This window comes from Polistes fuscatus, unplaced genomic scaffold, assembly GCF_010416935.1.
Source record: "Polistes fuscatus isolate 324 unplaced genomic scaffold, CU_Pfus_HIC Scaffold1, whole genome shotgun sequence".
Lineage (NCBI taxonomy): Eukaryota > Metazoa > Arthropoda > Insecta > Hymenoptera > Vespidae > Polistes > Polistes fuscatus.
Window position 1 is genome coordinate 16,938,178 of NW_025112997.1, and position 134,593 is coordinate 17,072,770.

Sequence of the window (134,593 nt, forward strand, 5' to 3'; positions counted from 1 at the left end):
TTCATTTTCAAATTTCATCTTCTAGAATTTTAATAATTGCGATCTTATTATACAACTAAGTACCAAGGTTAAAGGAGATAATGTTTCTCTTTTTTATTGTTTATATGTAATTTTTAATTTATACTATTTCCTGGATTTATATCACAATTTCGCATATATTGATATTTATATCAGATATGCATACAAGATTTCTGACATCTGGTATATAAGGATATGCATATCAATGGATAGCTGATTTTGTTCACATATGATTTTCTTTTCAATGCTACAGACCTTCGGTATATCAGAGAATTATTGATTTAACAATGACAAAGGAATAATATATATGATATAAATTTTTTATATAATACATCGTTTATAATTTGCTATTAGTTAAAATGTATCTTGCACAAATGATACAGTGTTATAAGCATTATATGATTATTGCTTACAAAGATTTTCTAATTTTTTATTTTTATATTTTTACAGGCTTATAAAAAAAATATTATATATTCTAGCTTTTATGTACATACCACGCGAGAAAATATTTTTAAAACTACTTTATGTTATACTTATATATAAAAAGTTACTTTTATTTTATACTTTTATTATAGATGTGCATATTCATTCTTCAAAATATGATTGATAAACAGTAAATCTTATGTTACGTTGTCTTTGAAAATATTTCTGTCAAACTATATATCTAAAAGGAAAATATTTATTTTTGACGTAATATATCAGTTTCAATTATCTATAAAGATATTTATTTGTTTCATTTATTATCTAATTAAAATGCTTTAATTATAAGAATGTGCTATCTACTATTATTTTTTAAGAAAAATCCTAAAAATTATTTGCTTTAATATTAATTACGAGACAAAATATGCTTTGTATCTATAAATGTATTGTATTATGTATTTTCACTGCACTAACATTGCATTTATCAGAAGCACATAATCATAATTAGTTTAAATATTTTACGAATACTTCATGACGTAAAATTTTTAAATAATGAATAAAATTGTGTAATATTTCTTAAAATCTTAAAATTATTTGAAAATAATAAAAAAAAAATTTTTGAGGTTTAATATATTTATTTAAACGTAACGAATTTTAAACGATTTGCATTTTGTTTTATGTTCTAATTCCATAAAAAATGTCATTTCGTACTACGTCTAACATTCCATGCTTATAGTAACTAATAATCGTGTATTATATATATAAAAATGTGTATCATTTTTTAATATTATTTATTTCAAATTTTTTAAAAAATTATTATATTTATATATATTATTTCAGCTTAGAATTAGTATGTGCTTTTGTGTCAATGTTACAGTCTAGCATTAATTATTTTTATGATATTAAATAAAATAGTGCAAAAACTCTAGATTATTATACTTGTGTAATGTTTGAAGCACCATTGGTTTATGTATTGTTTAGTTGCATTTAAATTATCATAAATCGAATTGGAAAGATTACGTATGGATCTTCAAGCAGCGTACAAATGTAGTATATAAGTTTACATTCTGATATTTCTGTTGTTCATTTATTTCAAATGTATTTATATTATTACAGATTGAATACATATGAAAGTGTTATTATATCTTCCTTGAAATGAACCAATATCTACATACGTATAGTTATCTATTTCCTTTTTTTTATATCTTATCCATATTACACTTTTGTTCACAAGTAAGTTTAATTGTAAGTTAAATTATCAAGTTATATAGATGATTATTGATGGGTCGAATGTAGTATTAGTGCTAAAATACATAAAAGTATTATTGTAATTGATAACAAATTATTCATTTTGTTTACATGAACATTTCATATTCTTTTTTATTTTTATACAAATGTACATTAAAGCTGTTAAGACATTCCAATATATAAGTCAATAGGTATAGCAAAATATATTCGTATTAATAATTAATTTTACCAACATTTATCAGATTGGTGGAAACATGATTGATTTGTTATTTATTGCGTTTAATTTACATATTTCCTTTTTATTCATTTTATTCCTCCAAAATGGTCTTGGAGTTATGTGGTTATCCTTTAGACTGTTTATACCAGCAGCTAGTAAAAGAATTTTATTATTAATGCATGACAATTTATCTTAATTATTTTTACCTGTTTTCCATAATGGGAAACTGTGAGGTTGTAATTCTCCCATAGCAGATGTAACTTTTATAGATAATTTAGGTCCAGGTTGTTGAAATATCGCTCTATATACAGATTTTTTAAATGCAGGAGGCAAATTCAAAGAATCTATAATTATGAAAATATGTATATAATTAAATTATATATAATAATTTCATATATATTTGCTATGTGCGATAAAAATATTTAAGAGACAAACAAACGTACTTGCAATGTCGTCTGTTAGCGGTACTGTTATTTTTTTAATTGATTCTTTAAAACGTTTCTCTTTGAAAACCTGTAAAAACCTGCGACAAGTATCAGAAATATTCTTCCCATCTAAGTTTGCTGTATATAAGAAACAAAAATTAATATTTACAATTATATTCACTAAGAAATGTAGAAAACATAAAATAAACCAACCCAATGTATTACTATTAGCAATAAGGCTTTCCTTATATCTGTGTTTGTGAGCAACTGGATTGCCATTCATGTATAATTCTTTAAGGGAAATTAATGTACTTATTGTTTGAGTTAAATCCTCAATATCTTCAAGTAAATTATTTTTCGCTTCTAATATTTCTAATTCACTAAAATTTGCTATATCAGTTAAAGTAGTCATTTTATTATTTGATATGTTAAGTTTTTTTAAACATTTCTGCAAAATATTATTATATAATTATAATTTCTATGAATTAACAACCATGATATAATACGCAATATTATTTTAATATAACTTACAGATAATGTTATAGCACTGCGCGGCTCAAAGCATAATGTTTCGCCTAGAGTCAAGGATTGATTTTCTGCATGTAGTTCTATTAAATTTTCTATATTTTCTAATCCCTCAATTACGCTAATGCAGTTATATCCTACATAAAGTTTGCGCAAATTCTGCAGACAATCTAAATTTTCTAACTTACTTATTTTATTATGTTGCATATATAAATGTGTTAAATGTGTTGCAAAGTGTAAATTTTCTATACGTGATATATTATTATCTTGAAGATAAATTACTTTTAAATTTTTGCATACAGCAAAATTACCCTACGATAAGTTTATATATTTAAATATAAATAATTAAATGGTCTCATAACTTGTATAAAAATAAACTTACAATTTCATTGATAAACATTCCATTCATGTACAAATGAGTTAACTTCCATAATTCTTGTTTTTTATTTGCCTTACTAAGGGATTTTGATCGAACTTGGACGTACTTCTTTTCGATAAATTTTGATGTTAATTTTACCATAATTATCTATTTATTTTTCTCAAACTGTTGGAAAAATTAAAAACTATTTAAAATAGCACTAACCTTTGAAGCATAATCATCGATCAAACGAGCGTCACGTTGACCGCCAAAAGTCACGTGATACAATGGAACCAATGTGAGCCAATCATGAGTTTTATGAAGTTCATAATCATGATCAAAATCATATTTTATTTATAAATTAATATCATTCCATAATTTCAATAATTTTATGCATATATATATCGATAATATAATCATTAAAATTTATATTATCATTATATTTATATGATAATCAGTATTACTGTGCATCGTATCGTTACACATAGTGATATTTATATATTTAAATATACTATTTCAGGTTAGAAAAAACAAGAAAAGACATTATTTACTTCGAAAGGATCAGTGAAAAACTATGTAACTAGTTTATCTTTTGCAATATTTTTACATGTATTTCATATTATTATAATATATATATATAATATAATATAAAAATTTGTTAATTTACAACGGAAAATGGATAGAACGTATGTGCATACTACATACTAACCGTTTGAATTACGCATCTAACCTGCGTATTTGTTTTTACAGTAAATGTAACTCGTATCAAAACACACCTGTTTTTACTTACATTAATACAAAAATCATGGATGTAGATTTGTTAAGACCAGGAACGGTTCCCATTTCACCTGATACAATTCTTTGGTTTGAATTTTTATTAAATCCTTCTTTACTACAGAAACATTTATCGAAGCCTAATCCAGGTAAAAATTAATTAATTAATTATAGAACATAAAAATTGCTATATTTTATGAATGTTCATTGATTGAATTCTTTTCTCGTAGACCCATCATCTACTGATTTAATAATTAAATTTATAACAATCAATTCGGATCAGAAGGAAAGCGATACAAAATCTACAGATGTAGAAGTAAATGAAACAAAATCTAGTACGACCAAGTGGTCGCATAAAAATCTTGCATTAAAAATTCTTGCCTTGAAAGTAGCAGCGCATTTAAAATTTAATTTAGATATATTGGAAAAGAAATTACCTTTACCAATACAAGTAACTTTATTGCAAGATCTGTTTTATATAACAACGGACACCATCGTTGAAATACCTGCTATTCCTGATTTCTCTATACATAATGTTTCTGACCAAACGCTTTTTACAATTATCTTATATCACAGATGGCACATAAGAGCAATTATTTACAGAGCTTTAAATAATAAGCAATCGAAACAGCAATTTCTTCATATGTAAGATTTTAACTTTTTTAAATACGATCTGTATTTCTATATATTAATATAAATGTTTTTTTTTTAGACCAGGTATTCAGGAATCTACTTATGTACCACCAGGCTTAGTGGATGAAATTATTAGAAAATTAGAAACACATCTACCCAATAGTATTAATACTTTAAATGCAGTCTTACAATCAATGGATTTAAAAGTGAAATCACTATCTTTTGATACTTTTCAAATGCTTACTGAAGATAGTACAGAAATTAAACAAAATTGGGAAAATATGTATCCTATCAATATCGAAGAAGTTAAATGTCAGGTATTATATATTCAGATAAACATAAAAGTAATTTGTATATTAACAAACTAGAATTTATAATATATTATTTTTAAATTATTTTTTTAGATACATTATGATTTGGCTGTATTTCATTTATTAAGAGAAGAATATCAAGAAGCAAAGAGTCACATTTGTCAAGCAAAAGAAATATTTTACAGATTTGATAGCTTAGAATCTTTAACATATTGCAAGATACAAAAAGAATTTTTAGATGGATGTTGTTTAGCTTGTGAAGTTCCTGTAGATGGTGTCAAATCCACTCTAACGCAGCAATTACAATCTTCAATCAAAGATCAATATTTGGTATGTGTACATTATTAATAATTGAAATTATTTAATGTTTGTGTAATATATGTATAATACGAAAATTATATTTTAGAATATATTACAAATTTTACAAACTGATAATATGTCAAGAGAGATACCAAAAGTCTTTAGAGATAATTTAGAATTGGATATTCAAGGAGGATCTGTAAATAGAAAACTTGTTGTAGCTCGTGATTTATTATTGCAAATTCAATGTTTGAATTTAGTTCGCAATATACTCAATGAAAGTGTTATTCTTGGAGATTATGTCTCTGAAATACAAGCAGCCGGTGCTAAAGGTCTCGATATGCTATTTTGGGTAAGTACAATTTTTTGAAACAATTGATTACAATATTTCAAACAAAGCTATTAATTATGTGTTTAAAAAATTTATTGTACAGGCTCTTGACAGTGTTATGGAGAAAGCAACGCCTGTAGATAAAAAATGCATCTCTCGTTACATACTTTACCTTGTAAATACAAGTGATTTAGAGGGATTGGCATCTAAATTACTTAATAATCCTAATTACGCAGCCCTTTTCAATGAAAGGGAATTACATGAAATAAGGAAAAAGGCATTATTTGAAGAAATTGAATTACCAAATTTATTGTTGAATAATGACTGGGGCATTCCATCTATGAGATCTACATGTAAATATTTAACATCTAAAAGTACAAGCAAATGTTATACGTACATAAATACTTATTAAAAAAATTAATATAAATTTGATTTATAGATAATACGAGAATAGAAATTTTTGAATTAGAACAAAAACTCATACAGTCTTATGATTGCCAAGAAATTCGTGAAACTTTATTACTCTTGGATAGTAAACGTCGTATGAAGCCATTATGGCATATAAACAATTATTGGGAATTACCTATACCGTTGCAAAGTGTTGTTATGTCTCTTCCTCGAGGATTTCTTCAAGATTACTCATACGTTCTGCTGGCTAAAAGCAGAGAATTAGTAATATCTAAAGACTTTGAAGGAGCTATTGAATTATTACTTGTTTTAGAGAAGGAAGTGCAACAGCATTCACAGAGTGGAAATACATTAGTTTATAAATTATCTAAATTAATTAACTGGGAATCATTACTTGTTGATATATGGAGGTGTCTCCATGCTTGGCCAGCAACAAACATATGCAAGTATAAATAAAAAAATTTTAATTATGAATAAAATTGACTCTAATAACATAACATTGTTTCATTTTAGGTAATATACCAAATTTAGTTACAAGAAGTAAACAGTGTCTTGGTTCATTGCAAGCAACTGATCAAGTTATTCCAAGACAAGAAATCATTGAATATTGCACTGTTTTTCTATTAAATATGGCCGAATGGGATTATCTTACAAGCTTAGAAAAACGATGGAGTTATACAGAATTTGCAGCTGCTATTAGTAGCGTTTGTCAAGATATTGTTAAATATAAAGGGACAAGGAAATTTCCTAGAGAAGCATGGGATATGAGTAAGTATTCTATCATTAACTAATTTAAATTATTATATTCTACTTGTTTATTAGAATAATATTATAAACAATTTTTATAAATAGTTTTGACAGCTTTTGGAGCATCTAGAGATCAACCACAAAAACGAAGCAGTAGTGGTAATAGTGCTACTACTACTGGAAGTGCATCAAGAGATACCAGCGCTAGTATATTAGGGACCTTAAACAGACTACGTGAACCAATGGTTCTTACTGTTGTTATTTCTCTATTAGCACGTTTACGCAATGTATTGCGCGATGAATCTAGTCTAGAATTGCATACACAGTATCTCACTCTTTGGCCAGCAGGAGTACTAAAGTAAATAATATTTTGTATAATTCTATTCTACACATATTATGGATGTACATTAACAATGTTTATTCTATTTGCAGTACCAATTTTTATAATATTAGATATATTGGAGAGTTATTATTTCAATTATTAATGCAAGCGTTAAAATATCATCCCACCAATATTCTTTGGTTGCGATTAACAGGTGATCTTAACTTTGGTAAGTATATAATAAATAGATAATATAAAAGAAATATTTTGTTATAATAAGATACTGATAATGAAATATTTTAATAGTTTTAGGCTATTATGAGAGTGCAATGAAATACTACTTAGAAGCGATAATGGTTGCTAGCGATTTTTTTAGTCAACCTATACCACGTACACAAATAGATGATCTTGTTTATAGAAGAATGATAAAATGTTGTGCCCATTTGCAATGTTATACGCAAGCAGCTATATTATGTCAATTTTTGGAAGAAGTAGACTATGCTCTAGCATTTAAAATGGCAGGAAGTGATCAAAAAAGTTGTACAACGGCAGATGCTATGGATGCGTATTATCATTGCATTTGGGACACAACAATATTAGAATATCTTATTCATTTACATACTAAACGGGGTGAATATCATAGAAAGCAACTTGCTGTAAGTATTAGTCGATAAATATATGTCAGTAAATATATAAATCAGTATAGTTATTTCAGGGTTTAACTAGTCATTTCACGTATTAACGGATTTCACAAAGTAACACTAACATATATACAAACAAGTTAATTTTATTTTTCGATTTTCATATTGTAATAAATTATTTTCAGATTAAGACAATAGGTTTGTTAGAATTAAATTCTAATAATAATGAAGAAATCCAGAGAGAGGCAGCAAATATACGGAAAGCAAAATTTTTAAGAGCATTAACGAAACAATATGTGTATTAAAAAAAAAAGAAATGTATATAAAATTGTATATTGTTCTTACAATAGAAAAATAAAATTTATAATTTTATAATATTTCTGATAGATGATTATATATATATATATATATATAATATCGTGACTAATCAGGCATTAAGTAAGGTAAATTGTTTTACAATTTTACCTTCGTATACAATATACGAATACATAACATGCGTATATGTATTTTTTAGATTACTCAGAAAAAAGGACGTCACCTGCACATTGTTAACGCGATAGTACGAGACAAAAATAGGTAATCTAGCCATGTCATCATCACTACTATCATAATTTGAGTAAATTTTATAATACTAATCTTTTTCTCGGTAATGCAATTATTCGAATTTCCCACCCTTCTCTCATTCATAGCTTCGCCAATCAGTGCTTTACATATGATTCTCGAACGATATGCTGACTATATAAATATATACAAAGAATTTAAAAGATATCAAAAAACAAATACATATACAGCTCGGTAATTATATATTGCAGAGATTAAAAAAAACATATTTGCGTTATAAAAAAATAATCGAAATTATCGATGAAGAACTAGAGTCAAGAGTATTGCGTTCTTTTCTGCTTTTTTTGTACACTTGACTAATTCTTATCATATCGAATCGTGGTGTATGTATTGTGTGTAACTATAAGAGTATGTAAACGTGCGTCAGAGAGTAGTGATTAATGCTAAAGCAAGCAGGTTAGAAGTTTCTTTGTATGGTATAAGCATTCCAATGATGCAGACAAGAAGACATATCAAAAGAGTTTTCGATATGGAAGAAAAATGTGATGGACATATGCGATTGCTGGTATAACAGTTACGGCGAATGCGAGCCTCATAAACACGTCGCCATGATGCTTCAGCAACGCCATAATGCTGCTATGCGACGTCCCATTCTCCGTAGAGTAAACACTCGCTCTTACTTGCTTTTAATCCGCACTAACAAGATGCCTAAGGGATAAGAATTGTTAACTTTGAAATTTTTTGGAAAAAGAATAGGTACGTCGACAATAATCATCTCGATAATCGATTGTGGTGAGTAAAGGCAAAAGTATTCATCGACAGTAATACTCTTTCTTTCCTCACTGACGAGTGAAAGTACTCTGTTTTTAATTTCCTTAGAAATACCCTTGTCTTTTGCTGTGCAAACAAGCGGGAGGGAGCTATAGACAAAAAGAGAGATAGGAAAAGGAAGGGAAAAAGAAAAAAGCGAAGAAAGAGCGAGAGAGAAAGAGAGAGAAGAAGAGAGAGAGAGAGAGAGAAAAGAAAGAAAGAAAGAAAGAAATAAAGAGAGAGAAAGAGAAGCAGGGAGGGAGAGAGTGAGTAAGAATGATTGGAAGGGCGGGAGGAAAAAAAAAAGTAAGAATGCTGTGAAGCGGATAATATTATATCGATGTGAAATTTACTTAGGTGATTATCAAGTTCGTAAGAATCATCATTGCGCCATTAAATCAGCTCTAAACTCGACGCGTAAAGAATCGATACGCGATTCCAACCGCCTTTTACTTATTTTGCGATGGCGAAAGCGTGGCGTCGATTTAGTCCTAGTAGGAGAGAGATTTAGTAAATACAATGATACTGAATCGGTAGCGTTAGATATGTAAGTAAATATTCATATTGTTCTTATTCCATTATTGTACAAAATTTGAGTTTCGCGAATGTGAATTTTTTATGCACTTTCGTGAGCGCGCGCGTTCAATTCTTACACATTCTTTTTTTTTTTTTTTTGACAACGTAATCTTGAAAACATTTCGGAATTCTAACCTTACTTTTTTTTATATCTATTATTGATAGTTTTATATCATATTCGCAATTATTAGGAGAAATTTTAATTTTAGGTTATGTTAAATTAACACTTTTGGAATTTACAATTAGCTATGTATTTTTATTTGTAAAAGTATACGTTTAGACTCGTCATGAGAAGCTTCAGTGTAACAGCTTTTTCTTAAGAATAAAATATAAGCAAAAAGACAGGCACGATTAAACTAAACAAGTTTAATATTTATAATATTTATAAAGTTTTTTAACCTCTTTGATACTATTATTGACTTGAGTCGACAGCATCTATATCATTGTACATCTAGTTGATTTTTTTTATATTTATTAAATATTTTGAATTTAAAATGTAAAAACTTTTCGTTTTAATAAATACCCAATTGTAAACATTATATATGATATTTATGTTTCAATTGTATTCTGTTACAGATCATAGTTAGGAGAAAAAATTAAATAAAAAGCCACTAGCCTAATTAATATCTAAATATTTCAACATGGATGATGAGGAAGGTTCATCAAGTTCCGGACCTATGTCTTCATTAAACAGTTTATTTTCTTTCACTAGTCCAGCTGTGAAAAATTGCTTGGCTGGAAACAAGGAGATGAAGAAGAAAAATGGGCAGAGAAGGCAGTCGATTCTTTAGTAAAGAAATTGAAAAAAAGGAAAGGTGCTATAGAGGAATTGGAACGGGCCTTAAGTTGTCCTGGTACACCCAGCAAATGTGTAACGATACCAAGAAGCTTAGATGGTAGATTACAAGTATCCCATCGCAAAGGATTACCGCATGTAATTTATTGTCGGGTGTGGAGATGGCCAGATTTACAATCTCATCATGAATTGAAACCACTTGAAGTGTGTCAATATCCATTTTCTGCTAAGCAAAAAGAAGTTTGCATTAATCCCTATCATTACAAGAGAGTGGAAAGTCCTGTACTTCCACCGGTACTTGTTCCAAGACATTCAGAATATGCTCCTGGACATTCTCTTTTACCATTTCAACAATTAGCAGAGCCAACCATGCCGCACAATGTATCTTATTCATCCAGTGGCTTTAACGCAAGTTCTACTGGTGGTGTAAATCCAACATCTCCTATGTCTTCTGTCAGCTCTGTACCTAGTCCAGGAAGTACTACTTCACCGAATCCACAAAGTCCTTATGGTACAAATGGATTACCAGAGACACCACCTCCGGCATATTCTCCTCCGGAAGATGGCTCTCAACCAGGTCAATCTCCTCAACCGGATCCAGTCCCAATGGACACAAGTGGTCCTGCCGAAGTAGCACCAGTGTGTTATCAAGAACCACCATATTGGGCATCTATCGCATATTATGAATTAAATTGTAGAGTAGGAGAAGTTTTTCATTGTCAGTCTCATTCTGTTATAGTAGATGGTTTTACGAATCCAAGTAATAACTCTGATCGCTTTTGTTTGGGTCAGCTGTCTAATGTAAATCGAAATTCTACTATAGAAAATACTAGAAGACACATTGGAAAAGGAGTGCATCTCTACTATGTTGGTGGAGAAGTTTATGCAGAATGTCTTTCAGATTCAGCTATATTTGTTCAATCTAGAAATTGTAATCATCATCATGGTTTTCATCCTAGTACAGTTTGTAAAATTCCTCCTGGATGCTCGCTTAAAATATTTAATAATCAAGAATTTGCTCAATTGTTGTCACAAAGTGTTAATCATGGCTTTGAAGCTGTTTATGAGTTAACAAAAATGTGTACAATAAGGTATGCTTATATTTTCATTGTTTCACGTTTTTACTAATTATTTGGCATTTTTTCAACCTCTAAATGTTTTAGAATGTCTTTTGTAAAAGGATGGGGTGCTGAGTATCACCGACAAGATGTTACATCTACACCTTGTTGGATAGAAGCACATTTACATGGACCTTTGCAATGGTTGGATAAGGTGCTAACACAAATGGGTTCACCACATAATGCTATAAGTTCTGTGTCATAAATCGTATACAGGTTGATAATATAAGCAGAAAGAACCACTAGTGGTAATAGATAAGTGAGTTTTAGTGCGGAAACATATATTATGTGGATTATACAAGAGATAGTATTTTCAGGAAAGTGGATGGTTAGAGGTGTAAGTGTCAAAGATGATCATTTATTGTGACATGTTTTATTTCAGCATATTTGATTCTTTACACTCGAAAAGCGACTCTCCAGGGACACTTGATTTGATGCATTAATTTTGAGTGGTGACTAAGCAACGACGTTATTCGTTTTTATTAGAATGTATGAATTATGATAGTGATACTACAGACGAATAGACAATGACTGTAGTATGTAAAAAATTTGGTTTTTTTAATCAAAAAAATTGCTTCGATAAAATTTGTTTAAATGTCGAAAGCTTTTTGTTTTTTTAATATAAATAAAAAAAGATTTCAAGATATGCTCTCAACGAAATAAACCTTATGGAAAACATAAAAATTTTATTGCGATGTGTTCTGCTAAATTGAGTGTACATTTTGATAATTATTTTAGAAAATACTGCACAAACAAGAAATATAGAGCATAATATTTAATAAATTGTTTTTTTTTATTATGTAAAGATACATAAAATATTAAAATATGTTATGTTTTTATCTCAACTTATTTTAAATAAGCTGTATGAGATTTGTCAAATATTTGTTAAGTTGTCTCGAGTTGTTAGTTCGCTTTAGTAAAAAAGTTTTCGAGTGTAAAGGTTTAAAAATGTTTAAGGAATATTTTAAATAAAATGAACAATTACAAGAAATTAGATAGATAGAGAGTGATTGTTGGTATATAAAAATTTCTCAGATAACGTGGTATATGTTCAGAGTTATACCACATTTTGGCTGTTATACATGGAAATAATTATAGTAGAAATAGGATATCTTATATACATATGAGGAATATTTTTCAAACCTATTCAACAGTCATAATATTTTATTTTATATGGGAAATTGTTCTGAAGATATTGGCTAGTAGCATATTGCAAATGCTTTTCTAGACAATCTTAAGGGACAATATAAGAATGATATAAAAATTGAAGTTTAAGCACAAGTTATCTATCGAGTGATAGAAGAAAGTAATTTCCTAAATCAATAGAAATACCTAATTTTTAGAGCTAAATATGTTAACCTGATTTTAAATCATTTTAAATAATGTATAATTAGAACTATACATGTATAAATATAGAGGTAGAGATTAAAATCAGAAATTCATGTTTGGCTCTAAAATTGGTGCCTATCATACGAAAGTTATATATTAAAAATATAATACTCTAATGTCCAGTCCTTTGAAGTATAATATGCGTGCTTTAAAATTACAACTTATACCTAAACAAGGATTAGATTATCCAAACTTATCATTATAATCATAATCATGAAATAAGAATAATTAATTTTGTCATTACTGATAATGATATAATTGATACTTTGGTATGAAATGCTGGATGCTGATCTCACGTTGACATTTGAAAGTTAACTGCATCCAATAATCTCTTGATATTTTAAATTAAGTAATCCTGCTTTAAAGGATTACTTTTTGTGCAAGCTTCCTTAACATTTTATGTATGCCATGCTATGTTGATCATGTATTGACCATAACTTGATAATGAATTAAATAATATTTTTAAAAGTAAGATTTCCCTTTACAAAGTAATGAAGAATGTAATAAACATATAGAACTTTTTGTATAGTTCATTAATCCTTAAATGTGTTTATTTAGTAATTTTTTTTATATAAATTTAACTTTCTAGTTATGACGAGACTGCGTTGCTAGTACGGCGATATTTGCTATCGCTTATATTGTATATAAACGTAAATAAATTGTTAGAAAAGAATGTTTATATCGAGAGAAACTTCTGTCAAAGCAAAGAATGATATTTTCCATTATTTATGCAATGCACATAACTTTTTAAGTAACGAAAATAATAAGCGAGATAAGCTTAAGAATGACTTGCTCGAAAGCCAATATAGTGACGTTTGGTTCCACAGTATAATTTACAGAAGAACTTTGAGAGTTAACATTATGCAGTATTTATATAAATTTTAAGTATAAAATATATTCCTTGAGATAACAATATAATTTAACGTTATAGCAAAAGTATCTCTTGAAATAATGCATATAGTTTGTGATTAATAAAATGAAAGAAATTCATTTTTAAAACATTCTTCTTTTCTTTTTAAGAAAAGGGAATTCTAACTTTAAATAAATAATCTTTTAATGTTACATATTTATAATAAGCTCATTTCATTTTTTATTATATAACGAGCCAGGAATGTCGTACGAATAATTAATGAAAGTGCAATAGAAATAGAAACATTTAACTTTGAATATATTTAAGAAATATCTTGGATTATGTAAAAGTTGTGCAACACAAATGTCTCGATATACATAGGCAATTTTTTTATAGAAATGTTTAATGACAAATAATTTCCTTTTATGTCGTTTTAACCAAGGGATACGTGATTAATATTAAGATTCATTTAAGAATGACATATACTTAACTATGTTTGTATTCCGATATAGATTCAAACGTATTTCTGGCTTATGAACTGCTATTACATTTTATGTATATTATAATGTACTTTTTAATTATAAGTTTAGGAAAAGTCAGATGTTACATGAGTTAAAGTAAGAATATTGTACGACCGTGAAACAGAAGTCACTGCCGCTTGTTAAATAACACTCGTTTGCCGATGTGTCTAGCTGTGATTCTTTGCTACCAAAATTAGCAAATTACGATCGGGAGATCAACAATTAAGAAAATTTGCCAAGATAACAAAACAAAAAACGATAAGAGAGACTGAAATATACAAGATTTTCATAACGACAGTTATACAAGAGATCGTGACAATAATCGGTAATTAAAAGAATAACATTTCGCCAACAATACTAGATACAATCTTATTTGCCTTACATTTTCATGCAATTGCCTGTTAAGCCTTGACGCTAACAGAAGATTTTAAGGATGAATTATATTCATAAAGAATATCGATTAAATATTATAAGAGATTTGAACATGCGTTTATGTGTATTGAGCTTCTAGCAATCGAATGAGCACACGATGCTTCGTCGCAACATGTATGTATAATTATCGCACCATACTGTATACTAAGAGTTTTAAATTACGTTCTTGCAACTCTCTCAATTACTTTATCAATTGAAACACTTATATATACATTGAATTCTTTTGTAAGACCCGATTACAAATCATCTGCATTATTCTTATAAAAGTATATTAATAAGCCTTACAATTTGAAAGTATGTAAATCAAAGATGCGTGGAAGAAATTGTCTATTTATTGTGTTAGAATTAGCATAGCATATATGCCGCCCGTATTTGTGCCTTGATAATGCTTCTTATACTATCGTATATAAATTCATACATTATACAACAAAGAATTACAGCATAGTTTTTCATGGAGACACAAATTATGCTTTATTAAAGCATTTTTTGTTGCTTAAAATGACAATTTCAACTTGACAATATCGATGGCCTCAAAAAAGATATAGATGTATTTATAAATAACTGTATATATATATAGGAGTATATTAATGCAGAAAGTGATTTGAGAACGGGTTCGTAATAAATTAATCGCAGTCATTGTAAATAAATATACTTATTCGTGTAACAACACGCCTTCGGAATCCATTCCACGTTTAATTTTTAGAGACGAAACCAACGATATTTTTCCTTCCGTTTTTTCTCCAAGTTTTCCGGAATACTAAAGCCGCTGATTATGGAACAATCAACATCGGCGAAATATTTACTGAATGTAATAGGGATCTCATCGATTCAAAAACGCGTTGATTTACGATATAACGATGTGTTAAAAGACAAAACTGTTTTTAGGATTTTAGTATAGAAAGATATGCACTACAATTCAACGTACATCATATTTACATACATGATTTTTAATGTTAAATTAATGATATTTGCTCGGGCGACAAAGATACTCTTGTTTGTGACGCTACGTCTGCAGTTCCTTTTTTTTCTTCTTTTTTTTTTTTTTTATAATCAATGTGTTGTGAAGCCTACCGAGTATGAATAAAAAATAGTACGTAAATACATTGTGTATCCACGTGCAATGAAACAATGTCGTTCCATTCATTTTTACAGTTCATATCCAACCTCTTTACATCCGTCATTCCTAATTATAAAATATTCAATATTTGTTTTACCATGACACAGTTAATTACACAATTTTAACAATTTTAATTACGTTTATCTGTTATAGTTATCATTTTGTATCATTTCAAATCGATTGTTTTTTTTTTTTTTAATTTTCCCGTTCGTATGAATATTTCTCTCTTACAATTAAATATGCAAACAAGTATTCCCGGTATATGTAAATAGACAAGTGACACAAAAAATCCTATTTGTAAACAAAATTATACAAATATAAATGATGTAAGGTCAAAGTGATTATATTTCAAATGATCGTTGAAAATTTTAGCTCTTCCAACTCGATACTTTAAATTTCTTTGTCGTTCTTAGTGCCGTTATCGTAGTACGTAGATAAAATAATTGATATCTTTATGCAAACAATCTATGTTTAGATTCGCGAAGCAGAATACATAAGACGATCCTGAATTATTAAATTGTACATGAAACTTCGTTACGTGTTAAATCATTAGAAATTTTGAATTGTTCGATTTTTTGATCGGATATTTTACGCGATGCAAAATAATTTAAAATAATCCAACAAAACAAATCTCTCGTGACAATAACGAATACAAATGTTAAATATAATAAGTAAATAATAAAACATAAAACACACACAACATATGCACATGTTCTATTTTCGAATACGTGTTTTCATGCATAGAGAGCATATTAAATTTAACTATAAACTTGCCGACGTCCATTTGTGTTTATAAAAATACACCTCGATTTAAACGGAAGATCGATTTCTTGTAATACCGTATAAATCTAAATGGTTATATTTTGTATGTAAAACTGTTTAAATTGAAATGTGCATAATTTAGTCAGTTACATATTTCGTTAAATTTAATTAAAAGTTTAGTCTTTTATCCATATCATTAATATCTTTTCCATTTTTTCGATTGTAATACTCCTTATATATGAAGTTGTGTTCATATTCATACAAGTTCCAGTTACTACACTTTTTCTAATGGAGATTTTATTATTTCTTATAGTTCTTATTGTGGCTTCATTTATGGAATATTATTTAGCATTACGTATTATTATCTCTATTACGTAGACGATCTAAAATTTTTATTTGTATTTATAAATATAAAACTTTTTTTCTTACTTGTGTATTTTAAATTTCTTTCGGCATATAATAAAGTCTATAAAATATTAAGTAAATTACAAAAGTGGCAAAAAAGCTATATAAATATAAACTTTACAAAAATTCTCATTAAAGAAAAGAACAAAGATATACACCATTTTAATGCTAAAAATTTACTGATATTTACTACGCTAATTCATATGAATGGTTTCCGAATGTATATAAAAAGTAATATTCTTCTTTTTAGATTTAATACCACTGTTATTAATCAAATGAAATTAAAAATTAACCGTATAGAAATATGTGTAAAGCAAAAATATTTATTCTTTACAGTTTTTTTTGTTTAAAATCGTTATTTTGAAAACCATGTAAAAGTGAAATCGCGTAAATAAAGTACTGTGTAAATTCGGGAATAGGTGTACATACACATTTGTAAATGAACTTATTGAGAAGATAAAGTACCGGCAAATGAAAATAAATAATTTATTAGATCGTTGTAACAATTTGAAATGAATTTCAGTATTATCCGAGAAAAATCAAAGATACGATTAAAGATATGTTCTTGTGCCAGCCATTATTTTCATCCCGGCGGCTCGTCAACGACGCCACCAAGGTGACCTGAGTACGTTACCCGAGTTGTCACCACTTCCTAATAATTTCGCCAACAGTATCAGCCGAACCTCTGTAAAGAGAAGTTCGTAGTACTCGATACGCGGTAGCTTAATGCAGGTACGGAATTTTCTTTCTTACTTTATTTTATACATTTATTTACTTTGTAACGTTTCATTTGGTATTCTTGAATAAAATGTGAATGTTTTTTTGAAAAATCTTTTAAAAAAGAGAGATAAGGAGTGGACAAAATTTCATTTGGAATAAAATATCAGTGTTATTATCTCGAAGATAAATGGATCATCTAGCAGTGATTCGATCTTTGGTTTTTTTTATCGAAAACGAAAATTACTTAGAAATCGTTCGTGGATCTTATCATCAGCTGTCAAAATATCATTGTAAGTTTCGCATTATAAAAATTAGAAAATTTCAATTTTTTATTCTTCTATGTTTCTCAAATTATTCATTTCTTTTCTCTTCCTTGTATGAAATGTTACTACGGTAGATTGTTGTATTATCTGACGCGTATCGACACTTGTGAAAATATGAAATTATACAATGTGAGATTTTGATAATAAGAGTTAATATTTGAAATATTTATTTTCAATCTTGTTGTCAACAATAACATCGGTATATTATACGTATACGTTGTTTAGTATTTCAAACAATACTTCGAATCGTTTCGCAATAATTCCGGTGTTACGAAATCGATTGAAAACGCGTGCAGGATCACCGGTGCTGTGCGTGTTTCCTTTTAAAAAGATACAACCGAAAGGGGAGGAAAAAAGAAAAAAAAAAGAACAGTTTTAGCGATTTTCGTTGTATCTAACAATTTGACTTTTTCAAATCATTCGAGCGTGCGTCCGCATATACCTACGGAAAACATGCAAGGTAATGGTAAATCCCACTTACGAAACAAAAATAGGAATGGTATCGTGATATGTGAAAGAAACATTTTTTTTTAATAATATACTGTTTTTTTTCCTCGAATGCTGAAACAATGGTTAAAAGCTGCGTGTCATATTATCTCATGGTAATATTATTATCATCATTATTTGATATACTTTCGTAGATAATATTATATTTTTTTATCAATGGTATCAATGAAATATTTATCAGATTTTATTATCAAATATCCAACGTAACGACCAAATCAATGATATTTAATTTTTATCGTTATTTACATGAGCGATATTTCGAATACTATTTTGTAAATATTGTCGAAGAAATTATCGAGCCATAGAAAGGGGGAAACATGCGTATTCACTGGATCCAAATTTGATCTTTATTCTTAGGAGAGACTCGAAGCAGCATATATAAAACACACAAAAGAACCATTGTCCTGGAATCGAAATTATTTCCGGACACATAGAATATATAGTTGTGATGTATATATTTCGTACAAAGGCTGTGTTTAATTTTAACTCTTTCCAGTCATAATAGTTGTAGGCATGAGTGTCCCATTAGTTGGAATTATTTATTTGTACTCGCACAATAGAGGTGATGAGCAATCAATCAATTATTTTTGCATAGTTTAATATAATTTTATATAAGTTAATAAACTCTGAGATTTTCAAATTAAGAATTTGTTTATAAATTTTTCTAAGCAAAGTTCTTTACAGGGAATATTATGGAATTCGATACGAAAGAATTATAGTCACGTATAAAAAATATTACCTATATAAGTTGTTTTTTTATATCTTGTTTAATAATATTTATTGTTTCGCTAGAACTTGAGCGCAGAAGTTACAATTTTTCTATTGATCTTAATATTTTAAATCTTTTGTATTGTAATTCTCTCACGTGTAATTTTTTATAAACATTAACATCATTTAAAAATATACATATATTATATTTTAAATAAAAATTTTGTATTTATATATAATTAGATTTCATTGTTTTTAAAAATCTTCGAATTTACAATTAGTAAGAAGAAAAGTACAAAAGAACGGTTTTTGAATCGTTAATAAAACTAGTTATAAGAATAAAAAAACAATTATTCTTGTATGTAAATCAATCCACATAAAAACGATCAAAACCATTACTAAAAGAAAAAAAAAAAAAAATGTAATGAACTTTCCCGTTCTCATTCCGTTAGCTTAAAATCTCTGTAAGAGAGAAGAAGCCTTTTAGGACCGGAAAGAGAAGAGATCCATCGAGGTCTCTTCTGTTCTTCATTGAAACGGCGCCAACCCTCTCGGAAGAGAAAGTAGAGGAAAGAAGAAGGAGAAAGAAAGCAAGAAAGCAAGAAAGAAAGAAAGAAAGAAAGAGAACTACGTTGTCCGATTTTCCACGAGTAGTACCATCGCTATTACCACCTCCACCTGCATTTTCAGCATCTCCACCCCCACCTCCTCCAGCTCCAGTATTAGTAGTAGCTTCGAACGGGGAGCAGTGACGCCTCCGACGCTCGACGACGGGCCCCGATCAATAACGAGCGTCGTTCTCGGCGACGCCGACGTCGGTGAAGCGTCGCTGCGCGAGCCCAGAGTCGCAATAGAAGTGAATTTTGCTTGGAATCGAAGCGTCGAGTAGGACACACGGAGAAAAGTCAGGCGCACACGCGCCACGATCGAGCGTTAGAGGGTGGCTCCTCAGTTTTTCTCCCGTTAGCTACTCTATCTCTATCTCTCTCTCTGTCTCTGTCTCTCTTTATCTCTCTCTTTCTTTATTTATTCATTTGATTTCTTGATTTATTTCCATAAGTATTTGATCAAATTGTTCGCGACCACGCAATCGCGATAATATTAGATTAACGAAATATCCGTTAAATACGAGGAATGAACTCGAGGATCAATCATCGTTCATCCGCCTTTTGCAGAACACGAGTTTCCGTTTCGGTGAGGCCCACTCGAGAGAGTCAACGCCTGACCGGAAGCTGGAGCTTGACTGGTGGTGCATCTCTTTGATAAGTTTCCCCTACGAATAGGACGACGAGATGGCTAAGGTAAGTCTCAACCTTATTAGCATTTTCATGAATTTAGGGGGAACTTTTATTTATTATCATTTTCGTATTTTCTCCTATCATTTGTAGAGTTTTTTTTTATGACTTCAATAGGACCGATTGATTTTGTAGCATATATTAGGTTCATCTGTTTAACAGTTTTATATGTTTTTTCTATTTTTTTTCTTTTTTTAAATTCAAGCAAATAATACATTTTTATACTCTGTTGATTAATATTTCATTAGCATTGTATAATAACTTGTAACTTTCTATTAATATTAACAACTTCTTTTTATCTTGATGAAAGTTTTTATATTCTTTGATGAAATAACTCGTTCTCTTGAAAGTTAAGATAGATTTCATATTAATTTTTAATCAAGTCACTGTAGATAATGCGTCGAGGTTATTTATTTTTTTATACTTTGTATTAATTTGTTTTATTTATACTAATATCGAATAGGTTATAATTTGAAAAATATTTCAATTAAATCACAAATGACAAGAACGATTATTAAAGTAATTTAAAATTATTATTAAAGTAATGTCTGTTTACTTTCTATATCCGATTTTCTATTATAAATAAAAAATGAATATTGTGTCAAAATCATAAATCATTACTCCACCGAATTAATGGTGATAAATTTCGAAGACAGAATTGTAAATGCATTTGTTCGATAATGGCGTGCAGAACTGCATTATTAAAACCCGAGTAAAAGGCGTTTGACTCCTGGCTGATTTTCACTCGAATTAAAAAATCGAAGAAAAAAGCTTTTTACTTTATTTCTTTTTAACGATTTCTACTCGAGCGTGGGCGTCATTGGTTCGATAGAAGGGTTAGGAATGTTCTTGGAATATGTATTTTGTATCGGTGTACTTCGATCGACCCATTTTGAAAGGAACTAACGGAATGTGGTAGAGAAATTTTCGTTCAAGGATAATAAAAGATTAAGGATCACAGTAAATCTGAAGTAATTAATTATGAAACGTTTAGAGATCCTATTGGTTAACAGGGTGTGCTTCGTTAGAGCAAGACGCAAAAGGATTGGACAATGAATATCATCCTCCATTTTTAAATACCTAACCTCTTGATTTAAGCTAATGTGAATAACTAACTCTTAAAATCTATTTGTAAATATAGTCTCTTTATCTTCTTCTTACTTTCATTCTCTCTCTCTCTCTCTCTCTCTCTCTCTCTTTATCTTTATCTTGAGACACACGTGAAAGTAATAGGTTTCTAATTCACCCGCAACGTGTATCAAGAAGCAGGTCTGCTTTCGACGATAAAAACAACGAGTGCTCTATTATTAACGATCATCGAAGTGGCCGACGCTCGAACGCGGGAAAAAGCATTTGGAGAGTCTTCGAGCGTTCTCCTCTCGTGCAATGTATCAGAACCGTTGTTTTCGTGCTGAGAAAATGACACTTCAATAGTAGTCTCTTATTTATTCATTAAATCGATTATTTTTTTGTCAATATATTTTTACGGTATTAATTATTGAATTATGAACTAAGAAAGAATGATTTAAATAATTTTAACTTGAATAATAGTTATTATTATTAATTTTGAATAGAAATCGTCGAATGCTTTTGAGGATGTTATTGTTATTATCTTTTAAATATACAATCGAGAGTAAATTTCTGTTTGAGGGATTAACGATTCTATCTGATATAATATTTTGATCACGTGTTTCCACTTTTCTATTAAGATTTAATGATCTTAAGCGTTTATTTTGACGCGCCTAAGCTGCTTCGTCGCGTATGTTGTCCATATGTATAAATTATATGTATGTATGTATGTTAATATGTATATATATATTATATGAGGAGGATGCACGAAATATTCTGCATATACGTGTAACCACGTATATACTTTTTGTGATCGATAAGCATGTTGTATATATACTTTGTACAGTCAACACGTAGTCGGTCTTCGATGTACGTTCAAAAAGCCGAGGACCGCAACTATTTTGTTACACAAACAACGATCATTCGCAATTTTTTATTCGTACTTTCGTTTTATTTATCTTTTTCTTATTTATTTCAATATTTATTGGTTAAAATATTTCTCCGTCATCTCTCTCCGATTTTGTTGGTTGTTGTTTTTTAATTTTATAATAATCAATGTTAAATACATTTTTTACACCTTATCTTATAAATTTTTTGTTCCGAACAAATCTTTGTCTGATCATTCTCAAATCGATGACAATTTTTTTGGATACTCGATATTAATGAAACAATATTGTTTGTTTCTTCGTGATTATATTATTAATACAATAGAATTTTAATTTTGATACCATAGACTGATGGATAAATCAAATATTTACAACGCTTATCGTTATTTATGCAGAAGAAAATATAAATTCTAATTGTAAGAGAAGTATATAGGGTCAATTGTAAATATTTAACGAAAACATATTAATCATATGGATATTTCTTTTTCATTCTTTATCTTTCAAAACGACGACAAGCGTCGGCGTTTGAAGTTTTCAATGTACACGACACGAAATCAATAACGAAGAGTGCACCCTACGTGTCCGACATTTGCGATCGAACGTTTCCGGATAAGTTTTTACAGTTGGTTATAAGAATGTCTATGGCTTTATTCTTTTCAGGATCGATGAAAAATCCATTATACGGTTTTATTATTATTATATTATCAGGTGGAATAATAGAAGCGTAATACATTTGATCTAAAATTTCTCACCTGTCCTTTTTATTGGCTCCAAATATCACTAACTATGAATTATTTTGTAAATACGAAAAATAAAATTGTAAGGAAAAGAAAAGCTCTCATTTTTTTTTGTCAAACAAATTTTTCTCGGAAATATAATCTGATTCCTCTCGTTATATTCGAACATCATAATCGATTTTAACGAACATTCGTTATCGAGGTAAATCGATCGGTCAAAAAAAAAAAAGGAAGAAGGAGCTTTCAAGGGTCATTCGATCGATCGTTTTGTAAAGAAACTTACATATATATGCAGTAGACTCTTGTATAACATGATTAATACATTACGCGTTCTATGAATTTAAGTTGTAGGAAATCGTGTAGTATGAAGATTTTCCTCGTATAACATAATTTTTGGAAATTTTATTTTTCATGAGATCATTTACTAATTAGTCCACTGGAACACATGTGTATTTGATATAAATATTAAGTATAATTCTTATTTTGAACGTGAACTTTTCTTGATAACAAAGTGATCAAAATTTAAAAAGAAACAAACAATTAGGATATAAAAGAAATTTGTAATGATGAAGACAACAATGTAATGCTCAATTTAAACACAGTTAATTTTGATATTCGAAGAATTTCTACATTTGATTATATAGCGCGTATAACTTGCGTTATACGGGAGTATACTGTATATTTAAAATTGAGTAAAAAAATTGCATTAATAACGAAAAATAAATGAAAAGAGACATTTTCAGAGGTAAGTCTCTCGGGTAAAAAGAGAAACCCACGAGAAAACATTGCATGTATTTACTCGACACGAAGTTACCGATCCGTGGCTATACGATGTTGTTCGTAGGTACATACAATGTATATATCTATATATATACATGTATATGTTGAAGCTAATAGGGAGAGGTAACTCAAGGTCTTCTCGTAGGATTTTTACACATCGGGGGAACGGATATAAGAGGACCAGGCATGATGTATCGTCAACTGGTAGCCGCAAAATGAAACGAATTCGATCCTAAAATCGATAGGTGTGTCAGATCACAATAGAACCAAAAAAAAAAAAAGAGCTGACCTTCGTATAATGGCCGCAGTTAAACTATCCGTGAACGAGAATATAATTGTGTTTGAATTAGTTAGGTGCTTTTGAGGACACGTTGAAACAGTTAAACGTCCTGATTTTGCTGGATTTTTCATGAAGAATCGTTTTTTTTCATAAAGAAACAGAAAAAGAGATGATAATGTATATAATTTTTAATAGTTTTATATTACATATTATATATTATATATTTTATTCGTTGTATCTTATATAATTTCGATAGATATAAATATAAATTTAGATGATTTGGGTAAATAATTTACAAATATTAAGTTTAGTATTCAAAAATACGAATTACTTTGATCGATTATATTGGATAATTCTAATTTTTAATAAATATGTATAACATGGAATATAACGTGAAATATTTTTCGTGATTTGGTTGTAATGGGTTAAAAATCATTCAAGAAGGACTGTAGGATAAGCGAACGGAAACGAGAATACTGTTCGAAATGCGGTTGTGCTAATAAAATTCACGGCTGGTGACGTGGATATGGGGTTGGTCATAGTAAAGCGATGAAGCGATAAAATAAATGAAAAAGTTCGGTATCTAAGGAACGAGAGGACCGATACTCGCGAACGACATTTACGATCTTTTCCTGGAGTTCCGGTGACAAGTAGATACTTTATTAAGAGAGACCAACGATTCTTACATTTTTCATCATGACATAAGTTTAAGAAGATCGTAAGAAGATTTTTCTTTTCTCCATTTTTGTTTGTTTGTTTATTAAGGTGTCGTTTTAATCAAGCTGCACACTTAATAAGAATATTTTTCTAAATTTCTTTTGTTCGATATAAACGTGATGTTGAAATTTTGTTTGTGTGTAATAATAATTACACTTTTAATTAATAAAAAATAATTTTATAAAAAGAAAAAGACGATTTTATCGAACAAAAATAGCTGCTTCCAATACGACGCCTCTGGAAAACTCCCAGTAACTGGCGTAGATAATTTCTTGTATATTTTTATCGATTTAAAACGAAAAATTCGAGAAAATTCTTGCCATGTATGATTGCCGCTACTAAGTGGATTTGCATAAAAAAATAATAGTACAAATTGACATAAAATGGTTCGCGCTCAAAATTGATGTACGGAAATTTGCTATCTTCTTTTTTTTTATAATTAATAATTAATTATATAGTTATAATATTACTATAAGTTGAATCTACTTATGAGCTAATGTTGTATATGAAACGTGTAGAAATTTCAGCATAATCGTTTTTGTAGTTTTATTATTAACTTTTTTAAGCTTGAAACATTTATGTTTTGAATGAAACGCATTTAAAGGTTATGGTAGCGTTTTCAAATATGGCGCCATTCCAATTTGAAAATAATAAAAATTTCCAATTAGGATTTTTGTATTATATTCTAAAAAGTATGTATTATATATATATGTATAAAAAAATAATTGACTTGTTTAAAATTTATGACCAAAAGGACCCTTTAACATTATTTACGAAGAAACTCGAGTAACCTTCGTAATACGGCTTAAAATTGCATGGCTTATTTAATCTCGAGCGTTATACTTGCCTTCGTGAAATTACATTTAGCTCATGCTATCGCGTTAATGTGATTTCATTATAATCACCGTGTCGCTGTGATAATTATATTAAAATAACTGTCTTGTTCCACGACGTTGACGATTAATAAAGAAAAAAGGTACCAGATATATATCACTAGATAGATTTCTTCTATTAATTCTTCTTTTATACGATGATCAGTGACAACATATCGGAGAATCTTGTTTAATGATTTTATCCGTTAAACTAAATTGAAATAACATGGAATTCCTTGTTTAATAACAATTAATTTAATTAATAAATTTTGGTTAATACCTAAATCGAGAAACACTATAAACCAATAAAAATCGATCGAGAAATGATAACGTTAGTGTAAGAATAATTTAAATGTATGTATAGTATATGATAAGAAGTGTTTATTATCTTTACGAGATAACAGTGGATTTTTAGCGCCTCAGAAAATTTTATCGCATTTTAGACGAAAAGAAAAAGAATAGAAAATAGATCGATAATAATTTAAACAATGTATACTTTGAAGTGTTATTGTCAAGTATTTCTCGAACGAAACACAATTCTTCGAGAAATTTTAAAAGAATATATTATGAGAAGAATCAAATATATTATACAAGTAACCCAGAGAGAGAGAACTCGCAAATGAGATCAAAATTGAGTGCAGAGAATGCAACATGGTTGCATATTGTTAAAAAATTCATACGTTTTGTAATTTTTTTTCAAATCGCATGCATTTAAACGTTTCTATTTAAGCTATGTCATTAAGCTATCTATTTAAATTCAGGTTATTATCAATAGCTTAGAAAATAATCGAGGTTATAAATTCAAGTGCATCCGCATACCATTCGATTGTTTATTTATTGTAATAGTTTGATATTGCTATTTAGTTTATTGCTGTGGTCGTGTTCGGATATGATGCAACTATCTTCTTAAGTGATAAGAAATATAAGTATTATACATTATTTTACAAGAATATAGTCGTATGACCTATGATACATGTTTAGTATATACATACGTGACTTTATACGTCAAACGTGTGTTGTTGTTCGGTCTTATCGTATCGTGGTATAGCAACGATCGACGACAAAAACAGTATACTCGAAGTTTCGATACTACTTTCAACGTATTATCAATTTAAAGAGTTATCCTATTCGCTTGTAAATTTGTCGATCTTTCGTGATCGTTCCAACGCATTTAATTTTCTAATGATTGTACCAAAAGTTGTACGAGAAAGGACGTAAAAGGATTCTCTTCATAATTTTTCAGGTAGTAAATACGATAACATATAGAAAATAATTTCTCGTATTTAAATTATTCAAAAATGAAGCAAAAAACATTTTCACACTTTTTCTTCGAGCGATAGAAATTTTGAATGTATTTTTTCGGGTCGTCATTTAAATCACAATCACCTTTGTAATCTGATTTATTTCGTGCGAATAATGTCCCCGTTATCGTAAAATTCAATAAACCAAGAAAAAAAAAGGAGTCTTTCGCATTGGAATAATAACGAATTAATGTTGTTAATTGTGCATTAGTTGGTAGGTAATTGAATTGCTCTTGTTCGCATTATGTTTCGAGCCACCGTTCTTGTTTAGTGATCGATTATACTCTCTAAGCGCGCGGTACGAGCTCGTCCGCATTCAATCATGGTACCCAACTAGCTGACCAATTAGGAGAATTCGAATAATCAGGATGGGAGGAATTAGTTTGGGTAATATGTTGGAGCACGTGGATTATTATTAGGTTGGAATTTCTCTCGAGAGAGATTCGAGATTTAACGGAAGTGAGCGCGTTAACGTTTTCGCGAACAAAATTATTACGTTGACCCGATGATGGCTCTTGGACGAGAAAAATTATGTATTTTACTTATTAAAATAACAAATACTATAAAGTTTCGTGTTGTTTTTTTTTTTTTTTTATTAAAACTTGACATTTAACATTTAATATTAAAATTAACATTAAAATTATTTTGAAATCAATATAATAAAAAATAGTATTTTTTTGTTTTCTTTGAGAATTTTATTATATTTTACGATATAGTGTATACAGTATAAAAAACAATATTTCGAAATCGATAACAAATACTATAAAGTTTCGTGTTGTTTTTTTTTATTAAAACTTGACATTTAACATTTAATATTTTGTAGCCTTGTTATAAACGATATAAAATTATTTTGAAATCGATATAATAAATAATAGTATTTCTTTTTAGAGAATTTTATTATATTTTACGATATATTGTATACGATATAAAAGACAATATTTCGAAATCGAATGAACAAAAATAAAATGAAAGATTAATATTTCTTTAATTACAATGCAATTCCATATATTTATCAGTTTGTTCTACATATGCGATAAATTATGAAATAATAAGATTTTCTATTGGATATATCATGATATATATCATCTTACCGTATTCTGACATTGGTGGTTGCTTCTATTGCTCACCTCGAGAATATCTTCGAGCCCTGACACGATCGATAATGGACAATGCACCTCGTCGTCCTTGCGGAAACATATTACGATTCGCATTCTGTTTCACGTACCAGAGAAGGATACATATACACACATATACCGTACGTCAAAAATCAATGCATTTCAATGCACGAATATACCTCGTATAAGAGTAAATCAACTAAATTCTTCTTTGTTTTATACAAATTATTTCGATAAGTGTAAAGAACGTTTCGAAGGCGTAAAATCCTATCGTTTGAAGATTAAAGAGAGGTGTTTTCATGGCCGTAGCCTATCTCAAAGGCAAACAGAAAGGAAGAAAGATAGAAAGAAAAGAAAGAAAAAAAACAGAGAGTAAGAGAAAGAAAGAGAGAGAGAGAAAGAGAGAGAGAACTTTCCTCATGCGACGATGACGCTTAGCGTAGCAGAGCCTCGAGTTTGTAAGAGAGTGTGTTTTACACGTATATACATTCATACATACATACACACAACATATGCGTCGACTCGCATACGGATTCACGGGCCGGTGAATGCAGAAACGGCGCGTTTCAGGAGAATAGTAATAACGTTGGTGCCGTCGAGGAGAGTAGTGTCAGGACGGACTGGAAATGGAAAAAGATAGAGAATACGTGCGTACACGAATCTCTCGTTATTCTCCCTTGTATCGTACGCAACGAGCATTCCCGTTTACGTAGATGATGTATCATTAGTGTGTGTACGTGTATATGTATAGTTGAGTACAGTAAAGTGTTATAGTGGATAGATGTACGTGTATAGTTGAGTATAGTAAAGTGTTGTAGTGGATGGATGGACGTGTATAGTTGAGTATAGTAAAGTGTTATAGTGGATGGATGGACGTAGTGGTGGCATAGGTGGAGGAGAAGCCAGAGATCACCGAGCGAATCCGTTTCATTGTCGTACGAACTTTGCTCACTATCGTTCTCTTATCGATTCGTCTATCTATCTTTATCTTTTCTTTCTTCCTTTCTTTATTTCTTTCTGTCCTTCTTAATCTTTCTCTATTAATCTTTCTTCCTCTCTGTCTGTCTTTCTGTCTGTTTGTATATTTTAAAAAGCAATTGAACTCTTTCTTTCTTAATATCTCATTTTTTGACTACAAGTTTTAAATTCGAAGACAACAGTGAAGAAGGAAAGTTTTGATAAGAATAATGAAATAATTGGATACAAGTGAATATCTTCCTATTGGCTCGAATGAATCTACCGTGCAGGACAATACGATGTGGTAGGTCCTATCATGATTTATGTTTCCTTCCTTACTGCACCTATTACTGGTTAAGGACATTAAGGACATTATTTGCATGAAGGAAATCCAAATCGCTAAGGTGATTCAAATTTAAAGGACAACCACAGGAAAAATGGATATTTTTGTTATTCAAAGATGATGTGTAAAGGTTTATTATTCGTTTAGAAAATATTTTTTTTCATTTATGGTATCTAATATCTACGACATATAAAAAGAAGAGTCTTTCAATAGATTAGGTTCGAAGTACATTTTTAAGGAAGTGTTTTTCATTATTTTTGTTTGCTTTTTTTTTCAACCGAATCAATATGTTTTTAATTAAAATTCAGTCGTAATCGATTGTGCATGTTTTACATATATTTGTTTTCAGTAACGAATAACCTAAGTGTTATTAATTCATCGAATTTTCTCGTCGTAATATGCTTGTCCTCGTGTGTTTCGTTTATCGATTATGTTCGTTACGCAAGTGTGATCGATCGTGTCGTTTGCTAGAATCATTTCTAGTTTGTGCAAATAATTGATTTTTATTTTATATCGGTGTAGATAAATTATCATAGGGAAAAAAGTTTTATTATCGTTAAAGACGATTGCGACGAATGTTTCGATCTATTTTTCTTGTTTTCTTTGGATAGGAGATAAGAGAAGATGGAATTTAGAATTTTTCTCGATCGGTGTCAGGAAGTGCAATCATAATAATATGTTCGAGTGACATTTTTAATCGATAAATATTACGCGCCAATGCGACAAGTGTGTAACCCTGGAATATAAACGAAGCTTTTTCAATAACGCAGAAACAAGAATTAATATTACGGAAAGAATAAATCATTAGTATGTAAAAATAAATTAGCAAGTTGAAAAACGATGAAAAGATAAGAATAACACTTTGTCGAAGAGTGTGTGTAAATATATTTCTTTTATATATATAGAAGAATTTATAGATAATTCCATACATCATCTAAGAATGTTACATCTTATTTTGATAAGTTGTGTACTTGAAAATGAATTACCTAAGAAAATGAAGGAGTAACGTGTGTTGCACGTGTCAATGTCACGTGATATGAAGCATGACCAAGAATTTTTTTCTCATTTCTACTATACTACACGTTACTTCATACATTTAGGATTAAAGAATAAGTTAGAAGATACATGCGTAGAAAATAAAAAACAAGATGGTGTGCGTACGCATTTCTAATCTAATTTTCTATTATAATTTCTTTTTCAATTGATATTACTTCTTGCGTAAAGAAACGCATCGATCATCGAACCTCACGGAACGACTTTACTTTACTTTACTTTACTTTGTTTCGTTTCGTTTCGTTTCGTTTCGCTTCGGTTTGATTTTAGAAATCGCAACGTTTTCATATTACGAACGTTTCGAGTATCTCTTATATCGTGTCATTTTTTTTTTCAAGAACCTATAGAAGAGACGTGTTTTTAGTAATAATAACGGACTATCGTCGCGATGAAATATTCATTTTGCGTTGTTACCGTTCGTGCTTCTCGCAAACGTGACACTTACAACTCTTGACCGATACTCGAAAAAGAATAGAAACTTTTTCAGACCGTTTAGTCGTTAATATTGAGTTTACATAACGTTATTAACACATGAATGCAATTACAACATCGTTTCTATAACCGATCTATGCGTATTACGATGACAATGCACTCCTGTGTCACCACCGTGAAAAATAAAAATTATAAAAAGAAAACGGAGATGAACGGAGAAGAGGAAAAAAAAATCTAATAGAAAGCTAACGGATAAACGAAAGGCCATAAATAGAGCGTATATACAAGTTACTTTTCGAACTTGTGCATTTTTTATTCTTCCTTGAGAAACGTTGCATAATTAACGGCTTTCACAACATACTTTAGCACAGGATATGCCTTCGGGCTTGGCTATTTATCGATGGTTTAAAGTTGATAGAAGATGATCGATAAGAATAGTACGGTAAATGACATCAAAAGTAAGAAATAAAGAAATATTTGATTCTTACTTTAACATATCGTAACCTTACGTAACTTTGAAATCATCTATTCATGCATGTTATTTCATTTATTCATCTAACTATTAATACTTATCTTATATTAACGTATCTAAAGTATAATTTATATATTTAATATGGTGTAATTACTTATATCAGTATAAACTGTATTATAAATTTCGCATTATATAATTACTTCATATTTGAATGAAAATTAGGTCATAGAGGATTAATATCATCGAATTGATATAATTTATACGGTATGAGATGACAGTCCAGGTATATGGTGTACAGGTGTGGTAATCAATTCCATTGAAATTACGACAAGTTGAAGTTATGCGACTTGTGATGATCTTAAAGCATGTGTTACGTGCGTTGGATCAAGAAAGATAGGAAACGTTTTCTCTCTCTCTCTTTCTCTCTCTCTCGTTTTTCTCTTTTTCGTGGCGTCGACATACATACATAAATACATACAACGCGGTATCTCTCTAAAGCCGCTACTCGGTCGACCTAAAATTTCGCACTCTCTCGTCGATCTAGGCACGACTCCCGTGAAACACGATAATAGATTTCGTTTGCGTTTTCTGTCTGAATAGTTCTACGTATTTAAATCTCTTATTCTCATCGCAATCCTTTTTGAAATAATATCATTTAGTGCACTCCGATAAAAATCAAACCTAATCGACAATTTAATTGATTTTTTATCTTGTCCAGAAATTCAAATATTAAAATACCTATTTTAATATTGGACGGGGAAATTTGGACGGGTTAGAAATTCTTCTTAAACGTTATTTTTGAATTAGTTGGACGTTTCGTCCCTTTATTGGGACTTCATCAGCAACTGAAATTTATTATGATTTGTTAATATGTATAAAAATTACAAGAAATTAAAAGGCGTTATTTTTTTACTAATTGACAATATGTATAGGTTTTTATAATATTTTTGTCCTCTTTGGCCTTTTCCTTTTTAGATATTTACGACGTAAAACTTAAAAGATACTCAATTATTTCTTAACTTCATATCGCCTTTCAAGAATTTAGATTTCGTTTGCGTTTTCCGTCTGAATAGTTCTACGTATTTAAATTTCTTATTCTCATCGCAATCCTTTTTGAAATAATATCATTTAGTGCACTTCGATAAAAATCAAACCTAATCGACAATTTAATTGATTTTTTATCTTGTCCAGAAATTCAAATATTAAAATAGGTATAACGGGAAATTTGAACGGGTTAGAAATTCTTCTTGAACGTTATTTTTGAATTAGTTGGACGTTTCGTCCCTTTATTGGAACTTCATCAGCAACTGAAATTTATTATGACTTGTTAATATGTATAAAAATTACAAGAAATTAAAAGGCGTCATTTTTTTACTAATCGACAATATGTATAGGATTTTATAATATTTTTGTCCTCTTTGGCTTCTTCCTTTTTAGATATTTACGACGTAAAACTTAAAAGATACTCAATTATCTTCTTAACTTCATATCGCTTTTCAAGAATTTAGATTTCGTTTGCGTTTTCTGTCTGAATAGTTCTACGTATTTAAATCTCTAATTCTCATCGCAATCCTTTTTGAAATAATATCATTTAGTGCACTCCGATAAAAATCAAACCTAATCGACAATTTAATTGATTTTTTATCTTGTCCAGAAATTCAAATATTAAAATAGGTATAACATGAAATTTGGACGGGTTAGAAATTCTTCTTGAACGTTATTTTTGAATTAGTTAGACGTTTCGTCCCTTTATTGGGACTTCATCAGCAACTGAAATTTATTATTTATTTATTTATTTAATAATATTTTATTGACCCTAGAGTCTAGGCTTCCTAAAGGCCATTAATTACAGTGTAGTACAATGTAATGTATAGATAAAACAAAACGGAAATTAAAATTATCTAATTATTATTAAACTTATCATTATATTAGTAGTAACGTACAGTAAGTAGATAAAAGTAAAAAGAAAATAGTAAATAATAAAAAAAGTATAATGATTCTATAATAGTAGTATAGTAGTATTGGTTCAAAGCAATAAACATATGACTTGTTAATATATATAAAAATTACAAGAAATTAAAAAGCGTTATTTTTTTACTAATCGACAATGCGTATAGGTTTTTATAATATTTTTGTCCTCTTTGGCCTTTTCCTTTTTAGATATTTACGACGTAAAACTTAAAAGATACTCAATTATTTCTTAACTTCATATCGCTTTTCAAGAATTTACATTTCGTTTGATTTTTAGTCACAATTATTAGGAAATCTTGTGTTATCGACACTACAAGAAGTTTAATAGATATTGTCAGACAATTCATTTAACATTAAAGAATATCTAAGTGTGTATTATAATCAAAATCCAATAGAATTATCTTTGAAATTTGATGATATTTAGAAGAATACATTTTTTTCAATCTTTACGTCTAATAAATATATATATTTAAATAAGCATAATTAATTTCGTTATATTGATTTGAATAAATTAACTTGAAATTTATATAAAAAGATAAGGTTACTCGAAAAGCAAGAATATTAATAAGTGATTTTAAAATGACAATATTTAAAATTACAAAAAATAACATATCAAACAGAAAGAATATAAACTCAGCAGAAATGTTAAAAATAATATCAGCAAAATAATTCTCTTTCGACGACATTATACCTATCTACGTTGTTATCGTTTATTTTTGTCTTTCGAAATATTTACGATGCAATGTAAACGCTTGACGAAAAAACTAAAAGACATTCGATTCATTTCACCTTTTTTGTGATCCTTATCGTTTAAAAAACTTTTGTATTTTTCTTTACAACGAGTCCAGGTATTTCGTACTTTGGTCAAGGTTTTTAATTAAAACTTCTATTAACTTCGAAGACGTTTAGACAGGTTTGAAAGGATAAGTCAAGCATCGAGTATGAATATTGTAATTAGATCGATTGTTAGTCGACGTAAGGTCAACCGAGGTGACAATGCATGCAATTTTTTTACTACGCCACTAAACAAGGCCGAAATTATCAAGAAGTAGCCTAATCCAGAAACTAATGGAATATTCGCGATGTTTTGTTTTCCTTTGTTGAATTCATTGATCGACCGAGATTCCGTTACATCGTGAATTTATCTAATGCGCAACATAAATAATCGATAAGATCGATCTCGAAAGCGGTCAATCGAAACGTTAGATAATTATTTATTAATTCATTGTTGGAAAAAGTGACCGGTTTAGAATAATAAAAAAAGTTGTTAGTCATTTCTTGGAATAAAAATAATAGTCACATACGCGAAGCCTATTTTATACGAGCTTGTATCTAACGACAAAGAATACAATTTCATTTCTTCTCGAACAAAAGCTTGCAAACGTTGAAACAAAATTCTTACTTAAATTATTATTATTAATTTAATTAATTATTATTAAATTATTAATTTATTGATTTAATATAGTATCTATTCATAATAGTAATTTTGTCGAATGTGAGGTAGGGGAATAAAGAGGGGGTTGATTTGTTATTTTTAGCAAATATGAATTCACTTTTCTCATAGAATGCAGTTGATAAAAAAAGAAAAGAAAAATGGCTAGTATCAAGAAGGAATTATTCAAATGTGGACCGACAAAGGAGAAGAGCAATGCAAAGGGGTTAACATCGTGGTCTTATTGTCTCTTAGGAAGAAGACACGACGGCTGGGTGGGCGGCTCGAATTGGTACGAATTGAGGTCTAATGGAATAAACTTACACGCTTGGCCTGGCCTTTACTCGACGCCTCTTTATTCCGTTCACGTTTTCTTTCCTCTAGGAACAGTGGTGCGCAAACCGGGAGTCGCGATCCCTAGGGGGTTGCCAAATTTATAGACATTTTTTTTACGATCGAAATATAAGATTATTCTTGAACAAGTATCAGGTACCAGTAAAATATATAGTGTGTGTGTGAAATGATATAATATTGTTTATAAAAATAAAACGTCTACTGTGTGTCTATCCAGGATTAGAGATCAAATTTAATACGAAATGGGGGATCATATAGGAAAATAATTTGTGCACCACTGCTCTATACGACGACGACAAAGATGATCGCAACGTGGAAAAAGAAGATGATATAAAATCATTGAAAAAAAATTGATACATCTATTCAATCACAATTTTGGTGGCCGTGACATTTGACTAGATCGATCGATTGATATTGTCATTAAACGAAAGGTTATTCACGCTTACGCGATAAACATTTCGGAGTAGTATAATAATAATAATAAGTAATAATTTATGGAGGAATTGTAATGTTAACACGATGGGAAAGTTCTCAAGGTCATATGCGGAACTGCGACTAGGTATACGTCACACGGTATATTTAATTGCTTGGCGTAACTCGCTTGCGCGAGTACGTGAGCAAGAAGAAAAACTATGTAATTCGAGTTACTCCACGGTGTGTCGTAGATCCATTGGCGAGAACGTCCAAGAAGTTAGACAATCATCGTCGAGAATATCTTTCTTACGATGCCATAAATGCATTTAAATAATAACCAAAAGTAAGCCACACTTAAACAATATTAAATGTCTTAAATGCAATGATCTTTTCTTTTGTGAAGGACAGTCTGACGAATTTTGGTTGAGGAAACATATGATAGTTATAATAATGGCACACCCAAAGTCTGTTTAGTTTCCTAATTAACGTAGCATTCATTGATGCTGCCTGCCGTGACGAAAAAAGCTATTACGTAATACATCGTAAGTACGTTGCAAGCGAACAACCTGAAGCCGTTGGAAGCATTGGCAAGGAAGAACTTAACAGAACCCTGTTATTATCGAGTTCAACTGACAATGAATTATGAATGTTCATAATGAGTATGTTCTATTTTTATGAGAATTTTTCAAGTACCTACTTTTTCACATCGTCATCTTTGTAAGGAAATCTTCTATTCAATGAGAGAAAAGGGGTACCAAAATGGCGGACGGTGTTAGGGACAACACTATTATTGGACAAAATATTTGCATCGCGAAAATGTGTTTAAGTAAAAATAATATTACTAAAGTGAACGAAATTCAAGTGTTAAAGGGGATTTTCGAATTGAAACGTAGCTATGTCAGCTAACCCAGTTCTCAGCTCTAACGTCGTCCAACAGGGTCGTCGTCGGTGAACGCACTCTCCTCCAACTCTCCTTCAACTCTTCGTATATACCCAGTTTTCTTCGCTTCAGGCAGAGCATCAGTAACACTATTATTAGTACTGCTTTAACATATCTTCTCTTTCTATCTTTCTATTCTAATCCTATCTTTCTCTCTCTTTTCTTCTTCTTCTTGTGTATCCAGTTGCATTACGAAGATGCTACGCCATGATCGAACAAGTCGCGATGTGAGCAATTTATCCTCAGGTACCTACTATGTCGATTAATCATGTTATCTATTTAAGTCGATCCTGGACGACTGGTTCATAAAATTCTTTCTTTATCTTTTTCTCTTTCTCTACATAATAATTACGATAAGTTGAATCAAATAGCGCGTATCAGTTTAATCCAAGCAAACTTCTTGATTCATATTGGTGGTTTAAGTTTATCCATAGTGAAAACTTTGGGGGATAGTTTAGAGCTGTTTCGTTATTGGTTAGAGGAATATTAGGAAATTTATAGGTTATGTTACATACTTCGGATGATGAACTTATACATTGTTTGGAAAACTTTTGAATATCTCTTCGTCTCGACAATGTTAATTATGATTGTTTTAAGCGTGAACGACAAACTATGGAGGATAGGGAGGAAACGAGTTATGCTCATTCTTACGTAGGAAAGAAAGAAAGAAAGAAAGAAAGAAAGAAAGCAAATTCGGGAAGATGGAAAGAAGTAGTACAGGCAAAAGTAATGTTTCGAGGAAGGCGGGGTGGGAAATGTCGTTGACGAGAACTAAAATTAAATTAACCAAGTGTTGGAGACACTTCTGATTCACCTCGGCACCGAGGGTTTTATTTGGAGATGGGCCAAGGGCAACGGACTCTGCACGCTGATGATCCTCGGGTCAAACTGTTACGATTGCCCTTGAAAAACATAGCAAATATTAAAGATTTTCAAGGGTCTCAAAGGTTCGTTACCTGTGGGAAATGATATGATGTCATCTAGTGAAAAAGGTGTATTGACCACTGTTTCAATAGCGCAATTTATTTTCATATCATTCAGGAAATAGGTCGATTATTCTATTTCGTTTCACTAATAATTTGATTATTCTCAAGTGACTTTTTTATATGTCCACGCATGCTCTTAAAAAATATTCAATTAAATCATTTTAATTAAACAAATATAAAGTATTCAAATAAAAATCTAACGTACTAACAATCACAATAATTAAAGGTACTACATATTAAAATAAAAAGAATTTACATAAGTTTGATGATTAATTTTCAATCATGACACCTCATATTAATAAGAGATAGTATTTAATTATAAAATACAAGAAACAAATTATACGATCGTTAATCTGTAAGAAATTTTATTTATCTACCGTTTTGTAGATGACCTTTTCGATCAAAAATATCGATCAAGTAATTATTTGCGATAAACGCTTAGGAAAACCCCGTGAAATTGCATGTATGTTGACATAAACGATTGTCTGGTTGCAGAATGTAGGAGAAAGCCGCATACCGCTGCCACGAGCGGCTCGGCCATCGTTTTTCCCCAAAGGAAGGGTTTTAGGAGGAACAAAATTGGTACTGGTCGTCGTCGATCTCTTGTCCTTAGTTGTTTGCAATCGGTGAATGCGGAAGACGATATTTCAACACCTAATTCAAAGTGTTCTACCCGGGCTACGTCAACACCGTTATCTTCAGGTAATTGCACGAAATTATGTAACTTTTTTGTAACAATAATGAACATACGTGCTTCTTTTCAAATTAATACTAATCGTTTTGTAAATTTCATTTTTCTTCATTTCAGGAAACACAGGGAATGCAATTTTCGCGATATCTCCTGTCTGGGACATCGAAGAAAATGATGTGCAAAAGTTGGTTTATTTAAGCGAAGAAAAGAGTAACTTTTTCAGGTATGAAGCAAAATCATCAATTAGTTTTCTCAAAAAGCTTGTCATACTATGTTTTTTTATTGACGCAGAAAAATAAGTTGAATTTTCATAACATTTTTTCAAGATATATTATCTTACGGTTTGGTTTTTTTCTGGTGCATACCTAAAAAGATTTAATTTTATTGGAGATGGGAATTATTTTACGTTAATTAACGTGTTTTACGAGAATTGTCGTTGTTTTTATTACGACCACAGCTACTTTATATATTTACAATAAATGTGCATATTCATTCTTAAAGTTGAATTTCGAATGATTTTCTTTTCCTATTTATAATTGGCTGCTTTATTAACGCCTATATTATTTTCGTTGAGTGACCGAAGAGATAAAAAATGAACGAAAATGAAAAAAGTTGTATTACAAATAAATAAAATTATAGGCTCTTATATTAGTTTTATGATTATCTTTGAAGTATAACACGTTTTTATTCTGACACAGCTTGCTCGAAACCACTGGCACGTTGAACAACAGGATCGAGGACGTAAGCGACAGCTGTCTCAGAGATATCAACTTGGGTTCCTATAAAGATAACACATCCGGTACACCATCGCACTATTTGATGCTTAATAAACAAAACTCTTTCGAGCACGACGAGAGTCTTGGTATATTGACGCCTGACCAGATGACCGACTTTACGGTCGCGCTGGAATGCTCCAGGACACCATCCTGCGAGAATCTAACTGGTTCCGGAGGTTCAAGATTAGCTCTGACTCGAGCTTCAGCCTCAAGACCATCAGTTGACGCTGAACCAACGGAAGAAGGTTCAAGCGAGCGTACACCTTCACCAGAGGAACTTCCTTTGGATCCAAAACCCGCTGAACCTGTGAGAGGATCCGTAGTCCCGGTAAGCTTCGTTACTTCGGTGACTAGCATCACAAGTTTAGAAGCAGGTTACCAGGGCGACGGTGAAAACTCAAGGCCAGCTAGTCGTGGGGCTGATCCACCTTCGGTTGCCCCACCACCAAATTTACCCGCTCCTTGTAGACAAGATCCTATGACCGATTCGGATTTCTTTACCGAAAGTGATGCCGATGCTCACGAAGAAATTGTACGTGGTGATAGAAAAGCGCAGGTGATTGATGGGACTTTATTTTGTGCTCCTGGAGGGCGACGATGTCCCAGTTTCACTGGCGAGGAAATGGACTCCAGTGGTATTTACTCAGATCTTGATAAAAAGCAAGATGAACGCCACGTTCCTGGAGAGGCTTTAGACGAAAACGAGGATAACACACCGGATACTGTTGATACCGAAGTTTCACAAAGAAGCCAACCGTCTCCTGTTAAACCAGAAGTCACACACGTCTTTTTAGATTTCGTACAAATGAGTCCACGGGTAAGCCTTTCTTTTCATCTAATAAGTTACATTAAAATATAATATAAAATATAGATACACACCGCATATTTACAAAGTTAGTGATTTCCAAATTTATTTTTCTTTTAGGTTTTAACCAGTATAGATTCGTCAAATGAAGTGGATACGGCATTGAAAACTGCTGAAATTACGGTTATCGAAGTTAATAGATCAAACGATATGCCTAGAATTAAATCTTCAAATAAAACAGAATCGAGTTCTTTAAAAAAATACAAGATGCCTAAGAGAAATGTTGTATCGAAGATTAAAGCGATGATTGAATCCGGCCCAAAAGATGAGGCGGAGAAGGAAGCTAGACGATCCCAACGATCTCAAAGAAAAGGAAGTCGATGGGATGCGGTGATGAGTAAGATCGAGGCCGGTAAAAACGAACAGAGAACGAGATCCTTAAGAAAAGAAGTTAAATCTAGGGTTTTACAAGGCCTAACGCAATCACCAACTCTTGGAGCAACATTACAAAAAGTTACTGATGCGGATAATAACAATAGCAAGGATAAAAGGTACAAATAGGTTTCAATTAACGTATACTTGTAATCGATATTTTTTTTTATTTCATTTCAACTTAATTCAATTTTATTAATGACCGTAATTGAACTTTCCGTTATATGATTTTTCTTGTTTTACATCGTGGCAGTCATTAGTGGAAGATAAGCAAATAAATATGTAGCATATAATAATTTTATTCAATTCAACACAATAATTCACACAATTCAGTATATCGTATTATTTTTTTTAAATATAATACAAACTTAGTAAATGAGACGAGTGGAAAATTGATTAAAATACACTTGACGTTGACTGCCATGCCAGATTTGCACGATGCTTTCAAAGAACTACAAGAGAATAATATAATACTGAACAATAAAGTTCAACATTTTTTTAATTGTCAATATTCATATTGTTTTAATCGCTTAAACATTTTTTACTGATGTCCGACTTTTCAGTCAACGTATTAACATGTTACACAGAAAGCATTTATATAAAAAAAATAAAAGTAAAGATAATATTCTGATATTAAATAAATCAAATTTGATTTATAGAAGAACGCGTGGAAGGCAAACAGTAAAGTCACCCATGCAAGAGACAGCTAGAAGCTCGGTTCGAAGTTCCATGAGCGATCTCAGCAGTGCTCCCAGTAAAGAAGCTCGTAGTAAGTCAATTAACTTTCATTCGTTTTGCTTTTGAATTGAATTCATCGTTTCTTTCCTATATATATATATATTCTCGCTTTTTCTCGTAACTAAAAACACTGTTTTCCCTACCACGACTCGTTCATACCTAGCAAATCCTATTTGCGGGAATAAACTCATCGCGCGGCGCCGTCTCGTTCGTAATGGGAAAACTTAGGCGTGCAGAGGAAAATCTCCCTGATGAGTCTCTGGAATTCGTGCTAAGAGGATATTTCAGAGGCGTTATTTAAATCGTGTTAAACATTCATGAACGAATATTATGACGATGATAATCGTAGTGCAACATCCCGAAAGGATTTAATGCGTTGTTGATATTATGAGTGGAAGTCGTTTCTATAATCAAAACAACATTTATTCTTATACTATATATATAATACTTGGAGCTTTCAAAAAAGCAGTAAAACATTAAGGTTAGGATTAATACTTCTTCATACTCAAATACAAACAATTCGATATATCTCAAAAAAATATTATTTAATTTGGCTTATTGAACAGTAATGTAAGTTAGCTTACAAAATTTTTAAAATTGCTATAAATTATTTAATAAGATTCATATGCAATATAAATAGATAATAATGAAATGAACATTTTAACGTAATTAATTATTTGTTTGTTGATATTATGAGTGGAAGTCGTTTCTATAATCAAAACAACATTTATTCTTATACTATATATATAATACTTGGAGCTTTCAAAAAAGCAGTAAAACATTAAGGTTAGGATTAATACTTCTTTATACTCAAATACAAACAATTCGATATATCTCAAAAAAAATATTATTTAATTCGGCTTATTAAATAGTAATGTAAGTTAACTTACAGAATTTTAAAATTGCTATAAATTATTTAATAAGATTCATATTCAATATAAATAGATAATAATGAAATGAATATTTTAACGTAATTAATTATTTGTTTGTTGATATTATGAGTGGAAGTCGTTTCTATAATCAAAACAACATTTATTCTTTACTATATATATACTTGGAGCTTTCAAAAAAGCAGTAAAACATTAAGGTTAGGATTAATACTTCTTCATACTCAAATACAAACAATTCGACATATCTCAAAAAATATTATTAAATTTGGCTTATTGAGCAGTAATGTAAGTTAGCTTACAAAATTTTTAAAATTGCTATAAATTATTTAATAAGATTCATATTCAATATAAATAGATAGTAATGAAATGAACATTTTACTTAAACTTTATTATATACCAACGGAGTTAATCGAAAGTGATCCAACAAAATAAAGTGATTATTATAGCATAGTAATTACCATCCAATATGAACTAATAATTCCATAACGCAATACGGTAATGATCGAAGAAGCTGCATAGAGGCGAGAAGGCTATTTCGTGCTGCTCGTAAAATGTGCTACGCCCGTGACGTACGTTTACGCGTTCTTGGAAGGATTGAAGAAAGGCGACGAGAGTTATGTCGGCCGGTTGTGTTAGCTTATGTGTTCCTATCGCAGCCGTTCGCATAGTGGGGAATGAAAACCGGGCTATGAAACGGGATAGAAAGAGCCTTGGAGAACGAACGAACGTCTGCTAGTTGGTTAAAGTACAATGAAAAGTAGCCTTACGATCACCTTCTATTTCTAATATCAAGATACAAACTATCGGACTTGCATTTTCTTTATTCTTATATCATTTTTCTAAATGAATAAATAATACAATTACATTTCGACATAGATACAACAGTTATATCATCAAACGCCATACGTTTTTATTATCTCTACCTACTGTAATAACATTTGTATCGTTTCATATTTTTAAACGGAAAAGAATTAATATCGTTACTATGTCAATCGTTAGTATTATTATTATTATTATTGCACTATCTTTTATTACTGCCTCTAATGCCAACTATTATCTGCTTGTTATCAATGAAAATTTACTGTTTTCAAAGTATTCACACACATGTACGTGGTAATCATTTTATAATTATTTTAATTCATTTGAAATTAACGTATTAGGCAATGCAAGTATATTTCGATGATTTTGTAGGAAATAAAATAAAAAAAAATTATTTTATTATATTTTATAAATTTCTATATATACAAATTTTTTTATATATAAATTTTTATTATATTTTACAAATTTATTTGATATATATTATATAAATTAGATTATACAATCCAATAATATTATTATTTTATCAAAGTTTAAAATATTATATAGGTAATATATATAAATGATATTTGGAAATTTTATTCGGATGTAACCACAATACAATGTGTTAATTTTTTTGGATACTGATAGATAGCAAGTTAACAACAAAGCCTCGATTATGTTGTCAACGTATTAGAGTCATAATTGGGAAAACCTTGTGCGCATGTCATGCGTTGTTCCTTCATCGCGTACGTTTTTGCGACAAAGAACGGAACAACCGTCAATACGCGTATTCGTCGTTGCCGACGGCCATACTCGTTTCGATGATAATTTCGGCGTATTATAGTCCCCCGATACCGCACTGCGGTTGTAAGCATAAGAAAATGGGCGTAGAATAACGTTCGTAAAATGAGCAAATAAAAGGGGAAATTAACGCCCTTCCCTTTTCTATTTTTTTGCCGACTCTTGCCACTTTATTCCTTTATTTAATCATTAATTTTTTTACTAAAAGCAACTATTTTTTAAGAATGACTAAACAAAATCTAGAATAATAATTTACCACCCCTGTTACCTTAACTTCGTTCTAGTACGTCGTGTCCTTGAACTTCTTCGTTCTTCGACCTAAGATTCTATCTTCGTTTTTATTATTCGCAGTTAGTCTCACTTAACTCTCCAACACATATATACAAAAAAATATATATATATATAATTATTAACGAGTGATCTTAACAATAGAACATAAATTTAAATAATACTTTTATAAAAAAGAGACATTGACGAAGTACTGAAACTAAAAAAGAACGCGTCAAATTAGCATTTTGGTTGTCATTCGTCTATAAGTATACGTGAGAAAATTAATCGTGCAAAAAAAGAAAGAATTTCCATCGTCTACCAGACGATCCCTTTCAAAGATAAAATTCTCCTCCTAACGTCAATACAAAATCAACATACGTTGGTTCGGTTAGACCCTTGACCTCGGATTTCTTTAGGGCGGCGCCCGGGTATAACGTTATTACGTCAGAAGATAGGAGGGTGGTGAATCAGTATTTTCGCTGGGTGAGCATGTGCGTTTGCATGGGAGGGTTGTTTTCTATCGACCCGATGACTGGTGGCGCGTCTCTCGCGAAACTCGGCCACGGAGGTTGGTGCTATGGGTGCTGGAGGAGTAGGAGGAGGAGGAGGAGGAAGAGAGGAGGAGAGGTAAAGACGGGCGCCCCTCTTCCGGCGCCATTGGATAGTTTGCTTTCCATCGAAGCCGTTCCACCGGATGGAGGAGGCTGAGGCAGCATCCAGTCGGCAGTACTCGGCGGGCATCGTGCACGCTCGGACGTTGTATATATGTGTCTTTACTGTCTCTCTCTCTCTTTTGCACTTCCGGAGCCTCCTATCATCTTTTTTTTCCCATTCAAGCAAGCTACCATCTCCCTCGTTCCTCCTGACCATTCTTTCTCCTCTTAACCGATCTCTCTTATTCGAGTCAGCAACGAATCCCAAGTGGTTCGAAGTTTAATCGAAACGTTTGAGAGAAGAAAAGATACATCAACCATCATCAACGAGAAGAAGAAGAAGAACGTGCTGCTGCTGTTAAATCCGTGTTATTTTTGTGGTTACCATATCGTGCTGCTGCTGCTGCTGTTGCAGTTTAAATCGAGATTAGAGAGAACGTTCTACTCTTTCTCTTATTTTCTCGTCTCTCTTAAGGTGGTAATCAAGAGAGGGTTCAGGTCAAGTCGCGGCTGCGTTCGAAAGAGGTTGTTCGTTAGCACGTCGTTGTGACCTCGTTCCTTCTTCTTCTTCATCTTCTTCATATTCTTCTTCTTCTTCTTCTTCTGGTCGTTGTTATTTCGTTATCTTTTTTCTCATTTAACTTCGATAGAAATACATCGACGTTGGTTACTACATATTCGAATATCATAATAAAACCTGATTCCCCCCCCCCTTTGATTTGGATTTTCAACAACGACGCAATCATCGGCGCTGTTCTCGAGAAATATTCTCCCCTGAGATCGATTTAGAGGCTGCGCTCTTCGTCGCGAGAAAGGAAACAAAAGAAAAGGAAAGAAAAGAAAAGAAAAGAAAAGAGAGTCTTGGCACGGTTGAGAGAGTTTCGGTGTTAATCGAAAAGAGAGTTTTATTTGACGAACAATTCTCCTTTACATTTTTAAGATGTCATCGAGAACGTCACGATGTTGGAAACAAAAGGTCGTGAAGAATTCGAGCTCGGTGTTGCTCGAATCATCGAAACTATGGAATCATCCAAACGTTCTTCAAATCTCTTCCAAAATCGGTAATATGACGCGATGATAAGGAATAAATTCTATCAACTCTATCTATGGAATAACTCGAATGAATCCTTGAAATTCTTTTCCTTATACGAACAAAAACGTATTTAATGCGTTTGGAAATTTCCTTTCGTCGTAAGAAGTGAGATCAAATTGGTTAAAGAAGACAAACAAGTGCATTAGTTGACTATCATCATCATCATCATCATCATCAAGAAAAAGCAACCAACGGAACCTTCGACGAGCCGAACGTGAAATGCATATTAGAGAGTTCCTTTCCTGTAATAGCGCGCGAAGAAAAAGTCTTCGGGAGGAATGGTTGTTTGAAAGTTCAAGGTTCAACAACTACGAGAACGACGATAACAACAATAAGAAAAATAATAACGACGAATGGAAAAGAAAAGGTAGAAGAACAATCGTTGATTTTCAATATGATTAATCAAATCTGGCAGAGATAAATAATTCATCGCGTGAGATAACCTTCTTCTCGATTAAATCGAAGATATCAGAATTCTTAGCTCGGAAGGAAATTTTCATCTCGGATAATTGTCAAGTAAAGAAGACAATTACAGAGGAAAGGGAAATTATATTTCGGAGAAAATCGAAGAAGAAACTTTGAAATGTAAAGACTCCTCGTACGTTTTGAGAAGTCGTACTCGAAGAGGAGCACTCGCGGGTCAACGGCACTCCCGGTTTATTTCCGGCATTGCCTTTCCTCGTCTTCTACCTTCTTACACTACGTACGTGCGGCACGTTCCTTCAACGGAGCACGTTTGTTCTCCTCTTGCTTGTCTTACTTTTTCATCTCTTTCTCTCTCTCTCTCTCTCTCTTTCTTTATTTCTTTCTGTTTCTCTCTTTTTCTCTCTTTCTCTCTCTCTCTCATTCGATCAACCGGCAGAACGGGCAGGTGCAGCGAATAGCAGCCGACGACCACGTGCGTTTCCAAGGCCGACGAGCAGCGGTCCTGCGCCACCACCACCGACACCACCACTACCCAACAACAACCATCGTTGGAACTCTCCGATCTTACCTACTTACGCAACAGAATCAGATGTTAAACCTACGACGACGACCGGTGGTGGACGCGCGACGAATCCGTTCAGTGAAAGAGAACGAACGCTTCGGAATTATTTATCTTCAGAGAGATCTGGCAAAACAGAATGTGCTAACTGTGATCATTGCTATGTGTGTGTATGTGTATACGTATATACGTACGTGATATCGATCCGTGCCGATCATTTTTTCCGTTCCATTTCGATCGTTGACGAAAACTTATTCGAAAATATCAAAAAAGAGATAAAAATAATCGATTTATTTCTTTTTCGGACGATATAAAAAGAAATCGCATTAAACGATTGGACTAATTTTCTTAATCGAAGTACGAAAAATATATCGATGAACAAGATTATTCTTTATTTCGAAGAAAATGGATAGGAATCGATTTATATATTGAATACATTTTGAAATGAAAGAAAATTATACGAAAAGGATTGTCAGTTATATATCGTCCTATAGTTAAAGATTAAATAAAAATGCAGGCAAGATCGTGCGTTCGATCGGAAATATTCGCGTTCCAATGTTCGATCAATTTCCAAGCGATCCTTGAGTTCGGCCTTCGAGAGAGGATCAGGTGAAAGTTTCGGATCGCTTTCCTCTACAATGGAGTATCAGTGAAGGGAAAATACGTGCCTTCAAGATGGGACAGCAAGGTTCGAAGGGCAGGCCATCACTTCGTACGGATTTCGTGAGGGATTCTACGAAGATGAGATTAGGCAGCTTTAAGCGAGGTAGAAAACGTTTTACGGACACTTCACCTTTCTCTAATTTTCATCTTTTAATTAAGTTTCTACATTTACGATTAAAGAGCTCGCAAGTAAGGCTAAATTTATAATTCGTATAATCTCTTAATCAAATTCCACGCGAATTATCTTGCTGGGTATTTTTTCTTAACATTGAAGAAACCACGAGAAGGTATTTTAATTACACGAGTGTATAAAATCTTTGCACATGCAATTTACTTGCTTAATACTTATTTTTCTTTTATATGCTATTTTATTTTCTACGATCTTTAAGATTTCATGCGGTTAAAATCTACTATGTCTATATACTTGCTAATAAATGATTATCAGATATTAGGAATTAAACTAATAGGAGAGTACAAATAGGAAGTAATTTTGTATTGAATACAAATTTTCAGATTTTTTTATTTTTTTTTTTTATATATTTGCTCATGATCCTTCGTGCTCCGTTTAACATAGAAAGTTTTGATATCCACAACGATCTACCTACAATACATGAATATTCGTGGAATTGGACTTTGGGTCGAGTGATTTCTCCAGAGACTAAAGTATTTTAGGGAGGATCAAAGGTATCCCACTTTTACTGGGTGACCGAGTTTCTCTTCCATGCTCTTCCCTCTTGATACAGTTAAATCGGGATAATTGAAAAATGGATGCCACGTTGAGAATAGTGAGAACAAAAATTATAACACGTGTTCGATTTAGTTCAAAAATAATAATAATTATAGTATATTCTCTTAATAGAGATTTATTAGAGAAAATTGTTTCAATTATAAAGCGAATTACTTTAACTTCAAAAGGATGAACTTTAATTAGATGTCACGCTTTTTGTCTTCGTCAGATCGATTCATCTGTGCCGATGACAGGCGAGAAATCGAATATGTCGAGATATATAATCTAATGATATATTTTTCATAGAGATTTCTTGACAAAAAAATCGAATTAATGATACAACGAATTATACGATGAAATTCAATTAAGCATCATATTCTTTTTATCTTCTCTCAATGGATTCATTCTGGTCGATAATAAACGAGAAATTAAATAAATTGAACTAAAATATATAATATTATTAATATTTAATATAATAATAATATATTTCTAATATAAAAATTTCTAAAAAAAAATATAATTTTCAAGTGTTTATTATACAAACTCTTATTATACAAACGATGAAATTCAATTAAGCATCATATTCTTTTTATCTTCTCTCAATGGATTCATTCTGGTCGATAATAGACGAGAAATTAAATAAATTAAACTAAAATATATATTATTAATATTTAATATAATAATAATATATTTGTAATAAAAATTTCTAAAAAAAAAAATAATTTTCAAGTGTTTATTATACAAACTCTTATTATACAAACGATGAAATTCAATTAAGCATCATATTCTTTTTATCTTCTCTCAATGGATTCATTCTGGTCGATAATAAGCGAGAAATTAAATAAATTGAACTAAATATATAATATTATTAATATTTAATATAATAATAATATATTTGTAATATAAAAATTTCTAAAAAAAAAAAATATAATTTTCAAGTGTTTATTATACAAACTTTTATTATACAAACGATGAAATTCAATTAAGCATCATATTCTTTTTATCTTCTCTCAATGGATTCATTCTGGTCGATAATAAACGAGAAATTAAATAAATTAAACTAATATTGAATATAATATTATTAATATTTAATATAATAATATATTTCTAATATAAAAATTTCTAAAAAAAAAAATATAAATTTCAAGTGTTTATTATACAAACGATGAAATTATACGTCAAGTATTTTATCATCATTTGATTAATCTATTTCAATGATAGACAGGAAGTCGAGTCAGTCGAGATGAAAAAAAAATAAAAATAAAAATAAAAATAAAAATAAAAGTACAGAGAAAATAAGTGAGAGTCCTCGAAGTGTAGATTATTATTGTTTCTTCAAGGATCAATGGCGATCCCACGCGAAATGAAGAGTTATAAAATGATGAAAGATCTTACAATTAATATATAGGATATAAGCTCAGTAGCAAAATAATGTCGTGAGAACGTCGCTCAAGTGTATCCTGTTCATTCGTTCCCCAGTAACAGTCTTCCTGCCATAGTCGTATCCTCTTAAAGAATTTCATTAGCCTGACATAATAGAACTATACTCGCGTGACTACTTTTTTTCCCGTCAAGTGTGAAACTGGTAAAAGATCGTCTATCTATTATCTTTTTATTGCGATAGTTCGCCTTTTAATCGACTTTCTAGTGACTCTGAATAAATGAGAAAGGAATCAACTATTTCTAATGCACTAGTCTCCTTTTCACACGTCTTAATATATCTATTATCATAACACTTTTTCTCTATCGCCATGGTTAGTTTTTAAATCAACTTTCTAGTGACTTGAACAAACGAGAAAAGACTCAATTATTTTATCAAACGCTATTATTTATTTTCTTACACGTTATATAGTTTGAGTGACTCAGAAAATTCGTGTCTTCATTTATAAATATATATTTTATTTATATTTTATATATATATTTTAAAATAATTTTTAAATTAATTTAATATATATATTTTTTAATTTAATATATATAAATATATTTTATTTATATTTTTAATATACACAGTGAATCTCTCAGGAGTATTTATACCTCCATTTTCAATTTAAAACAACTAATATTTTCTTGTAATACAATATTTCAATATTCTTATAAACAGAAACATATTTTAGGATTATTTTTCTTCTAAATGGATATATAATTTATTTCACAAGAATATTATATTATAAAAAGAAAGTAAAACTTGATAACTCTAATAAAAAAATTCGCTTCACAAGATATGCCCGTCCATCTGAAAAACATTATAAAATGCAAGTACTACTTACAGAAATAATAATTGTATATTTTTATTATATCTTACGCAAGTACAAATACTCTCTTGTATTGTATATAAAAATAAAATGTTAATGTATATAATTAAATTGACATCAATTTGAAACTTTAGTAATTTTAAAATAGATTTGTGTGTATATAATAATTTAAATGCTTTGCATTACAAGTAAATATCAATTATTTAAAATTTTCAATGGTAAAGGGTACGAATATTTCTGTGTAACTCACTTTACATATATTTTTCTCAAAATCACATAACTTTTATTTTTCTAACGCAGTGATTCGCTTGCATATAAACTTTCTAGTGACTTTGGATAAATTAAAGGAGAATCCACTATTTCTACAATACTAGTATTTTTTTTTCTAGTATTTTTTTACAAATACTAGAAATTTCTACAATATTAATATTTTTTTTTTCTCTCATATAATATATAATTATCTATATATAACGAATATAATAATAATAATGATATTAATTATCATAGTATAACTTTATTAAAAAGTATATTATATTTCGATATATTTCGATTATAATAACTTTGTTTGTTGTATATTCGAGAAGCAGAAAAAATGTATGTTACCATAAGAAGTTTTGTGTCACGAAAGTATGCGAACCTCTAACGACGAGCCGTTATATGTACTCGTTTAGAAGGTACGCCGACGACTGGTTACTTGGTATACATACATATATTATAAACCTTTTCCTTTTCTCGTTAGCAGCGTAATCGACGTACGGAACGACGTAAACTTCGTTTACTGCTCGTTGCAGCTGCTCGTCGGCCACGAGATCCGATGATACGTGAAAAAGTGTTAATCATTGGAGAGCGATATAATGTTCCACCTCGATAAGTTTCACGATCATTCGATCATTAGATATTGGATTCCTTCCATTTCTTAAGAAATCATGATATACGATTCTCCATGATTGGATCAATTTCTTTCGTATCTTTTCCCATCGAGTTCTTTTAAATGTCATGTAACTTTGAAATCATACATTCATATACAAGATGACCCATAAGTCAGTTGACATTAGCTGTTATTTGATTCTTCATTCTTCATTGAGCAAAAGTGCTTAACTCCACCCTTAGAATTTTTTAAATTTTATTATCAAAACGATTGATCAATAATTAACTTTTTGTTTAAAATAAATTTCTTTAATAATTAGACTAAATATTACTAAATGAGAACAATTTGTATGGCCTTTCAATGATAAATGAAACGATAGTGTATATTAATTTATCAATTTTTTCTACTTCTTGTTTTGTAAAGTTTATCAATTTGATATATGAATGGTTCAATTAGCATAGCAGTAACTTTTTGTTGTTGTTAAAAATCTCTTACATAGTTAAATTAAAAATAAAAATAAAATTATGTGTGATAAGTATTATTACAAATTTTGATTATAAATTAAATTCGTTTACAGCAATAATACATATCTGTCAATTGATTTATGGATTTTTTAAATCCTATTTTATTTATTTCACCATAAAATGCAAACCATACATGGTTTTTAAAAGCTTAGTACAGTAAGAATACAATTTTTTGAACTTTTTTAAACTAAACAAAAATAGAGTCCAAGATTAACCAATCTCTTTAAATTGGACTCATGATTTATAACACTCAAGATTGAACAATCGAAACGAGATATCTTATTTCGCATTTATTATTACAGAGAGATCACCGACGTCGGGAAGTTCACCAAGAAGAATTGTAGCAAACGGTCGTAATGGTCAGCAGGGTCGTGTCAATAGTTTTCGAGAAAAGAAAAATTGTCCTTCAGTGGCAACAATCAATCTTGGTAAGTGTGAGCTAGAGGAGAATAAAAAGATTTGTTTGTTTGTTTGTGTTTGTGCGTACGTGCGTGCGTGTGTAAGAGAGAAGAAAGAGAAAGAGAGGAGGAACGAGATGGTTGATAAATCGAGTTGATGAATTTACGACGAATTTATATACGTTATGTTCGTCGATGAAGCACGGAGACACAAGGCTGAGGGCAACGCTGCGTACTTCCGGTTGGAGACCTAACACGATCAAAGCGGCTTTCTTTAACTTAACTTACTCCTGAATTTATGCAACCATTAGTACATGTTTGTTTGTAACTTAAATGGCAAGCATCATTAACAGTGTTATTTCGTTTTCCCTTTTTAATATCAGTTTTTCTATATTTTTATTTAAAAATTTCGACATTTTCTTATTAAAACTTCTCAAATATTTATGCGAATCTTGTAAAATTTATTTCCAGGAACGTTACCAACTAAGATGTAATCGCAACAAGCGTTGAATTTAAAATGAAACTCGTGTTAGTCGTCGTTTATGGCTGTGTTCGTATAACATAATTATTTAAATGTGACATTTTAAATATTAAATCGAAATAATTTCGAATTAAACGTTGTCAATATTTTGTCGTAGTCAGTATTGAAATAGTAAGAAAATCTAGAATAATTAGCATATTTGGGAGAAATTAAGCCATTTCAGAATTTGTATGTTTAAAAATTTAGGAAAGTTTAAGGTTATGTTTAGCAAGAATGACAATAAACTTTTGTTAAATGCTAATCCCTTTTCATAAATGCGAAGAAAAATTTGTAAATGTCCTTTGTCGAAAATATTCTCGCAATTCAAAATATTCAGACCTTTCTAGGATTTAGAAAGGATAAAATACCGTCTACTAATAATCTGATAAAAGGATCAAATATAGGGAACCTTTTTTTTTCCAAAAGCCAGGTAAAATTTTAACGGTTGTAGCCCCTCACCAACATTTCGACGAGGCCAAACCATCTCTCCTTATCCCCATTCGTAAATTCAACGTAGCATGTTGCTTGTGAACTACCGGCAAACAGTTCGTCGAGAGCTGCGAACGAGTGAACACACGCACAGTCTACGGGTATCCGCGATTAAAGAATTTTCTATACTTTAGTGAAGAGGAGAAATGTTCTTCGGGAACGAGTAACAGTCAACCAAAATATTCCACGGCAGTGAGAACGTGATTTGTGAGCTGACTCGTGTGACAGTGATACGTGATCAGCATTAGTAATGATCGAAGTACCTCCGAATGTGGGCAACGTTTGTGCGCGGCGATCGAGTTTGCCGAGCCCGATGCACCAAGTGCAACTTACAGCCAACCGGAACAAACGTAGCTTGAATTCTTCGAATTATAGTATATGCATATTTTCTTTTCATTTTTCTTTTCTTTAATATTTTTTCCACGATTATTCTATCTAACATGCAAACAAATTTGATATAGGATGTATTGTATTACCCGTAACGAGTACATTCGTTGAATATTCATACATCAATGTTACAAATTAATACAATGTTACGATATTTAATAATCCTAATCCACGTCATTTTTAACCAGTATATAAACAAAGTTGATAACATGTGTTACTCGTAATGTTTGTGTTCAAAAAACGTGTTTATAGGATATTTACATATCTGTGTTATATAGATAGTTCGACGAGTGACTAAATATTAATGTTTTGAGTAAAGTGTTAGGTAGGTAAAATGGTGACATTACGAGTCCTTCGATAGATAAATCCTTTTGCTGATTGTAAACAAAGATTCGAGGAAAAGATCGAATTAGTTTCAGTCGGTTAGTTACATTCATAAAGTACGCAAGTTTTGAGACATGGTCCGAGGTGTTTTCAGTGGTTTCGGTAATTACGAATTTTTCTAATTTATAATAATCTGTTTAGTTAACTTTTTGAATAATTACGAATATTTGTAAAGTAATGTTAAATGATTATAAATGAATTCGTTCGATGTAGAATATTTTCAAATAATTATCATAAGATTTTCTCTCTTACAATTATCTATTATTAGACAATACACAATCTATAAAAGTTAGAAGAAAATCGTGAGATAAATAAAGTGTAAGATAAAGAGAAAGAAATGAAGAAAGAAACAAATAATATTTTCTCATAATTCACAGTGCAACAAATATTCTTTCATTCTCCCTTGATCGATCGATTCGATTCCCAAGAAGATCGAGAGGCTCGATTATTTGTACACGTCCGATCGGTTATACGTCCAATTAAGCTCGCGTTTAATGGTAGCGTTCTCGATCAACCTGTCAAACTACTCTCGCTGTCGCATTGCATTTTCGTCTGAATATTTGACGCTAAAACTCTTTCGCTAAAATTCTTCTTTCCTAGTTATCAACTATCTCTCAAAATGATTTTCCGAATGAGGAAGTACATGGAAGTGAAAAATAAAGAAAATAAAGAAGAAGGAGGAAGGAAAGGTAAAGGCGTAACGATTCAAAGTGTAGCGTCAAAGACCCGTACCTTTTTATCTTATACGGGCGATAAAACGGTTCACGGTGTTACGGTACTCGGAGAAGCTATCATCGTTACACGACTCGTAGCAACTACCGGTTAGCCGTTGGTTCGGCATGCTCTCGTTAACGTTGAATTTTCTCTGTTGCAGAAAAGAGCCCGACGGCGTCGCGCAAGCAGCCGATTACAAGGAGATTAACGGCCAATGTCCCTGCCAAACAACCGTCACAGCAACGACAGCAGCAACCACAACAACAACAACAACAACAACAGCAACAGCAACGTGCCACGAGACAAATAGAAAAAGGTATTTATTGATCGAGAATATTTTTAATTGGTAAACGTGATAATGTGTATGACATTTATTTTCATTCGAAATCAAATGGTATGAACGAAGATATACACAAAATATAGTTCTATGAAAATATAATAATATTATCTTTTTGAGGTTATACTTCTTTTGGCGCGTTTGGGAGTGAGATTTTTTTCCGAGCGACACCATGAAGTTTGTCGGTATTTACGATGCGCGGCAAAGCGATTTCAAATTTTACGGCATGAAGTCGTCTCTTTTTTCTTCTTCCTCTTTTTTTTCTCAAGCGGGTCACCCATCCAAGTACCAGTCGTACTCAGCGCTGCTTGACTTAAAATGATCGAGCGGGAAGTAGTTTTATCACCGCGCCATGCCCGTTGACGCATAAATTAATTCGATATATCTCCTTTATATTTAGTGTGGACTGATATCTTTTTGATATTTTGATATTTGATTTTGATATTTTTTTTTAAGTTATTTTTTGAAGTTATTTTTGAGGTTATTGAGGTTATATTCGTTTTGGTACGCCAAAGAAGTATAACTTCTTACGTGCGTACATAAGTACACACATCAGTTTTTTTTTTATTTATTAATATATATATTAATAATTAAATAAAAAATTATTTATAAATTAAATCTATAAAAGTTTTTTTAATAATTACCGTAATACGTATATATCTTCGTTTTATCACGTGATATGAAAATAATAGTGGAAGTTTGAATAAGAATAAATAAATAAATATTTTTGTTATCTTGCGCTTATGAAATCTTTTGCTATTTTTCTTCGAGCATCTTCCTTGGAGCGGCCGGTAATCGAAATCGAAGCGGAAGCAAGCTTCGAGATTTAAATAGAACCTAATGATGACGAAATCGATTCATAAGATAAATCGGGATCGAACACGTTAGGCTTGATAAGTATTGACTCGTTAACGATCGTCTAACTGTCAATGAACAAAGTTTACAATCCTCGAAATAATGTTGGAAATTGCTAGTGGATTGAGAAATCTTTTTAAGTTTTCTCTCATCGTTCCTCGGTTGGCTCGTTTTCAAGTTAATTTCGACGCTTGAAGAAAGTCGATAGAAAGAAATTAGACATGATTTGTTTACCGATTTATATCTTTTTGACCTTGCTATATCAAATGATTTATTTATATAAAGATACTCATGGAAGTTATATAATAACTCTGTATTTATTTATTTACTTATACTAAAAATTTATATAAACGATGTGGGGATATTTTTTAATTCATTTATCTACGTATTTTCTATTTTTAATAATAATTTAAATTTAATTATTAATTAAATTAATAATTGAATTAATCGCAATATTACGTTATTTAAAAGGAATAAAACGGTAAATAGACATTTCTCATATTTTCATTTTGAAATTCTTATATCCATATAATTGTTATTCTATTGCATCGATTATTATCCAGCTGATCGCAAGATTACATCAGTCGCGAGTCACTCTCTTCTTTAATACTAGAAAATGTTTTTCTTTGAAAACTAGAAAGGAACTTTCACGTAGGGAAAAATCTCAGCAAAAACACACATTCTGGAATACAAATTCCTCATACTCATTTGTGTCCAAGCAGTAAAAGTTCGTCGTCTAACGACCGGTCAAAAGCTGGCCGTTAGTAAATTTCCATATGCAGTATTAGAAAAAGAGAGAAAAATAAAGAGAGTAAAAGAGAGAGAGAGAAAGAGAGAGAGAGAACAAGAAACTCAGGAAGGCCTTTTCCGAAAGAGGACGGGGTTTTAACGTTATCTCGTGCGGCATGAAACAAACGTGTTCGCGTTGACTTTCTAATTCATTGACCGCGAGCTACGGTTGGCTACGGTAATAGTAGTGGTGGTGGTGGTGGTGGTGGTGGTATAGTAGTAGTAATAGTAGTAATAGTAAGAACAGTAGTGGACGTTTTCTAAAAACGTCCCACGGTCATTTCGCGTTGCGTACGCGCATGTTTTCACGCTGGTTTACACAAACATGTACCCAAAACACACAGACACATATACAGACATGCATATATATAACATATGATCTATCTGTGTATTCTGTTAGCTTTACTTTGAAGAAGAAAGTTACTCTGCTTTCACTGGATCACACATTAGCAATATACCACTGTGAATCCTGTCTCTTCTTAGCCCGCAGCACTGAGCGTTCTCCAAAGGTTCTTTTATTTATTGTAGTAAAAAGGAAACTTCGAGGTTTCTATCGAAAGCGATTCATCGATCAGACAAACTCAAAGTCTACTACTGCTACTACTACTACTACGAGAATATATCGGATTTCTATAACTCGTGTTTTCGTACGTCTTCCTACTCTCAATAGAATCACCTTAATTTACGCTTTCATTAATCATTCATGAACGGTTCTCGAACATGCGTGCTTGCTCGCTATGAAAACGATCGAGACAGGAAGGAGTCTACGGTGATTAGAGAAGTTAGCTAGTTTCGATGACCTTAACGAGTTCCTGAAGGAAGGAGTAGTCTCTTTTTTTTATTTCTATGCGACCTTGTGCAATTTATAGAAGATTAAATTATTAGTTTTATTATTATATATTATATAAATATAATATAATATTAATTATAATATTATAATATATATATATATACATATATATTATATTTATATATTAATTATTAGTTTTTATTATTAATTTATTAAGTGGGGGTGAGGCAAGCAACCTACCCTTGGTAAAAACAATAAATATTATAACAGAACAAAATTCTAATAAAAAGAGGAAGAGGAAGTTTATTAAATTTAGAGACTATTTGATTGATATTTTTGTAATCCTATAATATAATTATTTAACTCTTCTATAATATTAACTAAAAGTGAAATTGATGAAAACGATGAATGAAGAAAATCACTTGTAAATTAGAGTCAACTAATTTTCTAACTCATCTCTATTTTTCTTTGTTTGAATCAATTGTTTCTTCCAAACGGCACCATCTAAGGATGACCGATTCCAAATGGAAAAGTCAATTTATTCGGAACACGACTCCTTGAAATAACTCATAGCGATCGTGAGCGCGCGCGCGCGCACGATTCTCGCCTTCGACATTTTTATTTCGCGCCTTCCCTGGAGTGGTCAGTTTCGCGCGAGCACACACACACACACAGACGCATGGATAAACATTTATTGCGTGTCCGGTTGAAGACAGTTCATCCATCCTTATCATTATCCGTCATCTTCAATGCTGTAGTTCGTTTCAAGGTGGTCTTAGTTCTAATTCAAATGTTAGTACTGCTAGTATATATCAGTAGCAATTGTAGTAGTAGTAAGAATGATGGTAGTAGTGATAGTGGTGGTGGTGGTGGTGGGAGGGAGAATGTATCGTCTGTTCGAGGCAGCTTGCGGCTCGTGCTAATTCAGTCGAACCGCGGACTCGGCCAACAAATCGCCACGAGGGACGATTCTAATTCGTCTCAAAACGCCGATAGGACACTGTTATCTTTGTCACAACTTTGACGTTTACTTTGAATATACTCCCCCGACCTCTTTCTTCATCTTCATATTTCGGGTTTCCCTTTTTTTTCCCCCGAGAAGAGTTTTCTCAAGTTTTATTCGTGTAAACAAGATTTTCTAATCTTTGTTATTCATTTTGTGTAATTAAGAAAAAGATTGGGACAAATTGTGTTTATCTTTAGTTGGACATGAAAAGAGATTCGTCAAAGAATTGCAGTGTAGTGAGAAGAATCGATATTTTAGATTAGATTTTGATTTCTCAGTAAGCACATTGGAGACTGATTTTCTGTTTAATCTTTTTCGATCGGCTACGTAAATAGAAAGGAAACTATGAATATCGAGAAGTGCGTAGATATCTGTTCTTAAAATACTTTGCTTTTGATGTTTGGGCAGAAATAAGAGGGAAAGAGAAAGAGATTGGTCGAGTCTTGTTAATAGGAAGGAAGGAAGGAAGTACATATGTAGAAAACGTCTCCTAAAGTCGGGCCAAGGTGATCTCAGAGACGTCTTTGGTTTTCTCGCAGACTTTCCACAATTCCGAGAGTCTCTCTTTCCCTCTCTTTCTCTCTCTCTTTCTCTATCTATCTTTCTTGGTCTCATCGGACAGTCGACCTTAACCCAGTGTATGCCTTCGGCGGGACTGGCGTGTGTTCTTGGACGACTAAAGCGATCAAGATCATCCGACCTTTAAGTGCGCTGACTTTTTTTCAACTCAGTCTTCCCCGACACGATCGCGAAGAATTGCGATCGAGGAAGAAGAAGAAGAAGAAGAAGAAGAAGAAGAAGAAGAAGCAAGCGGGGTGCGAGGATCATAATTCCGTGCATGCTTTCACGTCCGTCATCGTCTCGAGAGAATGGAACTCTATCGATGACGTAAACAGACCAAAAATCTTCGTCGCGTGTCGATCGATTTGTTGGCCCAATGTTGTTTGTCCCATCATTAAAGTAATCCGGTCTAATTACTCGTTGTCATTTTATCGAAATCAATTATTGATAGTTTTTCATCGTAATCGATTTATCTTATTTAAAAATTGAATTTTCTTTTGGAGAGAAAAAAGATGATCGTCGTCATGATGATTTTAAAAAATTCAAATCTAAATCTTCGAGTTAGAAAACGTTATCGGTTGGATGAACTTTCCCTACGACGAACTCGATGAACCAATTGACAAATTCGTTGTGCTAAAATATCATGGAAGATGCTCGTGAGACGAACGAGTCTTAACATTTTCGAAGGACCGATTTTTAACGTCGGAGAACAACACCTTTGTCGGTAATGGCACCGGTGACATTGGTTACAGATAACACAAACGGTTATGCGGTGTCAAGGACCAACACCATCGAAACTTGCGATCAGGCCGCTCAAACGGACGTACCCTATGATGTTTTTCACGTTAAGAGGGCTGAGCAGGTCGTTCAAGCTTTATCCGTGACCGTACAATATCTGGCATATGAAGTAAGTTTCATTCAAATTTCAATTCAAAATCAAAATAATAATATTTGGAGTGTAACAAATTCTTTAATTCAATTTTCAATTAACTAACTAATTGTATAAGTGAATTCATAACTTTCTATTTATTACAATTAAATTCGTTTTTTTCTTTTTTCTTTTCTTTCTTTTACTTTTCTATATACGAATTTATTAAAGGTTGATACGATTGGTATCTATTAAAAATTATTTATTTGATTTCTCAGATGCTATTTATATCTGTCATAATTAGTAATGTTAATAATGCAAAGATCTAGTCTCGATAACGGCATTGTTGTTCATAAGCGTGTTAAGAGAGCGAGCGATAAAAAATATTCTTCAGTTTTTTTTTTTCGATAAACACTTGTTGATCTATGATTTCTCATTCTTTCAGCTGGATGCATTTTCAACGCCGAAACTAAAGAAAAATTACGAGAATATGAAGACCGAATGGTTAGCGGCATGTTCAGATGTGGACGAGCTACGGACGAGACACATCAACATGGAGGAAAGATTGAACACAGCAAGGAAAGATCATTGTAAAGCCTTGGATCAGCTTCGTGAAGATCGTAAGACTGTGCCAAGTGTATTTGTGTTTCCGCTCGTATTCTGGCTCGTTACGGCGAAAACTTCACGTGACGCAATTCGCAAACACCAGAACTAACCGCGAATTCTCCGTCGTTCCAAAATATTACATTATAGCCCTATACCATATTTTTAGAATATACTCGATTTGACGACGAGCCAGAGCGAATACGAAAACATTAAAAAAAAAAAAAATTCGGAAAAAGTAGTAGGACGTTGCTCCCTTTAATCGAATCTTTTCTTTGACCTATGAACATTTTCTTATTTTATTTATATTTTATCAATAACAATCATTTTTGAGGATAGATCCATCCGTTTCTCGACTATAAATTACTCGGCGAGTAAATGCTATACTTAGTAGCCGAATGACTCATAATTTCTGAACGATTTTATCGTTCTTTATCGCATGGCACATAGCATTATGCCATTATGATGGTCGCATCGTAACAAGCATAATGGTCATAATGCCGGTGTGAGCGGTGAGCGGATGAATTGGAGCAATTGTTAATTAAAATGAACGGGTTTGCCATGCCTACGCACATCACACGTTCTGTCCAGTAGATCGTCGGGGTCGGTTTCGAATAAAGTTTAGAAAAAAACAGGAGGATATCGTAACGACGATATCAAAGTTTCAAAGGGTTATTTTGTTTCGAACGAACACACACAAGCTCGTAACGTCGTCTATCGAAGAAAAGTTAATTATAGGTTGGCACGCTCGGCCAACAACGTGTGATCCATCCGTTACTCGTCTTTTCAATCGCTTTTGTTCTTTTCTCACAGCTTAGTTTCGTTTATTTCAATCTTTCATCTTAGACACGATTATCAAGAACGAATCTCTCTTTGATATTTTTCAGTGGAGAGCCGACACGCGGAACAGCTGGCATCTTTGGAAAGCCATTTCCAAGAGGAGAAACAGAAATGCGAGTTCAGGCTAAACGATTGCTTGAACGAGGCGACAAAAGAGCACCGAGCAGCGATAGCGAGGCTAAGATCCGAACACGATGCCGAATTGATGCGCAAAGATTCCGAAAGCAAAAGAAGATCGGTCGTGCACGATCAAGGTGCAGCCTTGGCGGCGGAAGTCGAGTCCTTGAGATCCGTGTTGGAATTGAAGAGTCAAGAGAACGCAGCCTTGCGATCGGAACTGGACGGCATACGCCGGGAGATCGAGGACAAGGACATATTGCAGCAACGAGTGGAGGTGCTCGAAGCGAGATGCGAAGATTTGAAGGCTCAGCTTCAGTGCAAGGAGGCAATGGAGAGGCAGATCTCTCACAACAACGAGGTGCTCCACGAATCTATACATCAGGTCTCCAAACAAAACAAACGTCTTTTGCAACGTAACGAAGAATTACAATGGAGGTTACGTCAAAAAAACGAGGTAGTTACAGTCCTGGCGAATCAACTAGCCTCGCCACGACTGTCTAGATCCTTAGGTCCCGAACACATAGATCATTCGATATCGTTCGACAAGAATGCCCAACAATCCTCTTCTATGATTAAGTTTGTCGTTGAGAAAAGCGATTCGGTCTCATGGACGCTTGACTTGGACGAAGCCCATACACCTGTAAACGCACCACCGAAGCTGTTAACACCGGAGGGTTCCTTGTCGGTGTCTCGACAGGGCTCTTTGAGGCTTACGCCGCGAAGAACTAGTATCGACACCAGAGCCAGATCCAAAAGTATCTCCGTAACTGATTCCACCAGAACCGAAGATTCGAGCTGGCCATATTCCTCCACACCGGTTAACTCGAGAAGAAGACCCAGGAGCGATCCGTCATCTTCTTCCAACTCTTCTTCCTCGTCTTCTTCATCGACGACTTCATCCTCGTCAACGGCTCCAGCCAATCCCGTCGTTGCAGTTGCCGTAGCCGCTGCGGCTGCCGCTGCCGCAGCTGCCGAAGATTGTAACCCCGGCCAGACGCCTCAGGAAGCTGGCGGCGAAGCCATGATCTCCGAAGAGACATCTGCTTCCAGCAGCGAAGACGAGTCTTCTACGAGCAGCGATATACCTCGTCTTTCCATGCAATTTCCTTGGGGAAAACCCATCAATTAACACACACAAATTAGCCAAGATTTTTCTTCGTAAGACCGTAACGATGGCATTTCGCTTGCCCTGCTCTGCCTATCGAACCCCCGTCTCCCTTCGTATTCTTTTCTCTTTTACCTGGTTGCATTTTTATACTTTTGACACCCCCTCTTCCTTCGGAATCTTTCTATCGAAGATGCGAAGAGAAATACGCGTACGAAGCCAGACATTAAAGTTGAATGTTCGTGGACGTATATATACATGATATTCGATATCCATCAATATCAAATACTTCTGTATTCTTATATTTTTTTCGTTATGACTTCATAGGAGCTTTTTTTTCCCGTTTTTTGTTTTCATTTTTTTTTCGTTCTTTTTTTTTTTTTCTTTTTTAAATAAAGTTGACCGCGTATTTGTGTCGTGGATAAGAGTATCGTGTAAAACCATTAGACATTCATAATTATTAACATATAAATTGATAAAAACGGAACGAGTCTCTTGATTTTTGTTTTCCTTTATATGAGTCTTGATATGTGATTAATTGTAAAATATTTTATTATTTTTTCATTCTAGGTTTTTTTTTCTTCTTCGTTTTTTTCTCTTCTACTTCAAGATGTGCTCGTTCGCTAATAAAAAAAAAAAAAATAAAAAAAAAAATAAGAAAACATTCTATTATTTGCAATGTATACAGGTGCCTAATACTTTTGGCCAAGGATGTGTACATGTTAACGGATTTATCTAATCATGTATAAGAAGAAAATACGTTTCGGTCGTCTGGGCCATTACTTATTTAATTCGTGTCACTTTTACACATGTCCGTTTTATAAGAATGCGATTACATTAAGTCTGTAAATAGGCAACGATGTTTATAAATTAATTAATTTTTATCACAATTGTATATAGCCGAGAACATTACATCATATACCGTCTCCTTCCTCCCAAATCATCGATAAAAAATATTCGCTGCGCTTACATTTAAAATGGCAGATTTTCATTATAGCCGCAGCCTAAAATGAGCGGCGAAATATCGAAATTCCATTTCTTTAAGGGATCGCTTTTGTGGTCTTTTAAATTGGAATGGTGAATATAAAGTTGGGTTTGAAGTAGATTTGTGTTAAAACAAAAAAAAAAAATAAGAAAAACTCTCTCTTCTTGATGATAACTTTGAGATGATTGTGCATTGCAGTATTCGCTGTTCATCTTTTCGTGATGAAAGAAAGAAAAAACAACCTAATAATTATGTTATCGTTCGATTTAGCCGTGTTACAATTTCGATATGCTTATACTTAATACGATACGATAGACTGATACACTAACAACGGTGCGAAATCGTTCAAATTTTTGACGAAATTGAGATACCAAGTTAATACGTAAGCCTATCGAAATTGTGTATCGGTTTAAATCACGCCAGCTGAAACGAGAATCGAATAAATACAAAGTTAATTCTAATCTGCTCTATTTGGAAAAACTGCAGAGATAACATTCGGTAGCAGTAGCTTAGCGATAAACGGAAGTATTATTCGCAGAGAAGTGTTTCTTCTCTCACATGTGCTGGCAAATTTAATGTATTATATATTTATCAAATAAATATTATCTGAATTACCACAACCTTCGCTATCATTCAGAACTTGTAATACAATGTTGAGTTTATTTTCGCCTGTATATGTATACATAAATACATAAATATAATAATAATACATTCGTAATGCGCGTAATTTACGTTACTAAGTTTGTACGGATTGAATTTAAACGGGTGAAATTAAAAATCATATAAGTCGTTATAACATTTTTGAAATTCTTATGAAATTATTTTTAATGATGTGAAAATTAATTACTTTTCTTTTTTTTTGGAATACAATTTTAGAGGAAAATTTGCATTTCTTTTTTTCCATTATTCAATTAGTTATTAATAATAAAAAATACAAAAACTTTTTTCTTATTTCTAACCAAAGCAATGAAATTTGCAACAGCAAAAAAAAATGAATAAGTGCGCTAAATTGCTCACTAATTCCTCAATCAAAACAATGAGTAAGTAAACTACTCGAGTGAGTCATTATAGTGGTGCATCGAGATGGAAAAAATATCCGCTAAAGCCACTCTAGTGACAGACCGGCTAAGCACCATATCGGTAATAGTAGAGCTCTACCTTTATCTTATTTACCGTCGGTAACGATGGTTTTCTTCTTTGATAAATATCGACCATCGGTAGATGCAGTTTTCTACTTTTATAACACCGACCGTCGGTAATAGTAAATTTCTAACTTGTTTTACTCTATGTCGGTAATATTTTAGATTAAGATTACCGACGGTCAATATTATTAAAGTAGAAATTTCGATTAACATCGGTCGATATTTTAAGTATAGGAAACTACTATTATCGACGATCGATATTTTTCAAAGTAGAAAACTATCGTTATTTTTTTATTGCTGGACAAACAAAAAGTGAGCAATTGATTGAAAACAAAAAACAAAAGAAAACTTTATTGCTTTGCTAAAAAATGAGAAAAAACGTTTCCGATTTTTCAATTATTGATAACTAATTAAATAATTAATTAATAAAGAGTAAGCAATTATGGATTTCAATTGAGCAATTAGTAATCAATTATGAGCACTTATTCTTTTTTTTCTGTGCTCAAAATGTTTTCTATTATTGATTAGTTTACATGAAAATAAAGATATTTATGAAAATTGTAGAAAAGTACTACGTAATAAACGTATAATCTATATAATTAGTAAAATAATTAATAAAATTCTCTCACTTGTTTTCGTTAAAGTATAAAGTGTATATACAAATTTGAATGAATTAAATAGTTATTATTAAATAGTTTCACTCACACAAATAAAAATACACATACTTATTAACTTTAATCGACATTGATGAATTCGATCGAAACTTATATTTAAACATACATTAATTCTTATAATTTTTATTTGTAGATAATATAGAATATAGCTTCTCGATAAAAGTTATAAAATAATGAATGAGATCCAGCAATAGTAGCGAGTGAGTCATTCGACATTTTTAATATTAACTAATCTTTATAAATGTTATATTTCTCTGTAAAATAACACGATGTTTATATATATATATTTATATAATATAAAAAATATTAATATTTAACAATATATATTAAAAAACACTTTTAATGAAAACTATTAAATGACTCACTTTAAATAAATATCACGTTATGAATGAAAATTTGATCTATAAAAACAAAACTATTAATGCAATTTATATTGACAGATAATAATAAATAAATACCATATTATTAATTCTGACGTCAGTCGCATACATCTAAATCGTCCAATTAGTATTTTTTCGTAGACATCTTAGCCTGGCAGTTAAATTGTTTACATACATATATGTATATATATATATATAGTCCAATAAAATTGATTCGAAACATTATATAAATATAAAAAAGTTAGTGTTCATTGTTCGTTCGCAAGATGAAAAATTGATTGGTCATTTTAAACTTGTAGCATTTAAATACCCCTGTATGAACGAAGCGCTATTATTGTACTAAACAAATACAAGGCCGAATTTACGAGACCGCAAATCTGAAAAAGAAATTCTTCGAATATAAACATTTGTCTATATATATACGTTAACTTATATACAATGTAATATAATATATTCCATTTCACTTACAGCTGCACCTAATAACAATTCATAATTTCTATCATTTGTTTTATTTATTTGTACCAATAATGACAGAGCTGCAGATAGTACGAGACCGAATGCTATCGAATGATAAAATAATTCCTGAAAAATTATTGAATTTTGTTTTTTTTTATTATTATCATTATTATTAAATTTTTATTCTCACAAATAAAAATGTTCTATTAAATGTTTTTTTTTGTGTGTGTGTAATTACTCACATATATCGTTTTTGATATTATAGATGAAGTTGATAGAGAACACAAACAGCTTAACAATAGAATGAAAGTTCCTATCATGAACGTTGTTACTACTAAAAAGAAAAATAAATCCGTAGTTGTGCGATAATATCCCGGTTTAAATTGATCACCGATAATTCCTACGCATACGATTCCCAAAGCCTACGAAGGTAATATTAAATGAATAACATATTAGAAAATTGAGAAATAGAAAAAAATAAAAAAGATGATCTTTTATGATGTAACAACAACAACACAACAACAACAAAAATATATATATGTATATAATGCATACTAGTTGCAAGAATTTTAATATTCCACTCCATGTTTTTAAATATCCCGTATTAATAACTATTGCAGTTGACTCGGTCCTCACTGTTTGCGTCCTGATTACTACTGAATGAGACATGACTGTTTTTACTTATGATGGTACCTTGAAAATAAAATAAAATTAAAAAAAAAATAATAAATATAATAATTATAAATTATATATAAATAAATATAACGATATTATAATATTTAAAGTAATGAATATCGTGTATGAATAATGCAGCAAAAACAACACCTTTTATATTCATCAAGCGTATTTCGGTCATGGATTCTCCGAGGTTATCAAAATCTATATATATATGCATTTTAAATAACTTCAGAATCCAGCATAACTATCAAAATGATTAACAATTAATTATAATTATCGTTAAATATAAAAGCAAGCGTAAGATTTAAACAAACGATAAATCCATTTAAATAAATAAACTAAATATATTAGTATAAAATAACGTCACAAAAAATATTAATAAAAAACATGTGAATAATTTCTTATGAAAGTATTTATAAATTGTTGTGCGAAAGTTGAATTATTCTTATAATCGATATTTTTATATATAAATTATAAATTGTATAAATATAAAAAGAGAATCACATCATCGTCAATTTGAAGAGAAATATTGAATATTATTTAAGTAAAGAATGTGAGATATATTTTAGCGAAATATGATCTATTGCAAATAATTTACACCTTTTCCTATATCTGATTAGTATCTCAATACGATTTCTAAATACGTATAATTGTTTAGCGATTGTGACGCATCATCAGTTTCGTAGAAAATACGGAACGTTTTTCTCAATCCCACGCGAGTATGTTTGCATTTGGCAATATATAAGTCCGTCATTTATCGACGATGATGTTTCCCCTCGTTGAACAAATGTCAAAAATACACACAACATTTCTTAAAAAACCTTTTTGTGAAACGTCGGCATGCGTTCCACGAGTATAAGTATTAAAACGCATTAAATTTTTCCATCGGTGGTTATTTTTAAATATCCCCGTCCGTCAATGAAACGCGAATAATAAACTATCCCTTTTCAAAATAATTATTTCCATTTTTTTATCGCGCGTTGATTCGTTCGAATCTCATTTAACGCAATGACAATAATAAAAACAAAAATCCGTGATAAGATGAATATAGACGAAAATAATATTCCTTATAGATTAGAAATGAATCATTTTTAAAATAATAAAAATACGTTCGCGTAAGCGCACGCACGCGCACGCGCGCGCAAACACACACACACCCATGCGCGCGCGACAAGCATCATTTTTCTACATAATATTACAATTTAATTGTTAAATCATTTTTGTTGCGACAAAAAGCAAGAAAAAGAGAAAAGAAAAAAATGTAATAAATTAAAAAATAAATAAAAAAGAAAGCTGCAAATAAATAATTAAACCGACAATTCGACTGACCTCGATAAAGGTAAATATGATCGTCGGATGAGCGTCTGCGAATGACTGAAGTGCGAGCACGCCTTTAGCGAGTTTCAAACCGTACCACTAACACTGATGCACGGGGTGATGTCATTCGTGATATCACACACCCACACAAGTTTATTAAAAGAAAGTGTGCGTATCGTAGCAATGAAAGAGATACCAGTGGTTCTCAATACTTTCGTCTTAAAAAAAAAACCTATGCAAACGATTTGATGATATATAATAATCATGAATGTATATAATAATTAATATATTAATAATTATATAATATAAATATTTTTGTAAAATTAATTAAACGCACGAGATTTTTTTTCTTTTGTTTTTATTTCTTTTTTTTGTGTTTTTTTTTTCCATGTATTTCTGTATATCCTTTTATTTATCATTCATTTGTTTAAAAAATAAATAAAATTTCAAAATTAAAAAAAAACTTCAAACCTACAATAATGGTATATATATATATATTATAGTACTTTGTAACATGATACATAATAAATGTTATAATATATATATATATATATAAATATGTATATTGAAACATTAATTCGAAATTTTAACAAATAATAAGAATAAGAAGGGAAATATCATTTGTTGATATGTAAATGCATCGTTAGATGTTGTTTCTTTGATTTGTTTTTCATTTATGTCTATGAATGAACGTGAAAAGGGTCGAGGGAAAAAAGAAGAGGGGATGTGTTATCGATTAGCTAACCTTGACAAATAATTCCGGTCTTCTCGTCTCTCTTATCAGTAAGAAAATATTATATATATATATATAATGTAATATTTTTGTAATTACTTATATATATATTATATATAATGTAATATTTTTTAACCACCATTTATATGTTTCATATACAATATACATATCTCGATTGAATTCATATTAATTGTAAAAAAAACAAAAAGCAATATATTAATCTATTCAAACAAATACACTATTCTTAATATATATATATATATGTATATATAACATGGGAGATATCAAATATATCGATAAAATATCGATTATTTAACTCAAGTATATAATATATATCATTCCTGTACATGAACATTATTTGATTATATTATCATCGAGATTTCATTTGATTTTTCCCAAAATAATATCCTAACGATCGATTGTAAAAATAAAAAAAGAAAATAAGCTTGAGATATACTCGCTTAAACGAACGCAAGATTATTTGTTAATTAACGAATTAGAAAGGAAAACAAAATAATAATATAATAATAAGAGTTATTATAATAAATTTGTTCTGTGCACAAAAACGTACGATTATCTCTATACATATACATTTATATAATTTTCTATGCATATAAATATATATATATATATATATTGTGTATGTATGTATGTATGTATGTATGTATGTATGTATGTATGTATGTATGTATGTGTATATATAAACTATACTATATATATAAATAGTGAAAAATGCTACAACTGGAAAACTATGTTTTTTCGCATTTATATAATTTTATATTAGTGAACGATATAGAAATTGCAATAGAAATAAAAAGTAGGAGAGAGAGAGAGAGAGAGAGAAAAGAGATGCTTTATATAAAAAAACGTGACCATATTGTTTCTTTCATTTGAAATATGTAAATTATTTCTTTCGACGATTACGAATTTCGTCTATAGAACAACGACGCAGCAGGTAGATAATCGATGTGTCATTCTTATACATGATAATAATACCAGTTATAAAAGAAATAAACCGTCATCATCTTGTTTTTTTTCTTATTTTTCTTTTTGTTTTTTTAAGATAATATGCCTTTTTCTTCTCGTATCTCTGATTCATCGAAGAATAATTTATTATTATTATTATCATTAAATATATCAAATTTGTTAGATAACGCTGTTTAATAATATGATATTTTTTTTACAAAATTTCATTGGAAAAGATTTGTTTTCTGAAGTACGTATCAAAGTTTTATGAATTATCTAACGTGTCTTTAATATATATATATTCTTCTTATTATTATTAATAATTGTATAAAATTTATTTTCGACAATAACAATTCGCATGTATATATATATAATATATTAAATTGTAATTACGTGTGTGTTTGATATTAATATATTCGATATCGAGCAATGGACGGTAGAAACAAAGAAAAAGAAAAAAAAAAAGACCAAATAAAAACCAAAGTATCCCTCGACGAATCGCAGGCAAAAACATGCGTTAAAAGGATAAGCAATAAAAATGTGTTTATTATTTATTTCTTTCATTTGAGAAAAAAGGCACGTGTGTTTATATCGGGTAGAAGAAAAGTCATTCCTTCTTCTTCTTCTTCTTCTTTTTTTTTTCTTCGAGTTCGAGCTATACGAAAAAAAAAAAGAAAAAAGAAAGAGAGAAAAAAACGATCGGTGTCGAAGAAAAAGATTTTGGGACTTGCAGGACTAGTTCTGACCTCCCCTCCCCCTACCCCCCCTCCCACCCATCGCCCCCATTTTCTTTTCTTCAACCGTAGAGATGTGATTCCTGGAGCCGTACGAAGCCGAACTCGAACGATCCTGGAAACATTTTTCGTGCTGTTTCTTTTTTCTTCTGTTTTTCTTGTGTTTTTTTTTTCTTCTTTTTTGAACGAAAAGTTTTTGTAGAAATTAACGAGCCCGACTTTCTAGTGTAACACTGACGCCGTTGTACGTGTTCTTCAGGTACCTGGGCTTGTCTTCTTTAAAATATCGTTGTCCCTTATTTCTCATTGGGTAGTACTACTTTTCCATTCGATGTAAAGAAAGTAAGTACCTGCTGCATACGCTAAAGTATTTAGAATACCAAATACCTGAAAGAAAAAAAACAAATATTAATAAGAATGTTTTAATTAATCCTTTAAGACATTCATAAAAATCATGCGTGAACAAAATATGAACTAAGAGTGAAATGAATAGAATGAATATTTCTACCATGAGATCATCATATTGTGATGTATCGTGTAAGTAAGATGATACACCTCTCTCTCTCTCTCTCATGTGTTATTTAACAATCGTTTATTAGTATAGTAGTAGTGGTAGTAGTAGTATTAATGTAAAATAAACTAGTATTACAGAGGAAACGATAAAAATAATAATACTTTATAGTTAGTATCAAAATGGATTTTCTTTTATCCCTGAATTTTAGCAAAATGATATGTAATAAATAAGTATAATATTTATCAAGTGAGTCACTCTAATTTCTCTCGCGACCAATACTGAGAAGAAACGTGTTTTCTTGCGTTTTAAAAATGTACTACTACTGTGTTGTTTCGAGTATAATTAATGCATTGAAAAAAGAAAAAAAATGACAAAATTGTTTTTCACAATTTTAGAAAGTTGACACCTCGTTTAAACGTTAATTATAATAAAATGACATTTCAATCGTCGAGAATGAAATATTAATTGTTTGTTTGTGTAAATTATTTTTTAATAATATACATCACACGCGATAACGAATAACTTTAAAATGAACTAGAACTTAATCTATTTATTTTTAATCACTTTTGTTATTTTAACTGGTCATTTTAAAAGAAAAACATATTTTCTTTTTATCATTTTTAATTTAAATAATAATAATTATATTTTGAATAACTGTGTGTAAAATAAGAAATTGAAAATTCTAATTTCGATTGGTTGGATAATCTTTAAAACTATCAAATGATGACTTTACTCGAATTAATATATATATATTAATTACATAATAATTTAATTATATAATTAATATAAATAATTTAATAAAAAAAATAATAATAATTTAAATAAGTTAATTACATAATAAAAAAATTATATTATTAATTATTTATTAAATTATATTAAAAATTATATAATAAAATAATAAAAATATATATATATATATGTGCATACATACCCCACCAATGATATTCGAAGTACTATATGGAGAATTAACTACAGCACTCCAAAGTGAGAGTTGAGCGATAAAAGCTATCATATAAAGTACTGTATCAGTTGCGGTATTTAACAGCTCCTAAAAAAAATATATTATATTTAAATATGTGTAAAATTAAAAAAAGAACAAAAAAAATGATTTTTGTTCTCAAATCGTAACGTTATATTAATGTTCTTCAATAAAAATTTCTTAACACATTCGATAATGCTTACCGTTAATATCCAATTGATGGGAATTTTAAGTACTTCCCTTATCGAGAGTAGATAAATGAAAACCCACAAAAGTGTGATAATAAAAGTCGTTGTTGCCACGAATAAGAACCAATGAGATGCACCAACGACTGCGGGTGAAACACATGCCATACATATTATTCCAAGACCCTGAAAATATAATAACACGACAACATTGTCAAATGATTCATAAAAATGATATTATATATATATATATTTATATCGAATTAAAATAATAACATTTGAATAAAATTATTTTCCAATTCGTAAATTTTACATGAAGCTTATTGAAAAGAAAATTAAATAAATATAACGTATGAAATGTTTGTATTTTTTTGTTTGTTTAAATGAGTGAATCGTAATAATAATAAAAAAAAAATTGTTTGATATTATTGACACCTTTATCGATTTATTACGATTTGATCAAATAATAGTTTGATCCAATTTCTCGGCCAATATTTTACGAACATCGTCTCTGATATTGCAATATTGTTGCATATAATATTCTTCCGTATTCGTTTCTACTTTTTTTTCATCGTCGACATCTTCCTCGTCGTCGATAATTGTATTCGTTCGTTGAAAAGAATTTGACAATTCAGGAATTTGAAGGGTTACGATATCTTCATAAAATTTATCACGAATATTAATTTCCTTCTCGATCTTTTGCAATCTCAAACGTTTTTCCTCCTGTAAACGAACCAACGGCATTTTTTTTCTCTCCAATTCGTCGGGAACAAAACCTTTCTTCTCCAATATAACATTTTTCATTCGTTTTTGTTCCTTCAATTTCCAAATAGTTTCTTTCGATTTCGGTACTTTCAATGCTCTCTTTTCCGCTTCCAATCTCAATCTCTGTTCGTATTCCTTCTGAAGATTAACTTTAGTTTCCTCCAATCTTCTCTTACGTTCCTCGTCAAGTTTCTTCGATTTTTTCGCAATAGCAATTGGATTAGTTTCGAGAAATTCGCGTTGCCATTCGGTGAAAATCTTTTTCCTTTGAACTTCTCTCGATATGTATTTCTCGAACCAATTCATATACTCAGCATCGTTCGAATACATATTTGGTTCTTTGAATACACGAAATATACCTTTGTCATCGCCAATTCCAATGAAACCAGATGATACTTCAGTTTCTTTCCAAAAAGATAATACAGTTAACGATCCATTCGAAATGGTTCTAACGAAAATAGGTTCGCAATCGTTTCGTTTGATATCCCAAATTTCTAATTCACCGTCAATTCTACCCATTAAAAAGCAACCAGGTTTACAAGACCAACAACAAGCTGTATAAACGGCTTTAGATTTTCTCCAAAAGATCGGTGATTCCGAATAATTTTCGTGCCAAATTGCAAAAATGTGTCCGCCGATCGTTAAAATAACTTCCAACATACGATGACAACGAACGATTTCAATAACGGGACCATCGTGAGCAAAGGAACGATCGAGGAAGTTACATTTCTCGGAATCTGACGTCCCCACGTCGAACACCTGGCCTTCCCAGGTGCAACGCACCAATTCCCCTTCCCCTGTACCCAACCATAATCTCCTCGTATTATATCCTTCTTCTTCCTTCTTATCGAAATCCTTGACATTTCGATGTGCATTGTTGCACTTTTCTTCCTCCTCTAAACTTTCCGAACAAATTGATGATACGCAAAGAAGCATAAAATTTCGCGTATCGTTCGGTATCGGTACGGACAATTTATAAATTACTCGTAAACAATCGTTTAATAAATTCGAAGACAAATCGATACTCCAAATAATGATAATACCGTCCAATGAAATAGTCATAAATTGACAATTATTAAACTCGTTGAAAGATTCGACAAATTTTCCATTTGACTTAGCCCGAAATTTCATTGGGATCCATTTGATTCGTCGAATTAACGAACGATGAGATGAATCTTTTTCTGACGTTGTTGTCACGTTTACAACAGGTACGTTACTTTGATCGGGTAATTGGAATATTTTGGATTGGCAATTAGTAGTATTAACAAAGTTGATTATTTCGTTTGGTATATGCCAAATAATTAATTGACCATTTTCACAACCTCCTATAACGATGTTTTCTCGTAAAGGACAGAAAGTAATGCAATGAACATCCACGTTTGATCGTAGATACGATAATGGTCTAAGAGTATCGGACAATGACCAAAGTAACGCACCTGAATCGTAATTTGAATTAGGTATTACATTGGATGATCTAATGTAAGATACTACTGCAAGTTCCGTTATCTTTGGATGCCAAGAAATATCGGATATAATATTACTTTTAATTATATTCAAATTAATAAAAAATTGATATTCCTTACAAATAGGTATTTCTACAGATTTCGTTATTTCTTGCTTATCTTTCTTCAAATTTTGGATATCATCCACGTAAAGGTTTACTACAGCATTGTATTTGATCTCGTCTATCATTTGTTCCGAATATTTTTCTAAAAATATTTCGATAGGTTCCTTTTCTCTGACTATTTCTATTTTATTATCTTCCTGTATCTTATCTTCTAATTCCTCTTTATCCTCGTTACTTCGTACAGTCTCGTCCAAAGATTTATCGATACTTTCCGAATTATTCAGATCGAATAATTTACCGTTTAACGTATCTTCGTATACGTACTGAGTCCAAGCATTTCTAGGATTTCCAGGATAAGTTTGAACGAAAGCTTCTCGAGATGGAAGGTGTGTCTGCGTTGAACGAGAAACAAGAAACTTAGAGATGTTATCGAACGTTTCATTGGCAGGTGGTACTAGGTCGATGTAACTGTCTCTGGATTCGTCAGAATTTCTATCAGAAATTTGACGATTCAAACCCAACAACGTAGTCGGCAAATTAATCTCAATTTCAAACAATTCTCTCGTATTTTTCGCCGAACTTTCGAGATCATTCTCGCTACCCAACGATTTCCAAAATCTCGGAATCTTTTCTATCTGTTCGTAAACGCCGTTTAAAATAGCTTTGGAAATGTTTTTGTTTCTTTGATAAACGGCATCTCTCGTTTCTTCGGTAAGACAAATAACAAATTGATCGGAATACAATTCGGTCGAATTGTAACCGATTAAAAAGCATGCACCATTATAAACAGAAATTTGATCTCTGTACGGTTCCAAACACGATCCTATTTCATTCGAAAGTCTTAAAACGTCATCACGAGGAACGTATACCCATGGGTATTCCAAAAAGACATACTCGCCGACCGTGCAGCCCAGTTTCTTTTGAGTTTCGGGATCGAAAATCACGCGTTCCACATTCTTGATATTTTCGTCGAGCAGCAACGTCCAGCCTTTCGGATACTTAACCCGTTTTCTTAACATCGTTCTCGTTTATGCGACTACGTGATACTCAACTGGTAGAATCAAACAAAACCAAGGACTGTTTTCTCCGTTGCTTTCCACGTGAACGTTTATCGATCAAACTTTGGTTAAATTTATTTTATACACGGTATACCAACTCTCGTATCATTTTTAAATTAAAACTCGTTAATTCTTTTTTTTTACAAAACTTCTAAACAATTTTTTCTTTTAAAATATATATATATTGTATATTTTAAATAATTTATTAATAGTATATTTAAAATTATTATAATAAAATTATAAATATTATTAAAAGTATATTTAAATAATTTTATAATATTATTATAATTTTTTATTAATATTATTTTAATATCTTCATTATAATATCTTAAAAAAAAATACGAATATATATATATATATAATATAATATATATGACCCATTTTCAAAAAATCATATTTTACCATATATATATGGCAAAAAATATACCATCTATGCAATAAGAATTTTTAACTCACCAAATAATACAATTAACTTGTAAGAAATTCTTCCCAAAAATTGAAAATTGGTCATTCGACTGATCAAACGATACGTTTGGTGTTAACTTCCTTTAGAGGCTTGTTAGGAATTCATTACTTATTTATTTCTTCGTGAATTTGATCGTAAGTTAATGTATAATTAAAATTCTTATCGAGAGTATCGAAAAAATTAAATGATCAATTATACTTCATTCTCATTCATTATTCTATCTAACCAATTAGAATAAACATATTGGAAATCGAAAGAGACAACCGATGTCACGTTAACACGTATACATATATTTGCATAGGTAAGGTTGAAACGTTAAATAGTGAACGGACACGAAAAAGCGAAGAATCGAAACGTTGAAACGGCAGAGACCAAAGGAAGAATTTCACTTTCACCGCTTTAAAACGTCGTCGACCCTGATAAACACCCAACCAAGAATTCTTTATATATATATATTTATCTAACGATAAATGATTATGAAATTATATGATGTATTAACTGAGTAATTATTTTCTTGTTAATTTTACGAAAGATCATCGATAAAAAAAAACAGGATCGATTAATTAATTCTTTTCCTATTTTCAAATACATTAAACTAATACAATTTTATGATACAATTTAAGAAATGTTATTATTATAAGAGTAAACAATTTTCAAGATAGTAAAAAACATTGGCTATAAAATAATAACAAATTGGTTGTTCTTTTTCTAATCGGATTAGTTATCATTTTATTCATCAAGATTATCGTTATAATATCAAGATATACTTTCACATTTGAATTTTGTCATTTACTATACTTAAGATTGATTAGACACATGAAGTTGGAATGTTAACAATTCAAATAATTCATACACTTAAACTATTAACTTGACTTATCGAATTTTGAAAAATATTAATATCAAAATATTCGATCAATATTTAACTTATTTTTTATTGCAAATAAATGTTTTAAATAATTCAGCTTAAAATTATACTAAAGAAGTATCACTTTTTTATCTTTTCTTTTATGAAATTAACGAATTTATTATTTTAATGACTCGTATCACGAAATCGTGTCAAAACTAACAAAATCAAACTGTCAATTATATATATATTTTTTCGAATCGTATAAAATCATATTTTTTATTTTTAAAAATCCCACTGACTTTAGAATTCGATCACGCACCGGGCAACGAGTTTCAAACCGAGCGAACGTTGAACCGGTTTTATCGAGGTGACTTCAAACATGCATTCGATTTGAAAGAAAAGCTTTACAAATCCTGTCAACAATCAAATATTTTCTAACATAACGAGTCACATATTTTTATATCATATAGTACATACATGTAACACACATGTAACATTGTACATAATTTATAAGATTATATAAACCATATATTATATATATGTACTTTCTAAAACGATCTAACCTGATACATAATCAGGTGCAATCGCATGATCACAAAGAAAGGAAGAAAAAAAAAAGGAATTGTTAAGAATAAAGTATGCAGAAATTGTGAAATGAGATAATACTTGGCTATACTTACTTGGTGGTCGGGTAAGAAATCCTAATGACCTACATAATTACATACGGTCACTTTTGAGTTTATCGTTAACCGACAAGTCAACTGGTTATATATAGTTCAAATACGCGACTTCTACGTTTTAACTTCATTTTCATTTTGTAAAAACAAAATTAACGATTAGTATATATATATTATTAATATAATTAATAATATAAAATATTATAATATTATAATATAATAAATAAATATATTATAAATAATATATAAAATATTATATATTATATATAATTAATATATTATTATTAATAATAATTAATATATATAATAATTAATATATTATTATAATAATTAATATATATTAATAATATATTAATAATAATAAATTAATTAATTATATATATAATGCATATTACTATTTGAAATGATTTCTTCTTATCGAAAAAAGATGAAAAAAGAATATTTTATATATATATGTGTGTATAAAACACATACGATAAGTAAAATGATAACCTCTTTATCCAAAGATCATGTCTTGTAAAATATGTATGATAGATGATATATATTTTATCAGAAATATTTGTACTAATTCGGATGAATATAACTCTGGGTTCATTTATTACGATAAACTTTTAGTTTGTAATTTAAATTTTCATACAATTATTTAACACAAATTAACATATAATTATAAATATCGTTTAAATCATTCGCGTATGTTTTATTATTACTCTAGACTAGAATGCAATCTTTTTCATTGCATTTTTTCTGAATTGATTTGATTCGAACGACGAAAAGTATATTACTATTTGAAATGATTTCTTCTTGTCAAAGATAAAAAAAGAAAAATTAGAAAAATATTCAAAACAGGGGAAACATTGAATGATAGATCAACGGGAATAAATTTATGATAATGATCTTACCTAATTGATTTGATTCGAACAACGAAATGCATATTACTATTTGAAAATGATTTCTTCTTATCGAAAAAAGATGAAAAAAGAATATTATAAATAAATATTTAAAAAAAATTGTTATTTTTATTTTTATATTTTATATTTTATATATTAATTTTATTTTTATATTTTATATTTTATATATTAATTTTATTTTCAAAATATTTTAATAAATATTTAAAAAAAAAGGGAAACACACACACACACACATTAAACGACAAGTTAAATAAATCGTTTTACATATTAATTATCACAATTTTGTTCTCATTCATTAAAATGCAATGTGTATTGTTGTTCTGACAGCAAGCAAATGAAATCAGAGCAAATTACAAACAAACGGTGCGTATCGAAACGTATCGATAATATCTAATGGTCCGTCGCAAATGACAAAACAACCAGGGGGACCTGTCTTGTTTTTCCGACTAGTTAAACAAATAATAATACCGTCTATAATTTTCTACAAGGATGTTGAATATAATTACCCATTACGATTACAATACTACTTCGATCACGGACACTTATCTTCGACAAGACAAAACACCTTTTCCTTTAAATTCATCTTCGTTTGTTATCTTAACGAAACAAAAAAATCACCCCAGGTATTTTTAAATAATATTTATATAATGAAAAAAAGAAAATATAATTTTTCTAAATATAAAAACCATTTCCTTCTTTCTTTTTTTTTTTCAAAATAAATTCTCAATGATCAGAACGTTTACAATTTGAATTAATTCTTTAACGGGGAGGTGGGGGTTGGGGGTAGCAGGGGGTTATCGAATTCGATATATTTGTACATGTTATTAAATAATATCGTTAACGAGTAAGAAGAAAAGTTTGTAAATTATTCTAAGAAACATGATTCACGACAAAGATACAAGGAAAACGTGCTGCGAGAGAGGAGTTTCTACAAATACAACGCGCGACGGTTCTCAACCGATTTACCGAGAATAATTTTATAACGATGACGCAAATAATATTCTTAAAACGTTGATGACTCGTATTACGTGTTATCGCAAACGTTCTTAAAATAATGCTTATTGTTAGATAATAAAAAAAAATGAGATCATTTCCTTAGCGATACATGAATGAATGTGATGGATTTTCAGACCATAGAAGGATTATTGTTAACGTTAGAATATTTTCTTTTATCAAGGAAGTTCGAAAGAAATGTTCGAAGATAGAGGAAGGAAAGGTGTGTCTTATCACGCACCGTATACGAATACCAAGAATTTCTTGTGTAACCCGTCGCTGCTTTAAAAAAAAAAAGTATAGTTAGATAGTCGTAAAAAGTACACGTTTACATTGACCAAAGTCGTATCATCATTTTTTGTTCGTATTTCTTCGTTTATATTGGCTTCCTGCCAAACGTATAGTGTAGTATACGTGTGTACATATACATAGATGTCGAAAATCGGCGTATTGAACGACGAAACTTTACAAATATAACCCAAACGTAAATCATTTTTACGCGTACGTTTAAAATTGTCAATGATACGTCTAGGAGGAAAAAAATATAACTAGACAAGATATAACAGGTTTAGAAAAGTCTAGTTGAATAACATAATACTTGACCGCGCGCACGCAATCTTACTTTTTATCTTTAACTAATAAGTGCACTTATCTTTTCCTATTCACCATTGTCTTAAGGAAAGTAATAAAAATGTGCAGACAACAACAACAACAAATATAATACAGTAAGTTTTGACAGCACTTATTGTTAAATAAACACATTATTTGAAAATCAATATTATTATTAAAATCTAAATTAGAAAATTATAAAAAAAATTATAAATTATAAAATCTAAATTATAGACAACAACAAATATAATACAATAAGTTTTTATAGCACTTATTGTTAAATAAACACATTATTTGAAAATCAATATTATTATTAAAATCTAAATTATAAAATTATAAAAAAATTATAAATTATAAAATCTAAATTATAGACAACAACAAATATAATACAATAAGTTTTGATAGCACTTATTGTTAAATAAACACATTATTTGAAAATCAATTATATTTTTAACAAAATATAATTAATTATATAAAATCAATATTATTATTAAAATCTAAATTATAGAAAATCAATTATTATTATTATTATCTCTGTCTCTTTTTCTCTCTCTCTCTTTCTCTGTGTATTATCAAAATCTTATTAACTCGGATTAAATTAATTCTCTTTGGGTTTTCCGTTAGAGATTTCTCATTAGCCTAATCAATATATACGTATTTCTTTATATTCATACACCATAGAAAATATAATAGTGTCGCGAGCCTTAGGCGAGGCGCGGCTCGGCCTTGGCATAAACGACTTGCAGGACAATTACAATGATGCATAACTTGTTGCATGGCAAGCAATACTATACTCGTTCCTAGGACACATATAACATAGAAATGAAAAACAACATACTCAGTGTGTATGTGTGTGTGTGTGTGTGTGTGTTTGCCTAGAATATGAGGAAATTATAATATAGTAATATTAAACACAATGAAACAAGTAACTAAGCAATAAAGTGTCATTGCACAATCTAACTATCGAAACTGTTTGTTGGGCGTCTTCATCTAACGTGGGGTGGGAGAGGAGGGGGGATAGTAGGGTGGCAGCGATCACAATTCGCGATAAAACTCATGGTAATTGACCCAAATCTTCTACGTCAAAGTTTTCTCGGTAATGTTTAAATTCTTTTTACGACTGACCCTATAAAATAAATAAAATTATTCGTAGAAATGTGTTTCAATGCGTTTTTTAACTGACGCGTACAATTTTCACGATGTTCTTCTATCGAATGATCTCATACGCGAGAATAATACTACGATATAGATCGTATATTTAAAATTTTTTTTAAATAAAATATATACTATTTTATATTAAACAAAAAAAAAGACATTATTGAAAGCAGGAAAATTTCATTAAAAAGAAAATTGAATCGCATTTGTTTCCTGGTAAAAGATAAAAAAAACTAAAAATAATACGATGAGTTGTATTTAACGAAGCATTTTCCTTATCTACGATTGATCGTGATAAAAATACCATAATGATCGTTCGACACGGTTAGAAAGTGATGCATGTATAAACTTTCAAAATATTGTAAACTTCTTTTTTGTCACAAATTTTTGATCCGGAAAAACGTCGTTGAAAAAAAAAAAAAGGAAAAAAAAAGGGACTACTTGGGTCGTAAAAGCTAATCAAAAGGAAGATACGCCCTCCTTTTACGTGTTCATTCCAACGTAACGCATAAACAAGTTAAACCGATCCAAGCATAAGATAAAGTTCATTGATCTCGGTGGGGAGGGGGAGGGGGGAAGGGTGTAGGGAGGAAGGAATACGTTGATTTTATTTTAAATAAACAACGAACGAATTGTCGCCTTTAATAATTAATTAAAAAAAAAAAGTACAAGTCCAAGGTATAATAAATGAATGGTCATCATCTTTATGATTTGGTACTAAAGATTTACGATTTGTCTGAGTGAATAACGGTAATATTTTTTTATTGTCCGATTGTAGAAACGATCAATTATTCAACGTGTAAAATGTCCGATTTCATTGGGACATCATCACAGGTGTACATATACAACACATTTATTAATTATGGTACGTATTCCGTTGACCATCTGTATCTACTTGAAACAGGAAGTGTTTCGTTACAGTGCACAGCATAGACGTTAAAGAGGTGAGACCGGAAACGGTAAGACCGGTCGATGAGCGAGCTTTCTTATTACTAAACACAATGCAGCATGCATTACGTGTTTACGTCATAACGTCCTGTAAAAAGTAAAAGGAGGAAAAATAATATTCTGTAAGACGGTAGGAAGTAAGCAACATTGTTGTAAGATCAAATCTACATTTGAAATGTTTTAATATTTAAAAAGGTAATCAAATTTTATAAATAGAATGTAACAATGTACAATTGTATATACGTGTTGTATATGTTCAATCATTTTGGGCCCGAATTAACTTATGTTGGCTTAAATTGTTTACAATTTCAACAGTTAGTTTGCATACTTTTTCCAAATTTGATTTTTTTTTTCCATTAAAAATTGATGTGATATATAAGCATCAAATATTATATATAAATACACATATTATAATTATATATTATTATAATCAATTATTTTATAGTTCAAAGATTTTCTTTTTTTTATGATTTACGATCAAATATGTGTAATTATAAAATCGACGATCACAATGAATAATATTTAACGAATATTACAGAATGTTAAATAAGCAAAAGAAAAAGGTTAAACTTATCGATCTGTATACAGAAAAAGTATACAGTCATCTTTAGCCCTGTTCTTCGACGAATACACGTCAATAATTTCTTACGTAGAAGAATAAATACAATCGAAGTTGTTCGTATAATAGATTTACACTTGAAAGGAAAATTCAACGAAAAGATAATCCCATTAAGATAATTCGTTCGAAGTAATCACATTATCGCGATCCTAAAGTCCAATTATATATTATGTTGGATAAACAAAACAAAAAATGACGAATTTACAATTAATTTGACGTATATTTACTGCAATAAGTTATTATCAACCTCAGAATAATAGACTTTAAAATAACAAAAAAAAAACGAAGAAGAAAAAAAAAAATAAACCAATTAAATAATGCAAGAACACGCGTTGATGAGACGTGTTAGTCGTTGTTAAATCGGAAATAGCTCTCGAGTAAATCGATACGTAGTTAGCTAATAATACTTCGATGCAAGTCGTTTACAGTAGACCTAGTAGAATACCAGTAAGAAAATAAGACATCGTTTGATTAGGATAAATCGAAAGAAGATCGATCAAATTGAATCGGTGGCACGTGGACTAAGTTGTTAACCGATATGATGCTACCGGGGGCCTAGGTATGCGTTACCCGGTAGCGGTAGATTCGTAGGAAAAAAAAAAGAAAAAAAAGAACGTAACGTGGCCGATGAGGAATAACAGCCAAGGACGGCTTGAATTGTTAATGAGTCGTCGTTTCGATACCGTTGCTGCGACGGGTAGGCATCGGGGCCAACGTGGCGAATGCGGCCAATACGGCCTCAAGCAATGCACGAGGTGGTATGGTCTTCTTTGTAGACGACGACATACACACACGTATCACAGATTGACTACGTACATTGACTAGAGGATACCGATGCTCCTGGAATATGTAGGACGCCACGTATGGTGGTAGTGGTGATGGTGCCGGTCATCGGAGATGATCATGTATGGTCATCGTACGAGCCAACCTAATCGAACGCGTCGAGAGTTCCTATCTAAATCCACTGAAAACCTTTATAACTATTTTCCTCTCTCTTTCTCTCTCTCTCCCTCTCCATCGTGTCTCTTATAAATTTCTCCTTCTACTACTTTTCTTTCTTCTTCTTCTTCTTTTTTTTCGTCCACCATCATCACTACTACTCCATCAAGATTTTCGTCGATCACAGCCCACAAGTGATCGCGAGTAGTAATAGGAACCGGTCCGACCAGTACGCCTAACTAATTCCACCAATGGAATACATGAATACAGATTACGACGTTGCAGGAATGTCAGTCGATTTCAAGATGGGCGATCGAATCGATCGCTTTTAAATTTAAAACGACGATACTTATAAATAAAGGAGTAACAAATTTTTTCTTAACTTTTATTTATTTATTTTGGTTAATATTTCGTGTAGTAATAAGCACCGACGAAAAGGATTATCGATCTGTAACAATGGATCATCAATGACGTCATTGAATCAGATAGGACTTTACCGAATCGCGACATCTCAAGGCCTCGATCTTTATTATTAACCTAATCGATATTTACCACGATGATATTTCGTGTTTCCCGTCGTAATAGTTGTATGTCGATTAGGCGACAAATAGCAATAATAAGGAAAAAAAAATCTAATCATTATATGATTCTATATATCGTTAAATGAAAATTAAATATGACATAACCTAATTTTCTAAAAACTCGTATTTTTAGAAAATCGAAAAACGTCGGCCATTTTACATCGGTATTCTTAAAAACGTTCCATACATCCCACGTTCCATTATTTTCTTGGTCATTTCATTATTACGAATGTAGTATATTTGCGTGTCTAAACGTGATCGTCACGATAATTTCTTTCGAGAAAATAGCATCATATCGCGTTTTAACTGAAAGTAAAACTATTGTCGCGTTATATTACCTTAATACTAAGCGTGCTTGATATTCCATAATGATAACTTTCTAGATAAGGAAAAGTAAAGTAAAGAAATACAAAAAAAATATAAATCAAGATCTCGTTTATGGAGCCTTTGTATATATATATATATATATATATATATTCGTGTATACAATTTTTTTTATATAAAAAACAACGAACACGAAACACGCTTAACAAAACACGAAACTTTTTAAAACATTTTTTATTGTTATTGTTTTTGTTTTGACTTCAAATAGAAATAAAAGATGAAGAACGATAAACGTAAGAAAGATCGTAGATAAAAAAAAAACCTAACAACGCAACGATATTTTATTTCTATTTCACCCGATATGGTAATTCGATCGAATCGCTGCCGCACGTCAGGTCATGTACAGATATAAGTATATATATATATATATATATATATATACGTAATTTTCTACTACAAAAAATTGTTTTGGCGTGTAAGATCTCGTGCTGATATGAGACCAAAATTATTCCGACTAATTATCATTATTAATGTCAATGTTATAAAATTGACTTACCCCCCCCCTCCTTGTTTAAAACATTAAGGATCAATTATAACAACAAGATTGAATCATCATCCGCGTGAATTAATTATTACGTGAAAAAAAATTGACGAAAAAAATAAGAAATAGCGACGTAATGAAAAATTCGAGTCATCGTATAAGATTTTTAATTTTTATCTTCTTATTAAACGCGTTAACATTAACATTTCAAAGATATCTTCGAAATGATTTAACATTAAGCTTGAAAAACGCTGACAGTTCGTGTACATCGCGTGAGTATTCGACGACTCGACGGACTCTTGGCGCAGAATCAATGACTAAAAGAATCTCAGAACGTAATTCAAGACGAGAAACAAGTGTGGCCACAGGAAAAAAAAGGTGCTGACCGTCCCTGGAAAAAGAAACGCGAATTTGTTTTCTCTTTTTTTATCTATCTATCTATCTATCTATCTTATCTATCTTTGTCTCTCTATTTATCTTATTCAAAGTGCATCATAATCATTATCCTGATCATTTTTATTCACTTCTTACAATCGACGATAAGAATAATTAAATGAATTGTTAATTTTATTTTTTTTTATATTAACTTTTTCCAATAGAATGTAAGTTGCTTTTCTTTTTTATGTATTTTATTCACAAATAAAAACACGTAGTGATTATTCGTAAAGGAACGAAATCATAAATTATCCCAGAAGTTTTTGAGTATCATTTTACGAGATAATTTCTTTTTAGTACAATTTTTAAGTTAAATGAAACAGTGACCAAATTTTCTCGCGTTAAATTTTAATGCAGGAATATTTATTGCATCATACTTGTATAAACTGACGTTTAACAAAATTAAAGCTTTAGCATTAACAATATATATATATTACAGAGAACGTAAACAAATGATAGACTTGAAACTTGGCCAATTAACATTTATTATCTCTATTATGAGTACTGTTACGAAAGAAAAAAAAAGGAAAAAATTAACCAAGATCTTGTTATCTTGTTACTTTAAATACAAGACGCGAAGACATTTTATTCGTATAAAATGTGAATATTTGATATTTTCCATAGAATTTGATATGAAATAAATACAATGAAATTTTGACAAAATAATTCAATTAGATTATCAAGTATTCAACGAAAATTCATCTTTCATTTTATGTCTCTCATCTACAGGATTTTATTTATTAAAAAGGAATAAATAAGGTAACCTCCGTGACTCTAACACACACGCCCGACCTTTTCATCCTAATCGATAATTATATTCGATATGTCAACGTTAAATAATCAAAACGTTTTATCGTTTGTGTGACACACACGTACGTCTTGGAAAAAGAAAAATCTTGTCGGAAATAAAAAAAAGCTGCGTGATAGCGTTTACTTTTCTTTACACGTTCATAGAACAAACGCATCGTCAATTACGCAATGTGTTCTGACACTTTTCAATACGAAATATCGTAAGAAATAAACTCTCATAATTTTTATAAGCGATAAGAATGAATAAAATAATATCTTTTATATTTATTATAATTTAATATTATATTTTATATATAATAAATTAAAATATAATTAAATATTATAATTTAATATTTATCGTAGTTTTTAACGATGTCGAAATGGGATAAGATAGACGTGTTTATCTATGAAATAAAAGAAAAAAATAAAATATGAAAAAGGTTTCGAGTATTAATGAATAAAATTTAGTAAACAGAAGCCTATCCCCTCTCATCTCAAGTTAGACACTTTGTTAACCGTTCCGTAAGAGGATTACCGTTACACGGTTATGCTGTTGCAGGTTCAACGTCACGGTGTAAACCGCTCGAATCTCCTCCACCCATCATACTACTCGTTCATCATCATGCTTCTCGAAGAATATCATATCGACGGTTTAATTTCTCTTTAAAATTACAAACCTATACAAAAAACACAGTTATACACAAAGTATACGATACACTTTAACTTGTTAATACTTAATTCAATATTTAAAATTCAGATAAGGAATTGAATATTATTTATAATCTCGAAGGAAAAACAATACTATCTTATCTTGTAGATCATAATTTCAAAGTCCCACGATTAATGTTTTATATACGAGGAATAAATTTTCAATTCTATTTGAATATAAAAAGAAGAAGAAGAGAAAAAAAAAGCATTAACGAACATAATAGAATTATCGTACATATTATACGACAAAATAAAATCAATTTGTTGTGCTATTATCGTGAATAAATTGTCATCATTTATTTTTTCTTTGCATCGTTTGGTATGCGCACTGTGAGAAATCTATTCTATAAAGCACACGAAACGAGATAATTTGAATGCAACGGTATCCCACGGAATCTATTCGATCATTAGTACGACCGCCATTAATTGACAATTAACAAAAGGTGATAACGCACTTTTATTTCAAGGAAAATGATGTTCAACGAAATACTTACAAAATTACACGTAATATTTTCAATACAGGAAAATGATAAAAAGAAATATTAATCAATTAAAACAAAAATGATAATAACAAATATGCGATGATCAATTCTAAATTTGTTTGCTTAAAACTTAGATAGATAATGGGGTAAGAACAGTATACATTTATATTTCTGAAAGTATATTATAAAATGCATACAGCATGAGAGGATGCGTAATATTCTTTTGAACGAGCGATGACGCGTGTGCGCATTAAGTTACGTAATATTATCCACCTTCTTTATACGAGAGAGAGAGATCTTTCGAAGGAAACTATGTACACATACACACACATTACGTAGAACTTTATTATTTTCAAGATATCCCGCGCATCGGACGATTATGCGCATGCGTTATTATTGGCTAATAAAGATGTAGTTTATTCGAAAATATCCCGGGAATAAGAATTTCTGTTGTTTTTCTTTTTTGTCTAGCTCCTCGTTGATGGCTTGGCCGAGTTCCAAAGTAAAACAATCATGTTGACATGACGTACTTTAAAGATGTCTCTGCTTATGTTAGTTAGACCGATTCCAATTTTTAAATAGAAAAATTATTTCTTTTTAAATATATACGATAAAACTTTACGTAATTTTGCTATAAGATCGAATTAATGTTTATTTAAAAAAAAAAACAAAAAAAGAAAAGTCGTATATCATTTCGCAAAATATTGACGCTTATTATCTAGATAATATTCGAGTATGCATATCACGAGTTAATTGTATGAGAATAAAAGAAACACATAAAATGAAATATTATACGAAGCAAAATGGTAACTCGTATCTAAAAAAAAAGAAGAGAAAAAGAAAAAGATTATAAAAAAGGTACACTTATTCTCACCAATTGCACGAGTTTTATGATGCCAGGTATGGTCCTGAAGTAAGACACATTAAGCCTTATGCCAGCAAGAGGACTAGGTTGACCTGGTTCCGTCTTTACTGTAGGCACCTGTCGTGGATTGTTAGTTGCGTTGTTGCTAGAATTGTCCATTGTCACTACGGTCTCCGACATCATATTACGTCGCTTATCGCGCGTTTTTCACTTTACGATTTATATCGACTAACAACGCACTTCGTAATCTCTTGATTAACAACAACAAAAATGTTTCTTTAATAATAGACAACGAATCAAAAAGATTCGAGAAAATGGTCGAAAAAAGTAAGATCAAAGAAAAAGAAGAAGAAGAAAAAGAGGAGGAAGGAAAAAGTAATAAAGGAAAACCGGTACGTTCCGAAAGTCAAACGAACAAACACCTGTTGGTTTTAAACACGGCCCTCACGGTGGCCTCACCACTTTAAGACTACGACGTAATCAACGATAGAACCGCTATACCCCCACCACATATTTTTACCATATCCCCACTTTTCTAACTTATTCCCCCTCCACACTGATTTATCACTCTCTATCGGATGTACGTGAACATATATAAGGAAATACATTTCTATATGCTACGTTTTGGACATCTTTTTGTGTTTCTCCTTGTATTCTTTTTTTTCTTATTATTATCAATATTATTTTCATATATAGGAAAAAAATATCGAGCGATAAAAGTAATATTTCATATAAAAATTTCATACTCGTGTAAATGCATATACTAGATATAAGAGAAATGTTTTATGATACAAAATCTAATCTAGCACTAGTATTTGATATGTTGCTATATATGAAGATTATTAACGAAGAAAATAATAAAAATAAAATATGTTCATTATGAAAAGAATATCATTCATAAACATGTTATTTAATATTATTATCGTCTTTTGTGTAGTAGTATCCGAAAAATATTCTATGCGATATTTACGTTGATTCGATGCTTCAATTTGAAAATAGCGCCATACGACGATTCTAGAGACTTTACTTTTCTCTATTTCAAGTTATATTTTTATTGGTTGGTTATTTTACGATAAGTAATATTCATAATAGTTGTCATTTATCATTTATCACAAGTATAAGAGACATTTATTAATGTTATTAAATTTTTTACTAAAACAGTATTTGTAAATTAAATATAGTAACTAAATCGAAAGAATGTTCACTTTATCACTAAATATAGTGACTTTATATGCAAGAAGAAACGTAAGATTTCGGCTGTTACGTGTAGCATAACTTTAATGGAGTCGTGATTAAATGTAGGATACATTAAAAGGAAAGTATGAGTACTACTGCGAAAAGTTTTACTCAAGACTTACCTCCAAAGGAAGGATATCGTCCTATTCAAGTAGAACGTGTCCCTTTGCGTACTGTACTTGGAGGTAATACTTGCTTTTTTTCACAAGTATGACCTTGCATTTCTAATATTAAAAAAAAATTATAATTTAATATTTTTTAGGACGAGGAGCCTTAGGTTTAGCCTTATTAACTACCGTTGTTGGGCATTATTGGTATTTCTTAGAATGGAAAAGGATAAAGAGAGAATCTGTTGAAATGAAAAGTGCTCAATTTGCAATTTTACCATTCTTATTAGCTGAGAGAGATCGAGCGTAAGTTGACCCATTTTAAATCTATATATTGAAGAATAAAATGTTTTGTATTTTTTTTTTATTAACAATCTTACTGTATGAGCTCTTCGCAGCTAGAGCGATTAACTCCGCTTTAAGAATTTTGAAAAATTGTAATGCCGAAACACTTGATACTTAACATTTTTTATTAAATTAAATTTCTTTCATAATTTGGTTCAACGCTAATAAATGATCAAAATTATCAAAGACGTTAAATGATAAATGATATTGAAAATATATATAAATTTATCAATTGTCTGCATTTTTTCCTTTTGAGTTAATCAATTAGATAAATAAGCAGCTCATATATCGAATAATTTGTTATTTATTCGAAAATAGCAATTGTCAAAACTGAAATTTTCAGATTGTTGAAACAAGTCAAGCGTAATTTAGCTGAAGAAAAGGAGTTGATGAAAGATTATCCAGGATGGAAAGTGGGTACATACTTTGGGGAACCAATATACAAAACAGTACCAGAAGATGAATTCGTTGAGCCAGATAATTATGAGTACTTTGCACATGCAGATCCACATGAAATGGAGTGGAAGCGTATAATAAGACAGATATTCTAAAAATAGTCATTGACATATTTAACAGAAGTAGTAATCTATTAAGATAGACATAAAATAAAAGTGTCGAGGCAATGTATATAATATCTGAAGATTTCAAATCTTCTTTTATACCTCTAACATGACTATTACTGTGATTCATTGTTTTTTAATTATTACAAAATAGCAAATAATCGACATTATTCTCTAAATTATACATACAAGTTACTCGAGTACTTGTACCCTATCAACTTTTTGAACAACTAATATTTGCTTGTAATGTAGTTTTCAAATTCTTATTTCTCTTTTATGTTTATCTTTAAAATTAAAAGTCTTAATCTCTTGTTTTAAATTTCTTCTAAAAGTTTAAAAATCCTATACTTTAAGAATTATTACACTTTCAAATCGATATAAATTTAATTGCACAAGAAAACATGTTGTGGAAATATAATTTTACATAACAAATTGATCTCAAAAGAGTATTTGTACCACAAGGATTACGTATATATAAGATCTTAGTAACGCTATTATGACCTCGAAGAGAATTTTTAGAACACTTTATCAAATTTTAGGAATCATAATTAAAGATTTATCTTGTACAATAATTTTAATCTTTAACATATACTCTTTCTTTTATGGATTTGAAGAACTCTCCTATAATATTTTTTCAATACAGCCCACCACCTTTCTACAGAGACAGTCTTATCTATCGCTTCTCTGAAGTCAACAGCACATGGCTTTGTGAAACGGTAATCTATCCAACTAATAATCATGTCCATCGCTTAACTTTAGAGATTGTATGGAAACTAGTTTTCTCAATGAAGCAAAGAGCACTGACAAATTTAATCATTAACATATATTCATATATACATATTATATTCTTTTCGATGAAAATTTCCCTTCTCCGAAGTAACCACTGCGCAAGAACATTAAAATAATTACATAAAAATAAAGATATTATAAATGCATTTCTGTAGGCATACACACATGTTTATACACTATAAATTAAAAATAATTATTTAAAATTCCATTACAATATAACTATATTATATATACTATTATAGAATATATCATATACCATCATATACTATCAAAGAATACTGTTTTCTTTGATAGTTTGTACCGTCATCGCATTAAGTACCTACTATCGCCCACTTGTGGTCCCGGTAGTAACTAAACTGAATCTGGGTAGATAAGAAAGGGGACTAGTGAGCTTCTATGTACTGGTGTATTCTTTGGTATCGTGTTTTTGGTGATTAGTCCTAGGTCTGTATGACGCAAAGTGTAGTTAGTAAATAATAAGATTAGGAAAATAAATTAAATTTTTAATATTTTTATTTATCTCTTTCGCTTTAGAATATTGTTTCTTTTTCTGTATTAAAACTAACATATATAAGTGATCAATAGAAAATGTTAAAAAATTCTATTTTATGTTGGCAGAACTGAGTTTTTATCTTTAATATAACCTCAACATGTTGGTGCACGTTTTGTTGCGTTTTGATTGTTTATAATATTCAAGAATACATGTGTATAAAATTGTGTGAAAGTTTTATTATAAAGAATAGATAGTATATAAATCAAAAAATTAAAAATAATGTCACCAGTGATTGATGATGAAATTACAGAAACGATGAGTTACAGTAATGAAAAAAAGAAACGAAAAAAGCATTCATTAACATCAAATAATAATATAAGTTTGGAGAATGATGAACAAAATATTTCTACTACGACTGAACAAAATCATGATAATAGTTATGTTAAAGAACATAAAAAAAAACGAAGTAAGCATTCATTAACACTTTCTAATGGTATAACAACGGAGAGTGACTGTAATACTACTTCGATTGAGACCGAAGGAAATCAGAATGAGAGTCCTATTAAGGAACATAAAAAGAAACGACGTAGCCTTACAATAACATCTGTTAATGATATGACTGTAGGGAATGATAATAATATTACTTTAATTGAGACCGAAAGAAAAAATCAGGATGAGAGTCCAATTAAGGAACATAAAAAGAAACGAAGCAAGCTTTCAATATCTTCTACTAATGGTATAACCATAGAAAATGATAATAATACTACTTCAATTGAGACCGAAGAAAATCAGGATGAAAGTCCTGTTAAAGAACATAAAAAGAAACGAAGTAAGTTTTCAATAACACCTATGAATGGTATAACCACAGAGAATGACAATAATGTTACTTCAATTCAGATAGAAACAAATCAGGATGAAAGTCCTGTTAAGGAACATAAAAAGAAACGAAGCAAGCTTTCATTAACACCTATGAATAATACAACCATGGAGAATGACAATAATACTACTTCAATTGAGACCGAAGAAAATCAGGATAAAAGTCCTGTTAAGGAACGTAAAAAGAAACGTAGTAAGCTTTCAATATCTTCTATTAATGGTATAACCATAGTAAATGATAATAATACTACTTTAATTGAGACCGAAGAAAATCAGGATGAAAGTCCTGTTAAGGAACGTAAAAAGAAACGAAGTAAGCATTCATTAACACTTTCTAATGGTATAACAACGGAGAGTGACTGTAATACTACTTTAATTGAGACCGAAGAAAATCAGAATGAAAGTCCTTTTAAAGAACATAAAAAGAAACGAAGCAAGCTTTCATTAACACCTATGAATGATGTAACCATGGAGAATGACAATAATACTACTTCGATTGAGGCTGGAAGAAATCAGGAATCGAGTCCAGTAAAGGAACGTAAAAAGAAACGTAGTAAGCTTTCAATAACACCTATGAATGGTATAACTATAGAGAATGATAATATTACTTCAATTGAGATCGAAGAAAATCAGGATGAAAGTCCTGTTAAAGAACATAAGAAGAAACGAAGCAAGCTTTCATTAACATCTATGAATGGTATGCCAGCGGAGAATGACCATAATACTTCTTCGATTGAAATAGAAACAAATCAGGATGAGAGTATTAGTCAACAATCAAAAAAGAAACGACGTAAGCTTTCAATAACAGCTAATAGTGAAATAATCAAGGAAAATGATAATAATACTAATTTGATTGATACCAAAGAAAATCAGGAATCGAGTCCAGTTAAAGAACCTAAAAAGAAACGAAGTAAGCTTTCAATATCTTCTACGAATGATATAATCATAGAGAATGATAATAATGTTACTTCGATTGAGACAGAAGAAAATCAGGATGAGAGTTTCAGCCAATCTAAAAAGAAACGACGTAAGCTTTCAATAACATCTACTAATGATATAACCAAGGAAAATGATAATAATACTACTTTGATTGATACCAAAGAAAATCGGGATGAGAATTCTGTTAAAGAACCTAAAAAGAAACGAAGTAAGCTTTCAGTAACACCTACGAATGATATAACAATAGAGGATAACAATAATACCTCTCTCGAAGACGAAGAAAATGAAGATGAGAATTCCAAGAAAAAAGCTGGTAAAATTAATGTTAAAGGATTATCTGGGAAATACTTTAGAAAAGCTTTTGTTTCTTCCCATGGTTTTGACGAATTAAAAACATTCGTAACTGTCTGTACAGAAAATAAAAAGAAAGATTTAGCTTCCGAATATTTATCCGCTGGTGGAAATATTCTTGAAGTATTAAGATTGTTGGATAGTTCTGATAAAAAGAATACCAGTAAAGCTAGTACCGTGTTCACGGCGATAAATATTTTGATTATGAAGATTTTGGCCGATTTTCCACAAAATTTGTCTAGCGCGGAAGAGGCTTGTCGTCATTTAGTTAATTCGCATATGTCTTTTGTACATTCCATGCTGTCTGCTCAAAGTAGCGCTAAGCAGCGTAAAATAGTATTGAAATTGCTCACAGCAATTGTATCCTTGGGTGGATCTCTTCCCCGAGAGTTGATAGCTCATTTACCTGTTCAACCGAAAGCTATAGAAATGCTTGTACAACACGCAAAACCATCAGATTCACAAAACGTAAGAACATGCTACATTCACTTCATTCTTTCATTTTTAATAGAAGGAAATGTTACAGTTATCAGATCATTAATAGATAAACGTGAGGCACTTACCAGCATTTTTCCTGGATTGATTTACGACAAACCAGAGATTATCAATTTATTATTAGTTAGTTTAAAAAAATATATATTGGAAAACCCTGGAATTAGCAAGACGTTAAAGTTGCATGTTTTTTCTACACCTGTTGTTCAAAGTTTGATTTCTCTTTATAATTGGAAGGGATCAACTAATTGGGCTAGAGGCAAACGTAGTAAAACTGCTACTACTGACGTTCCAGCAGAACAAAAAGAGCTTGTTACTGATATATTACATGAATTTTTAATCACTTTACTTACATCTCATAGACATGGTATAATTTTCCATGATCGTTCCATTGGTACTTCACGCGAGAAGCATAATCAATTGATAAATACTGTACTTGAGAGTTTAGAACGCCCTTGGGAATATGCAAAGCCATCGGATTTAATTGTTAAAATAATGGCTTCTTGTCCAAGTCTCATTCGATCACAGTTTTTCTACTTGGAATCTTATCTGGAACCTAGAGTCTCCAAAAAATGGATTTCTGTTATGACATTTATTAAACAGATCATTGAAACAATAGATATGGATGCATGTTTAAAAACATGTTCCCCTGAATTAAATACGATTCAATTAACCAATGCAATAGGATCATTATGCGTGTCATCATTTTTAATAAAAGCTGTTATTATTCCATCTTTAAATCACTCTAGCATAATCGTACGGCACGAAGCTATGGAATTATTATTTTGTATGATCAATAAAATGAAAAAATATTTATTAGCTACAAAATTGTATAATAAAAATGATCTTGAAGTAAAAAACAGTGTGACGAATTACATCATGAAGACTGTACCTAATTTAAATATTATATTAAAAGTATGGACTGATGCTTTTGTAATAAATAAGGATACAAATAATTTATCGGAAGATAATAGTTTATCCGAGCCATCTAAACAAAATCATTTTTCTACGATTTTAAATGTACTTCATATGTACAATGATATATGTCCAGAACTTTTGAATACAACGTTAGATGTGCAACCTAATTTATTGTTCTCCGGATTAAATAATTTGCATGACATAGATGACAAAGAATTAATTATTTTAAGGATCAAAGCAATACAGTTTCTACTTGCATTAAATTCATCCGAATTCACTCCATCTAAAACAGCATTCACGGAAACTTTCGTATTTCTAAGTTTTCTTTTAAATGAAAACTCATCTATGATTTGTTCATATGCAAAAACGACTACCAAAACTTTATTAAATATAACAGGATTGTTTGATGGATGTCACGAACAATTGGACATATGGATTAATGGTTTATGTAATGTAGATAATTCTGAGGAGAAAACAGAGCTAGTAAATTGGCTTATTAAACTCATTAAAACTACTATTAAACATATGGATAAATATGTAAATATAATAAGAACAGCGGAAGAAGTTGCCAATGATGGAATAGTAAATGATAACGAATTGAGTAACACAATCAATGAATCTCATTCTATCGAAGATAGAAAGAACGTTGAAAAATTGTCTATGCAATCAGCTACATCCATTTTGCCTATTTTATGTTGTGCAATTAATAAGTTGAAAGCGAATTCTACTTTTGTTCTATCGCAATATATGTCTTATGTATTAGTTCATACGCTACATTATCAAGTCAATCCAGAACCTTTGATATCTTTGGTTACGGATATTCAAGATTTGGAAGGAGTAAAATATTTACTTAGTTGGTGTCTCGATAGTAATCCTACTAGTATACCAAAAATATTTTCATCTATGAATACGATGCATAAATTAAGTAAAGCATTATTGAAAGATTCGACAATAAAATTGAACGAACTGTTCACAGGAGATATTAAATTGACTTTTAATTATGACAATGAAGAAGTTTTAATAAAACACGCTTTATCGACATATGAAATTATGATACTGCTAAAAATGACTATGTTTCATTTAACACACGATATTCGTAAAAATGATTTTAACGAAATGAAATTTAATAATTATAGAAGAATGATAATGTGTTTATTAAATATAGCAAATACCGTACAAGACGAAGATAGTTCTGCATTTGTAAATAGTTTTGTTAAAACAATATTCAGCCATCCGATAATTTTACAATATTTTTTCTTTCATCAAGACGAAAACACTATTGAGATTATGATAACAAATTTAATTCTTGATATTTGTCAAATAGTTATGAATGTATTTAATTTGCCGATAACTGATTTACTTATGCCATATAAAAACAAGGCTATTATACAGATCGAAAAGATAGCAAATGGAAAACCTCATCAATGTAATTCGATGTATAAAATCATCATTACGCTACTGGAACAATTACAATTTACTGCAGAAGATATCGTGCATTTGTTATTGATATTAACAAAATTGACAAAAGCTAAGTTTATGCTTAAAGACACCTCTAATTTATCGATATGTGGATACATTTTTCCTAAGTTATTGCAACTTTTGTGCAACGAAAATATCAGATGTGTTCATACTGAAGTATCAAAATTAGATATACAATTTGTTAAAAAAGCATTTTCATGTATGATTTTCTTAAAACAACAAAACGTGTCGAATGTTAATTTATGGGAAACAGCTTTGGAAGAATATCTACATCATTTCCCGCATAATATTGCCGCCATTAACACAAGTAAGATATATTTTACAAATCCATGTATATACCTAATATAAATACATTAAAAACAATTGTTTATTTGCAGATACGTACAAATCAATTTTGAAACAAAGCGTTGATAATAAAAATGCACAATTGATTTCATTTTTACTCAGCAAAAATATGAAATTGTTACCTTCGTTCATAAAATATGTGCTTGAACTTGAAAATATGAAAGAAAACACATATTTGTTGTCGGTAATAGAAAATAATTTGAAATACGTATGGAAAGAAGATTTAATTAAAAAATTAAGTGATTCTTACAAGGATGAAATATTACATTACATATTACATCCTGCAGAATCTAAAAATTGGATAGAAGAAAACGTTAATGTAATTTCTTATATTATTGACAATACATTTGGTGAGTATTTGTGATAGTATGAATTCTAATTATTTAATTATACATGTCATATATTTATATTTGTATTTATTTATTAGATTTAGAAAAATGTAATGACGTATGCAATACTGTCTTACAAATTGGCGATCAGTTAGAAATGGTTCACATGTGTTACATTCACATACTGAAGAGTTTGTATTACAAATACGCACTTTTAGAAGAAAATCGTAGTATTCAAATAATAATGAATTTCGTTCAAATACTTTTTCACATAATTACGTTAACATTAAAAAAGGAGTCTAAAAATATTGACAAAGTAATACTTCTGTGTGAACAATTGAGCGATACGATTAATTATTTAAAACAAAAGAAGAATGATTTTATATTTGAAGATTTAAGTACGAGTCATTCTTGGCCACAATTTACTCGTTTTTCACTGAAAATAGGATTCACGTTAACGAAGGATAACAAAACGTATTTACCAATAATAAAAACTCTTGGCATTTTATGCGATGTGATATGTAAAAATGATAGCAATAATGAATACACTAAGACCATATTTGAAATGACCACTTCTCATTCGGAATTTGTTAATACCATGTTAACATCTTCTAAAATTAAAAGTAAATATAATATTTCATTTATTTTTATATTATATATAAAATATTAATATTATTTTTCATATTGCATTTATAAACTTTTAGAGGATATAATACAATTGTTGTGGACCCTAATTCAAAAAAATAAATCTCTAATGAAATCATCGCACATACCACTTTATTTAGCAGCTTATGGTGCAACATTGTCTGAAACGGATCAACTTATTTTACTCGTAAGATACGAATATTCTATGTGTTATTATTAAACATTACTAAGATACGTTTATAAATTGTTCATTGTAATAAACAAAATAGATTTTTTTTAGATATTACAATATTACGAACGTAACAATATTAAAATTCACGAATACCGTCCGTACTTGTGGGGTAATGCAGCGGCGATACATTACAGCGTGAAAGGTGATGTAAGCACTGCAATTTGGAGGCAACCTTCTACTTTTGAAGTATTGGGATTATTTGAACAAGAAATTGTGGAGAATACTATCAAATATTATCCGGTAAATAGATCATTAGAGGTACGTGTTTTGCGTTGAAATTATCTATTGAAAATATACGAGTATTATAAAATATCATCAATTGAATAATTACACTGATATATAATCTTGCTTACAGAGTAGTGAACTGCATAATGCAGGTGATATTTATGATCCTGCATTCTACTTACCTTTACTCTGTTACCTCCTATCGGATAATAATATCGTAGCATGCTATAAAATAACACAGAGCGGAGCTTTGGCTCTTATCTTAATGGCATGTAGTAGCAATCACAATGAAATTCGTATGGCAGCGTATACCGTCATTTCAAGATATTATTTTCATCTTGAATCATCGAGGTATATTATTCATAAAAAAAAATATATATATAAAGATTATTTTTTTAGATATTCATTTTTATTTTATTTTATACTTGCAGTTTCAAAGAAAAAGTTCTTTGGATGCGACTTGTCGATTCCTTACGTAACGGAATATTATCAACAAAAAACAATTTGCAAGACATGCATATCATTTCTTTGATATCTACCTTTTTAGCAAGAACTTCTATAATAGCTACTCAGCCGTTACATCCCTTATATTTGCCACTTCATAATTTTCTTATGGTCAAACCAGCATTGGACTTGAATACAGTACCAGAATTATTACAATTGTTTCATAGTTCTGATGTTAATCACAAGGAACACCGACATTGGATTTTGGAAACTATTCGCGATGGTATCAAAACGGAAAAGGACGTAGAAGTTGCATGTAAATGCATGCTATACAAGATGCTATTAGACTTTTTTAATAGCTTGTTATCAGATACAAAAACAAAGGTAAACTATAAGTTTTCAATAAACGAAAAATAATTATATGCATTTCTTAATATATATTTCATATATGTAATTTTTATTTCAGAAACTTATATTAGAAGTAATCGAATCGAGTACAAAAATTCCTAAATCGTGTCTTTTACTTATACGAGGATACGGATTACTTTGTTGGTTGACAGAAACCGTGTTACGATTGAAAAATTGTGACGCTCAATGGGTAACTCTTATAATTAACATCGTGTCTAATATAATGAAAACCCTTTTGGGTGTCAAGAAAGAATACGATTTTTATAAAGTTTTGTTACTAAAAATTCTCTTATCTTTACGAAGACATTTAACTCTTGGAATAAGTATATGCTCGTTCGAGCAATATCTTAATCTATTACAAACATTACTCGTATCAAATGATTTTAAAAATATTATAAGTAAAGAGGATATGGAAAGTATAGTCGATTTTTCCAAAAATCTTATTGGGAAAATAGACGAATGCGAGAATATGCTGAATTATGGTTGCAAGTACGTTAATAAGGCAGAACATTCAAACACGAAGGAAAACGAATTGGAAGAAACGCAAAAAAGTATGCAAGCGTTGGTTTGGACGTGGTTTAAATACGGTGTAAGATGACATCAACAATAAATTAATTTTAATTGTAATTCATGTTTACTTACCGTACAATTGTATTATCTTTATTCTCGGAACGTTTCTCTTATTTCCTTGGTACAAACTGTTCAAACAAATATAGATCATAGAAAACTTAATGGAACTATTACGATTATTATTAGTATTAGTATTTAGTTTCCCAGCAAATTTATTTTTTCAATACAGGATAAAATGTATGTACAAATACAGGAGCGTCTGGATTTTTTTCTTGACCCTCATGGTGTCTAAGAACGAGCACCAGTTTCTTTATCTCCTTTTTCTTCGATACTGGCTTCTTATCAGAAACATGCATGCCTGTTTTAATGGCTCCTTTCCAATCATCCACGTCTTTTGGAAGTAAATGAACCACTTCGCTTGTTGAACCTTTGTTCAATTTTTCTATAGCCGCTTGAGCAGCAGGGCTAGATAACGCAATATGTGCAGCAAGATCTTGATCATCACTACTAAGAAAAGCAGTTTTCCATTCAGAATTGGCTTGAGCACAATCATTACAGTTTGCCGGACCAGCGGCATGCTTTCTAGGATGACCCGGTGCATCATATTGAAAACATTTTTGATTTTGAGAGTCATCTAAAACTGCCTTTGCATCTGCCGATGTTGTACCAGTATAACGAGCGCCACCGATTAACAAAACTATTTTGTTATTCTCCTCGAGCCATTTAATTTCTGTCATGTAATCTGCCAGCAATCTTACGTTTCTTTTCAGTTGTTTAATAGTTTCTTGCCTCAATTCGGAGGCATTTATCCCTGTTTGCTCGGCGATTACAGAAAAAAGACAATTGTTTAAGTCATGATGGATATCTTTCGGCTGACCTCTTCCACGAAAGGTCCAATGCCCTTCTTCTTGATTGTTTGTATGATACTCTATATCTATTGGAGTACCTTGTTCATTTTCACCAATTGTCTGCATTAGTTCATGACCCGATCTCCATATTCTAATGGGTGCACCCGTTACATAAGCTAAAGCAGCTAGATGGATTAAACCAGCTGGCCCATAATTTTCTAAATCCCATATTAATCTCCATGCTTGCCGAAGATTCTCCAATTTTTCGATCGGAGATGCATTCGATCTATACCTCCTAACCGATCTATACCTGCGATCCCTACTCTCTTGCGATTCTCTTTCATTATCCATTCTTACGATAATTTATTTTATCCACGATTATTTTTCCTGAAATTTCATTTTTAATTTGGCTGGTCCATATTTTGAATTTTTTTCGATACGTTGTTATTTTTTTCTAATATTAATATTCATGTTGTAGAAATAAAAAATTTAAATTATTCATAAAATTGTCCCTTTTTAGGAAAAAAGAATCCATCTGAAAGGGAAGATTCGTATAAGAGATATTTTCAGAATGTATATAATTACGACAATTAAAATACCTACGTTTTTTCTGTATCATTTTGGGATTTAATTTTTTATCGGTAATTTTGAATGAATTTTGATTAATCATGATTTTGTCCAAATATTTGAATATTTTTTATATTAATTTTATAATTTTGAACATTGTCTTTGCCAAAAAATTAAATTGTTTTGTGCAATTGTTTCAAAAGACATTTATTTCGCGTACTAGATTCGATATATTTATCGAAATAATTCGATAAATTAAGGAAAGAAAATTCAAGCTTAATTGTATTTTTTTGTCTTTTTTTACTCATGTGTCGGTCAAAACTTATTCGAAAAGTTCGAAAGTAAGTCAGGAAGATTAGAGGATGAAATTTTAGAAAATTTGTCGAGGTTTCGTCATTGTAGGGTTTAAATATTAAAGGAATCGAGAAAATGAAAGAAATCGCCATTTTTCCTGTTGAACGAGGAGAGAAAGAGGGAATGGTTAAGGGCTGCCAGAAGGAAGAGGAAACGATCGTTGGCAGTTGAAAGAGGTGGGGAAAAGGAAAGATAGAAGGGGTGAGAAGCAGGTGAAGTGGGGATCTAACAGATCCCCTCGCTCGATTCGTGGGTTTCACCGGTCTCTTCGACGATCCATGGATCAGTCTCGGTGCAACCGTCCTTTGGGTTTGGTTGTGTTCCTTTTTCTTCTTTTATTTTCATTATTATTATATCTTGACTACGAATATGGGTAACACTTTATATTTCCAGTTGGATGATATTTTTCTCGTTCAAATTACAACGCGTTTTTTCGGTATTATTTTTGAACCAGTGACAACGAGCCTGACGATGGATTTATGAGAATAGTGTAAGATAAAGAAATTTTTGGTTGTGTGTCTAATCGAGATGCATCTTACGCGAAGCGTGTCAACCCTTTTTTATTAATGTGTACGAAGTGAAATTCTTATTTTTTTTTCTTTTTTTTTCTTTTTATTGTGTTAAAATTGTAAAAAGATTTTTTGGTGAAATCCGACGATACATTTCAGAGTTTACTTTCACAGTGTTATTCTTATTTTTTGTATTATGTTTCTTTTTCTTTCTTATAAAAATATTATCAAGGATATAAGAAATAGGAATATCGAAGAAGAAGAAGAAGAAGAAGAGGAAGAGAAAGACGTGTGCATGACGATGCGATCGTTCGAGCATCCAAGTCGATAACACGAACGACGTTTCGTATGCCGTCCCGTCGGAGAGTTCGATGCGTGGATAAGAGACTCTTTTCTTTCGACGAACAAAGATGAAATTGTTCGTTCTTTCGTTCGTTCGTTCGTTCGTTTGATTCAAAACGAATCAAAAAGGAAATCTGATTTCAATTTAATTACAAATCATTCGACGACATCTCGGATAATAAACATCGTTTCTTTTTTTTTGTCTTTTCTTTTTCTCATTGATATCAATCACAAGGAAATATTTCATTAAGGATGGACAAATAAGCAAATTAATTTTTACCGCCGTTTCGTAATTTCTTCCTTCCGTTTTGTTTTTGCTTTTATTTTTAACAGACAGGTGGCGCTGACAATTGGCCCGGCTTAAAAAACGCGCCAATGACATTCTTTTATTTTTGCAACGTTGATAAACGATCGTTATTTCGTAGCGGATGAAAAGACGTTATTGTCGACAAATAAATCGCGTAATAATTTCGTAATACTCGAGATTAACTTCGAATGATATCTTTATAACATTTAACGAACGAATTGTACGCGATTAGTACGTAATTTGCGATTTTTCGTTGGTTGGAATTCGTCGCGACGTTATAGTGATGCTGCGCGTATAACTGTGTGTTTAGTGCGCGTGTATATGTATGTGTCGTGTGTGTTTTTATGTGTGGTATACGCGTGTTTGAAACAGTGTCTTTCTTTATATTTCCCAGTCATTTATCATCGTTCTTTTCTATGATGGATACAAGCTGAACGAATATTCATTTATCCGTTGGATTCTTCCTTCGGAAATAACTACTTTCAAAGGGCATGTATGGCTGGTAAATATCACATATATTAATATTCCATATACATAAATTATCTTATAAATAAGATGTTCTTTATAAACGGATATCAAAGTTCAAACAAATTCGAATCGTCAGCTCGATTATATTCGTTTATTATATTTTACACTACTTTGAAATTAACCTCAAAATTATTATTAACATTGTTGACAATTTATTTAAAAATTAAGTATGTATATAATAATACGCATCACTATCATTTAGGTTTTATCATACGTATATATAGAGACATATATATATATATTTATATATATGACAAAGTTTTTCCAACTTTTCCGATTGGCGACCATCTTTACTCGAGCAAATATTTTCACGACCCTGAGTTTAGACTATAAATTATCTTTTCTTTCATTATTATAAACTCACAGACATATGATACGTTTAGTGTCAACTCAACTGTTTGATAATTACCTTTCTATCGTCGAAGAAATTTGTTAGTATCGTTAAAATTTCTACGATCTTCAAATTTAGTTACGCGACCGACCCCATATATATACAAAATCACACTTTGCTATTATGGTTATCGAAATTAATTTTTTCGACAAAGGAAAAAAAACTTTCCGAAGGAAAAAAAAAGCGAAAGAACCAAACCACGTAAAGTTTTTTCTTTTCTTTTTTTTTTCTTCTTCTATAAAAAGATATTCGTACGCGTAGACATATTGGTATGGTCGAACGGTTGCTTTCGATTCTCGAAAGTCATCGACTTTTCGAAGAAGATGGAGTTTAACGGCCGTAAAGAAGTGCCGGTATGGAAACCAGAGAGGAAGAAGAAGAAGAAGAAGAAGAAAAAGAAGGGAAAAATGCGTATATACCACCTACAAATGTTATTCTCGATTCTTGTACGTGCTGCGTTCACGTGTGCATCGTCTTCTCATTGCTGCTGCTGCTGTTGCTGCTGCTGCTGTTATTGCTGCTATGTAACGTATGGAATATATGCATCTATGTATATACATACACACGTACACACGTATATTTATATATCTATACGTACTTATATATTTTCTATAGAAGTATTTCACTAGAGTATGCGTAAGAAAGGATTGTACGTTCGAGGAACGTTTCTGTTTCCTCTCACGCACGAATGCACGTTCAGGCACGTAGCTATTCAATACGCATCCGCTTTTGCAGTCGTACCATTGGTAATAAATGCATTGGCCATTGGTCACGTAAAGACGCCAATGCAACTTCCAAAATTCTTTCTGTTTTCCCTTTTAACTTACTCTCCTTTATCCTATTATTTCTTATTATTCGTCTCCCCATCAATATGACAATTATTTAAGTGAAATATGTTTTCGAATGTACATTATTTAATTACTGTTCAAACTACGTTCTTCTTTTCGTCAGGTTTATTTGAATGTATTTTTTATTTTCATAAAATTTATAATAATAATAATAATAATTAAGATAGTTTTTAACGAGACCGAATAAATAGGATAAATGTTTTAGATTTTATCGGAAGTTTTAAAAGTAAGCGATTGTTTGAATTTAATTTATGGTAAAGGGGATGAAAATAACAGATGATCTATATTAAAGTTGGTATAATAATTCCAGTAGTTAATCTAATGAACCTGAACAAATAGAGGAAAGTAGTAGTAAGTTTCTTTACTACTTACTATGGTAGGAAAAGAGATTAGGTGGGTACGATCTTCTTTTAGATCAGTAAAATCCCGAGGCAAGACGGTGGACGGTGTGCCAAGTAAATCGAGGAAGATTCCCGATCTTTTGTTTTTCTTTTTCTATTCTCTTTCTCTCTTTTCTCTTTCTTTTGGTCTATATCTCGAACTCCGCAATAGAGCGTGACGCTGGTGATTCCAACAAACCAGATATATATTATCCTACGATCGTTATCGGTCTGCGTTATATGCCGGACTGTAAAGGGTGTAACTTTGCCACGATTTAACCGACGAGTTTAGTGCATTCTTCTGATATATCTTATAAGTATCCTTCGAGAACATATTTTCAACTAATTAGAATCCGTTAGGTATCGAAAACACATTTAATGGGGTTTCGATTATTTTAATAAAATAATATCGTATCGTAGTTGTATATCTCCATTATTCTATGAACAATGAAAATCTTGTATAACGATATTACATTGTTTTTCTTTTTTTTTTGTTAAACATTAAAATCATTACAGTTGCATGTTATTTATAACCTTCTTTTTTTATCTTGACATAAAAGTTTATAGTAAATCAAGGATCGCGTATAATATTTTTCTCTATGGTATGCAATCCTTGATGCAATTAACTTTCATCTAAAACTTTATCCTTTTTAAAATTCTTTTTCTTTTTTAAATTTGTTCAAAATTTAACGATATTATAAAAAGGGGTCTAATTGAATAAATTCATTAATACAAAATTATATTTCAATGAATTACTCTATCGAATATCAAATCAATCCTTCGAAAAAATTAAACTGCCGAAAAACTTGTAAATCGTTGTTGCGTACGTTTTCTTAACCATCAAATCAATTTTAGTGATAATTCTCTATCACAATAAAATATCTTGTTAAGGTATATCATTATGCGTGTGTCTCATCAGATCTTCTTCTTCCCGATGGTCGGGATCAATTAAGACCGATCGTTGATGACTCAATTTTCTAAGTTGATCGTTCACGATGATCCCAACGGAGCTAGCTAGTTGGACACCGCGTAAGAATGTAATGAAATGCGAGTGCATCCTACGAAGGGTCTTCGTTAATGACGTTGTCCGTGTAGATAAGCTCGAGCATCACGCTGCGAAATTCCAGTTAAATGGGAAAGAAGTACACGTATGTGTAAGGAAAACGTAGTAGTGGTGGTGGTGGTGGTGGTAGATGAGGGCCTGGTTAAAGAGGAAAGAAGGAAGGCAAGGGGCAGGGGGAGGGGGAGGGGGAGGGAATTCGAGTTACGAACAGAAGTAAGTAACCTGTAGTCGTTATAACGGCCGCAAAGAGAGGGAGAGAGAGAGAGAGAGTGAGTATATTCCTCTCGAGATACGGATTTGATGAGTTTGAAAATAATTTACCTTTTACGATATATATATATATATATATATATATATATATATTTATGTATGTGTGTATGTATGTCCTTTTGCAGAAATTTTCAAGCAGAAAACTAGAAACAGCACGTTTAATTTTATTTCATTTGTTTTTTTGTTTTGTTACGAAAATATGAAGTTTTGGTACGAAAATAATATCAATCGATTAAGTGAACGAGAAACTAACGGACTTTTAAGATCACAGTTAAATTTCAAGCTGATTTTATATTTAAATATTCGATTCGAACGTGAACATAATAAACGTTGCAATCCTTTCCTATTGGGGAGTGGAGGGGGAACATTATATCAACGGTTAACAATTGTTTACTGTTGATAGTAGAAATATTTTGAGGAAAATTGTTGATGTAAAAGACTATTGAAATATTTGAAAATTGTTTTACGTTTTTGTTTGAAAGTATAATATTTTAAAAGAAAAAACAGATTTTTTTAGAGAGAGAGAGAGAGAGAGAGAGGTTCGGGTAACACTTAAATCGTTTCGCATCGACGATTACGTCTAATCACGTACGATACAACGGAGTTAATTAATTTATTAAAAGGTTTATCACCTTGCCTTGCGTTACAAAGTGATCGGCCGTTTGCGTAGTGTATAACCGGCTCTCTTATAAATCTCATCGATAGTAGTAGTATATACGTGTGCATTTAAATATCACAAAGATAGACGTTAATTGCAATCGTTTTTCTTTTAAGATAGAGAGTTCTGGTTCTATCTCAATAGAAGAATCAAGCGTTTCTCTTGGTTTTGTATTTTTTTTAACCGTATACGTTAGATATCAAATCGATTTTTAGTGTTTTTATCTGATTTTTTGTCTATCGTAAAAGATCTAACAAGTATTTAAACGTTATTTCATTCTTCATTTTTTGTCATTGTTGTTGATGTGATGTTGTTTTGTTTGATAAAATAGAGAAAGAAAAAAAGAGCTATGAAAGTGTTAACTACTCTCTTAAACGTCGGCAGATTCTTAAGGGGGTACTTTCGTTCGAAAGAGTTGTAAATTAAATGAGCAATTCTACGCTTGTATTACTTACAAAGTATTATTACGACCCAGACGTTATCCCTTTTTATCGGTCGACACACCGAATGATTTAAATCTAGCCCAAGGCCACCTTTACTCTCTCCTCTTGTGTTTCATTTTAATTATTATACGTGTAAATACCACCTTCGTATAATACGATCTAACCTGCAGACATATTATATCTATAGATTAGAATTTTACAGGTATATATATATACATACACTATACTTGTGTTTGAGAAAGCCAAAGGATGTTTTAACATTGTAGAGTAAGTAATAAAAAGATCTAGAAATTAAGATAAAGAGAGAAAGAGAATATGTTAGCGATAGCTATAAGGACAACCAGTAATTAGAGATTACTCGTTTATTTGATACAACTTTTCTCCTCTATTTATTTTTCTTTCTTACTGTTTGTGGTTGGTCGTGTTTTACTATAATAAGTATAAGGGATCATCTCCGATGAAAGTTGCTAGTCTGAAGCTTTGAATTATTACTGTTATCGCGATAATTCAATATCCATGTTTTCCCTTCTTCGTTTCATCCCCGGACGTATGAATCTTATTGTATATATATGTGTTTGTGTGTATATATGTAAGTGTGTATGTGTGATCGATAAACTTTCTTCTTGTTCGTTCATAGAAATATGGACGATACAATGTCGACAAACTGTCGTAATATTCTTTGAATGTAAGATCTATCTTGATCTTTATGTACTCTGTAAATCATTTAACAAAAATGAGAAAGGGAGAGTGAGAGTGTGAGAGAGTGAGAAAGAGAGATATGTAGAAAAGGGTGTAAATTCAAGTGAGTGTCGTTGACGGTGCGGTTTATTTATGGTGGTCAAAGCGTGAACATGATCTCTTATGCTAGTACCAAGTGGAAAGTTGTGGTACCTACTCTACTGTGGAATCGATTTACAATTCAAGACGATCATTTTATTTATGTCTGATTTTTTCTATATTGTTTAGAATCGAAAGAAGTTTAATTATTGTGAATTAATAATTCGATTAATATAATAATAATTAATATTCGATTATAATAATAAATAATAATATATTAATTATATATAATAATATATAAATATAATAATTAAATAATCGATAATTAAATATTCGATTAATAATTTTTTTTTTCTCAATTAACAAGTAATTTCTATTCAATTTAATGACCACAAAAATAATTTTGGAATAAAATATTGCATTGTTTTATAATTATTATTTAAGTAATACGAATGTGTGTGTTATTCAATTGTACATTTACAAAAACAAATGATTTGGTTATCATTAAAAAATGTAGAAATAGAAAATTTTCGCGATAATATTCCGAATAATATTTTTCTCACGATTTTAATAATGGGATGAACAAAATATTCGAAAGTGTGGGGATTCTCGGGAACGTTGAATATCTTTTTCTTTCTTCTTTTTTTTTTTATGTATAACGAGTTACGATCATGGCGGATATCACATGAGAAGGATAATGAGTGTAACACATTTTTATTTTTTTATTTTTCTTTTCCCTTAGGTAATTCTTTCAGCATATATATCGCATAATTAGATATAATTATTAAAAAGTAGCTCAATAACCCAATCCAGGAAGTTGAATAAAGTCGTGATATCGATGTTTAAACGTTACTATATTCGATGGATAAGGTACTCGAGCGGAAAATTTCCAAGTAGCTCATAGTAAAACCTGGTCCATTTATCTAATATCTCGTCACGCGTATGTACACATTCTTGTTTTCTACATTAATTAATTTAATCGCGTCTCCGTGATCGGTTTCGAGGTCGTCTCCTTATGTACCGTTGAATTTATCCATCGAGATTGTACCCTTTAAACCGGAAACGAATTGTTCTTGACACGAACCTGAATTGTAATAATAATAATTATTATTATTTATTCATTCATTTGAGTTGTAATAATCGTCTAGACGAGGTCATTACGTTTTTAATGATTATATTATTTATTTCTACTCGTTAATTCTCTTAAACGACCTATGCAATTTTAACATTGCTAAAATTTAATTGCACACATAAATATAAATAATAATCGTTTCTTATTTTGTTTCTTACAATTTTTGAATTTATCATCTAAGAAATCTTTTTATAAACAACTGGAACACTCCGTATATAAATATATACAGATGAAAATATTATTGCATATATTGTTTCATTGATCAATTATTAAATCAATTAAACGTATATCTTGTCAAAAAAGTAAAAAAATAAAAGAGAATCGATAACTTTTGTCAAAAATATTCTTCCATTCCGGATCTGTAAAAACAGAATTGGGTACCCTGGACATTTTTTTATTTGTTTTTGACGTCAAAGAGAAAGAAAGAAAGCAAGAAAAAAGATATATTCGTAAGATAAATATTTTTCAGTTAACGAGCACTCGATCGGTAGCTGAAAAACGCGACGAGTCATCTTCAGTGAGCTTCTCTTCCATCGTACGATCTCAGTTAACTTTCGGTCTTACTTGACCGCTTTGCTTCCTCGTAACCACAAATAATAATAAAAGAAAAAAAAAGAAAAACCCTCACCTCGCAAAAAAACGAAAACGAGATTGAAAGAGAAGAAGAGTGTGTGTGCGCGCGCGCGCGCGCGTGTGTGAGAGAGAAAGAAAAAAAAAGAGAAAAAAAGGATAAGAATGAAAATAATCCTACCGTAGGAGCATTACACGTTTCACCGAACATCTTCTCAGCTCCTTCCGAAGAAACAGCAAGGACCCTAAATCCTCTTTCTACCCCCCCCCTACCCCCACCTCCTCTAACCTCCCCACCTCTCTCCTCTTTGCGGTTTTATGATCGCGCAAGCGCATAATAAGCATGACGTCTCGCGTTTCGTTCTTTTGCAACACTTATCGGTTTTCTAATTTTCTACATAGGTACTACGTAGAAATTATCGATATCCCCCCCTCCCCCGATGTTATCTTTAAAATTGTCACTCGTATACATGATCGATAAAGAAAACAAATTATCGGGAAAATTTACATATTATTACGAGATAATCAATTATTTTTTTCTATTTTTTATATCTAACGAACTGTATCCATTCGAACGTTTGCATTATTATTTAGAAAAAGAAAAAAATCCAACCGATTCGTTTGATCATTCCTAACCTTAAATAATGTTTATTCAATTAAAATGATTTTTATGGATAATATATATTATTTTATCAAATTTGAATGTATAATAAAGTTACTTTCGCATAACGCACAAATGACAATCAACGTTTATATTTATGATTTGTTTTTACAAACACACATATATACACACACACAGTACGTACATTGATGTATTTCAGTTGATTGTTTACCTCTGCCACGTCGGACCCATACGGTGACAAACACGGTAAGAAATACGTACACACATACCTACACATATACATACATATAATATTATAATATTAATTTTACATTAGTGGTGTCCAAAATGTTTTCGATCGTAAGTTCAAAGTAACTATATAATATAATAATATATTGCGGAGGGAAGAAAATTATTATCGTTTACGATCATTAGTAACATTGTTCGGGTTCTCGCAATAAGCGGCTATCGTTTATCCTCGAACAAAACGTTTCCTACGTTGGGATTCGATGGTTCTTTGCACTTGGTCTCGTAGTATGTAGTATTACACTATAGCACCAAGAAGCATTATGTTCTCTCTCTCTCTCTCTCTCACTCACTCACTCTCTTTATTTCTTTCTCTCGTTACTTAAGTTAGCCAGCCGACTTGCTCGTTGGTTGGTTGGTTGGTTGGTTGGTTGGTACGTTCGTTCGTTGGTTGGTTGGGTTGCTCGCGCGCGCCAGTCTTGTACCTTGAATTTCGAAGGAACGTACCAAAGCAACGATAATTTATTCCACGGTCGTAAACTTCGTAGCGGACAGCCTTCCTACGCTTGTTTCCTCTCGAGCCAAAAGTGCTAAGCAAACACGTATCCAGGGGGTCCCTCTCTTCCCCCTCTCCCTCCCCCCACCCCTACTCCTCTCTTTTTCTTTCCCTCTTTGTCTTTTTTACTCTTTCTTTCTTTCTTTCTTTCTTTCTTTCAATGTTGAGAGGATACATTCTCTCTCTTTCTCTCTCTTCCAATCCACGTGTGTGTATATGTACATAGTTGTATATATACACACACACACACACACACGCATGCACATACACGTTAAATCTTTTCTTTTCTTCCACTATTTCTTCTCTCCTACGCTTCCCTATCTGAGCATCGCCATCTCGTCTCTTACAGCCTCGCTTCAGCAATATTCTCCCCTCCCCCTTTTCTTTTTCTTCTTCTTCTCTTTCCTCCTTCTGTTCCTATTTCTTTCTCTTTCTTTCTTTCTTGCACTACTTGCTACCACCAACATCATAGAAACGACTACTGTGATTTAAGTTAATTCTTTTCTTTTTATGAAACTTATGTTGGAAAAAAGTAGATAAATGAGAGAGAGAGAGAGAAGGAGTGAGGACACGGAGGGGGAGTAAAATGTGGATAAATATTGTATAATTGCTTAGCAACATTTTGAACGATTTTTCGAAAACATAACCTCTATCTACTGCTATTAATAATACTTTAATTAATTAATTAAATTTAATAATATTTTTATAAAATATATTTAATAATTATATTAATATTAAATAATTAATATTATTAATTATTATATTAATTATATTATTTAATATTATTATTTTTATTATTATTAGGGATTTTTGTTGAAAGTTCCATCTAATTTCACCCTGGTAAAACATTTTATTCTTTTAAATTCTTCTTAAACATTTTTCCTTTTTTTTTTACTCGACATATTTTTTCTGTACGATCTTCTATGGGATAGAGTATTTTATTTAAACCCTTTTTTTTCTGTTTTTTGTTTCTTTTTTGTATAATATAAATTACGTAAAAATAACTATATTTCTTAATTGATTTTTCTTAATTGAAAGATCGCAAGAGTAGCGTGAGAAATCGTTTTGACCTGTTCGAATTATTTTTTAGTTTATTTGATTTTATTCTTTTTTTTTTCGTCTAAATCATGGTTCCATAAAAGAAAGAAGATCGAAGACGAAAGTAACGATGTCGTCCGTTGATAATCCGTTCCGGTTATTTAGTTCGTCGAAGCGTAAACGGCTTCTCTCCGAGGAACGTTTTTTTATTAGAGAGAGAGAGAGAGAGAGAGAGAGAGAGAGAGAGAGAGAGAGAATTGTGTATTCTTCGGGGGTCGAAACAACGGCGATGAACGAGCATTTTTCTCCCTAATCTACATTTTTTTTTGTATATTTCTTAAAGTTTTCTTTCCTTTTTCATTATCATAGAAAAATACGAACAATCTAACGGGATTTTTAAGAATATTTTTATTACATTTTTCAAAGTATTTGAAATTTTTCATATATTCGATCGAAAAATATTTAAAAAAAAAAATGATTTATTATTAACGACGAATTTACAATTAAATTAATTTTCATGTCAATTAGATACTCTCATTTAATTACTGCGAATTATTATTATTTATTTAAACAATTACAGTTTAATGATTAATTATTATCACATCTGTGTTTGTCATTTATAATTGTTAATAATAAAATAATAATTAAATAAAATAATTAATTAAAATAATAAATAATTAAATAAATAATTATCTAATTATAAATAATAATTAAATAAATTAATTAAATAAATAAATAATAATAAAAAAAAATAAAATAAAATAATAATTTTTCGATCAAAGTCACATCGATTTGACGATATCTCGAAGTTTTATCAGAATAATATATTTCTTAAACTTCAATCAATTTATTCAATTCGTTTGACGTTCTTTGAAGTTACCGAAAGAGAAAAGGGTAAATATGACACGCACGTGTGAGTGTATATACATTTAAAATTATATATCGGATGTCTTATTTATCGAAAATCAATTCCTATTAGAACAAAAACAAAAAATCCTTGACTTTAATATTATTCGTTGAAATAAATATTAAAATCAACCCCTTTTCCAAAACATATTTAAACCACACAATTCCAAATATATTTATTCGATAAAATCAATAAGATTTGATATACGGGGGATAGTATCGTTCGAAACGTGACACCCGTTATGTCACAGTAACCTTAAAATCAAATCCATTGGAACGATCGGATGAAAAGAAAAATAAAAAAGATTAAATCGGATCAAAAAAATCATAACGCACGAATCGTTTCAAAAAATCAGACGCATAGTTTCCATTTGATTTTGTTTATTTTGATTTTCTTTGTAAAAATTATAACAAAGTATTGTTATAATTTCTTCGATATTTTAAACGTTTTATAATACTTTTTCGCAATTTTCTTTTGGAAAATTTAAAAGAAGACAAATTACTTTGATCGAACATGAACATCATCATCATCCGCTTACTCTTCTTTCAATGTTATTTTGTTCTTTCTTTATACTTTTTTGTAAATCCTTTTCCTCACTTAATCCTCTCTTGTAACATTGTAACTCACGCTTCTGTAGTAGTAGTAATAGTTTTTTTCGTTGGCAAGATTGTCGTCGATACGCGTATACTTTAATCGTTTAGTAATCGTCGCATATTACTCAGACATTTTCTCAAGAATATTCCGATCATGCTTCTCGCAGGTACAGATTATGCACCAATAAGTGTGCAGATCACGCGTCTTATCTCAATCTGAACGAAATCTTTTCTATGGGGACCCGACTAAATTCACTTTGTTGATGAAAAGATACTCCTTGTCATTCTCGACGATTCGTTCAAAATTATGTAATAACAATTTGTAAACTTATGTTAATTTATATATTTTCCGGGAAAACGAGCAAAAAAATACGTGATTATAAATTCGATTAGAAATATTATTAACAATTGATTGACTGTGATATTTAATTGGACAAATTCTTTATTTATTCTGATTAATTAAAATCAATGATTTATCGTTGAATAGGTTGTTGTTATTAAACATTTCACAATTGTTCTACAAAATAATAAAATAATATATCGATATTTTTAATATAATCTGTTCTTTTTTTATAAAATACTTTGCAATTTTATCGTTAATTTAAATAAAACGCATTAAAACCGAATGACATTTTTATTGTAATTTTTCTAATGAATGATAATTTTGTATTATATACGACGAGTATACGCGTCAAATTTAACGAAATAAACTTGTAAAAATTGTCGCGTTAATTATTTAAACTAACTAATCGATGTCTTTGTTTTTGTTGGCTAAAAATAACGATTAATCGTTGAATCGAATTATTAACACTTACCGACACGATTAATATTCGATAAAATCATCTAATTAACGATCAAATAAATTTACCATAAATATGATAAAATAATAAATTAATAATAAATAAATAATTAATAATAAATAATAATAATAATATATGTATAATAATATAAAATCGATAATATATTTATATAATTTAATAATATATTTATCGATAGTAACTAACGATCAAATAAATTTACCATAAATATGAAAAATAATAAATAATAATAAATAAATAATTAATATATATAATAATATAATAATAATAATAATATATAATCCGAAAAATCCGAAAAAAATCCGAAAAAATCCGAAAAAATCCGAAAAAATCCGAAAAAATCCGAAAAAAGATCCGAAAAATCCGAAAAAGATCCGAAAAATCCGAAAAAATCATGTATAATAATATAATAATATAATATAATATATAATAATATATATGAATAAATGTGATTTATATTTCCTAGTTTCGATTAATTCCACGATCATATCCAATACCTTTAGGATTAAAATTTAAAAAAATAAAAAAATAAAAAACAAGAGGCGTGTACTTTTTATTCCCTTGCTTGCAACGATTATTTCGAACAGTGGTGTAGTACGGTGGTGATTCTAAAGGGATCGTTTCCAAGAATAGACGATAAGAAAATGTTGGAAATCGTTCTTAGTCTCTTCTTATTTTTCCTCTTCTTCCCGGTTGATCGTCCTTACTTTTATTTTATTTGTAAAATAAGGAAAAATAAAAAAAGGAATAAATGCGCGTCTAGAAAGTGCAGGACACGCTCACGCTCAGAAAACTACGCATGCGTCTTGTCTCTCTCTCTCTCTCTCTCTCTCTTACTTTTCTTTCTTTCTTTCTCTCTTTCTGTTCTATAGGATTCGTAGTATTATATATATGTGTAGTAGTATATATATATGTATATATATATATATATGTAGGGATAGTTACTTGACGCGGAAAGGCAAATGGTCGTGTGCGGCCATCGCGATCGGTTCTACGCACGACTACCTTATTATTTAACGACGATCAACGAATGCGGTATCCCGGATCGTATCCGGTAATACATTTTTCCCTTTTTCGAATCTGGTAAATCGATCCTTTAAACCTTTATCCCCGCCATTTTTCTCCTTATTTTTTAATTTCATCATTATGGTTATTGTCAATGAATTTTTTCAATGACAATTCAATTCTATTTTATTTTATATAATATATATCGTTTGATTGTAATTATATTGAATTATTTTTTATTACTTTATTTATATATTAATTTCATCATTATGGTTATTATCAGTGAATTTTTTCGTTAAGAATATTAAATTCTATTTTAATTTATATAATATATATCGTTTGATTGTAATTATATTGAATTATTTTTTATTACTTTATTTATATATTAATTTCATCATTATGGTTATTATCAGTGAATTTTTTCATTAACAATATTAAATTCTATTTTATTTTATATAATATATATCATTTGATTATAATTATATTGAATTATTTTTTTTTACTTTATTTATATTTTATTTTCATCATTACGGTTATTATCGATGAATTTTTCATTTACAATATTAAATTCTATTTATTTATCATCATTACGGTTATTATCGATGAATTTTTTCAATAACAATTCAATTCTATTTTAATTTATATAATATATATCGTTTGATTGTAATTATATTGAATTATTTTATTACGAATGAAATAAAATAATCAAAAATTTTCAATAAATCCTCTACCAATATATTATCCTTCTTCTTCCCGAATCCTACCATCTTTATTCGAACAAAAATAAACAAATTCTTGATTAATACACGCGATTACGTCGGATAGAAATTAATTTCTCTGTGTGGTTTTAAAATTTGGTCCTTCGAATATTTACTTTAACGAAAATTGATCGGATCCTACGACGAAAAAAAAAAAAATAAGGAAGAGAAATAAGAGGATGAAGTAAGAAGAAAATATAGAAGAAGATTAGTGAAGAAAGCAGAAAGCAGAAAGGTGTTAGAGAGAGAAGGATTAGGGTTAGGAGGAGGAAGAAGGTGGAAGGTGGAAGGGGGAGGGGGAAAATCTTCGAAAGGGGTACGAAGGGAAGAGAAATAACCAAAGAATGTAATTAATAGCGCGTCGAAGGATATTCATAAAGATGCTTGCTTGATCCTTCCCTCTGGACTTTTGCTTGGCATTTAAAGCCGAGTACGCGTGTATATGCGTGTACGTGTGTATCTGTATACGTGTGTATGTGTGTACGGTTCTCGGAGAAGTCTTCTTGATAAATCCGGTATAATTTGCAACGTGCCGGCGGTTAGGTAATTGAATCACTTTCAAAAGCGAAATAAAAAGATGGATAAAAGAATAATCGTAAAAATGTACCGACGCTTTATTTTATTTTTTTCATTCTTTTCAAATACCTGCGAGTGGTCGACAGAGAGAGAGAGGGGGGGGAAGAGATAAGTTTAACATATCTGTCTCTTTTTATTGTTATTATTTTTTGTTTATATTTTCTTTTTTTATATTAAAATTTTTTTTATATTAAATAAATATAAATAATATATAAATATATAATTAATATAATAATAATATATTAAATAAAAAAATATAATAAATAAAATTACATATAATTAATATAATTAATATAATAAATATTATAAATAAATAAATATTTTTTATATTAAAATTTTTTTATTAAAATATAACCAAGGGTAAGAAAATCCTGGCAAGAGTGTATCTCCTTCCAAGAGGGCAATTAATTTTACGCGTATTTCGCTCGTGAACGTGATCGTTCGTATCACAGATGATATTGCTCTCTCTCTCTCTCTCTCTTTTTCTCTCTTTCTCTCTTTCTCTTTATCTTTTTCTAGTCGTTATTAATTAGAGACTTTATCGTTTGCGATTACACCTTCGAGTAGATTGATCTTGACCGATTGTGGAATTACGATTTGATTTGAACCATTCAATTGTGCAAAAAAAGAAAAAAATAAAGAAAAAATAAAAAATATTTTATTTCTTAAATTCATCCGATATATTATCGATTAAAAATATTTTTCTATACTATATATTATTATTATGTTTTTCACGATACGTTCCAGCTTACGATTAGAATCCATTGTTAAAAAAAGAAAATATTTCCTACGGATGAAACACGGTAGTTTTGTCTTCAACGTATACGCGGATGGGTGGTTCTGATTTTTTACTTTCGATAAATTATTTTTATTTTTTTTTGGAGACATAGTTCTGACAAATTTTTCAACCCAGACCGTACCTTCTACCGTATGATAAATTTAATCTTTGTTTTTCTTTTTTTGTTTAAATATCTTTAATTAAATTAATTTAATTTCAATTGAATAGAAGAATTGTATGGTTTTGGAGATTATAAAATTGCAAGCCACCTGATTTATATAAATCTTAATATTATCATTTTATCTAAACTTTTCCAACATTATTTTCCTCAATTTTTCGAGTACCTTACAGATAATACATCACTCGACTCTAATCTTTGTTCCCTCTTTAAAAAAAAGAAACAGACGTAGCGAAGCATTGAGAATTCCTTTAAAAAGCTTCCTTTAAAAAGGAAAGGTGTGCGTTGAAAAAAAAAAGAAAAAGAAAGAAAAAAAAAGTAAAAGAAAGTGGCTTTGAGAGTGGTCTTTTTTTTGTGTGTAACCCGTCCGGGGTTGGTTGGCCGATTATGTCGCGCAATTTACTCTCATTATTCGTAATTGGACTCGTGCTTGTTCGTTTCTCTGTTGCAAGCCTAAGCAGTTCACGTCTTCTAACCGTCCAGAAGCTTTGTCCATTGTTGCGAGAAGGGACGGACGGTCCTCTTGTGCATAGGAAAATGTTACAGGATAACAGCGAGATCGCGGTACCGTGTAGTCTGCATAGACCGCACTAGGGTAGAAAGATAGAAAGAGAAAGAGAGAGAAAGTATGAGAAGAAGAGAGAGAGAAGGAGAGAGAGAGAGAGGGAAGGACTGGCACTTAGGCTGCTTAGCCACCGTAAGTTCTCATCATTAGAATCGGAAAAATACGTTACTTTATTGCCCGGTGTAATCGGTGAGCCGGCTAAGCTTAACTCGTCCCGTTAGAAAAATCTTTAACACAAGCCAACAACCTTCCTTAACATCCTACCAACCTAGCCACGCGAACGATACAAGAAAAATCTGTCCATTTTTTTTTCGATATTAAACGTTTTAATACTCTGTCGTGTATTGTCAAACGTGTGTGTCTGTGTGTGGTGTGTGTGTCCTGTAATTTGAAGACAAAAAAAATATATGTATGCATGTATCGAATAAAGTAGTTTATATTATTTATTTGTTGAATTGAATGAAAAATATATCGTTAGAGCTATGTGATTGGCTTAAAAATCGCATTAGTTTGTCGAGATATATGATTTTTTGTTTGTTCGTTTTATAATTGTCATTTGAAACTTGATATGATGATGTGTAGTTAAACAAATCGTGGTGTACTTTAATTTGTACAAATTAAAATATATATCTTTTGCAGAAAATAGTTTATTATATATTTTTTATTTATTGAATGAATAAAAATTTATTTTTTATTTATTGAATGAATGAAAAATATATTTTTAGAGCTATGTGATTGGCTTAAAAATCTCATAACTGTATCAAGATATATGATTTTTTTTGTACTTTAATTTGTACAAATAAAAATATATCTTTTGCATAAAATAGTTTATTATTTATTTTTTATTTATTGAATGAATAAAAAATATATTTTTAGAGCTATGTGATTGGCTTAAAAATTTCATAACTGTATGAAGATATATGATTTTTTTTGTACTTTAATTTGTACAAATAAAAATATATGTCTTTTGCATAAAATAGTTTATTATTTATTTTTGAACAAATGAAAATATATTTTTAGAGCTATGTGATTGGCTTAAAAATTTCATAACTGTATGAAGATATATGATTTTTTTTGTACTTTAATTTGTACAAATAAAAATATATATCTTTTGCATAAAATAGTTTATTATTTATTATTTATTTTTTGAATGAATAAAAAATATATCGTTAGCTATGTTATTGGCTTAAAAATCTCATTACTGTATCCAGATATATGATTTTTTTGTACTTTAATTTGTACAAATTAAAATATATATTTTCTGCATAAAATAGTTTATTATTTATTTTTTGAATAAATGAAAAATATATTGTTAGCTATCTCCGATTGGTTAAAAATCTTATTTCTTATTAAAGATATATGGTTTTATATATAAAAAGATATATACGAATTGTCGATAGGTTTAGCGTTAAATTATATTTACAATTATTATTTCTTTTTTCTCTCTAATATTACACATATTAATAGATATTTTGAACAGAACGTAAATATAATAATCGGAACGTTGTTTTTTACTTTCCATCTTACTATGTGTAATCTTTTTAATCGACAATTTTTGTATACAAAAAAAATTTAGATACATTTAATTATATTTAAAAAAACAACATAACACAACAACAACAACAAAAATTCATCAACTCGTTGTCAATAATTTCCCCATTTAATATTTCAACACAGATTGTATACTCCTTCTCTCTTTTTCTTTCGATCGTGCGTCTGTTCTTTCTCAGTAAAAAGAATAAAAAGTTTGTCAACAAGCACACAAGCACACAACCACGCGAATGCTACTTCATTGAAAATGTTCGACAAGCATAATGGGTAGATCTCGTGATCCAGCTAACAAATATAATATATTATCTTAGATTATTTTCATTTTGTTTGTTTGATTTTTTTTTCTTTAGTCATCTTAGTGTCGCGAGGCTTGCGAAACGAGACGTTGCGTGGGTTTTCACGATGTAAGTCGGTAATCATTAACATCGACGATAAATTATATCTCGAACGTTCTAATATACGTTCCTATCATCGAATGTGAGGGTTTGCACAAGAGAAGTAAAGAGGTGGGGTAGATGAAAAGAAAAGAAAAGAAAAGGAAAGGAAATGAAAAGGAAAGGGTAGGAAAGGGTGGGGGGGTTTAGTATAATACAAAGAGAAACTCGACTAAAGTAAGAGAACTAATATCCCATCTTGTCTATGATGATGATGATGATGATGGTTGTGGTAGTAGTGCTTTTAGAATGCAATGTCTCTTCTATATACTCAAGTATAAGTACACTCATACACACAAACACTTACCTAACGCACGATTATGTTATCTTTGATGTCCCGTTATAGCCATCAAATCTTTAGACTATACCTTAAACTCACGAACAAAGTTTCGATTTTTCTTACACATGCGTGTAAGTATTTTAATGTAAGTGTTACTTTTATTAAGTACATACTATGTGTGTACACACACACACATATATATATATATATTTGTATTAGATACATAAGAGAGTACAGCAATTCGATTTTTCTTACATATGCGTGTATGTATTTTAATGTAAGTGTTACTTTTATTAAGTACATACTATGTGTGTACACACACATATATATATATATATATATACTTGTATTAGATACATAAGAGAGTACAGCAATTCGATTTTTCTTACACATGCGTGTATGTATTTTAATGTAAGTGTTACTTTTATTAAGTACATACGATGTGTGTACACACACACACATATATATATATAGTTGTATTAGATACATAAGAGAGTACAGCAAGAAGTACCTCTTGTCGTGAAAGGAAAAATGAAAAGAAAAAAGAAAAAGGAAAAGAAAGGTTGACGTGATAGTTGGCTAGTCCCTGTCGACGAGCATATAATTAAAAAGAAATTAATCGCGTTCGTCACGCAAGGAAGATGGAAAGTATATATAAGTTTATACGTATGAATATGTACAAGAGAAAGAAAGAGAGAGAAAGAAAGAGGAAGATAGTAAAACTACTTGTGGAATGTAAATTTGAAAAAAGAAGAAAAAATTATTAATGGTGGTCGAAGAAAGATATTCCTCTTTTTATATCTTCCTATTTTTTTTTTTTTTTTTTCCAACTAGTACTTCACAATTTTTGTTTACTTTTACCTCTACGGGGTTTTTCCTTTTCTTTAATACTCATCAATTTTTCGTATCATTGCTAAGAAGAGATTTTTCTTTAGTTCTTGTTGCATTCAGATCGAATGTTTTTTTATTTTTTTTTTTTTTTTTCAACAAAGAGAGACGGAGCAATATCTCACCGTATCTTCTTCTTCTTCTTCTTCTCATGAAATGTTAAGTTTACGCAATTTTTTGTTTGTTTGTTTTTATTTAATCGCAACCGATACACGTCCGATACGTGGTTGGGGATTCCCCCCTTCCTGCCCCCCCCATTCCTACTACCTTTTCTTTAGACTCGACATCGTTAAGCCGTCTCGTGGATTTCTCCATTCATCAATTCGAATGAGAAAAGGTAGAAAGAGAGAAAGAGAGAGAGAGAGAGAGTAAGATAAAAAGAAAGTAAAAAAAAGGGGTAAGTTAACGTAAGACTGAAAGCATTCTTTCTGACTTTCGTAGCAGACTTCAGTCTTCTCCCATCCATCATGAATAATAAAACGGGGCCGTGTTTATATATACTGTGACGGTTTACGATCGATCTCTTTCGGAAAAAAGAAAGAAACCAGTTCCCATTGGATTTCAAATAATCTGTTAAGATATAAAATCTCGGTGATATCGAAAGGAATTTATACGTCTCGTTACGAATTTTCGCACGAAATCGATTCGATTCGATTTGTTTTTTTTTCTACACCATTATCGGTAAGGTACTCGAAGAAAAAGAAAAAAAAGAAAAAGAAGAAGAAGAAGAATGAGGAGAAGGTAAAACTAGTTAAAAGGAATCTCGAGATTTTTCTATTCAATTCGGAAGATCGATAGTAAGAGGCGTTTCGTGAAAAGTTAGCGAGCTAAGGCGTTGAGATCGTTACTTATTTTAGATCGTTAAATCCGCATTAGCAAGTACGAAAGAAAGAAAAAAATAAAGAGAGAGAGAGAGAGAGAGAGAAAGAATGAATTTGTATCGTGTTAAAGATAAGTTTGCCGTCGAGTTGTATGAAATATATACCTACCGGTTTCGAAATAAGGAAAGGAAAGAGAAGAAGAAAATTTGTCCATCGTTTATCCTTTCGAACGAGTTACTACAAGTACGAAAGATACATGGTCAAATTCCAAAAAAAAAAAAAAATTGGTGTGTGTACTTATGTACGCACGTAAGAAGTTATACTTCTTTGCCGTACCAAAACGAACATAACCTCAATAACCTCAAAAATAACTTCAAAAAAAACTGGTGTGTGTACTTATGTACGCACGTAAGAAGTTATACTTCTTGCCGTACCAAAACCAACATAACCTCAATAACCTCAAAATAACTTAACAAAAAAAAATTTATTATTATTATTATTAATTTAAATTATTATCGATATATTATATATATTAGAAAGAAAAGAAAATATCAAAATATAGATATCAGTCCACACTAAATATAAGAGAGATATATCGAATTACTTCACGCGTCAACAGCCATGGCGCGGTTACAGCATTATTCTCGCTTCGATCATTTAAGTAAAGCAGCGCTGTGTACGATTAGTACTTGGATTGGGTGACCCGCTTGAGAAAAAAAGGGGAAGAAGAAAAGAAGAGACAACTTCATGCCGTATACTTGAAATTGCTTTGCCGCGCGTCGTAAATACTGACAAACTTCATGGTGTCGTTTTCCCAGACGCTCGGAACAAAATCACTCCCCATTACATTTTCCCCAACGCGCCAAAAGAAGTATAACTTCAAAAATGAAGAAAAAGTAAAATAAAAGTAAAAATAAAAGTAAAAATAAAAATTAAAAAGTAATATTCAAATTTATGGTTACGTGTATCGATAGGTGTGAATGTGTTATTTTCATTTTATTTTGTACTTTGGAGTATCTAACTAAGATAAGAAAAAGAAAAAAAATATAAATCTGTCGCTTGACGTATCGAAAGATTTACGTTGATTAAACAGTAAGACGAGTTTTAGAATTAAACGTAGAATGAGTCGTCAACATCTATTCTTTCTTTCTTTCTTTCTTTCTTTCTTTCATTCATTCTTGGGTATCTTTTAACGAAGACACGTGCTAATAGCACAAGTCACGATTAACGATTTATGCTCGATGACTCGCGATCGATCGATCGATCGATCGAGCGAACGATCGAACGATCGATCGAATGGTTGGTTGGTTGGTTGGTTGGTGGTTGTTGCACGAAACCTGAGGAAACTTGGTAAGAGTATCTTGATCTTTCTTCTTCTTATTCTTATTCTCTTTGTTTTTTATTTTTGTTTTTTTCGTTCGAGTGATCGATACCTCGACACGAAACTTCTTATCCACTTATCCATCCAGAAAGAAATAAAATAAGATTTTCATGATTTCGCACGAATGATCGTTTTAATAGGGACGAGTTAAGTTAACTTGTGACTATGTTTCATTAAGTATCCTGTCCGACGTATATCGTTAACACGTTTTTCAGTTTACCTCAGTCATGTCATTTCAATATGCATTGATATAGTTTGTAATTACGTTATATTATATTAAAGGTTCAATTACGTCAACCATTAATTCGATATAATATATTCTCCTGTCTTATCTTATTTACTTGTTTTTCATCGTTTTTCATGAAATTGAAAAATTAAACACATTTATTTATCTATTTATTATTTAAAATGATCGATCTGTACTGTAAGCTTCGTTATTAATCTGACGAATGGAGAATATTTTAGAATTTCAAAGTAACTTTTCAAAGATTTTAATATCTTGTGTATACTTATTTCTAACGTGATCGATCAAATGATTGTTTTAAAAATGTAATGAGATTTTTTTAGCCAATTAAATTTCGAACAATGTATTTTCTTTTATTTAGATGTTAATAATGTACCATTTATTTATGCAAATTTTATTATATTTTATATATATTTATATTGGTTTCAAATGATTGTTTTAAAACAAACAAACAAAAAAACATATACCTCAATATAGTAATGAAATGTTTAATCCAATATTATAAAATATACATATAAATAAAATTTATAATATATTATTATATATAATATATAATTTAATATTTATTAATTCAATTTAATATTTAATGAATTTTAATATTCTTTAATATTATATCATATTATAATAATATATATATATTTTTTTTCTTTTATTTAGATGTTAATAATGTACCATATATTTTATGCAAATTTTTATTATATTTTATTATATATTTTATATATTTGGTTTCAAATGATTGTTTTAAAACAAACAAACAAACAAAAAAACATATACCTCAATATAGTAATGAAATGTTTAATCCAATATTATAAAATATACATATAAATAAAATTTATAATATATTATTATATATAATATATAATTTAATATTTATTAATTCAATTTAATATTTAATGAATTTTAATATTCTTTAATATTATATCATATTATAATAATATATATATATATTTTTTTTCTTTTATTTAGATGTTAATAATGTACCATATATTTTATGCAAATTTTTATATATTTTATTATATATTTATATATTTGGTTTCAAATGATTGTTTTAAAACAAACAAACAAAAAAACATATACCTCAATATAGTAATGAAATTTTTAATCCAATGTTATAAAATATACATATAAATAAAATTTATAATATATTATATATAATATATCATTTAATATTTATTAATTCAATTTAATATTTAATGAATTTTAATATTTTTTAATGTTATATTATATTATAATATTATATATATATATATATATTTCTTTATTTAGATGTTAATAATATACTATTTAATACAGATTTCTACCACATTTTGTACACATTACAGAACATAGTTATTTAACCTCGCGTAATGGTAGGTTTAGTGTTAAACGATTCCGTTGAAGAGTTCTAATAAAATGAATTGAGAAAGTAATATAAACCAATGGAGTGTAAGAATAAGAAAGAGAGTGAAAGAAATTCTGAGAAAGTGTTAGTGCAACGAACGAATAGCTATTATAGTTTTCATATATCTATAAACGGAAGACGTGTTTAGCAACGTAACATCCGTTTATTTAATATCCCCGTCGATCATCGGAGAAACCATTAGGCGAATTGACGATTCCTGCGAGTATGGCAACCGTAATGGTTGGAATGTGAAGGAATGCGTTCTGTTAGGATGCGTTTATTTGCGCCCGAGTTGCGTTAAGGGTTTCCCTTAAGTCTAATGAGTTGGAATGAGATGAATGAGTTGATAATTGTTTGTTATTTCTTTGGATTATGGTTAAACCGGATTGCGGATAACTTCGGTGTCCTTTGAGAACGAACTTCTAGATAAAATCATTTTTCTAATTAAGAAACATAAAGGGAAGGAAGTGTGACTTTTTCTGTTTGGAGAAAAGTTACGCGCATATGGGGGCTGCTGGGGAGGGGGAGTGTACGTTCGTGTGTGTAGGAAAACGTTTAATTATGGTCTTTATTCTTAATATGGAACGTTTATTATAAAAGTGTTATAAAAATTGTTTGAAGTAACACATAAGTTTGATGTTCCGTTTGTAATTAACGAAAATTATGCGTTTCCTTGATATTTTTGTTCTTTTTTCTTTTTTTAAATATAGATTTACATCACTTTTATAATGTAGTATATTTATGAGAATTGGTCAATAATTATATTTGTGATGTAATATAGTAATTATTTTTAGTGTATTCTTAGTGTAACATTTTAGTGATTTTTTAGTGTATTCTTTTGTGGACAAGATGAGCATATTTTTGTTTATTATAACATTATATTATATTATATATTATTGTGTGTTTTTATTAATACCAATAATACTTCCTAAGAGAATCTTTTTATGAATAAATAGTTACCCATTCCTATTTTACTATAATCGTGCTTATATTGATTAACTCTAAGTTATTTTTTATCAATATATGAAATATATCAAATTAATATTATTTGATATTAAATAATATATAATTATATGTATATATATTATGTAATTATTAAATATTATATTAATAATAATTATATATATATATATTATGTAATTATTAAATATTATATTAATAATAATTAATAATAATTATATATTATATTATTAAAATATATATTATAATAAAAAATAATGTAGGATTCGTGAAAACAGACTGGACCGGGACTCGAACCCGGATCTTCCGCTTTTCCGGGCGACTGCTCTTTAACCAATTGAGCTATCCAGGGCCCACCATCTAATCTTCTCACGAACGTCTACTTAAGTGTTTGGCCTGGAGGTGCTTGCATCCCACAATAATATATAATATTATTGTAATATTTTGTAAATGTTATTTAATATTACACCGATGAACATTTTTTGATTTTATTTGATTGAAATTAATTGCGATTAATTATTGATTTGTAATTAAATGCGATAATTAGTTCATCGAATAAATGCAACCAATAAGATATTTCTCACATCGAAGTAATCTCTTAAATATCGACAACTTAATGATCAATTTCTCTCTCTCTCTCACTCTCAATCGAAAGAATATTCGATAAACGTCCGAGTGCCATCAATTTCGAACGAACGTTGAGATAATTTGAATCTTTTTCTTTTCTCTTTTTCTTCCATACACATACTTATACATCGGTAACGAGTAACAAGATGCAAATGGTTTAAGAATAACGCGTTCATCCAGCAAACCCGTGTAATCTCTTAAGTAGTTACGATTTGATTTTGTTCATTTGCAGATTATCGATATCTTTTGCACGCAGGTGTTACACGCGAATGGAATGTACATGTATTTACTATATTATGAAACTATTAAAGGCGTTAATACATCTGTATTAACTGAATATTATTACTTCTTACTTTACCCCTGGTTATACATTTTTACGTAATTTTCGTTTTATTTTAACACGATTTTTTTTTTAAGTTTTTCTTTTTTTTGTTTCTATCTTCTTCCTTATCTTCCTTATCTTATTCGCTTAATGGATATCTACGTTCAATGTGACATGATTAATGATCGACGAGTGTATGCAACATTTCTATCTTAAGTGTTCATTAACGTATCACCCGTATCGGTAAATTTGTTCGACATCGAACATTATTATTGAAACGATATTACGTTGAAAACGTATTCGAAGTAAAATTCTTCACCTAATTTAACTCAAAATCGATAAATTTATTTTTATCGAGACGGTATTAAAAAACACAGCAAGGTTTTAATCAATTTATACCTTAAATTGAAGTTAACGATACTTCGCTCGTTAATTTGAATTATCTAATTTTACTTAAACACAATCTTCTTGAATTAATATCAATTTGATTAATGTCAATGTAAAAGGAATCTTTGGAATAAGAAATTACGTTGCATGCTGCAAACATTACAGATCAAATTAATAAGAAAACGATTAATAAATAAATTTTATAATTTAATATTATATTTAATATTATTAATAAATTATAATTTTTTATCGTTAAAATAAAACGATAATAAGAAAATTAAAAGATACGAGTATAATCATAGTTTCATCTTCCATCATAAATGTTATGGGGAGTGTATGGGGACGCATATTGTTCGTTGTAAAATACCAATAGAACGAAAATTGTAAATCGTACAACAACACCCATAGTGTATATATACATATATCATATATTAATTAATTATATTACTTTCTATTTGAATATTACGCATGGGGTGTGTGTGAGGGGGGGCACATATTGTTCGTTGTAAAATACCAATAGAACGAAAATTGTAAATCGTACAACAACACCCATGGTGTATATATACATATATCATATATTAATTAATTATATTACTTTCTATTTGAAGAATGAACAAAAAAAATAAAATTCACGACGTATACAAATAACACGTTTCCATAGAAATAAAAAAAAAAACGAAAAAATGTAAATAATATTTTTCAAATCCTTGGATATATCTAAAAGGAAGTAAGGGATACCAAAGTGACGTTTAAAAATCAATTATGTTAATTAGGTATGTTGTAGTAGATCGTTGATTCGGAAGTTAAAGGCGTCCTACAAGCACGCGGAGTATACGTAAGAATGACACGCGTGTAAATCACAGAAAAGGTGAACCATGGGGGGAATCTTCACTGGATATTAGCAATCTCCTCCTCTACAAGACTTGCACGCAACGATTTATAGGTGTTCACGTTCGTATACGAGTGGCCAACCTTCCGTTACTCAACACATATACACACACGCGCACACTGATACATACATATACACATACGTCGTAGCTTTTCTATTCACTTGGTTCACAGCGTGAAACAGATGTCCGTATAACGCCAATTATTTTCGTCTAAGGATTTCTTCTTCTCATTTTATTTTCATTCATTCTTTCTTTTCCGATGATAAATGATTCTCTCTCTCTCTCTCTTTTTCTTTCTCTTTCTCTTGATTGACGTTTTTTTGCTACTTTGATTATATCAAAAACCAAGACACCAATTTGGATTAACAATTCTGATTCCGAATTAGACAATTTTTAATTATTCAACACTGATTATAATAGAAATAACAATTAATTGATCAAAATTTTGGTTCAAGGTTTTGGATAGGATAAATAAATATTTATTATTAAATAAATAATTAATAAATAAATAATTAATAAATAAATAATTACTAAATAAATAATTAATAAATTAATAAATAAGTAATTACTAAATAAATAATTAATAAATAAATAATAAATAAATAAATAAATAAATAAATAAATAATTAATAAATTAATAAATTAATAAATAAATAATTAATAAATTAATAAATAATTAATTAATAAATTTCAATCATTCTAACTTCTCGAATAAATAATAACAACAATTTCTTTTGCAATATCGAGTATAATGTAGAAACAAGAAGGAATAACCATTATAGTTTATTTGTTCGTACTTGTGTTATATCGATCGGAAGGTACGAAATTATCCTTTCTGATCGGCTTAAAATCTCAACTTTAATCCGATTTGTTGATTCTTTCGTATCTTTCCTTGGCATCGTTGTAAATTGAGAATGAGAAGATTTGTTGGATTAGTTAGAGTTATCGTATCTCGTTGTTATGTTGCTCATCAATAAATTAACACGGTTGTTGGTTATTGTTTATTGTTATAGATGTTATTGCAGATAGACAATGGGTTCTTACGAAAGCGTTGACAATATTTTACACCTCATTTTATTTTTACACGTATCTTTTTTTTTAAACGCAAATTTTAAGAATAACATTTGTGAAAATTTGTGATTTATTATTGCATTATTTTTATTAATTTCGTTAAGATTCGATCCAATCTTTTTCTGCATCTATATGCAGTATATATTTTGTTGTTTTTACACGAATTTTTGTCAATATATTTTTCGGAAATGTATCTATCATATGTAAAAACAAAATTATGTGTATTTCGTTGTAACATACTACTTACATCCGTGCATCTTTGAGTAGAACCAATATTTGTGGGTGGGTGCATTGAAGAAAAATTATCAAAAAAATAAAATAAATAAATATAAAATAAATATAAATATAAATATAAATATATTACAGGTAAGCGAGTGATATTTTAAATTTTTGTTTGATAATCGTAAGGAAGAGATGGGAAAGTAAAGGTATATTTCGTCGTTACTTTTTATCCATTAAACTAAGTGTGTTGGCGGTAATGTGGTTTACATATATAGTTATCTATCTTGCACGTGCGTGTATTAAATCTTGTAAAAGAAGAAGAAAAAGAAGAAGAAAGGGAAGAAGAGTTAAGACTCGCGACGATTTCCTTATAAGGTCATCTTACCTTCGAGCTGGACCTCTCCCATAGGAGAACTGCAATCAAATTATCTTAAGGTTTAACGGGACAAAGGGCAAAGTGCTTTTAAAAGCTGCGAGATGTGCAACACTCTTATCCTGAATTTTATGATCGATCGGATCTAACTTTTTGATCTCGAAATCCATTAAGGGATGTTCTAGTAATTCTGATTTATTTACTTAAAATTCTAACCTTTTTCTTGATATCATTTTTTTAACTATTTGAAGAAGTATGCTTTCCTGATATTTAAATGTATCATATATCATCATTGTCTATCGCAAAAGTATGTCAAATTGTTTCTAAGATATTAACGTTAATTTATTCGTGCATAATTATTTCTATTGTAAAATATTAAAAAAAGAAAAGTAACATATATGTTAATATAATAATGAGATTTTTAATCAATTTGAATAGCGAAGAAAATATTTTCCTTCTTTTTTTTTTGAGACGAATAATATACGTTTTATGTATTTTTATCAGAAATTTGTTACACATTAGAGGCACGTGGTAGATTTAGTATTAAAAAATGGAAAGTAGGGTTAAATAGTAATAAGTTATTATACTTATAAAATATAAGTATTATTATATATATTTTTTATATTTTTTATTATTTATATTAATATATTATTTTATTATATTATATTATATATATTTATAATATATTTTATATATATATAAAAATAATAATTATATATTTATATTATATTTTTTAAATAGTTTTACGAATATTTTTGGGAGAATCAAATTTTCTTCACGAATAACGTGAAATAATATATTTCTATGAATAAAATATTTCTCGAGTCTATCGAATCGATATCAATTTTGCAAGTTGAATAATTTCAAAAAAAATAAGTTTTGTTTTTTTTCCTGCGTATAGAAATAATGTCAAAAGTTAACGTTACAAATGAATATCAATTATATACAAAATACAATGTAGAATTGGTGTGACGGGTACGAATACTACCGTGACTCGCTTGTGTATATGCATGATTCCGAGAAGTGCAAGGTAACGGTGCATTGAACGCACTTGAAAGGACATCAAACGTATATCGAAAGGTTGGAATAATCGAAGCGGCCTCGTCCTCGTAGTAGAATTAAAACAGTCACGGTCGATGCGTCGCCGACGTGTAATTTATTCTATCGGACGGATGAATAGATTATAGAGAAAGAGAGAAATAGAAATAGATGAAAAATGAACAAGAGAAAAAGATATCAAATAATATAGAAATAAATAAATAAATCAATAAATCAATAAATAAAAAAAAGATACATGCATCGTGCAACACACACACACACATTGAATCATACGAATTTTCTCCTAGAGAAAGATAAAAAAATGTAGGGAGTGAACAAGAAAAAGAAAGAAAGAAATAAATAAAAAAAAGATACATGCATCGTGCAACACACACATATTGAATCATACGAATTGTCTCCTAGAGAAATATAGGGAATGAACAAGATAAAGAAACAAATAAATAAATACTTATATATGCACGTAAGAAGTTATACTTCTTTGCCGTACCAAAACGAACATAACCTCAATAACCTCAAAAAAACTTCCAAAAATAACTTAACAACAACAAAAATATATTATTATTATTATTTAAAAAAAAAAGGAAAGAAACATATTTTCAATCGATCGATATATTATATATTAGAAAGAATAATAAAATATCATAATATAGATATCAGTTCACACTAAATATAATTTATACGTCAACGGCCATGGCGCGGTGATAGAACTACTTCCCGCTTCAATCATTTAAGTCAAGCAGCGCTGAGTACGATTAGTACTTGGATGGGTGACCCGCTTGAGAAAAAAAAGAAGAGAAGAAAAGACAACTTCATGCCGTAAATTTGAAATCGCTTTGCCGCGCATCGTAAATACTGTGACAAACTTCGTGGTGTCGTTCGGAAAAAAATTCACTCCCATCACATTTTCCCAAACGCGCTAAAAGAAGTATACTTCAATAAATAAATAAAAAAAAACTGGTGTGTGTACTTATGTACGCACGTAAAAAGTTATACTTCTTTGCCGTACCAAAACGAACATAACCTCAATAACCTCAAAAATAACTTTAAAAAATAACTTAACAAAAAGAAAATTTATTATTATTATTATTATTATTATTATTATTTAAAAAAAAAAGGAAAGAAACATATTTTCAATCGATCGATATTATATATATTAGAAAGAATAATAAATATCATAATATGCCATGGTACGGTGATAGTATTAGTTCCCGCTCGATCATTTAAGTAAAGCAGCGCTGAGTACAATTAGTACTTGGATGGGTGACCCGCTTGAGAATAAAAAAAAAGAGGAAGAAGAAGAGAAGAAGACAACTTCATGCCGTATACTTGAAATAACTTTGCCGTGCGTCGTAAATACCGACAACTTCATGGTGTCGTTCGGAAAAAAATCACTCCCATCACATTTTCCCAAACGCGCCAAGAAGTATAACTTCAAAAAGATACATGCATCGTGTGCAACACACACATTGAATTCATACGAATTGTCTCCTAGAGAAATATAGGGAATGAACAAGATAAAGAAATAAATAAATAAATAAAAAAAAAGGTGGTACATGTATCATGCAACACACACATACACACATTGAATCATACGAATTATCTCCTAGAGAAAGATAAAGAGAAATATAGGGAGTGAAGAAGAAAAAGAAAGAAATAAATAAATAAATAAAAAAAAGATACATGCATCGTGTGCAACACATGCATGGGAGTCTAACCAATCGTCACTTTAATGACGACTCCGAGCTAGTACCAGTACTACCCTTCCTGTTCATTTAATGATACCTACACGAAGACAATGCCACCACGATCTATGAACAATAAGATCAAGCTGACCTCGCCTATTCTCGTCTCGCGTGATTCCTTAGCGAGGATTATATACCGTGACATGATTCTTCTTCTTCTCTCTCTCTCTCTCTCTCTTTGTTGGTTTCTTTATTTGATTTTTTTCTCTCTCTTTTTACTCACTCCTTCTCTTCCTTCTTCTCTTTCCGTTGCAAGCCACCAGCCCTTCTATTCGATCTTTTATCTCCTTCTCCTCTTTTCTTCTCGTGTGCTCGTTATCTTCCCGCAACGGGACAGGAGGCAAGGGTAGAGGGTAGAGGGGATTTTAAACATCTAAGAAAAAAAAATCAAATACAATGGACCGTAGAGAATTAGAACCTTGATATTTCTCCTAATCATTTTGTATTTACAATCTTGTTACGAATTGACTTACGAGTTGCAAATAACGTTTATGGTGTTCTTGAGATCGTAAATTCGATTATTTGTGATACACATCGTTTTACTCGGAGATCATAGAAATAATGGATAAGTTATTTTTTTATTTTTTTCATGTGAAAACATTCGTTTAGAATCGTGTTTGTGATTTGAAACCCAAATGAAACGCAATCGATGAAATGAAAAGAGGAACTACATTGAAAAGAGACAAACATACTATACATCTATAAGATTTTCTTATTTATTTTTGTTTTTTTTTTTAAATAAAATATTTTCCGTTTCTTCGAACTTTGCGTAACGATTTCTCAAACTTTTGATCGATAGTGTATTAATCGATACCACCTGGTATCGTATGTATTTAGGTATAATACTTGTCGTTACGGTTCACGGGGTTTCAACTTACACAGTCGATACTCAAGTTTGCCATTATTTTTTTTATGTTTTTTTTTTTTTTATTGTAATTGTAGTAGTAATACATTGACTTGTTTATTTAGTTATTGTCATAATAATATCACGTTGTAATATACCTTTTTTTTTTTTTTGATATCAAGAATACTTACATATATATAATATTTTAATTTCTTTAAGAATTGTTGGTGGATTATTAGTTAGAATAATTTGTTTAATTCAAATTGATTTAAAAATATTGGTAGCTTATTCATCAGT

At 30.3% G+C, this 134,593-nt stretch overlaps 10 protein-coding genes across 15 annotated transcripts; 5 read left to right on the forward strand and 5 right to left on the reverse strand.

The window, feature by feature from the left end:
• Positions 1-1,787: 1,787 nt before the first annotated feature.
• LOC122517723 (protein phosphatase 1 regulatory subunit 42-like) lies at positions 1,788-3,500 on the reverse strand. The gene is made up of 6 exons (XM_043636262.1): positions 3,236-3,500; positions 2,860-3,165; positions 2,542-2,776; positions 2,347-2,466; positions 2,110-2,247; positions 1,788-2,055 (listed from the first exon to the last, which is right to left on the reverse strand). The coding sequence occupies exons 1-6, from the start codon at positions 3,371-3,373 to the stop codon at positions 1,925-1,927; spliced, it is 1,068 nt and encodes a 355-aa protein (XP_043492197.1). The 5' UTR covers positions 3,374-3,500; the 3' UTR covers positions 1,788-1,924.
• Positions 3,501-3,639: 139 nt separating this feature from the next.
• LOC122517707 (integrator complex subunit 8) lies at positions 3,640-9,186 on the forward strand. Of its 3 annotated transcripts, none has more exons than XM_043636249.1 (14): positions 3,640-3,731; positions 3,962-4,134; positions 4,216-4,630; positions 4,698-4,935; positions 5,023-5,259; positions 5,336-5,581; positions 5,664-5,913; positions 6,000-6,410; positions 6,482-6,736; positions 6,821-7,073; positions 7,148-7,266; positions 7,344-7,693; positions 7,864-8,121; positions 8,193-8,313. In XM_043636249.1, the coding sequence occupies exons 2-13, from the start codon at positions 4,017-4,019 to the stop codon at positions 7,981-7,983; spliced, it is 3,012 nt and encodes a 1,003-aa protein (XP_043492184.1). In that variant the 5' UTR covers positions 3,640-3,731; positions 3,962-4,016; the 3' UTR covers positions 7,984-8,121; positions 8,193-8,313. The 3 variants fall into 3 exon arrangements, with proteins under 3 accessions (XP_043492184.1, XP_043492174.1, XP_043492166.1); XM_043636239.1 differs by having other exon boundaries at positions 3,688-3,787; XM_043636231.1 differs by lacking the exon at positions 3,640-3,731 and adding an exon at positions 3,802-3,897 and having other exon boundaries at positions 8,193-9,186.
• A 139-nt stretch (positions 9,187-9,325) lies between these two features.
• LOC122517732 (protein mothers against dpp) lies at positions 9,326-12,295 on the forward strand. Its single transcript, XM_043636271.1, is given in 4 exon segments — positions 9,326-9,596; positions 10,202-10,345; positions 10,348-11,512; positions 11,585-12,295. Coding segments are annotated over 3 exon segments (1,404 nt in total). The 5' UTR covers positions 9,326-9,596; positions 10,202-10,266; the 3' UTR covers positions 11,745-12,295.
• Positions 12,296-20,052: 7,757 nt separating this feature from the next.
• On the forward strand, positions 20,053-62,898 carry LOC122517740 (calponin homology domain-containing protein DDB_G0272472). Its single transcript, XM_043636284.1, is given in 13 exon segments — positions 20,053-20,235; positions 20,449-20,574; positions 38,175-38,262; positions 38,265-38,381; positions 38,488-38,593; positions 39,069-39,963; positions 40,072-40,502; positions 41,043-41,152; positions 51,948-52,073; positions 54,698-54,853; positions 59,628-59,782; positions 60,189-60,363; positions 61,234-62,898. Coding segments are annotated over 12 exon segments (3,570 nt in total). The 5' UTR covers positions 20,053-20,235; positions 20,449-20,565; the 3' UTR covers positions 62,436-62,898.
• A 2,356-nt stretch (positions 62,899-65,254) lies between these two features.
• On the reverse strand, positions 65,255-68,313 carry LOC122513519. Of its 3 annotated transcripts, XR_006302776.1 has the most exons (6): positions 68,056-68,313; positions 66,604-66,741; positions 66,291-66,470; positions 66,061-66,174; positions 65,671-65,969; positions 65,255-65,466 (listed from the first exon to the last, which is right to left on the reverse strand). XR_006302776.1 is itself a non-coding variant. In XM_043629930.1 (5 exons), exons 2-5 carry the CDS (start codon positions 66,715-66,717, stop codon positions 65,895-65,897), a joined length of 483 nt encoding a protein of 160 aa, XP_043485865.1. In that variant the 5' UTR covers positions 66,718-66,741; positions 68,056-68,313; the 3' UTR covers positions 65,631-65,894. The 3 variants fall into 3 exon arrangements, 2 of the variants coding, with proteins under 2 accessions (XP_043485865.1, XP_043485873.1); XM_043629930.1 differs by lacking the exon at positions 65,255-65,466 and having other exon boundaries at positions 65,631-65,969; XM_043629938.1 differs by lacking the exons at positions 65,255-65,466; positions 68,056-68,313 and adding an exon at positions 66,874-67,085 and having other exon boundaries at positions 65,631-65,969.
• Positions 68,314-70,779: 2,466 nt separating this feature from the next.
• Positions 70,780-72,322, reverse strand: LOC122517013 (CKLF-like MARVEL transmembrane domain-containing protein 8). Its single transcript, XM_043635324.1, has 3 exons — positions 72,173-72,322; positions 71,922-72,038; positions 70,780-70,863 (listed from the first exon to the last, which is right to left on the reverse strand). Exons 1-3 carry the CDS (start codon positions 72,320-72,322, stop codon positions 70,780-70,782), a joined length of 351 nt encoding a protein of 116 aa, XP_043491259.1.
• Positions 72,323-72,558: 236 nt separating this feature from the next.
• Positions 72,559-75,505, reverse strand: LOC122517075 (dynein axonemal intermediate chain 3-like). The gene has a single exon (XM_043635452.1). It carries the CDS (start codon positions 75,503-75,505, stop codon positions 72,614-72,616), a length of 2,892 nt encoding a protein of 963 aa, XP_043491387.1. The 3' UTR covers positions 72,559-72,613.
• Positions 75,506-89,606: 14,101 nt separating this feature from the next.
• LOC122516887 (NADH dehydrogenase [ubiquinone] 1 alpha subcomplex subunit 13) lies at positions 89,607-90,989 on the forward strand. Its single transcript, XM_043635086.1, has 3 exons — positions 89,607-89,851; positions 89,929-90,079; positions 90,462-90,989. The coding sequence occupies exons 1-3, from the start codon at positions 89,752-89,754 to the stop codon at positions 90,667-90,669; spliced, it is 459 nt and encodes a 152-aa protein (XP_043491021.1). The 5' UTR covers positions 89,607-89,751; the 3' UTR covers positions 90,670-90,989.
• Positions 90,990-91,684: 695 nt separating this feature from the next.
• On the forward strand, positions 91,685-100,375 carry LOC122515530. 2 transcript variants are annotated; one of them, XM_043632924.1, is made up of 9 exons: positions 91,685-91,911; positions 92,086-97,322; positions 97,393-97,710; positions 97,788-98,312; positions 98,394-98,521; positions 98,615-98,824; positions 98,922-99,142; positions 99,223-99,619; positions 99,702-100,375. In XM_043632924.1, exons 2-9 carry the CDS (start codon positions 92,240-92,242, stop codon positions 100,239-100,241), a joined length of 7,422 nt encoding a protein of 2,473 aa, XP_043488859.1. In that variant the 5' UTR covers positions 91,685-91,911; positions 92,086-92,239; the 3' UTR covers positions 100,242-100,375. The 2 variants fall into 2 exon arrangements, with proteins under 2 accessions (XP_043488859.1, XP_043488866.1); XM_043632931.1 differs by lacking the exons at positions 91,685-91,911; positions 98,922-99,142; positions 99,223-99,619; positions 99,702-100,375 and having other exon boundaries at positions 91,974-97,322; positions 98,604-98,791.
• A 50-nt stretch (positions 100,376-100,425) lies between these two features.
• Positions 100,426-101,412, reverse strand: LOC122517143. Its single transcript, XM_043635579.1, has one exon. It carries the CDS (start codon positions 101,410-101,412, stop codon positions 100,426-100,428), a length of 987 nt encoding a protein of 328 aa, XP_043491514.1.
• Between the last annotated feature and the right edge of the window lie 33,181 nt (positions 101,413-134,593).

Excerpts from the sequence above, each read along its gene's own strand:
- LOC122517143 (XM_043635579.1), bottom strand. The coding sequence starts at position 101,412 with ATGGATAATGAAAGAGAATCGCAAGAGAGTAGGGATCGCAGGTATAGA.
- LOC122515530 (XM_043632924.1), top strand. The coding sequence starts at position 92,240 with ATGTCACCAGTGATTGATGATGAAATTACAGAAACGATGAGTTACAGT. Across the intron at positions 98,313-98,393 it reads AACATCTTCTAAAATTAAAA|AGGATATAATACAATTGTTG; the intron begins GTAAATATAATA and ends ATAAACTTTTAG. Across the intron at positions 98,825-98,921 it reads CGGTAAATAGATCATTAGAG|AGTAGTGAACTGCATAATGC; the intron begins GTACGTGTTTTG and ends TCTTGCTTACAG.
- LOC122517723 (XM_043636262.1), bottom strand. The coding sequence starts at position 3,373 with ATGGTAAAATTAACATCAAAATTTATCGAAAAGAAGTACGTCCAAGTT. Across the intron at positions 2,248-2,346 it reads GCTAACAGACGACATTGCAA|ATTCTTTGAATTTGCCTCCT; the intron begins GTACGTTTGTTT and ends TCATAATTATAG. Across the intron at positions 2,056-2,109 it reads TTTCCCATTATGGAAAACAG|CTGCTGGTATAAACAGTCTA; the intron begins GTAAAAATAATT and ends TTCTTTTACTAG.
- LOC122517075 (XM_043635452.1), bottom strand. The coding sequence starts at position 75,505 with ATGTTAAGAAAACGGGTTAAGTATCCGAAAGGCTGGACGTTGCTGCTC.
- LOC122516887 (XM_043635086.1), top strand. The coding sequence starts at position 89,752 with ATGAGTACTACTGCGAAAAGTTTTACTCAAGACTTACCTCCAAAGGAA. Across the intron at positions 89,852-89,928 it reads TTTGCGTACTGTACTTGGAG|GACGAGGAGCCTTAGGTTTA; the intron begins GTAATACTTGCT and ends AATATTTTTTAG. Across the intron at positions 90,080-90,461 it reads TTAGCTGAGAGAGATCGAGC|ATTGTTGAAACAAGTCAAGC; the intron begins GTAAGTTGACCC and ends TGAAATTTTCAG.
- LOC122513519 (XM_043629930.1), bottom strand. The coding sequence starts at position 66,717 with ATGTCTCATTCAGTAGTAATCAGGACGCAAACAGTGAGGACCGAGTCA. Across the intron at positions 66,471-66,603 it reads TATTAAAATTCTTGCAACTA|GCTTTGGGAATCGTATGCGT; the intron begins GTATGCATTATA and ends TTACCTTCGTAG. Across the intron at positions 66,175-66,290 it reads TAATATCAAAAACGATATAT|GAATTATTTTATCATTCGAT; the intron begins GTGAGTAATTAC and ends ATAATTTTTCAG.
- LOC122517707 (XM_043636231.1), top strand. Across the intron at positions 4,135-4,215 it reads TTTATCGAAGCCTAATCCAG|ACCCATCATCTACTGATTTA; the intron begins GTAAAAATTAAT and ends CTTTTCTCGTAG. Across the intron at positions 4,936-5,022 it reads TCGAAGAAGTTAAATGTCAG|ATACATTATGATTTGGCTGT; the intron begins GTATTATATATT and ends TTATTTTTTTAG.
- LOC122517013 (XM_043635324.1), bottom strand. The coding sequence starts at position 72,322 with ATGGCATGTGTTTCACCCGCAGTCGTTGGTGCATCTCATTGGTTCTTA. Across the intron at positions 72,039-72,172 it reads CCATCAATTGGATATTAACG|GAGCTGTTAAATACCGCAAC; the intron begins GTAAGCATTATC and ends TATTTTTTTTAG. Across the intron at positions 70,864-71,921 it reads CTTCGAATATCATTGGTGGG|GTATTTGGTATTCTAAATAC; the intron begins GTATGTATGCAC and ends TTTTTCTTTCAG.